The sequence below is a fragment of the Balaenoptera borealis genome (genome assembly GCF_965194805.1).
Source record: "Balaenoptera borealis genome assembly, chromosome: X".
Lineage (NCBI taxonomy): Eukaryota > Metazoa > Chordata > Mammalia > Artiodactyla > Balaenopteridae > Balaenoptera > Balaenoptera borealis.
The window spans coordinates 129,281,124-129,425,302 of NC_138881.1; the positions used below are offsets into that span (position 1 = coordinate 129,281,124).

General features: G+C 40.7%; 1 protein-coding gene across 3 annotated transcripts; it reads left to right on the plus strand.

The window, feature by feature from the left end:
* Positions 1 to 8,678: 8,678 nt before the first annotated feature.
* Positions 8,679 to 107,738, plus strand: VAMP7 (vesicle associated membrane protein 7). 3 transcript variants are annotated; one of them, XM_082376430.1, is made up of 8 exons: positions 8,679 to 8,829; positions 23,663 to 23,817; positions 29,290 to 29,347; positions 31,351 to 31,488; positions 41,016 to 41,106; positions 61,244 to 61,311; positions 68,920 to 69,012; positions 107,691 to 107,738. In XM_082376430.1, exons 2-8 carry the CDS (start codon positions 23,672 to 23,674, stop codon positions 107,721 to 107,723), a joined length of 627 nt encoding a protein of 208 aa, XP_082232556.1. In that variant the 5' UTR covers positions 8,679 to 8,829; positions 23,663 to 23,671; the 3' UTR covers positions 107,724 to 107,738. The 3 variants fall into 3 exon arrangements, with proteins under 3 accessions (XP_082232556.1, XP_082232555.1, XP_082232554.1); XM_082376429.1 differs by lacking the exon at positions 107,691 to 107,738 and adding an exon at positions 72,938 to 74,754; XM_082376428.1 differs by lacking the exons at positions 61,244 to 61,311; positions 107,691 to 107,738 and adding an exon at positions 72,938 to 74,754.
* The last annotated feature ends 36,441 nt before the right edge of the window (positions 107,739 to 144,179 follow it).

Here is a 144,179-nt window from a genome sequence, read left to right on the forward strand (position 1 = left end):
TCTATTATGCTCCTGTCCCACTCATCCTTTAAGATGCAGTTTGACTGTGAAGTCAGATTGGGCTTGGCCCCACAGGAAGCTGCATTGTATAAAGGTATATGGGGACCGTGGAGTAAAAATAGACATTGGATTTGAATTTCTGCTTTGCTATTAACCTTTAACAAGATTTAAACCCAAGATTTCTCACCATTTTCACCATGTTCTTTTATATATCTACATAAGGAGATGTCTATGGATTGTTTGTAAAATTCTAGTTGTTACTGAAATTTTAAGATATGGACCTCAAGAAGATACTACCCAGGGTTGTTGGAATATTAACTGAGACCACATATATCTAAAAAAATGAATGTAAGAACGTGCCTGACACTTAGTAGGAACTCAACAACTGCAGTCTCCAAGAGAGCAGGAACTGTGTTTTGTGTACTGTTGCATTAGTATCTCAGACATAGCAGGGACTCATTAAATATATGCTCAATAAATAAAATATTAATGTTTCCTTTCCTCTGCCTACTTTGTTCATAAAATCTCTGTCATATCAATTATTGTTCTACCATGCTAAATACCTTGACCCAGATTGTGAACGTATGGTTTTATCCTTGTTTGTAGTCTCCCAGTTCTTGGTCTTCAGCAGGCTCCAATAAATGTTTGCTAAATAGAAGCCATTAGCCTGTATGTTGATTCAATCCTCTTAAATTTCTATATGACTTTCCATTATACTTAGAAACTTACTGTCTTCTTACAAAAAGTATTTCCATCTCTCAAGAAAGCTAATTATCTGCACAGCTGTGTGAAGATACAATGCAGAGTTGAGCAAGAGTGTATCCTAGAGATCTTGTGAGCCACAGGATATGTGAATGAATTCCAGCCACTTTTTTTTTTTTACAGAGCTTCCAAAACACTCTGCAATTACTTCCCAGAAGGAAGTAAGATACACAAATTAAAAATATATATCCCTTGATTTCCATTGTGTTACATATGGACTCACAGCTTTCAGACACTCTTAAAACATAGTGTGAAAACCATTACCTTTACATGTAAGCTATCTGAAGCCTTTTAAAATTTCTTTTCCTTACAAGGAGCTACCGCGGCCGCAGATTTGAAATAAAGTTGAAGGCTGTAGTGGGAAGGAAAAAAAAAAAGGCTTGTGATGCCTTGGGGAGACCAAAGGTGTGGGTGGCAGCCGCCTTGGGTTCTAGTCCCAGCTCCACAGTCTCTAACCCCGGGATGATGTAGAGCAACCCCTGTGAGCCTTACTGTTTTAGACTCTATCGGTGGTCCCTGCCCCGACCCCCACCCTGTCAGAGAAGTGCTCCAGGTAAATCCCGAGCCGAGTGGGGAGGGAGATGAAATCCTGCTCACTGTGTTTTTGAGAAGCAATAAAAGAGACAAAAGAAAACCAAAGCTAACCTGCTCTTCATGACTGTTCTGTTCCCTTGCCCCTTGAAGAAGGTCACAGGTTCGGTCGGTTTCCCGCTGCTTTCCCGAACCGGGGTCATGAGCTCGCATTCAGCGGCCATGTTCAGTATGGAAGGGTAGCGGCCCTCCTACCCTTCCACTCCTCACTGGGGCGCTGCACCCTTAGCAGAGAAGCTGCCACAGGCAGTGACACAACACCGGGCCTGCCTGGTTCCTGTCCCCTGACCTTGTTCCCAGCTCTGTTTCAAGCTCTGAGCCCCTTGGGCCCTTTCTGCCAAGGTCCCTGTGCTGTGTACTCTGAAATACTTCGCCCTTCGGTAGCACTTACGGACTGCCTTCCAACCATTTTGCTGAGAAATGTGAGATTTCTGCTCCCTCCCCCATCTCTGCGGCTTCTGTGCTGTAATCGTCCCTTTTCAAGGTGACAGGAAGGCCCAGGACACAGGAACAGAAATGGACGGGACAAACGGAAGCAAACAGGTGGATCTGGAACTGTTCGATTTAGTCAACCAACACTGATTGCCTATCCTTCCTTGCATTCCCTCTTAAGGAACTTCTGAAACTTACGAAAGAGGGGGTGGGTTAGGAAGCCAAGACCTCGGGAGGCAAACCTTGGCCCCTTCAGTTTCTGTGCAACTTGGAGCCACGGTTTTCTTATCTGGAAAACAAGGGTGATGACAATAATAATGACTTCCTAGCATTACACTGATGATTAAATGCAGCAATATATATTTATCTTAGAATACTATTTGATACCAGAGAAAGACATGTGCACAGATATGGAGGTTCAGCATTCAGTGCTGAGTAAGCAGCTGATGCAAAAACTCAAAGGTAGGAACATACCAGATCTGTTCCAAGATAGAAATCATGGGCTTGCAATATGATCACGCCTTAGAGATGTATTTCTAACCCTGTGCATGTGGGGATAACTTATATGGACATCTTCATCCCTACCAAGGAAGAGTTGGAGAATGGGGAAGATATTGCTATGTGTCCTGGATGTTCTCTCATTATGAAAGTGATTGATGATAAAGATCAGTTTGACAAAGATCAGTTTATGTGTGGAGAAACAATCCCAGCCCCTTCCACCAGCAAATACTTGGTTAAAGGCTGAAGGCTTGAGGAGTCAAAAATTCTAAACAATTGGAAATGAGGCAAGGTGGAAAAAACAAATGTCAAGTTACAGGCCTCTCCCATAGGGACACCAGTTTTGTGGTTTGCTATTGCGTTAGATTGTGGATTCTTTACATCAGATTAGAAGTAAGCCAACATATGGATTTTATGCTTAGAGCTTTGAACTCGAAGTGTTCTCAATTTTTCATCAGAATTGTAAAGGAGGATAATTTCAAGTCAGTGCTTTCTTTCCCTGTTTCATCCTTTTGATGTCTTAAACCTAATTACTTGCTGTCTGATAGTGGCAGTATCTACCCCCAAGTCATTAGTGTCCCTTATTTTTGACTTGGTTATAAAAATAATTCAAAGTAGCCCATTTTACAGTTTGACATCACCTTTGCTTTGGAAACGTTGGAACTTAAGACACTTAGTTGCCTTGTCAGTGCTACACTTTCATCTCCTGCACCAAGCCTCAGGCTTTCCCTTGATCTTGCCCTTTTGAGAACGTTCATGTTCTATGAAGCAGGCCTTTTCTGTTACGCTCCATGCGGTGTCTGTCATGCCATTAAAGCGAAAATATAGTGAGCTCCCAATTTCTCCAGGACTAGATGTTCGTAGATAAAAAAGAAAAGTCAAAAAGTTAAATGGTCACAAAATTTGGAATTTCCTCATGAATATTCTGTATTATTTTTTGAAAACTGGAAAAAGTCAAGGAGCTGAGGGAGGTAAAATTCATAACAGAATGAGAGGAGCAAAATATGCCAACTTAGTAATTGGAACACTTGAATAATTTTGCCAGACCAGGGCAGATATTTCTATATCTTGATGCTCACTTGTTTTTAGAAAAAGCTAATGAAATTGCTCTTCAGATGGGAGTTGATGTCAAGTCTTTATGACTGGAAACAATGCTTTCAGCATTATCACAGTATCATTTTACTTAACCTAAACAGTGAAGCACCTACAATAACTCTGTTTGCTGATGATTGTCTTGAAAATGAGTAGCCAAATCTGAATAGATGTGTCCTTGGGGGCATATCTAATGCGCCTCTATAATCTGTGACCAAACCAGAGGAACACTCTGACAGAAGAATGTTGTCCTGGAGAAAAATAAATATATAAAGAAAGCTGGGTCATCAACTTTCCTCCATTAGAATGCTGAGAGGAGCAAGAAATTAGAATCAATATGGAAATTTGAAAACTCCCCTTTTATACACAACTTTCCTGTGTGTATATAAACTTAACAAAAATGCACTGACGTCTGGCAGGTTGTTTGGGAAATGGCTCCTGCAATTAGAAAATAAAATGGCTTACCAGAATGTGAACATTCTATTACTGTTAGCTGCACATGGACACCAGAGGTTTAAATTAAAACGTTTGTAGTCTTTTATTTTCGCCTGCCAGCATGGCTACGTGTAGCCATTTGACTGAGAAATAATAAATCATCAAAAGTTGGATGATGGAAATGCTTGGTGTGTTATGAGAAGCACTGTTCTATTGCAGGTGTAAAGAAACGGCATGTCCTTCGTATGATGAGAAATTTCATTGCTATGTGTGATAGAAACCTCAGAAGTAATCCACAACTGCTTTGCCAAAGCTGGTGTTGGAACCATCGATGGCTCAGACCAACGGGGCAGGAAGTGTGATGACACTAACTGGAATGAGCTACAAAGAGAAGCAAACTGTCCCGTACTCAAATGTCAATGATTTCGTAGATATTGCTAATGTGTTAGCTCCCTCTACTGATTGTGAATTTCAAAGGACAACAGGCATTCTCAAGGTAGGTCTATTTTGAGCACAGATGAACAGGAAGAAAATTTGCCCAAGTCCAAATATCCAGGAGAAAAGAAGCATAAATAGCACTGGTGATCAGTGATAAGTTGCAATAATGTGAATGATGTTGATGCCAAAACAACAGTCACTAGATTTGTTTGTGAACTACAAAATAACACATCACGATCCAATCCTGTTAAGCAGAATGTAAAACCAGGATCTCTCAGATATGACTAGAGTTCTGTATGATATACATATCTTATTTTAGTGCAACAGACAGTTCTGGAGCATCTACTATAAGAAAGCTAGTTTGTAATCCAGGCTCCATCTCTTCTTAGCTTTGAAATCTTTGTCATGTGTACAATTGGGAGACTGGATTAGGTTATCTAAACCATCAGTTCTATAATTCCAGGTTTGGTAGCTGCAGGAACTGAAATGGAAATTGAAACCTTTACTCCATAAGCTCAAACTATCTAAAATCATGTATTATAAAAAAGAGAATCAATTTTTCAGTAACCTGATGAAATGGTAACAGAACTTCTAAATTTGAAAATTATCGAATTATAAAGCCACCTATTTAAACGGTTCTGCATGCACTGTAGTATACACATCCAGAAGCACTCCTCTTGGAAACTACCCAACATATCTTGAAAACTGTACATATTAATTTATTACCAGGGTAGACAGTATATTGGTATGCTAAATAAAGCCAGATAATTTTTTTTAATGGTGAATTTTACTGTATGTAACTTATATATCCATAAACCTGACTTTTTTTTTTTAAATTGAAACACCTGATCCTTGGGTGATTTGCATTCTTAATTAATTTATTTATTTATTTTTGGCTGTGTTGGGTCTTCGTTTCTGTGCGAGGGCTTTCTCTAGTTGCGGCGAGTGGGGGCCACTCTTCATCGCGGTGCGCGGGCCTCTCACTATCGTGGCCTCTCTTGTTGCGGAGCACAGGCTCCAGACGCGCAGGCTCAGCAGTTGTGGCTCACGGGCCCAGTTGCTCCGCGGCATGTGGGATTTTCCCAGACCAGGGCTCGAACCCGTGTGCCCTGCATTGGCAGGCGGATTCTCAACCACTGTGCCACCAGGGAAGCCCAAGCCAGATAATTTTTTAAAACCCATACATCAGATCACTCCTTTGCTTGAACCTCTCTACTTCCCGTTACACTTAGAATAAAGTCCAAACTCCTTCTTCTAGCTTACGCAGCCTTGCAAGACCTCTGGCCACAAAAAGATAAGAGGGAACAAAACTCCAAGCAGAGAGAGCTGGTGCAAAGATATAAAGTGAGGAGGAGCTTGACATATTTGAGGAGCAGAAAGGCCTGTGTGATCTCCTCTCCTACTACTCTCCCCTCACTTCCACTACCCTACAGTCACTATGGCTTTATTTCTGTTCCCTCTGATCTTCTTATGGCTGATTCCTTCTTGACATTTATATTTCAGCTTAAATATTACCCCCTCAGAGAGAACTTTCCCTGATTTCCCAGTATAAATGCTTGTGCTAAAGATACAAATTTTGAAGCACAGATGAAATTACTTTAGGGGAGAATATAGAGTAACAAGAGGGGCTTTGATAGAGCTCTAAAACCTCTAAATTGAGGCAACATTTAGAGTTCATACAGCTATTAACTCAGGACTGTCTGGCTCCAAAACTTCTCTTTCTAAGATACTATGCTGTCTCTCAAATAATAGGTATTGAATAAAATTAAATTAATATTAAGATGAAAAGTAAACCTTTGCAGAGGATGAAAAAGCTTAAAAAAGCATATACTTTGCTGGAAAATTAAGAGGTGATATTTAAGATATGTCTTAAAGGGTAAATAAGATTTAGATAAGGGAGGCAGCCTGTGCAAAGTCACTGAGGCATGAAAGAGCATGGTATTGAAGTGTTAACTCCAGTAGGCAAGGACACTGTCTGTCTTGTTCACTGCTATATCACCAGAATCCAGAATAGGCCTGGCTCATAGTAGGCACTTAGTACATATTTGTTGGAGGAATAGATAGATGGATGAATTAGTGAATGACACCATACAAGAGTAGGCTTGAACACAGGATGTGTTGGTGAGAGAAGCAGAATATGAAGCAGGGAAGGTAGAGAGAGGTCAGGTCATGGAGGGCCTTGAATTCTCCGTTTAGAATCTTAGACTTTATCCTCTACATAATGGGGAGTGAATTAAGATTTTAAGTAGAATTTGGAAATGATCAGATTTTGTTTTAGATAGAACAATTTCAAGTGATGAGGAGTGGGTGGGAGGGAGATGGTGAAGGAGATACTGTAGGTACAGAGATATTACTTCTGGTTTCTAGTGCTCAGATCATTTGTCATGATTTTTTTAATGTCTGTATCACAGCCAGAGCTGATAACAATAAATAAGGTATGGTATATGCTGCACACATTAGAGTAGAACAGTTTGTATAGTGCCTCGTGACTACTGCTATATTTTTGTCATGATTGGAAAAATACTGAGGAATGGAGTGGATTGTAACTTACACAAAATATCTCACCATTTCTCATTTTCCTTTTCTTTCTCCCTAAATATAAAGTAAATGCTAGCTATCATTATGTAAGACCTAATAAAGAAGAACTAATGGCAAATATAATGCTTGTTCAATAAATGCTTATTGTCCCTTTGCCAGGCAGTATTGCTCATTTATCATTGCAGCAATCTTTGAAGACAGGTGCCGTTATTATCTTCATTTCAAAGATGAGAAAACTGAAGTTTGACAAGTGAGATATTTAGGGAATAGAATTAACATGGCTTGCTGATTATTTGGATGTGAGCTATGAGGGAGTGAAAGCATTCAAAATGATACCCAGCTTTCTGGTGTGGGCAACTGATTGCATGGTTGTGCCATTCACTGAGATGGGATTAGAGGAGAAGGAGGAGCAGCTTATGGGAGAGGGGAGAGTAGAAATGTATTAGGTCAACTAAAGACTACATTAAGTTTTAGGTGCCGGAAAGAGATGCCCAGCTTTCATTAGATATTTCAGTCTGGGTTACAGGAGTCTTGTCTGGGCTTCCTATATGTGAGAATCATCAGCATACAGATGATAATCAAAGCAATGGGATTAGTTAAGATCACCCAAGAAAAGTTTGACGAGTAAGAAAAGAAGAGAGTGTAAGGAAGAGCCCTATGGAACATGAACATTTCAAAGGAAAATGAGGATCTGCCACAAAAGTGGGAGGGGAACCAGAAGAGTGCAGCATCTTAGAAAAAGCTTAGAGAATAGAGGGTGCTATAAAGTGAATGTTTGTGTTCTTCCCACCCCAATTTATATATTAGAGTCTGGATCCTCAATGTGATTGTATTTGTAGGTGGATCTTTGGGAGTTAATTAGATCATGAGGGTGGGGCCCTCATGAATGGGATTAGTGCCCTTATAAGAGATGTGAGAGAGATACTATCTCTCCACCACGTGAGGACACAACAAGAAGGCAGCAGTCTGCAAGCCAGGAAGCAGGTCCTCACCAGAACCCCACCATACTGTGGCACCCTGGTCTGAACCTTCCCAGCCTCCAGAACTGTGGGAAATTAATTTCTGTTTAAGCCATTCAGTCTGAGGTATTTTGTTAAAGCAGCCCAAACTAAGGGGGTTTCAAGAAGGAGGGAATAACCAATGTAAAATCCTGCAGAGCTGAGGTATGGTAATGGTTAAACAGTGTCTATTTTAGCAACACGGTTGAGAATTTTGACTGGAAAGGGGAAGTTAAGTCTGTGTGTGGTGAGAGGTTTGGGGTGGTGTGAGGTTGAGAAAGGTGACTTTGGAATATTTTAGATGAGAGAAACTTCGACAATCTTTAAATGTTGATAATAAAGGGCAAATAAGCAGGGAGCCGTTGAGACACGAGACAGACTAGTTTATTAGTGGAGCTCGACTGAGTTAGTAAGAAGGAATAGGGATGTAAAGGGGATGAGGGAATTTACATCAAAGGAGAGTAGTTGATTTATTATTATTATTACCATTTTTATTATTGCAAAAGAATGGGAGAAAGGATTGCTGAGGGATCCAAGGAGGTTAAAAAAATTTCGTGGCTAAAGTAGAGGGAATTCCTGTCCGATGAATTCTATCTTGTCTGTGAAGTAACAGGCGACGTTGCCTGCTGAGACTAAGCAGGGAGACGGTGGGGAAAGCTCGGCTCTTCATTTATCCCGCCGGTGGACTTTTTGTGGCCGTGCATTCTCTCGCTTTCTCTAAAGAACAGCGCTTGATGTTGTTTATGACAAGAATTGTTGATGGAGCGGGTGACAGATTCGGCGAAGGCCAGCCGAAACTACCACTCCCAGAATGCAGTGCGGCTCCTGGGAAGTGCGGGGGCTGGGAACGCAGCAGGCCCCTCCCCGCCTCTCGCTCCCATTGGAGGAGCGCTCACATTCCCAGGAAGCCGCGCGCGGGCGGGGCGCTTTTGCGGAAGCCGGCGGCGTCCGGTCCAGCCTCCTCCGGGAGCAAGCAGTTGGCGACCCCGCGCTAACCCGCGCAACTCTTTCCCGATCCCCGAGTTCTCACACGGTGTCCGGACAGGTAAAAGCAGCGGGGAACGCTGGGCCGAAGGCGGGGAGACGATGGCAGAGGGAGGGCAGAGGTGTCGACGGGAAGGTGGAATTAGGAGGTAATGCAAGGGTGACTAGGGCTTCTCTGGTGTCGACAGTTCGAATTGTCGGACAGGTACAGTTTTGGTGAAGTGCGTTTTATGCCGGTAAAAGGGCCTCGAGTGAAAGAGTCAGAATGCGTCACTTAAGTTGTTACAGAGGAAAAAAGAATGTTAACTTTCCCTCAGTTTGCATTCTGCAAGACCTCTCTGTAGCATTTGAATCTCTTGAGATTTCTTGAATCTTCTAAAAACTCTCTACGCCCTTGTTTCGATGACGTCACTTTCTGCTTTACCTCCTACTTCTGGGCTCCTAGCCCTCTGTGTGCCCTTCCTCCAAGGCCCAGTGTTGTAATTCTTCTTCCTCAGTTCGGATAGGAGCTCTATATCTCTGCCCCGACCTATTTCCTCAGCGTCAGACCTGTACAATGTTCTTCTTATTACTATTGGCCAATATTTAACAAATTGACCACGTACTAGACTCTTTAGTAAATGCTTTACACCTCCCTCTTCCATAATCCCCACAAACAATCAGTTATCAAGTCCTTTTCTCTCTGTCTTATTAATTGCTCTCAACTACCTGTACCGCCATTGTCCCACCCTTGATCCCGGAGTATACTGTCATGTTTCGGACATTTTTTCCCTTTGAATAGCTGTGACTGAGAGCAGAGCCACTCATATGTTTTGTTTAACAAACATTTATTGAACAGCTAATACGTGCTAGACAGTCTTCTAAGTGCAAGGGATATAGCTGGAAACAAGACATAGGAGATCGCTACTCTCAGTAGCTTACATATTTGTGAGTGTGTGCGGAAGGGGCAAACAAGAAGAATCAAGGTGATGTTATATGGTGGTGGTGGTTAATGCAAAATAGAACAAATGTTTTACTTGACAGGGTAGTCTCCTATCCTGAGAAAGTTAGAAGGGTTGGGTTGGGTCTCAGAGCATCACCCCAAGAGAATATTTGTAATACCAACAAGAATAGTCTTGATCTGTGACCAGACTTCAGGATTTTCATAAACACCTCTTCTTTCTCTCTCTCATATCAATGTTTGTTCTTCTGTCTCCTCCAAGGTTATTACGTCAGAATTGGGGGCTTTTCTGTCATTTGCTTAGTTCCTCCCTAAGAAGAGTTGTGGATTGGATTATTCTCAGCTCAACTCCTTTATCTTAGGGAGATAGTTTGGTAATCAAAATATTGTTCTTGCCAGGTCCTACTGAATATAAAGTTATCTGTCATTTATAGTATATTTAAAACCAAAACATGCTCAGTGTTTATTAATTTATTAAATATTTGAGGGAATATTATATGTCAGGCACTGTGCTGGGCAGTGAGAACCTAGTAAGGATAAAACAGACACTTTGACCTCTCTTCCAAGAAGAAATAATTGTATACTGAGGAAATTCCCAATTCATAGGCTGACACCTGCATTTTTTTTCTTCATCCAAGATGAGATAATCACAAAACTTTAAGAAATCTTCTAAACAATTGTGTGCATTCTTAGATTATTCACCCTTAAAGATTATTGCATTTATTTGTTTATGTCTGTCTTCCATATTTTACTGTGGTTTCCTTGAGTATAGACGTCCTTTCTTACTGGTCTTCATACCTCCAATGTTTACTATATTGGGTGCCATATAGTAAAGCCTTAGAACGTGTGTTGAACTGAAATAGAAAAACTATTTGAGCAAATACAAGTTACTTAATTAATGCAAGGCCTTCTTTTTACATATGGCCATTAGACTTATCCCTAAACCTTCTCATTTGCCAAATATGGACCATTCCATCTCATCAGGCTAGTTTATTTACCTTCTCAAGCATGTTCTCACTTCTGTGCCTTCTCTTGTTCCATAGCTGTCTCCTAAAATGAGTTCCCATCTTTTTCCTGAGCACCTTCCATGCCCTCCGCATTTAATTTAATGGGACAATTTAATAGTATGCCCCATGATACAAGGGTGGAAAAAATTTAATTTCCGTAATGTATTTCCTGTGAAACATTCTGCTAATGAACTGTTGCAAGGATTAAACATAATACATCTCCTTGCAGTAATACAGATAATGATACAGAATGCTTTCTTTTGATTTGGCATTGGCTATTGCCATGTGCTATGTGACGAGTTAATTCTTCCATCTCTTTGTTCTGTTTGAATAGTTGCGCAACGTTTATTCATATAGCACATTATAGTATCATTTGGGTTCTACTTGGTACAAACACCTTTGAGTATTATTTTTTGCTTAGCTTGAGATAATTTATGAGTTAACGTTATTCTTCCACACTGTCATTTTCAGAATGTCAGATAACTAAGTCTCAGTTCTTAAAAATAAAAGGCTTTTTCCATGCAGATATCTTTCAGATGTAAATCGTTACTGCAAAGTATAAATTTTGTCCTTATAACTGATTAAAAAACACAACAGGAATACAAGAGTGCTTGAGTCATGATTGTCATTATGATTTTAGGATGTGTCAACCTAGGAGCAGCCAGACATGCTTCCAGTAGATTAAAAATTAAGCACCGTTTTAGGGAATTTCTTGGCACCTATGCCTTCGTAATGCAAATGCAGCACTGAATTGTTTGCCATCACTCATTTATATGGTATACATGTAGATAATCCGGGTATTCGTATATATTTTTAATGTTATCAAAATAAAAATACAGAATTAAAAAATTTCTCAGAACACAAAGACTTGAGTGTGAGAAACACTGACTCGTCCTTTTACCCTTCTCAGTTCCCTGAAACCATCTTCAACTTCCATTTGAAGATGCCTCCACTGGGGAGGAACATTTATGTTGTTCCTGTGCTATCTTGTTAGCAATATTTTTAATGCAGGCAATCCCATACAAATGGATATATCCCAGAAGTTCCTTTGTAAGATTATTGTTTGAAACTCTGGGTGCCTTTTTTCCTATAAATAATGCTACTTATGACATTTCGGTTGTTAAGCCAACGAATAGCATCATATATAACCTTTAATGGACTTAAAGACCTTCACTACAATTCCTCTATAAAAAACTACATTCAGAATTCTAACTCGGATTCCCCCGTAGCATATCTTTTTTTTGGAATCCCAGCAACTGAAACAAAAATGTTCTTTCCTTGGAACTTTCTGGGCAGTAGAAACTGGTCTTTCTAACTCCAAGCTGTTGAAGGTTGCTCTTCTGGCCCATCGTTCTAAGGACAGGCCTCTAATATGATTATGGAAGGATGTGAGACAGAGGTTTTGGAGAAGAGAGGGAGGCAAGTTGGGGTGATATGAATATGTGGAGAGGGGAGAGTAGGAGTGATTTGGGAGGAATGGTGAGTTCCCAAGATGGGGTTTGTTGTGTCCTCAAAAAAGATGTTGAATCCTGACCCCTGCTATCTGTGAATGGGACCTTATTTGGAAATAGGGTCTTTGCAGATGTAATTAAGATGTAAGTTAAAATGAGGTCATACTGGAGTACGTGTCCTTATAAGAAGGGAAGAGACACAGAGACTACCATGTGAAGACATAGACACACGTGGAGAATGCCATGTGACTATGGAGGCACAGATTGAAGTGCTGCAGCTGCAAGCCAAGGAACGCCAAGGATTGCCAGCAAACCACCAGAAGCTAGGAAGAGATTCTAGAAGAGATTCTCCCCTACAGATTTCAGAAGGAGCATGGACCTGCCAACATCTTGATTTCAAGCTTCTGGCCTCCAAAACTATGAAACAATAAATTTCTGTTATTTTAAGCCTTGCATCTTTTGGTACTTTGTCACGCAGCCACAGGAAACTCATACAGGATTCTTAGCAGGAATGTAGTAGAATTGGGATGATGGCTATGGGACCAAGCAAGGAGTGAGTAAGAGAACAGGGAGGAACAGTGTTAAGACAACTTTCCTTTATATTCCATTATCTTTTTTTTTTCTTCTCTTTCTGGTTTATAGTTTAATTCTTTTTCTTCTTGAATCTGATCTTATATAGCACTTTATCATTTATTGAACATTCACATACTGCTAATAATTAGCAGAGCCATGTTTTCGGACTTCAAATGCAGTATTCTTTCGGCCACAGTTGTTTCTGTTGTCCCAATATTCATTAAAACATTACAGATTCTATTGCAAGATAATAATAGTGGGCACATGTGAGACTTGATTACAGGTGTGATTTTTAGCAGTATAGGAGAGAGTAAGAAATGCTTACTTGTTTTTAACATCTTTATTGGAGTATAATTGCATTACAGTGTGTTAGTTTCTGCTGTATAACAAAGTGAATCAGCTATATGTATACACATATACCCATATCCCCTCCCTCTTGCATCTCCCTCCCACCCTCCCTATCCCACCCCTCTAGGTAGTCACAAAGCACTGAGCTGATCTCCCCGTGCGATGCAGCTGCTTCCCACTAGCTATCTGTTTTACATTTGGGGGTGTATATATGTCAGTGCTACGCTCTCACTTCGTCCCAGCTTACCCTTCCCCCTCCCCGTGACTTCAAGTCCATTCTCTGTGTCTGTGTCTTTATTCCTGTCCTGCCTCTAGGTTCTTCAGAACCACTTTTCTTTTTTTTTAGATTCTATATATATGTGTTAGCATATGGTATTTGTTTTTCTCTTTCTGACTTACTTCACTCTGTATGACAGACTCTAGATCCATCCACCTCACTACAAATAACTCAATTTCGTTTCTTTTTATGGCTGAGTAATATTCCATTGTATATATGTGCCACATCTTCTTTAGCCATTCATCTGTTGATGGACACTCAGGTTGCTTCCATGTCCTGGCTATTGTAAATAGTGCTGCAGTGAACATTGTGGTACATGACTCTTTTTGAATTATGGTCTTCTCAGGGTATATGCCCAGTAGTGGGATTGCTAGGGCATATGGTAGTTTTATTTTTAGTTTTTTAAGGACCTTCCATACTGTTCTCCATAGTGGCTGTATCAATTTACATTCCCACCAACAGTGCAAGAGGGTTCCATTTTCTCCACACCCTCTCCAGCATTTATTGTTTGTAGATTTTTTGATGATGGCCATGCTGACCGGTGTGAGGTAATACCTCATTGTAGTTTTCATTTGCATTTCTCTAATGATTAGTGATGTTGATCATCCTTTCATGTGTTTGTTGGCAATCTGTATATCTTCTTTGGAGAAATGTCTATTTAGGTCTTCTGCTCATTTTTGGATTGGGTTGTTTGTTTTTTTTGATATTGAGCTGCATGAGCTGCTTGTATATTTTGGAGATTAATCCTTTGTCAGCTGACTCATTTGCAACTATTTTCTCCCATTCTGAGGGTTGTCTTTTTGTCTTGTTTATGGTTTCCTTTGCTGTGCAAAAGCTTTTGAGTTTCATTAGGTCCCATTTTTTTATTTTTGTTTTTATTTCCATTTCTCTAGGAGGTGGGTCAAAGAGAATCTTGCTGTGATTTATGTCATAAGGTGTTCTGCCTATATTTCCCTGTAAAAGTTTTATAGTGTCTGGCCTTACGTTTAGGTTTTTAATCCATTTTGAGTTTATTTTTGTGTATGGTGTTAGGGAGTGTTCTAATTTCATTCTTTTACATGTAGCTGTCCAGTTTTCCCTGCACCACTTATTGAAGAGGCTTTCTTTTCTCCATTGTCTATTCTTGACTCCTTTATCAAAGATAAGGTGACCATATGTGCATGGGTTTATCTCTGGGCTTTCCATCCTGTTCCATTGATCTATATTTCTGTTTTTGTGCCATTACCATAGTGTCTTGCTTACTGTAGCTTTGTAGTAAAGTCTGAAGTCAGGGAGCCTGATTCCTCCAGCTCTGTTTTTCTTTCTCAAGATTGCTTTGGCTATTCAGTATCTTTTGTGTTTCCATACAAATGGTGAAATTTTTTGTCCTAGTTCTGTGAAAAATGCCATTGGTAGTTTGATGGGGATTGCATTGAATCTGTAGATTGCTTTGCATAGTATAGTCATTTTCACAATGTTGATTCTTCCAGTCCAAGAACATGGTATATCTCTCCACCTGTTTGTATCATCTTTAATTTCTTTCATCAGTGGCTTATACTTTTCTGCATACAGGACTTTTGTCTCCTTAGGTAGGTTTATTCCTAGATATTTTATTCTTTTTGTTACAGTGGTAAATGGGAGTGTTTCTTTAATTTCCCTTTCAGATTTTTCATCGTTAGTATATAGAAATGCAAGAGATTTCTGTGCATTAATTTTGTATCCTGCTACTTTACCAAATTCATTGATTAGCTCTAGTAGTTTTCTGGTAGCATCTTTAGGATTCTCTATGTATAGTATCATGTCATCTGCAAACAGTGACAGTTTTACTTTTCTTTTCCAATTTGGATTCCGTTTATTTCTTTTTCTTCTCTGATTGCTGTGGCTAAAACTTCCAAAACTATGTTGAATAATAGTGGTGAGAGTGGGCACCCTTGTCATGTTCCTGATCTTACAGGAAATGGTTTCAGTTTTTCACCATTGAGAATGATGGTGGCTGTGGGCTTGTCATATATGGCCTTTTTATGTAGAGGGAGGTTCCCTCTATGCCCACTTTCTGGAGAGTTTTTATCATAAATGGGTGTTGAATTTTGTTGAAAGATTTTTCTACATCTATTGAGATTATCATATGGTTTTTATCCTTCAGTTTGTTAATATGGTGTATCACGTTGATTGATTTGCATATATTGAAGTATCTTTGCATTCCTGGGATAAGCCCCACTTGATCATGGTGTATGATCCTTTTAATGTGCTGTTGGGTTCTGCTAGTATATTGTTGAGAATTTTTGTATCTATGTTCATCAGTGATATTGGCCTGTAGCTTTCTTTTTTTGTGACATTTTTGTCTGGTTTTGGTATCAGGGTAATGGTGGCCTTGTAGAATGGTTTGGGAGTGTTCCTCCCTCTGCATTTTTTGGAAGAGTTTGAGAAGGATAGGTGTTAGCTCTTCTCTAAATGTTTGATAGAATTCACCTGTGAAGCCATCTCGTCCTGGGCTTTTGTTAGTAGATTTTTAATCACAGTTTCAATTTCACTGCTTGTGATTGGTCTGTTCATATTTTCTATTTCTTCCGGTTCAGTCTTGGAAGGTTATACTTTTCTAAGAATTTGTCCATTTCTTCCAGGTTGTCCGTTTTATTGGCATACAGTTGCTCGTGGTTGTCTCTCATGATCATTTGTATTTCTGCAGGGTCAGTTGTTTCTTCTCTTTTTTCATTTCTAAATCTGTTGATTTGAGTCTTCTCCCTTTTTTTCTTGATGAGTCTGGTTAGTGGTTTATCAATTTTGTTTATCTTCTCGAAGAACCAGCTTTTCATTTCATTGGTCTTTGCTATTGTTTCCTTCAAATCTTTTTCATTTATTTCTGATCTGATCTTTATGATTTCTTTCCTTCTGCTAAATTTGGGGTTTTTTTGTTCTTTTTTCTCTAATGGCTTTAGGTGTAAGGTTAGGTTGTTTATTTGAGATTTTTCTTGTTTCTTGAGGTAGGATTGTATTGCTATATACTTCCCTCTTAGATCTGCTTTTCCTGTGTTCCATAGGTTTTGGGTCATCGTATTTTCATTGTCATTTGTTTCTAGGTACTTTTTGATTTCCTCTTTGATTTCTTCAGTGATCTCTTGGTTATTTAGTAGTGTATTGTTTAGCCTCCATGTGTTTGTATTTTTTACAGTTTTTTCCTGTAATTGATATCTAGTCTCATAGAGTTGTGGTCAGAAAAGATACTTGGTATGATTTCAATTTTCTTAAATATACTGAGGCTTGATTTGTGACCCAAGATATGATCTATCCTGGGGAATTTTCCATGAGCACTTGCGAAGAAAGTGTATTCTGTTGTTTTTGGATGGAATGTCCTATAAATATTAATTAAGTCCGTCTTGTTTAATGTGTCATTTAAAGCTAGTGTTTCCTTATTTATTTTCATTTTGGATGATCTGTCCATTGGTGAGAGTGGGGTGTTAAAGTCCCCTACTAATAATAGTGTGTTACTGTCGATTTCCCCTTTTATGGCTGTTAGCATTTGCCTTATGTATTGAGGTGCTCCTATGTTGGGTGCATAAATATTTACAATTGTTATATTTTCTTCTTGGTTTGATCCTTTGATCATTATGTAGTGTCCTTTTTTTCTCCTGTATTAGTCTTTATTTTAAAGTCTATTTTGTCTGATATGAGAATTGCTACTCCAGCTTTCTTTTGATTTCCATTTGCATGGAATATCTTTTTCCATCCCCTCACTTTCAGTCTGTATGTGTCCCTAGGTCTGAAGTGGGTCTCTTGTAGACAGCATATATATGGGTCTTGTTTTTGTATGCATTCAGCCAGTGTGTGTCTTTTGGTTGAAGCATTTAATCCATTTACATTTAAGATAATTATCGATACGTATGTTCCTATTACCATTTTATTAATTGTTTTGGGTTTGTTATTGTAGGTGTTATCCTTCTCTTGTGTTTCTTGCCTAGAGAAGTTCCTTTAGCATTTGTTGTAAAGCTGGTTTGGTGGTACTGAATTCTCTTAACTTTTGCTTGTCTGTAAAGCTTTTGATTTCTCTGTCGAATCTGAATAAGATCCTTGCTGGGTAGAGTAATCTTGGTTGTAGGTTTTTCCCTTTCATCACTTTAAATATGTCCTGCCACTCCCTCTGGCTTGCAGAGTTTCTTTTGAAAGATCAGCTGTTAACCTTATGGGGATTCCCTTGTGTGTTATTTGTTGCTTTTTCTTTGTAGCTTTTAATATTTTTTCTTTGTATTTAATTTTTAATAGTTTGATTAACATGTGTTTTGGTGTGTTTCTCCTTGGATTTATCCTGTATGGGACTCTCTGTGCTTCCTGGTCTTGATTGACTATTTCCTTTCCCATGTTAGGGAAGTTTTCAACTATAATCTATTCAAATATTTTCTCAGCCCCTTTCTTTTTCTCTTCTCCTTCTGGGGACCCCTATCATTTGAATCTTGGTGTGGTTAATGTTGTCCCAGAGGTCTCTGAGACTGTTCTCAATTCTTTTCGTTCTTTTTTCTTTATTCTGGTCTGCAGTAGTTATTTCAACTATTTTATCTTCCAGGTCACTTATCCGTTCTTCTGCCTCTGTTATTCTTCTATTGATTCCTTCTAGAGAATTTTTAATTTCATTTATTGTGTTGTTCATCATTGTTTGTTTGCTTTTTAGTTCTTCTAGGCCCTTGTTAAATATCTTGTATTTTCTCCATTCTGTTTTCAAGATTTTGGATCTTTACTATCATACTCTGAATTCTTTTTCAGGTAGACTGCCTATTTCCTCTTCATTTGTTTGGGCTGGTGGGTTTTTGCCTTGCTCCTTTATCTGCTGCATATTTCTCTGTCTTCTCATTTTGCTTAACGTACTGTGTTTGGGGTCTCCTTTTCGCAGGCTGCAGGTTTGTAGTTTCCTTTGTTTTTGGTGTCTGCCCCCAGTGGGTAAGGTTGGTTCAGTGGGTTGTGTAGGCTTCCTGGTAGAGGGGACAGGTGCCTGTGTTCTGGTGGGCGGGGCTGGATCTTGTCTTTCTGGTGGGCAGGACGCAACTGGTGGTGTGTTTTGGGGTGTCTGTGAACTTAGTATGACTTTAGGCAGCCTCTCTGCTAACGGGTGGGGTTGTGTTCCTGTCTTGCTAGTTGTTTGGCATGGGGCATCCAGCACTGGAGCTTGTTGGCTGTTGGGTGGAGCTGGGTGTTAGAGTTGAGATGGAGATCTCTGGGAGAGCTTTCGCTGATTGATATTACATGGGGCCGGGAGGTCTCTGGTGGTCCAATGTCCTGAACTCAGCTCTCCCACCTCAGAGGCTCAGGCATGACACCAGGCCAGAGCACCAAGATCCTGTCAGCTACACAGCTCAGAAGAAAAAGGAGAAAAAAAGAAAAAAATAATAAAAAAAATTTAAAAATAATTAAAATAAAAAAATTTTAATTATTAAAATAATAAAGTAATAATGAAAAAAAGAAGAAAGCAACCAAACCAATAAACAAATCCACCAATGATAATAAGCGCTAAAAACTATACTAAGATAAACATAAAAATCTGAAATCAGTTCCAGACAGCAGACCCCAAGTCAGTTACTCCCAACGTCCACCGCCTCAACTTTCGGATGATTCATTTTCTATTCAGGTATTCCACAGATGCAGGGTACATCGAGTTGATAGTGGAGATTTAATCCGCTGCTCCTGAGGCTGCTGGGAGAAATTTCCCTTGCTCTTCTTTGTTTGCACAGCTCCTGGGGTTCAGCTTCGGATTTGGCCCCGCCTCTGCATGTAGGTCACCCTCAGGCATCTGTTCCTTCCCAGACAGGATGGGGTTAAAGCAGCAGCTGATTAGGGGGCTGTGGCTCACTCAGGCCGGTGGGGGGAGGGAGGGGTACTGAATGTGGGGCAAGCCTGCAGTGGCAGAGGCCAGTATGACGTTGCAACAGCCTGAGGCACGCCGTGCGTTCTCCCAGGGAAGTTGTCCCTGGATCATGGGACCCTGGCAGTGGCGGGCTGCACAGGCTCCCAGGAGGGGAGGTGTGGATAGTGACCTGTGCTTGCACACAAGCTTCTTGGTGGCTGCAGCAGCAGCCTTAGCATCTCATGCCCATCTCTGGTGTCCGAGCTGATAGCCATGGCTTGTGCCCGTCTCTGGAGCTCGTTTAGGTGGTACTCTGAATCCCCTCTCCTTGCACACCCCAAAACAGTGGTCTCTTGCCTCTTAGGCAGGTCCAGTCAGCTCCCAGCCCCCGCCCACCCCAGTGGGTGAGCAGACAAGCGTCTCAGGCTGGTGAAGCTGGTCGGCACTGATCCTCTGTGCAGGAATCTCTCTGCTTTGCCCTCTGCACCCCTGTTGCTGCACTCTCCTCCATGGCTCTGAAGCTTCCCCCGCCCTCCCCCCATCTCCACCAGTGAAGGGGCTTCCTAGGGTGTGGGAACTTTTCCTCCTTCACAGCTCCCTCCCAGAGGTGCAGGTCCCGTCCTTATTCTTTTGTCTCTGTTTTTTCTTTTTTCTTTTGCCCTACCCAGCTACGTAGGGATTTTCTTGCCTTTTGGGAAGTCTGAGGTCTTCTGCCAGTGTTCAGTAGGTGTTCTGTAGGAGTTGTTCCACATGTAGATGTATTTTCGATATATTTGTGGGGAGGAAGGTGATTTTCACGTCTTACTCGTGTGCCATCTTGAAGGTCCCCTCAAGAAATGCTTATTAGTGACATCTGAGAGGAAAGTAAAATTTCTGTTGCTATGTACCCAATGTTTAATAGGCATTTTTAAAATTGAGGACTGCTTTTATTGAATAAAACACTACTATGCATAACTTGCATAGCTGTCCTTATAACTTATTATTCACTGTTCCTAGTTATATTCCAAATAATGTCCTCCCTCTTCTAGGTGACTATACTTTATATAAACTTGAAGATTGCTGTCTTTTTCATGTGTAATATTTTTAGTTCCTCTAGCCGTTCTTCACATGATACAACCTCCAGGTCTCTCGCCATACTTTGCCCTTCTGTCCAGTCTTAAAATACTGTACCTAGAATTGAACTCAGTATTACACATGCTTTCTAAACAGCACAGAGTATAATGGCAATAGTACTTAAAGAGATGAAGACACCCTGTTTCTTAATGTAATTTAAGATTACATAAGCATTTTAAGCAATTACATCATAACACTTCATAACGAACTTATGGTCCGCTAGCACACTAGATCTTTTTGTATTGTTGCTAAACTCAGTTTTCTTTTTGAAGTTGCTAAACGGCTGAGGCTGCTACCTTTTCATCTCTTTGTCTCAGGGACCATATGATTTCTCATCTCTGTTTCTCTTTGTGTTTTTTTCCCACTCCACTGCACGTCTCTTTGACCCTTACCAATGACCTCCTTCCTTATAAAATTTCAGTGACTGTTTTACAGTCTTAATACTGTGTATCAGTGAACAGAGCTGGGAGGTGACACTTGTTCCTTCTTCAAGGTTTCTTTTCCTTTGGCTTCAAGGCCACCACACTCTTCTGGCTTTCCTTTCGCTTTCCTGGTTGGTCCTCCTCCATCTTTGTGGGTCTCTATTCATCTACCTTTCCCTCAACTTTTTGGTATGCCTTGTGTTTTGTTTTTGGTTTTTCCCTCAACTTTGGTTGTGCCTTTGGTTTTTTTCTGTATGCAATGTATCTTTGGCAAATAAAGCATGTTTAAAATGGCAGGTCTAGATGAGCTCATCTAGGATAAGAGAGTGGAGAACCAATCCCCATGGAAAGTCAACATTTAGAGGTCAGCTAGAGGAGAAGGATTCAGCAAGAAGACAGAAGGAGCAGCCAGACATGTAGGAGTGTTCCCAGAAGGAGGGTTATTCAGCTGTGTTGACTATTTCTGAGAGGTCAAGTAAGGTGAGAATAGAGAAATGACCACAGAAATTTGCAATGTAGAGGCTGTTGGTGATCTTGACAAGCATGGTTTTGCGGAGTGTTGAGGGGAAAAGCCAGATTATAGAAAAGAATTAAAAGAAGATAGAGAAGCAGAGATAGTGTGTAGATGATGATTTTAAGAAATGGAGCAGTACCTGGAGCATGTTACATGGTCAGTTGAGGCTTTTAGGATCAAGGGATATAATGTATGAGAAAGTCATTTGGAAATTATAACATGCTACTACATATGTGTTTGGAGAAATCCAGAAAGAATATGGCTGAGGACACAACCCTGGGAAACACCTTCATTTAGAGAGTGCAATGAAGAGACCCCAAGAGGAGTTCAGCTCAAGAGACACATGAGCATTTCTGTTCTGTATGCTGTCCTTCATACCAAGGACATTCCAAGAGGGAATCAGCGGATTCCCTGACCTCAAGCATTTTATAGTTGCTGTGTTTCACAAAACGTGGTCATGTAAATCACCTGCATCCAGACAGGCTTGGCTTAAGTATATATTCCAGGGCCCCACCTCAGGCCTACTGAATCAGAATTTCAGGGAATGATACCAAGGATTTGAATTTTTAATAAGTGACTCTCACTTTGCCACCCAAGATGACTCTGGCTTATTGGATGAAACTGAACATGTTAACAAATAACATGCCACTCTCATATACACTACCAAACGTAAAATAGATAGCTAGTGGGAAGCAACCACATAGCACAGGGAGATCAGCTCGGTGCTTTGTGACCACCTAGAGGGGTGGGATAGGGAGGGTGGGAGGGAGGGAGATGCAAGAGGGAAGAGATATGGGAACATATGTATATGTATAACTGATTCACTTTGTTATAAAGCAGAAACTAACACACCATTGTAAAGCAATTATACTCCAATAAAGATGTTAAAAAAAAACAAATAACATTAGGTTGAAGAGTTAGTTGAAGAATAGGAAGATATTTGTTCATCTCTTTTATAAGTTCATGCCATTAAATCAGAGAAACCAGGCTGTTCTGTGGGGAAAAAAAATAGTACAGATTCATAAACACGAGGAAAATACAGGCATACCTCTTCTTATTGCACTTTGCTTTATTGTGCTTCACGGATATTGCTGGGGTTTTTTGTTGTTGTTTTTGTTTTTTTAACAAATCAAAGGTTTGTAGCAACCCTGCATTGAACAAGTCTGTCAGTGCCATTTTTCCAACAGTATTTTGGGTACTTCATGTCTCTGTGTCACATTTTAATAATTCTTGCAATATTTCAAACTTTTTCAGTTTGTTTGTTATGGTGGTCTGTGATCAGTGCTCTGGTGTTACTGCTATGACTCTCTGAAGGCTCAGATGATGGTTAGCATTTTTTAGCAATTAAGTTTTTTAAAATTAAGACATGTACATTGTTGTTTTTTTTAGATATAATGCTATTGCACACTTAATAGACTACAGCATAGTGTAAACATAACTTTTATATGCACTGGGAAACCAAAAAATTCATGTTACTTGTTTTATTGTGATATTTGCTTTATTGTGGTGGTCTGGAACTGAACTTGCAATACCTCCAAGGTATTACTGTAATCTTAAACTCATTCTGTATTGTTTTAGAAATATTTTGTTTAAAAAGGATCTTACCATAATTTATAGAACCATTCCTCTCTTGCAGAAGATTCGGGTTATCTTCAGTTTATTTTTGTGATGGATAATGCCTTCATAGGAGAGGCAGAATATAGTATAGGGATAAAATTGTGGGTTCTAGAACCATACTGCCTGGGTTTAAATCCCATCTTTTACCACTTACTAGCTCTGTAATTCTGGACAAATTATTTAAGTCATTTATACTTCATTTCCCTCATTTTAATGTAAGTATCATGATAGTGTATTAATTTCATTGATGTAAGGATTAAATTAAGTGTTTAAAATGGTACCTGGCGCATAGTAAGTGCTTAATAAATATGTGCTATTATTATTGTTAATAGGTATATTTGTGAATATAGAATCTAACTGCTGTTGAACTATTTCCCTAGGATAAATTTTCAGGATGGGATTACTTTATTAAAGGATGAAGACATTTTTATGTCCCTTTGCCGTCTATGGTCATTGCTTTTCAGAGGATGATAACAGTTTGTGCTGTGTAATTTGTAAATGCAACCTATCTATCAATGTAATGTACGTGTGTGTATGCATGTATCACATATACATTACATTGTATATACACACACACATAAAAATATATTATGTGTATGCATTTGGTTTGTCTCTAAATATGAATGCATATCAGTGTGGTTTAGATTATAAGCTTTTAGAAGACTGTGACTTTGTTAAGTTTGTTGTTAAGTCTGTTCTGTTTAATGTTACAGTGCCTTGGTCAGTACTGTCTCCAGATGGATGTAGGTAATGATAGTAAGTTACTTTTGAAAGATTATGTCAAATAAATATTCTAAGTCTTATGTGTCTTTTTTCCTTTTGATAGATCGAAGCCATGGCCATTCTTTTTGCTGTTGTTGCCAGAGGAACCACTATCCTTGCCAAACATGCTTGGTGTGGAGGCAACTTCCTGGAGGTGACAGAGCAGATTCTGGCTAAGATACCTTCTGAAAATAACAAGCTAACGTACTCACACGGCAAGTGAGTTCTGCTCTGTGTGGGTAGCGGGTGAAAGAAGTGAATTATATTATTATAATCAGAACAGTAGAAAACTAGAAAAGCAAGCTTCTCAGTAGATAATTTGAATAAACTGACAGAACAATAATCCTTACCAGCTTAGAAAATGTCTGGTTCTATTAATTTTAAATTTAACTAAAAATTATTTTGTCATCGAAGTGATATTAAAATATTTTAAAGAAAGATATGGAAATGTTAGATGTAAAAGTGACTCTGCTATAGAGCTCTAGTATATGTGAAGCTTGATGTAGTTAAGATAAAGAATATTTTTTTCTTTCATTCTTTCTGTAAATATTTACTGAGCACTTGACTATCGCCAGACGCTTTGCTTGGTGCTGGGGATACAAGAAATCATTCAGTATTTTCCCTCATGCAGGTTATAGTTTAATGAAGGAGACAGTCATATCCATAGGTGATCACAGTAGAGAATAGAAGCTAGTGGACAGGGGAATGGTATTCCAGGTAGAAGGAACAGCTGGTAGAGAAGTATGGAGGCATATTTAGCAAACTGCAGGTGGTTGTCTGTGACTGGTGCCCAACATGGTGAAAATAAAGCTAGCGAGACTGACAGAAGAGAAGTCCTGTAGGGCCTCATAGGCCATGTTAAGGGGTTGTACTTTACCGTATGGGCAATGGGAAGGCATTGAAAGTTTTCAGCTGGGGTGTGACGTGGTAAGCTTTTGCTTTAGAAAGAGCACTGTCATGGCTGGTTGGAGAATGAATTGGAGGGGGCATAGGTGGGAAATCTTAGTAATCATAAAAAGTGCCTCCACCTTCCTCCTCAGTACTTAACAATCTTTTGTTACCTAACTCATCCTAATTTCCTTAGACCCTATCTCAGAAGGAGGTCCTTATTGGTTTCCAGGGCCAACTCCTTGTATAATTTAGGATCTAGTCTAAGCTGCTGTAAGAGAGAGACCCCAAAATACAGTATTAATTTATGAGATAGCCCAGAGATGAGTACTTCGGGACTGGTGGGGTGGCTCTGCCATTTTTAATTACTGCCTTCCAACTCTGGCCAAGGCAGCTTCTTCAGTTCTTGTTACTTCCCTGTGCTTGCCCAGTATTTTTAAAGGCAAAGCCCAGAAGTGGCCTGGCAGTTTATTGTTCACTGCATAGTTATGTAGCTAACCTAGCTGGAATGGAGACTAGAATTTGTCATCTCTAGCTGTGCAGCCATATGCTCAGCTAAAACTCTGTTACTCTGGAGGAAGTTATAGGACATCAGGAGACAGCTTGCAACCTTCCAGTCTACTCTTCTGGGCCACCAAAATATTAGGATGTACTCTTCTTCCCAAACATAGAGCATACCTCCTCTCTGCAGGAGGTGGCCCCAAAGACTCATCTGATCGCTGTGTCCAGCTCCAGGTCCAGACAGTCTGAGTGATACACAGTCCTCTCCATCATGCCCAGGAGTGGCTCCTGTGGCCCATTAACAACAAACTAAAAGACAAGTCATATGATCTCCCTGTTTCACCAGCCCAACCCAATAGACATTGGTGGAATAAGAACAGCATCACCAAGTGGAAGTTGTAAACCTCGATTTAGAAAAGGGAAGAACAAGAAACACATAGATGCCACTGCTTCTTAGCAATATTCAAATAACTACTCCACAGCAATTTCAGAGACTCCTATTCTGACCTGGGTTCTGCTTTCTTGGAAGAAATTCTTCATCTTTTCTCCCTTTGTTCTCCAGGAGGCTCTTCCTGGTCCATTATCCTCTCTGGCCACATCCAGAATGGGTGTTAGTGTGTCATCTTTGGGAACTGTATAGGTTTTGTAGTCTGTTACTTCTGGTGTAGTTTAGGGGCTAAGAAGTTACCTCTGGGTTAAATGACCTCGGTTTCTTGTGAGTATGGCTTTAGGGTTTCTTCAAAAATTTATTGGGCTCAACGATCGTGTTTCTAGTCAGTTCCCAGGAAAATGCTCAGGGAAAGCACATGTCATCTTTGTAGAGGCAAGGCTGGGAAGTAGGGCATGTTTCTTCCACTCATATTTTATCAGGCAGAACTTAGTCACTAGCCATATCTAGCCACAAGGGAAACTAGACTATGTAATCCAACGAAAATGTGGTTATAGTGCAAGAAAGTGATGTTATCCATCTGCTGTGTCTTTCCACCTGCATCTGACCCAGTCCTACCCGGTATCCTTTGGAGTAAGTCTCTATCACTGAATTGTCTTTTCCTTTTAACCTTCTGCCTTAGTTTCTTTCCTATAATCATGTTTCATCATCCCAATCAAAAATATCTTTTATTACTGTACACCAACAGAAAAAAGTACATTTTACTGTATGAAAATCATTTCTCCCTGAAATCTGACCTTTTTCTTGCTATTTCTTTCTTTCTTTAATAGCATCACCAGTCATTCAGTTGGCTAAGCCTAAAACTTCAGAATCATATTTGACTTCTTAACCAAATCCTTGCCATTCTCCTACAGGAGGTATTTCAGTCTCCTCTATCCTCACTTGTCACAGTGTTTGTTCAGGCATTCATTGTTTCTCATTTCTAATAACCTCCTCCTAGCTGGTTTTTCTGCTTCTAGTTGATCCCTCCTTAAATCTGTATTTCACATTCCTATGATTATACTTTCTTGCTTAAAACCCATTGCTTTTAGAATAAAGCCCAAACTCAGCCTTCACAGTTTTGTCTATTCCTGACTTTTCTATCCTTATCTCTATAGAAATCTTTGTCATTCCCTGACCTATCTATGTTATTTCAAGCTTTGGTATATTTTTTTCATGATTTTGCGTCTTGGAATGTCCTTCCCTTCCTAGGCCCCCTGGTAAATTTTTGCTCATTTTACAGGTTCCAAATGAAATACTTTCTTAATTGTCACTTTAATCCTTCTAAAAGGGCAGTTCTGATCATGTCCCTTCCTTCAGCAGGTACTCAGGGTAAAGTTCCTTAACACTACTTGAAAGATTCTTCAAGATCTGCCCCTGCTCCCTTCTCTGGCCTTATCTCTCATTACTTGAGCCCTCAGTTTTGTTCTCCAGCCATACTCAGCTATGTGCATTTCAATGCTGGGTTCTTTCTCTCTTCCTAGCCTTTGCAATAGCTATTACTTTTAAAAAATCTGAGTTTGTCTTCCTGAGCTTATATGTTTCCTCTTCTGGAAACCCCTGAACTCCAAGACTGGGCCAGGTGCCCCCTTTGTGTGTGTCTCCATAGCATCGTGTGTTTATTCATATTGTAGCACTTGTGATGCAGTGTTACAATTGCTATCTTTATTTTCTGTCTCTGTCCTCTGACTGTAGGCTCCTTGATGGCAAGGACCATACCTCATTACCTTCTGTGGTCTTTGCACCAACGTACTTCCAAGTGTGGTTTAGGAGAAACAAATTTTGTGGGGAAAATGATGACTTTCATTTTTGCACCTATAGTGTTTAAGTTGTCTGTGGTACTCCAGTTGGATATGTCTAGTAGACAGTAGCATATGCAGGCCTGGAGCTCAGGAGATAGGTCAGATTTAGATTTGGGAATCATTATAGTTGTAGTAGCTGAAAACAGATATCGACAGCAAAACAAGAGAGTGGATGCCACCCTCCAGGGAGTGTGTGTGAGAAAAGCAGGGGGCTGAGGATGCTGCAAGACATCAACAGAAAGCGAAAGAGACTACCATATAAACCAGGCAAGCCTGGTGTCAAGAAATCTAGTGGAGAGAAAACACTTTCTAGAGGAAGGAAGTGATCAGCACTATCAAATGTGTCAGAGAGAGCCACTGGATATGCAGTGTGGAAATCATTGGTGGAGTTGATGTGAAAAATTTCAGTGGTGGAGGAAGACATTTTGCCTGAGTTCCCATACCTCCTTGTAATTCATATCAAGCCTCTATGTGAACATTAATCATACAATTCAACAAGTATTCTTGTCTGTCTACTTGCCCAGGGTAGAAATCTGGGAAGCAAAATAGACTTATCCCTCTGCCTCACCCCCAGTAGCCAGTCATCAAGTTCTATTATTTCTTCTCAGTCCCTTCTTCTTCATTGCCCATAGTACTTTAGTTTGTTTCTCTCACTGTTCTACTTCAGTAGTCTTCTGTCTGGTCCTCCTTTCGGTCAGTTCTCCACACGTTAGCCAAAGCATCCTTTTATGTGGCAAATCTGATCACACTCCCAAGCTAAAACCCTTTGATGCTTGTTCATTGTTCTTAGGGTATAGCATAGTGAGGTTTGAAAGTCTTATACAGCATGGTATTTGCTTACTTACAACCTCATTTGTGCAAGCGGTTTATTTTTTCCTTACATTCTATACTCTAGTCCAGGGGTCCTCAAGCCCCAGGCTGCGGACCAGTGGTGGTCCAAGGCCTGTTAGGAACCGGGCCACACAGCCGGAGGTGAGTGGCGTGTGACCAAGCAAAGCGTCATCTATTGCTCCCCATCACTCCCATCACTCACATTACTGCTTGAACCATCGCTCGCTCACATTCATTACCACCTGAACCATCCCCCCAATCGCTCGCATTACTGCCTGAACCATCACCCCTTCCCCACCCGTGGAAAAATTGTCTTCCACGAAACCGGTCCCTGGTGCCAAAAAGGTTGGGGACAACTGCTCTAGTCATATTAACTAATTTTACTTTTAAACCCAGTATTTGCTCTTTTATCTCAAAGCCCTTAAGCTTGTTGGTCTCTCACTCTGGAACACTCTTGCTTGTTCTTTTTGCCGTCTTAGTCTTCAGGTCTCAGCTCAGACATCACTTGCTCCAGGATGTCTTCCTGTTACCCTCTGACAAACTCTGTTAGGTGTCTCCTCTATGTCCCCACAGCACCATGTACTGCCTTTAACTCCTTATCATCCTTCTTACTATGTTGTTCCACAATTGCCTGCACTTTCATCTCTGTAAAGGCAGGGACTGATGGTTTTGCTTATTTGTATCCTCAGCACCTAGCCCAGTAACTGGTTCAAAGTAGATGCCAAATAAATGTTACTGTTGAGTATTTGGTAGAAAAAGTGTTTGCTATGAGATCTTAGGAGAAGGCAAAGAAGACTGTATGGCCCATTTGGGGGTTATTCTTAATTACGTGTCCCTCAGATGTCATCTCTTGTTCAAACCTTAAGTATCTGGGAATTCCCTGGTGGTCCAGTGGCTAGCACTCGGTGCTTTCACTGCCAGGGCCCAGGTTCAATCCCTGGTTGGGGAACTAAGATCCTGCAAGGCACGTGGCACAGCCAAAAAAAAATGTCCAATTATGCTTTTGTAGATATTATTTTAATGGGTAATGTGCATAACATTGCACTATGTAGCTTGTTTTAATTTCTTATTTATTTCTATCAGTTTGACTTCAGAGGAACATGTATACAGGGGAGAGGGAGAATAGACAGTATCTGTAAATAATATGGTCACGTTGGCAGTACTAAAATTTCTTAAACATAGATAGAAGTGAAAGAGATATTACTCATAACCACAGTAAGTTTTATATCTTTTATTCTACAGTTATTTGTTTCATTACATCTGCCAAGACAGGATTGTATATCTTTGTATCACTGATGATGTAAGTAACTTGAAGACATGTTGCTATTTAAGTATGTGTAATGTTAATAGAGTCAGTTCTTAATTATCTCTATCTGTGGTAGGTAAAGGTGATGTGAATATAACTGTCTGTAGCTGGAAATTTTTTTTCTATACTTTGCATTTATCATATAGAGCAGCAAATCAAAAGAAAAGTTGATATCTGGGTATATGCAAATCAGCTTGGTTTTGTAGAGTTTTAGCTTAACCTCTTGTAATTTCTACATTTATTCTATTGTGTAGTGAGAATTGGTGTTCATAATTATGATTCTTTGGTATCAGACCCTCTCAAAATTTATTTATCTGAAATAGTAAATAGATTATTTCACCCCTCCAATCAATAGTGAATTTTTTTTAATGTATGTGGACTTTGGGAAAACGAAATCACAATACATTATGATCAGCTTTGTAAACCTGTCGTTCACATTGGTAGGTTGTTGAGTATTTGTAGCTTCTAGACGGAAAATGCTCAATAACTTAACGGTGGTCATCAAGGTCCTTTCTCCTCTCTGCAATCCTAGTGTCAGCTTCTTCCTGGATGCATTCCCCTTATGGTTGCATGGAGCCACATGCTTATTTATTTGTGTCCAAAAAAGATGGACTATGTCTTCTCAAGTCTCTTACTGTAGGAATGAGGAAACTTCCCAGACGCACACCCTACCCTCCCCGTGCTTTCAAAGTGGACTTCTTTTCATGACTTACTGGCTAGGACTAGGTTACATACTTATTTCTAAATTGATCACTGACAAGAGACATGGAATTGGCATGATTGCCATAGGTCAGGGTTCTTACGTTTATTGTGTCACCGACCCCTTTGGCACTCATGGGCCCCTCCCAGAATTTTTTTAAATGTGATTATAAACAAAACCAATTATATTGAAATACAGTATTCAAAATATTTTAAATATTGATATAGTAATATATATGCTTCTTTATGAATTCATTAAATAACAAGTTCTACTCATGGGTCTAATAAATAAAAATTATTTTGATGTGGTGATGAGTATAAATAATATTTTGAGAGATGTTTGTAACTGATGGTATATGAAAAAAAGACTTCTCTTGGTGACAAAGTCACAGGTACTGTTTAATACTTATCTGGTTTGTTACTACATTCACAATTGAAACTTGAGTTAAAGATTGGTGAAAATGATGATGAGATTTTTTTTTTCTATCCAAGTACATCAGCTCCTTGAATTTGGACCATTGACCCCACTTTAAGAACTCTTGGCTTAGACTAATCATCTTAGGTGAAATGGAGATGAGTGTCAACCACAGTGATCATCACAATGATTTATATTCCCTGATTTCACAGTGTTTTCTAAAATTATTTTTAAAATACAGCTATATCTGAAATGACTGATGTGAAAGTGCTTGGAGTAGGTGAGAAATATCACTAAATTTGGGATGGTCAGAGTTGAGTCTTATATTTCTTGAGCTATAATTATATTTTTGTATATATGTTACACACACACACACACACACACACACACACACACACACACTTTTTGACTGGGGCTAGATAAGAGTACATCCCTTGATCTTTTCAAATGTACCACCACTATTGAAAAAAATCAATTCAAACTTTATGTCAATAGTGTTATCTTTGTATGTGAAAGACTGTACTACTATTATGGATTTCTTAAGCATCTTCTTGCGCTGGGCTTTCTAATAGATCCTGTGAAAGATATAGATAGAGTAAAACCCAATTCCTGCTCTCAAGAAGCTAACCTAGGTACTGTTATCTTAGTTGGCAGTAATCAAACATATTTGGATTAGACTCTCAGCTCTTTCATTTACTAGTTGTTTCACCTTTGGCAAGTTAGTTACCTTTTCAGAGCATTTGTTTCTTTCTCAGTAAAATGAGGTCAGTTCCTCCTCATAGAATCATTGCTTAGTAAATGTTAGTTGTTCTTATGGTTGTTGTTAATCATCCATATCATCTTTGTTTACTGGAATGTAAACTCTGTGTTGATCTCCTTTCAGGATTTTGAGCGTTCCCGAGCCTTTAATTTTCTGAATGAGATAAAAAAGAGGTTCCAGACTACGTATGGTTCAAGAGCACAAACAGCGCTCCCATATGCCATGAATAGTGAGTTCTCAAGCGTCTTGGCTGCACAGCTGGTAAGATCTTTCTCAGGATATAGTATTTGATTCATATCTTCTTTATTACCTTAAAGCACCATGAATAAAGGGGACTCTGACCTGCAATGTATTTTTCTGATTGTGTTATTATATGCCAAGATAGTAAAACTTACCTGATTAAAAAAATATATACAGGGGCCATTTTAGGATGGAAAGTGAATAATTGGTGATATTCTCTATAAATGGTGGTCAGAGTATCTCAGGGTTGGGAAAGAGATTAAAGATCATCTACTTCAACTACCCATTTAATGTGTAAATCCACTCAACATGCCAAATGGCCTCTTAACCTATATATTAACCTCTACCCTCCCACGAGGCAAATTTAATTTTTGAACAGCTCAGTCAGTCATTTGAAAGTCTGTTCATCTGTATGAATACTTAATTATCTGCTCAGTCAAGTTGTACATATGTATACACCCGTGAAATACCACCCTTTTGAAGATACAAAACATCTCCATGACCCTAAAGGATTCCTCATATCCCTTTGCAGTCAGTTCCCTCCCCGTCACTCTGCGTCACTCTGCCTGAGGCAACCACTGCTCTATTTTCTGTCGCCATAAATTAGTTTTATCTTTTCTAGAATTTCCTATAAATGGAATCATACATTATATACTCTTTTGTGTCTTCCTTGTTTTGTCAGTGTAAGCTTTTTGATATTCATCCATGTTGTATAAATCAGTAGTTTCCTTTTTTGCTGAGTAGTATTGTATGCATATACCACAATTTGTTTCTCCATTCACCTGTTGCTGGATATTTGAGGTACTTCCAGTTTTCAGCTATCACAAACAAAGCTGTTATGAACATCCATGTACAAATCTTTGTGCAGACATGTGTTTTTATTTCTCTTTGGTAAATACCTAGGAATGGAATTGCTGGGTCATATGGTGAATGATGTTTAATTTTATAATGAATTGTCAAACTTTTTTCCAAAGTGGTTGTACCATTTATATTCCCACTAGCACTTGCAGTGTTTCTGCATACTTGCCAACACTTGTTATGGTCTGTCTTTTTAATGTAATTCGTCCTTGTGGGTGTGTAATGATGTCTCATTGTGGTCTTAATTTGCATTTCCCTGATGACTAAGGATGTGGAGACCTTAAAAAAATGCTTACCTTTTATCCATGAAACTATTTGAGTGCAAAGACGTAAGTTTTATCTATGATGGTGTTGTGAATGAGAAAAAAAGACTTACTGTAATTGAATACGTTCCTTTTCACTTCTTTTTAATACCCTTTTTGAGGATTACACTTCTAAATATGCATCCTGTAGGGATGAAGTTCCTTTAAATAGTTATAAATCTTTACTATTCAATCAGTTGGTTTGTTTCATACTTCCACTAGGAAACATTCATATATGTGAAGCTATGTAAAACATCACCAACAAAATATATACCAGTGCCCATTTGAAAGTAAATAGGGTCAGGTTGGTGGCCAAGATGGTGGAATAGGAAGACCCTGAGCTCACCTCCTTCCATGGGAACTCCAAAATTACAACTATTTACAGAGCAACTATTGATGAGAGAGATTAGAAGACTAGTAGAAAAGATCTTATACAACTGAAGATATAAAGAAGGAACCACAGTAAGACAGAGGGGCAGAGACACAGTATAATCAAGATCCATACCTCTGGGTGGGTGACCCACAAATGGATAATTACAATTGCAGAGGTTCTCCACAAGGAGCGAGGTGTCCAAGCCCCACATGAGGCTCCCCTGGGGTCCTCCATTGGGAAGATGAGCCCCCAGAACATTTGGCTTTGAAGGCCAGCGGGACTTAATTTCAGGAGTGCCAGAGGGCTGTGGGAAATAGACTCCACTCTTAAAGGGCATGTATAAAATCTCACATGCTCTGGAAACCAGGGCAGAAGCAGTAATTTGAAAGGAGCCTGGATCAGACCCACCTGCTGATCTTGGAGAGTCTCCTGGAGAGGCAGGAGGCACCTGGAGCTCACTCTGGGGACATAGACACTGGTGGCAGCCTTTTTTGGGAGCTTGTTCTACCATCCTTTACTAATGGAGCTCGCAAGCACCATTTTAGAATCTTCCCTCTAGCATATTAATGCCAGGACCTGGCCCTGCCCACCAGCCTATCCGCACCAGTACTGGGACACCTCAAGCCAAGCAACTAGCCAGGCAGGGACACACCTCCACCCACCAGCAGGCTGATTGCCTTAAGAACCCCTGAGCCTACAGCTACTCCAGGACCTGGCTCTGCCCAACAAAGGGCCCAGGACCTGGCCCTGAACACCAGTGTGCCTGCACTAGCCCTAGGACCCACTGGGCACTGGCCCTGCCCACCAGCAGACCAACACCAACTTCGGGACACCCCACACTCCACAGCCAGCCATCTCAGAAACTAGCTCTGCCCACCAGCAGGCCAACACCAGCTCTGGGACCCCCAGGGCCCTGCAACCAGAGACCCCAGCATCCCCTGGACCTCTACAGCCAGCTGCCTTGTGACCTGGCCCTGCCCACCAGCGGCTGACAGCCTCCACACAAGGCAGGGTCTGGCAACCAACCAGACTGGGGGCCAGCCATGCCTACCAGATTATCCACAGTAGTCAGCCAGCCACAACAGAAGGACCCACACAGCCCATGTAGGAGGTATCTCTATAACATACAGCTCTGGTGACCAGAGGGAAGTGCACTGCTGGGACTCGTAGGACGTCTCCTAGAAAAGGCCAACTTCTTCAAGGTCGGAAAATGTAATCAAATTACAAAATACATAGAAATAAAAAAGGAAATTAGGAAAAACGAAGGCACAGAGGAACATGTTCCAAGCGAAGAAACAAGATAAAATCCCAGAAGAAGAGCTAAGTGAAGTGGAGATAAGCAATCTACCCAATAAAGAGCTCAAGGTAGTGATTGTGAAGATGATCAGAGAACCCAGGAGATGATTGGATTAACAGAATGAGAAGTTAGAATTTTTTAACAAAGAGAAAGTGTAAACAATGACCAAACAAAGGTGAATACAATAACTGAAGTAAATACATAGAAGGAATCAACAGTGGATTAGATGATACAGAGGAATGGATCAGTGAGCAGGAAGACAGAGTAGTGGAAATCACTGAGGCTGAACAGAAAAAAGAATAAAAAGAATCGAGGACTGTTTAAGAAACCTCTGAAACAACATCAAATGTACTAACATTTGCATAATAGGGGTCCCAGAAGGAGAAGAGAGAGAAAAAGGGGCAGAGAACATATTTGAAAACATAGTAGCTGAAAACTTCCTTAACCTGGGCAAGGAAACATATCTAGGTCCAGGAAGCACAGAGTCCCAAACAGGATCAATCCAAAGAGGACCACACCAAGACATTGTAATTAAAATGGCAAAAATTAAAGAAAGAATATTAAAAGCAGCTAGGGAAAAGCAAAATGTCACATACAAGGGAATTCCCATAAGGCTATCAACTGACTTTGCAGCAGAAACCCTGCAGGCTAGAAGGGAGTGGCATGATATATTTAAAGTGGTAAAAGGGAAAAACCTACAACCAAGAATGCTCAGCAAGGCTTTCATTCAGTTTTGATGGAGAAATCAAAAGTTTTACAGATAAGCAAAAGCTAAGAGTTCAGCACCATCAAACCAGCTTTACAGGAAATGTTAAAGGGGCTTCTCCAAGCAAAAAAGAAAAGGCCACAAGAAGAAATATGAAAATTATGAAAGGAAAAATCTCATTGGTAAAGGCAAATATACAGTAAAGGTAGTAAACCAACCACATATAAAGCTAGGAGGAAGGTTACAAGAAAAAGGAGTAAAATCACCTATAACCACAATAAAGGATACACAAAACAAAAAAGATGTAAAATATGTCAAAACAGTAAATGTGGTGGGAGGGGGCATAAAAATGCAGGGTTGTTAAAATGCATTTGAACTTAAGAGATGAGCAACTTATAATAATCACGTATGTATATATAGATTGCTACATATAAACATTATGGTAACCACAAACCAAAAATCTATACTAGATACACACACAAAAAAGGGAAAGGAATCCGAACATAACACTAAGATACTCATCAAATCACAAGGGAAGAGAGCAAAAGAAGAACAAAAAAGAAGTATAAAAATAACTGAAAAGCAGTTAACAAAATGACAGTAAGTACATACCTATCAATAATTAAATGTAAATGGATTAAATGCTCCAATCAAAAGACATAGAGTGGCTGAATGGATACAAAAACAAGACCCATATATATACTGCCTACAGGAGACTCAGTTCAGATCTGAAGACGAAAACAGAAAGTGAAGGGATGGAAAAAGGTATTCCATGCAAATGGAAATGAAAGGGAAGCTGGGATAGCAATATTTATATCAGAGAAAATAGGCTTTAAAACAAAGTCTGTAACAAGAGACAGAGAAGGACTACTTAATGATAAAGGAGTCAATCCAAGAAGATACAACAATTGTAAATATATGTGCACCCAACATAGGAGCACCTAAATACACAAAGCAAATATTAACAGACATAAAGTGAGAAATTGACAGCAACACAATAATAGTAGGAGACTTTTTTTAAAATTTATTTATTTATTTACTTTTGGCTGCATTGGGTCTTCATTGGGTTGCATGGGCTTCTCATTGTAGTGGCTTCTCTTGTTGTGGAGCACGGGCTCTAGGCTCGAGGGTTTTAGTAGTTGTGGCTCTCGGGCTCTAGAGCACAGGCTCAGTTGTAGCACACGGGCTTAGTTGCTCCCCAGCATGTGGGATCTTCCCGGACCAGGGCTCGAACCCATGTCCCCCGCACTGGCAGGCAGATTCTTAACCACTGTGCCACCTGGGAAGCCCAGTAGGAGACTTTAACACCACACTTACCTCAATGGACAGATCATCCAGACAGAAAATCAATGAGGAAACACTGGCCTTAACACATTAGACCTAAATGGGCTTAATTGACGTATATACAACATTCCATCCAAAATCAGCAGAATACACATTCTTTTCAAGTGCACATGGCACAGTCTCCAAGGTAGATCACATGCTAGGCCACAAAACAAGCCTCAGCAAATTTAAGAAAATTGAAATCATATCAAGCATTTTTTCTGACCACAATGCTATGAGGCTAGAAATCAACTATAAGAAAAAAAAACTGCAAAAGACACAAACACATGGAGGCTAAACAATATGCTACTAAACAACCAATGGATCACTGAAGAAATCAAAGAGGAAATAAAAAAATATCTGGAGACAAATGAAAATGAAAACACAATGGTTCAATATCTGTGGGATCCAGCAAAAGCAGTTTCTAAGAGGGACATTTATAGCAATGCAAGCTTACCTCAGGAAACAAGAAAAATCTCAACCTAACATTACACCTAAAGGAGCCAGAAGAAGAAGAACAAGCAAAACCCAAAGTTAGTAGAAGGAAAGAAATCATAAAGATCAGAGCAGAAATACATGAAACTGAGACTAAGAAAACAATAGAAAGGATCAATGAAACTAAGAGCTAGTTCTTTGATAAGATAAACAAAACTGATTTAGCCAGACTCATCAAGAAAAAAAAGAGAGGTCTCAAATCAATAAAATCAGAAATGAAAAAGGAGAAGTTACAACAGATAACCACCGAAATACAAAGGATCATAATAGACTACTATGAACAATTATATGCCAATAAAATGGACAACCTAGGAGAAATGGACAGATTCCTAGAAATGTACAATCTCCCAAGACTGAACCAGGAAGAAATAGAAAACATGAACAGAACAATTACCAATAATGAAATTGAGTCAGTAATTTTAAAACTTCCAACAAACAAAAGTCTATGACCAGATGGCTTCCACAGGTGAATTCTACCAAACATTTAAAGAAGAGTTAACACCTGTCCTTCATAAACTATTCCAAAAAATTGCAGAGCAAGGAACACTTCCAAACTCATTCTACAGGTCAGCATCACCCTGACACCAAAACCAGACAAAGATATCACAAATAAAGAAAATTACAGGCCAGTATCACTAATGAACATAGATTCAGAAATCCTCAACAAAATATTAACAAACCGAATTCACCAATACATGAAAAGGATCATACACCATGATCAGGTGGGATTTATTCCAGAGATGCAAGGATGGTTCAGTATCTGGAAATCAATATGATATACCACAGTAACAAATTGAAGAATAAAAACCATATGATCATCTAAATAGATGCAGAAAAAGCTTGACAGAATTCAACATCCATTTATGATAAAACCTCTGAACAAAGGGGGAACATACCCCCAAATAATAAAGGCTATATATGACAAGCCCACAGTTAACGTCATACTCAGTGGTGAAAAGCTGAAACCCTCTAAGATCAGGAACAAGACAAGGGTGCCCACTCTTGCCACTTTTATTCAACATAGTATTGGAAGTCCTAACCATAGTAATCAGACATGAAAAAGAAAGAAAAGGAATCCAAATTCGAAAGTAAAACTGTCACTCTTTGTAGATGATGTGATACTATATATAGAAAATCCTAAAGATACTGCCAAAAAAACTGTTAGAAATAATAAATTCAGTAAAATTGCAGGATACAAAATTAATATATAGAAATCTGTTGCATTTCTATACACTAACAACAAACTATCAGAAAGAGAAACTAAAAAACAATCCCACTTACCATCACATCAAGAAGAATAAAATACTTACGAATACATCTAACTAAGGAGGTAAAAGACCTGTACTCTGAAAACTATAAGACCTTGATGAAAGATATTGAAGAAGACACAGATGAAAAGATATACTGTACTCATGGATTTGAAGAATTTATATTGTTAAAAATGACCATACTACCCAAGGCAATCTACAGATTCAATGCAATACCTATCAAAATACCAATGACATTTTTTACAGAACTATAACAAATAATTCTGAAGTTTGTATGGTGACGCAAAAGTTGCAGAATAGCCAAAACAATCTTGAGAAAGAAGAACAAAGCTTGAGGTATTACATGCCCAGATTTCAAACTATACTACAAAGCTACAATAGTCAAAACAGCATGGTACTGTCACAAAAACACACATAGATCCTGGAGCAGAACAGAGAGGCCAGAAATGAACCCATGCTTATATGGTCAATTAATCTACGATAAAGGAGGTAAGAATATAGTGGGAAAAAGCTGTCTTTTCCCCTCTTCACCAAATGGTGTGGGAAATCTGGACAGCTACATGCAAAAGAATCAAACTGCACTACTTTCTCACGCCATGCACAAAAATAAATTCAAAATTGATTAAAGACTTAAATATAAAACCTGAAACCATAAAACTTCTAGAAGAAAACATAGGCAGTATGCTCTTTGACATTGGTACTAATAATATTTTTTTGGATATGTCTCAGGCAAGGGAAACAAAAACAAAAATAAACAAATGGGACTTTATCAAATTGAAAAGCTTTTGCACAGTGAAGGAAACTACCAACAAAATGAAAAGGCTGCCTACTGAATGGGAGAGGATATTTGCAAACAGTATATCCGATAAGGGCTTTATATCTACAATGTGCAAAGAACTGATAGAACTTCAACATCTAAAAAACAAACCAACTATAAAGTGGGCAGAGGAGCTGAATAGCTGCCTTTCCAAAGAAGACATACAGATGGCCAACAGGCACATGAAAAGATGCTCAACATCACTAATTGTCAGGGAAATGCAAATCAAAACCACAATGAGATATTACCTCACACTTGTCAGAATGGCTGTTTTCAAAAAAGGCAACAAATAACAAGTGTTGGTGAGGATGTGGAGAAAAGGGAACCCTCCTGCACTGTTGATGAGATTGTAAATTTGTGCAGCCACTATGGAAAACAATATGGAGATTCCTTCAAAAGTTAAAAATAGAACTATTGTATTATCCAGCAATTCCACTCCTGGGTATTTATCCGAAGAAAACAAAAACAGTAATTAGAAAAGGTACATACACCCCTATGTTCATCACAGCATTATTTACAACAGCCAAGATATAGAAGCAACCTGAATGCCCATCAAGAGATAAATGTATAAAGAAGATGTGGCATACACACACACACACACACACACACACACACACATACACACACACACACACACACAGGAATATTACTCAGCCATATAAAAGAATGAAATCTTGTCATTTGCAACAACATGGATGGATCTAGAGGCTATCATGCTAAGTGAAATAAGTCAGAGAAAGACAAACACTGTATGATTTCACTTATATGTGGAATCTAAAAAACAAAACAAATGAACAAACTTAACAAAACATTAACAGAGTTATAGATACAGAGAACAAATACCTGGTTACCCGAGGGGAGAATGTTGGGGGTAGGAAAGAATAGGTGAAGGAGATTAAGAGTTATGGACTTCCAGTTGCAGTATAAATGAGTCACAGGTATGAAATGTGCCATGTTGGGAATATAGTCATAACTATGTAATATCTTTGAATTTTGACATATCGTAACTAAACTTATTGTTGTGATCGTTTTGAAATGTGTAGAAATATCAAATCACTATGTTGTGTAACAGGAACTAACATAGTGTTGTAGGTCAATTATACTTTAAAAACAAACTCATAGAAAGAGAGATCAGAGAGGCGGGGTTGTGGGGAGGGGAATTGGATGAAGGCAGTCAAAAAGTACAAACTTCCAGTTATAAGATAAATAAATACTAGGGATATAGTGGACAACATGATAAATATAATTAATAATGCTTTATGTTATGTATGAAAATTGTTACGAGAGTAAATCCTAAGAGTTCTCATCACAAGGAGGAAAAAAGGTAAATAGGGTTAGCTGGCAGCAAAACTTTCAATTTAGCTGGTTTGTCTTTAGCTCCTGATGTGTGTGTGAACCTCTAAACAAATCTGTGCCAGGATCCTTGACTATAAATGGAGATAATAATAATGGCATCTTCGTCATAGAGTTTTTGCATGGATTAAATAATATCCCCTATTTGAAGCACTTAGCACAGTGAAGTGACTGGAATATTGTGTATTAAGCAGTCCACAATTGTTTGCTATAGATAATAATTTCAAAATATATACTGTCTTCAGTGTCTTAACATTTCTAGATCCTATAAGAAGCCAATGAAAATAGGACGCATACGCTGATCCCAACAGATACAAGAACAGATGCTCAGAAGCTGGGCCAGTCCCTACCTCATCATACCCAAGAAATGGGGAAAAATTTAGCATACCCTTTCCCCGTCCTGCTCCCCCTGTCCCCACTACAGTCTTTTCTCCTTTCTTCCTTGTCTGAGCACAGATTATATAACACCCTACTTCTGCCCCAGGAGTCTCAGATGTATATTTGATATAATATGTTTAGCTTTATTTCATTTAAAATAAGGTGATTTTTTTATACTATAACACTTATATTTCATATGGTAGCAAGTTTTATGCTTGCCTATATTTTTGGTAACAATTTTTGAATGAAGTGACATCTATCTTTTGTGCCAAAGATAAAGACAATTTTATAGCATTCTTCAATGTCATTCCTCTTCTTTTTGTTTTCGTATTGTAAATAATGTCTGGGTATCATGAGTTAAATCATATTTTTTTATAGAAGCATCACTCCGAGAATAAAGGCCTAGATAAAGTGATGGAGACTCAAGCCCAAGTGGATGAACTTAAAGGAATCATGGTCAGAAACATAGGTATGTTTCATGGCATACTCTGCATGCATGAGGGCAAAAATGATAATAGATTACTTGATTGGGGTCAAATCATTCTAGAGAGGCTGAAACAGCACTTCCTTATTCATAATATTGGAAGCTAATTGTCAGCTGAGATATGGATATTACTTACCTATGATACTGCCTGCTGTATGATGGTTTCTTTTTAGCACTTATGACTATTCATTCTAAATTTGTTAGCTTGCTTAGCAAGACTAATTTCCAAGACCCTTAAACAGTTCAGCAACTTAGAATAATTTAGTCAGTTTTGGCTGGAAATACCCAGATAGTTGATATCATCAGTATAGACACTTAAAGTATAACTATTTGATCTCTTTAGAAAGTTTGTAGCTCTTGACTGAGAAAGAATTGCACCAAAAAACTGTTGTATTCTTCAAGAGAATGAACTATGGCATGAATTCCATTGGCCTGTGTTTTGTCAAGAACCTATTTACCACATTAAAATAATCCAGAGAAATGCACTGTTTATTTTTAAATTGATTATAACAGTGGTATTTAGATTTAGGATGATGTTAATTTTTTAATAGCACCAGTTCTCACGATGTAGTCCCTGGGCCGGCAGCATCAGCATCCCCTGGGAACCTGTTACAAATGCAAATTTTCAGGCCCCACCCCAAGCCTACTGAATCAGAAACTCTTGGAATGGGAAATCTGTGTTTTCACAAGCCCTCCAGAGGATTCCAGTACATACTCAAGTTATAGAACCACTCTTAAATATATCTTTTAAGAGGAATGTCTTGCAGAGAATAAATTCTTAATATAAAATTGAACAAAAATTAGTATATAAATGCTTTACAAGATATTTAACTGAGACGTCATTTTGTAAATGTCCATTTAGTTACAATTTTGAATCTACTATTTGAATTACTTTTACATTTATTATTAGAACACTTAAAAGTTATGAAAAGACATTCTAAAAAATTTACTTTGTCTCACCATCCTAAAGTTTCATTTATATTTTCTTTCCTTTAAATTTTTATTCACATGTATACATAGTTAATCATAGTTTATATTCAGTTTTGTGGAGGCAGTATAATAGAGTAATCAAGATTTGGAGTCATACATGCCTGAGTTTGAGTCCTGATTTCACTTCCTACCTGCTGTTAGGCCTTGATCAGTCCTTTAACCTCTCTGACCTTTATTCCTTAATCTGCAAAAAGGAAGTAATAGAACCTGAGGTTACCAGGATAAAAGAGGTAATGTATGTAAAACACTGTGTACGGTGCCTGGCACATAGTAAGAGCTGAATGATTGCTAGCTGTTAGTCTACTTTATGCTCGTACAGTGTTTCTTTGAGTTATATCACAGGTTACCAATTATGTCCTTATGTTGGACACTTTGGGTCTTTAGAGCATTATTACTCAGAGTGCTGTTTTACAACCAGATAAGGAGCTTGCTCCAGAATAGAAGTCAGTGCTGTGCTTCCTTCATTGAGAACATCTTGCTATGAAAATGTCAATTTGACTGAACAGTATACTTGGAGACTTAGTTGAGCAGTAGCAGACACTCTTAGGTAGCACTGATTTAGAGTTTGTGTTATAGTAACAGTACTGTTATAAATGTTTCTGTGCCTATTATATTTTTCTTATTTTGTTGAGATTAGTTCCCAGGAATGGGATTAATAATCAAAAGGCAGAAACATTTTTATATTTCTTAATATGTATGTCTCTTGGTTATTTGAAGTGATTTCCTTTCATTGATTTTAGTTTTAAATATAGGTCTAGATGCAGACTAGAGAACTCTTAAATATATCTTTCAATATACCTATTGAAAAACTACTAATATTTTTCTCTTTTTTTGGTCACCAAATATATTCATTTTTGCCTAAAAGTGGAAGCAGCCAACTGCTACAGTAGTATTTATTGCAGATGCATAATGTTTCCAGAAAATGAACCTTTTTAATCAACTCCTCTTAAATGACATTTATGTTTAGAATTACAGAAATAGCAAATTAAAAATGTAGCAAAAACCTTTCTAATCATCTCCCTTTGATTTTTTAATAGCTTTATTGACATATAATTCACATACCATACAATTTACCCATTTAAAGTATACAATCCAATGGTTTTTACTATGTCCACAGAGTTGTGTGACTATCACCACAGTCAATTTTAGAACATTTTCATTACCCCCAAAAGAAATTCTGTACCCATTTACAGTCACTCCTCTTTTCCCCTCAACCTGCAGACCTAAGCAACAATTAATCTCCTTTCTGTCTGTATAGATTTGCTTGTTCTGGACATTTCATATAAATGGAGTTATATAAAATGTGGCCTTAGCAATTTTGAAGTGTATAATACAGTATTGTTGACTACAATTAGTGTGCTGTACACTAGATGTTCAGAACTTACTAATCTTCTAGTTGCAAGTCTGTACCCTTTTACAACATCTCCCCAATTCCTGTACCCCCCAGCCCCTGGTAACCACCATTCTACTCTGGTTCTATAAGGTTCACATTTTTAGATTCCACATATGAGTAATATCATACAATATTTGTCTTTCTTTGACTAGCTTATCTCACTAAGCATGGTGCCCTCAAGATCCATCCCTGTTGTTGCAAATGGCAGGATTTTCATTTTTCTCATGGCTCAATAATATTCCATTATATATATACACCACATCTTCTTTATCTATTCATCCACTGGCAGACACTTAGCTTACTTCCATATCTTGGCTGTTGTGAAATAATGCTGCAATAAACATGGGAGTACAGATATCCTTTCAATATCCTGCTTTCATTTCCTTCAGATAGATACCCAGAAATGGAATTGCTAGATATATATGGTAGTTGTATTTTTAATTTTTTTAAGGAAACTCCATACTGTTTTTCATAGTGATTGAACCGATTTACATTCCCACCAGCAGTGCATAAGGGTTCCCTTTTCTCCATATGCTCACCAACACTTATCTCTTTCTTCTTGATGATAGCCATTCTAACTGGTATGAGGTTGATATTTCATTGTGGTTTTTATTTGCATGTTCCTGATGACTTGTGATGTTGAGCATCTTTTAATGTACCTGTTGGCCATTTGTATATCTTCTTTGGAAAAATTCTATTCAGTTCCTCTGCCCATTTTTAAATCCGATTGTTTGTTTTTTTGTTATTGAGTTGTATTAATTCTTTATATATTTCGGATGATAACCTCTTATCCAATATATGGTTTGTAAATATTTTCTCCCTTTCTATAAGTTGCCTTTTCATTTTGTTGATTGTTTCTTTTCCTGTCCAGAAGCTCTGTAGTTTGATGTAGTCCAACTTGTTGATTTTGCTTTTGTTGCTTGTGCTTTTGGTATGCTAAATATCATTGCAAAGACCAATGTCAAGAACTTTCTTCCCTATATTTTCTTCTAGGTGTTTTATTGGTTTCAGGTCTTACATTTAAGTCTTTAATCCATTTCAAGTTAATTTTTTGAGTGATGTATATAGGGGTCCAATTTCAATTTTCTGCATGTGGCTATCCATGTGGTTTTCCCAACACCATTTGCTGAAGAGGCCATCCTTTCCCCATTGAGTGTTCTTGACTCCCTTGTCAAATCTTAGTTGACTCTATATGTGGGGGTTTATTTCTGGTCTCTCTATTTTGTTCCATTGGTCCATGTATCTATTTTTGCCAGCAATACTGTTTTAATTACTATAGCTTTATAGTATAGTTTGAAATCAGGAAGTGTAATGCCTCTGGCCTTGTTCTTCTTTCTCAGGATTACTGTGGCTATTTGGGATCTTTTGTGATTTCATATACATTTTAGGATTGTTTTTTCTATTTCTGTCAAAAATGCCATTGGAATTTTGATAGAGATTGTATTGAATCTGTAGATGACTTTGGGTACTATGAATATTTTAACAAAATTAATTTTTCTGATCCATGAACATGGGATATATTTCCATTTGTTTGTATCTTCTTTAATTTCTTTCATCAAAGTCTTGTAGTTTTTATCACACAGATCTTCACTTCCTTGGTTAAGTTTATTCCTAAATATTTTATTATTTTTTATGGTATTGTGATTGGTATAGTTTTATTACTTTTGTTGATATTTTGTTATTATATAGAAACAACTGATTTCTGTATGTTGATTTTATATCCTGCAACTTGGTTGAATTCATTGATTAGTTTAACAGTTTTTTTTGGTTGAATCTTTAGGATTTTCTGTGTATAATATCATATCATCTTAAATAATGGCAATTTTACTTCTTCCTTTCCAATTTGGATGCCTTTTATTTCTTTGTCTTGACTGATTGCTCTAGCTAGGATTTCTAGTATTTTATGAATAATAGTGATGAGAGTGGGCACCCTTGTCTTGTTCCTGATCTTAGAGGAAAAGCTTTCCATCTTTCATCATTGAGTATGATGTTAAGCTATGGGTCTGACATAGTGGCCTTTATTATGTTGAAGTAAACTCCTTCAATATTCAGTTTGTTGAGAGTTTTTGTCATGAAATTATGCTGAATTTTGTCAAATGTCTTTTCCCCATTTATTGAGATGATCATAAATATTTATCTTTCATTCTATTAATGTGGTATATCACATGTATTGATTTGTGTATATCAAACTATCCTTGCATCCCAGGGATAAATCCCACCTAGTTGGTGTATGATTGTTTTGATGTGTTGTTGAATTCAATTTGCTAATATTTTTTTGAGAATTTTTGCACCTATATTCATCAGGAATATTGATCTAGTTTTGTTTTCTCATAGTGTCCTTATCTGGCTTTGGTATCAGGGTAATGCTGGCCTTGTAAAATGCGTTTGGAAGTATTTCCTCCTCTTCAGTTTTTTTCAAAGAGTTTGAGATGAATTGGCATTAACTTCCCTTTAAATGTTTGGTAGAATTCACCAGTGAAGCCATTTGGTACTGGGCTTTTCTCTGTTGGGAGGCTTTTGATTACTGATTCAATCTCTTTGTTCATTATTAGAATCTTCAGAGTTTCTATTACTTTCTGATTTAGTCTTGGTAGGTTGTATGTTTCTAGGAATATATTCATTTCTTCTAGGTTATCCAGTTTGTTGGCATATAACTTTTCATAGTAGTCTCTTATGGTCCTTTGTATTTCTGAGCTATCATATGAGCTATCAGTTGTGATATCTTCTCTTTCATTTCTGATTTTATTTATTTGGGTCCTCTTTTTTTCTTAGTCTAGCCAAAGCTTTGTCAATTTTGTTTATCTTTTCAGAAAACCAGCTCTTAGTTTTGCTGATATTTTCTATTGTTTTTCTGGTCTCTATTTCAGTTATTTCCACCATGATTTTTGTTATTTCCTTTCTTCTACTAACTTTGGGCTTACTTTGTTCTTTTTCTAGTTCCTTGAAGTGTAAAGTTAGGTTGTTTATTTGAGATCTATTTTCTTAATATATGCATTTATCACTATAAATTTCCCTTTGAGACTGCTTTTGCAGCATCCTATAGGTTTTAGTGTGTTGTCTTTCCATTTTTACTTGTTTCAAGATATTTTTTATTTCCATTTTGATTTATTCTTTGACCCATTGGTTGTTCAGGAGTGTGTTATTTAATTTCCACATATTTGTAGATTTTCTAGCTTTCCTTTTATTGTTGATATCTAGTTTCATACCATTGTGGACAAAAAAGATAGTATGATTTCAATCTTCTTGAGTTAGTTAAGACTTGTTTTGTGTCCTATCAGATGATCTATCCTGGAGAATGTTCTGTGTGCACTTGAGAAGACTGTGTATTCTGCTGCTGTTGGATGAATTGTTTTGTACATGTCTGTTAGGTTCACTTGGTCTAATGTGTGTTTTGAGTCCAATGTTTCTTTTTTGATTTTCTGTCTGGATGATCTATCCATTGCTAAAAGTGGGGTATTGAAGTCCCCTAATATTATTGTATTGTCTATTTCTCCCTTCAGATCTTTTAGTATTTGCCTAAGATAATTAGGTGCTCTGATATCGTGTGAGCATATCATTGATTGTTATATCTTCTTAATGAATTGACCACTTTATTATTTTATAATGACCTTATGTGTCTCTTGTTACCATTTTTGGTATACAGTCTTATTTTGTGTGATATAAGTATAGTTATACCCACTTTCTTTTGGTTTCTACTTGCATGGAATATCTTTGTCTATCCCTTCACTTTGAGCCTGTGTGTGGACTTAAATCTGGAAGTGAGTCTCTTGTAGGCAGCATATAGTTGAGTCTTGTTTTTCTATCTGTCCAACCACTCTGTGCCTTTTGATTGGTGAATTCAATCCATTTACAGTTTGAGTAATTATTGATATGAAAGGACTTACTAATTACATTTCATTCATTGCTTTCTGCCTGTTTTATAGTTTCATTGTTCCTATTTCTCTCTACTTCTGCTTACCTTTTAAAATTGGTGATTTTCTGTGGTTGTGTCCTCTATTTCCCCTTTCTTTGTCTTTTGTGAATCTAATATAGATTTTTGTTTTGTGGTTTCCATTGGGCTTACATAAAGGCTCTTATAGATAAAATAGTCCATTTTAAGCTGATAGCAACTTAACTTTGCATACAAAGCTCCACCCATTTACTATCCCTATTTTATCTTTTTGACATCACACTTTACCTCTTTTTATATTGTGCATTCATTAACAAATTATAGTAGTTCTAGTTATTTTTTAATTAGTTTTTATTGGAGTATAGTTGCTTTACAATGTTGTATTAGTTTCTACTGTACAGCAAAATTAATCAGTTATACATACACATATATTGCCTCTTTTTTGGATTTCCTTCCCATTTAGGTCACCAGAGTGCATTAAGGAGAGTTCCCTGTGCTATACAGTATGTTCTCATTTGTTGTCTATTTTATACATAGTATCAATAATGTATATGTGTCAATTTCAATTTCCTCACCCCCGCCCCACTTTCCCCCTTGGTATCCGTACATTTGTTCTCTATGTCTGTGTCTCTATTTCTGCTTTGCAAATAAGATCATCTATACCATTTTTCTAGATTCCACATATGTGTGTTAATATACGATATTTGTTTTTCTCTTTCTGACTTACTCACTCTGTATGACACTCTCTAGGTCCATCCACGTCTCTGCAAATGACCCAATTTCATTCCTTTTAATGGCTGAGTAATATTCCATTGTATATATGTACCACATCTTCTTTATCTGTCATTGGACATTTAGGTTGTTTCCATGTGCTGGCTATTGTAAATAGTGCTGCAGTGAACACTGGGGTGCATGTCTCTTTTTGAGTTATGGTTTTCTCAGGGTATATGCCCAGTAGTGGGATTGCTGGGTCATATGGTAGTTCTATTTTTAGTTTTCTAAGGAACCTCCATACTGTTTTCCATAGTGGCTGTATCAGTTTACATTCCCACCAACAGTGCATGAGGGTTCCCTTTTCTCCACACCCCCTCCAGCATTTATTGTTTGTAGATTTTTTGAGATGGCGATTCTAACCAGTGTGAGGTGATACCTCATTGTAGTTTTGATTTGCATTTCTCTAATGATTAGTGATGTTGATCATCCTTTCATGTGCCTCTTGGCCATCTGTATGTCTTCTTTGGAGAAATATCTATTTAGGTCATCCACCCATTTTTTGATTGGCTTGTGTGTTTTTTTGATATTGAGCTGCATGAGCTGTTTGTATATGTTGGAGATTAATCCTTTGTCAGTTGCTTTGTTTGCAAATATTTCCTCCCGTTCTGAGGGCTGGCTTTTCGTCTTGTTTATGGTTTCCTTTGCTGTGCAAAAACTTTTGAGTTTCATTAGGTCCCATTTGTTTATTTTTGTTTTTATTCTCATTACTCTAGGAGGTGGGTCAAAATGGATCTTGCTGTGATTTATGTCAAAGAGTGTTCTGCCTGTGTTTTTCTCTAAGAGTTTTATAGTGTCTGGCCTTACATTTAGGTCTTAAATCCATTTTGAGTTTATTTTTGTGTATGGTGTTAGGGAGTGTTCTAATTTCATTCTTTTACATGTAGCTGTCCAGTTTTCCCAGCGCCACTTATTGAAGAGGCTGTCTTTTCTCCATTGTATATTTTTGCCTCCTTTGTCATAGATTAGGTGACCATAGGTATGTCAGTTTATCTCTGGGCTTTCTATCCTGTTCCATTGATCTATATTTCTATTTTTGTGCCATTGCCATACTGTCTTGATTACGGTAGCTTTGTAGTATAGTCTGAAGTCAGGGAGCCTGATTCCTCCAGCTCCGTTTTTCTTTCTCAAGATTGCTTTGGTTATTTGGGGTCTTTTGTGTTTCCATACAAATGGTGAACTTTTTTGTTCTAGTTCTGTGAAAAATGCCATTGGTAATTTGATAGGGATTGCATTGAATCTGTAGATTGCTTTACATAGTATAGTCATTTTCAAAATATTGATTCTTCCAATCTAAGAACACAGTATATCTCTCCAGCTGTTTTTGTCATCTTTGATTTCTTTCATCAGTATCTTATAGTTTTCTGCATACAGGTCTTTTGCCTCCTTGGGTAGGTTTATCCTAGGTATTTTATTCTTTTTGTTGCAATGGTAAATGGGATTGTTTCCTTGATTTCTCCTTCTGATCTTTTGTTGTTAGCGTATAGGAATGCAAGTGATTTCTGCGTATAAATTTTGTATCCTGCTACTTTACCAAATTCATAGATTAGCTCTAGTGGTTCTCTGGTGGCATCTTTAGGATTTTCTATGTACAGTATCATGTCATCTGCAAACAGTGACAGTTTTACTTCTTCTTTTCCAATTTGGATTCCTTGTATTTCTTTTTCTTCTCTGATTGCCGTGGCTAGGACTTCCAAAACTATGCTGAATAATAGTGGCGAGAGTGGACATCCTAGTCTTGTTCCTGATCTTAGAGGAAATGCTTTCAGTTTTTCACCATCGAGAATGATGTTTGCTGTGGGTTTGTCATATATGGCCTTTATTATATTGAGGTAGGTTCTCCCTATGCCCACTTTCTGGAGAGTTTTTATCGTAAATGGGTGTTGAATTTTGTCAAAAGCTTTTTCTGCATCTATTGAGATGATCATATGGTTTTTCTTCTTCAATTAGTTAATATGGTGTATCACATTGATTTTCGTATGTTGAAGAATCCTTGCTTCCCTGGTGTAAATCCCAGTTGGTCATGGTGTATGATCCTTTCAATGTGTTGTTGGATTCTGTTTGCTAGTATTTTGTTCAGGATTTTTGAGTCTGTGTTCATCAGTGATATTGGCCTGTAAGTTTCTTTTTTGTGGTATCTTTGTCTGGTTTTGGTGTCAGGGTGATGGTGGCCTCGTAGAATGAGTTTGGGAGTGTTCCAGCCTCTGCAGTTTTTGGGAAGAGTTTGAGAAGTATTGGTGTTAGCTCTTCTCTAAATGTTTGATAGAATTCGCCTGTCAAGCCATCTGGTCCTGGACTTCTGTTTGTTGGACGATTTTTAATCACAGCTTCAATTTCATTATTTGTGATTTGTCTGGTCATATTTTCTATTTCTTCCTGATTCAGTCTTGGATGGTTGTACTTTTCTAAGAATTTGTCCATTTCTTCCAGGTTGTCCATTTTATTGGCATAGAGTTACTTGTAGTAGTCTCTTATGATCCTTTGTATTTCTGTGGTGTCAGTTGTATCTTCTCATTTTTCATTTCTAATTTTATTGATTTGGATCCTCTCCCTTTTTTACTTGATGAGTCTGGCTAAAGGTTTATCAATTTTGTTTATCTTCTCAACCAGCTTTTAGTTTCATTGATCTTTGCTATTGTTTTCTTCATTTCTATGTCATTTATTTCTGCTCTGATCTTAATGATTTCTTTCCTTCTACTAACTTTGGGTTTTGTTCGTTTTTTCTCTAGTTGCTTTAGGTGTAAGGTTAGCTTGTTTATTTGAGATTTTTCTTGTTTCTTGAGGTAGGGTTGTATTGCTGTAAACTTCCTTCTTAGAACTACTTTTGCTGCATCCCATAGATTTTGGGTCATTGTGTTTTCATTGTCATTTGTCTCTAGGTATTTTTTGATTTCCTCTTTGATTTCTTCAGTGATCTCTTTGTTATTTAGTAACATATTGTGTAGCCTCCATGTGTTTGTATTTTTTACAATTTTTTTTCCTGTAATTGATTTCTAATCTCATAGCGTTGTGGTCAGAAAAGATGCTTGATATGATTTCAATTTTCTTAAGTTTACTGAGGCTTGATAGTGACCCAAGATGTGATCTATCCTGAAGAATGTTCCGTGAGCACTTGAGAAGAAAGTGTATTCTGCCACTTTTGGGTAGAATGTCCTATAAATATCAATTAAGTCTATGTGGTCTATTGTATCATTTAAAGCTTGTGTTTCCTTATTTATTTTCTGTCTGGATGATCTGTCCATTGGTGTAAGTGGGGTGTTAAAGTCCCCCACTATTATTGTGTTACTGTCAATTTCCCCTTTATGGCTGTTAGCATTTGCCTTATGTACTGAGATGTGCCTATGTTGGGTGTATGAATATTTACAATTGTTATATTTTCCTGGATCGAGCCCTTGATCATTATGTAGTGTCCTTCTTTATCTCTTATAATAGTCTTTATTTTAAAGTCTATGTTTTCTGATATGAGTATTGCTACTCCAGCTTTCTTTCGATTCCCATTTGTATGGAATATCTTTTTCCATCCCCTCACTTTCAGTGTGTATATGTTTCTATGTCTGAAGTGGGTCTCTTGTAGACAGGATATATACGGGTCTTGTTTTTGAATGCATTCATCTAGTCTGTGTCTTTTGGTTGGAGCATTTAATCCATTTGCACTTAAGGTAATTATAGATATGTATGTTCCTATTACCATCTTCTTAATTGTTTTGGGTTTGTTCTTGTGGGTCCTTTCCTTTCTTGTGTTTCCCACCTAGAGAAGTTCCTTTAGCATTTGCTGTAAAGCTGGTTTGGTGGTGCTGAATTCTTTTAGCTTTTGCTTGTCTGTAAAGCTTTTGATTTCTCCATCGAATCTGAATGTGATCCTCGCTGAGTAGAGTAATCTTGGTTGTAGGTTTTTCCCTTTCATCACTTGAGATATGTCCTGCCACTCCCTTCTGGCCTGCAGAGTTTCTGCTGAAAAATAAGCTGATAACCTTATGGGGATTCCCTTGTAGGTTATTTGTTGATTTTCCCTTGCTGCATTTAATATTTTTTCTTTGTATTTAATTTTTGTTAGTTTGATTAATATGTGTCTCGGTGTTTTTCTCCTTGGGTTTATCCTGTATGGGACTCTCTGCACTTCCTGGACTTGATTGACTATTTCCTTTCCCACGTTAGGGAAGTTTTCAACTACAATCTCTTCACATATTTTCTCAGGACCTTTCCCTTTCTCTTCTTCTCGGACCCCTGTAATTCAAATGTTGGCGTGTTTAATGTTCCAGAGGTCTCTTAGGCTGTCTTCATTTCTTTTCATTCTTTTTTCTATATTCTTTTCCATGGCAGTTATTTCCACCATTCTATCTTCCAGCTCACTTCTCTGTTCTTCTGCCTCAGTTATTCTGCTGTTAATTCCTTCTAGTATATTTTTCATTTCAGTTATTGTGTTGTTCATCACTGATTGTTTGTTCTTTAGTTCTTCTAGGTGCTTGTTAAACATTTCTTGTATCTTCTCTATCCTTGCCTACATTCTCTTTTCAAGATCTTGAATCATCTTTACTATCATTACTCTGAATTATTTTTCAGGTAGATTTCCTATCTCCTCTTCATTTATTTGGTCTTGTGGGTTTTTACCTTGCTCCTTCATCTGCAACATATTTCTTTGTCATCTTATTTTGTCTAACCTACTGTGTTTATGGTCTCCTTTCCACAGGCTGCAGGGTCGTAATTCCTCTTGCTTCTGTTGTCTGCCCCCTAGTGAGTGAAGTTGGTCTAGGGGCTTGTGTAGGCTTCCTGGTGGAAGGGACTGGTGCCTGTGCTCTGGTGGGTGGAACTGAGTCTTTTACCTCTTAGGGCAGGGCCGCATCAGGTGGTGTGTTTTGGGGTTTCTGTGAGCTTAGTACAACTTTAGGCAGTCTGTCTGCTGATGGGTGGGGCTGTGTTCCTGTCTTGTTGGTTGTTTGGCGTGAGGTGTCCAGCCCTGCAGCCTGCAGGCAGTTGCGTGGGGCTGGGTCCTGGTGTTGATGTGGATACCTCCAGGAGCACATGCACCGATTAATATTCCCTGGGCCCGGGGATTCTCTGGCAGTCCAGTGTCCTGGAGTTGGCACTCCCACCCCGGAGGCCCAGGCCCGACCCCTGGCCAGGGAGCCAAGAGCCTGCAAGCTTCACAGAGTGACCAGAGAAAAAAAGGAAAAATAGAAAAGAAAACAAACAGACAAACAAAACCCAAGACAAATGGCAAAAACAACAGCAAACAGACAGCAGCAGCAACACAACAAACACACACACACAGAAAAAAGAAAAGAAAAGAAAAACAAAACAAGAGCACAAACAAAGGAATTCAAAGATGAGAATAGTCCATAAGGACTAAACTAACAAAAACAAAAAAATGAAAAATAAAACTAAAACAGAAAGCAAACAGCAAAATAAGTGAAGGAAACAAAATAGAGACATAAAAAACAATAAAAAATAAAAGGGAAAGAACAAAAACAAGAAAAAACCCACAAAACAACAAAAAAGTAAAGTAAAAATTTAAAAATATATGTTAAAAAATTCTTTTTAAATAAAAATAAAGAATAAAAAGGTAAAAAATAATAAAAACAACACCAACAACTGAACAAAATGAAACAAACAAAAAAAGAATAATAGTAATAAGAATATTTTCCTGGGACCTCCTCTGTCAGTGTCCTTGCCCCCACAGTGAGCCAGAGCCAATCCCTGCCTCCCCAGGAGGCCTTCAATACCTCTAGTTAGGCCTCGGGACCTGCTGTGGGTACTGTGGGGCCAGCTCAGACTCTGACCTGGCCAGACTCCTTGCCCCCAGAGTCCACTGCTGGAAAGGCTAGACTGGTCTCAGTTGTGGAACACTCGTTGTCTACTCAGGTATTCCACAGACGCAAGATTTAGCAAGCCAATCTCAGGGATTTAATCCACAGCTTGCGCAGCTGCACAGAAAGATTTCCTTTCCTCTTCCTTAGTCGCACTGCCCCTGGGCCTCAGCTTTGGTTTTGACCCCACCTCTGCGTGTGCACCACCCTCAGGCATCTGTTCCTTGCCCAGGCAAGAGGGAGCGAAAGCAGTGGCTGCTTGCGGCACACTTACTCAGGCCAGGGAGGGGTACAGCGGCCACAGTTGGGCTGTGTGCAAATTGCCTGCGGTGGCAGAACCAGCAGGCAGTTGCAACAGACTAGCACACTCGCTCTGGTGAGAGTCCCTCCCAGTGCCCGCGGAGGCAGAAGCTGGAATGTGGGGGCCCTGCCCCCCACGTGTCTCTCAACAATGGTGCCTCGCTTTCCAGGCAGACCACACTTCCTCTAGGGGCATTCCCAGCCATGCATCCCCTCACTCCTGTCCCCTCTGCTGTATCCACACAGCCAACAGCACTCCTCTCCCCAGACCCATTCTCCCAACCCCACACTTTAGTTCTCAGCCCCCGCCAGCATTGGCAGACTTTGGTCCCAGGCAAGGGTGCCCAGAGCTGATTCCCAAGGAGGCTTTGGGATGTGCAGCGCTCAGTCCCCCAGAGCCCACGGGCAGAGACCCCAGCTCGAGGGGCAAGTGGGCCTGCTCAGATGGGAGCCCCTCTCAGTGCCTGTAGAGGCTGAAGAAGCCGGCGGGTGGGGAAAGGGGTTGTAATGGTGGCTCCACCCCTCACGCACCACTGAACAATGACACCTTCTATGGTATCCTGGGCTTTTCCCACAGACTTTCCTGGTTGTGGAGCTCCTTACTCCTGTCCCTTCAGGCTGTCTTTTCACAGCCAACAGCTGTCCCCTCCCTGGGTCCGCACTCCAAACCCCACTTTCCAGCACCCAGCCCCCCTCCGCAACAGGCAACTCACAACTCAGGCCGGAATGTGCAGAGCTGCAGTGTAGACCATGCATGCAGTTTTTTGTCCTGCCTTCCACAGAGCGTCCACTGCATTCTCCTTTGATCCCCCAAAGGTCCGTTTCTGTCCCAGCTGATTTCCCCACTGTGAGGGAGCTTTTCTGAGTGTGGGGACCTCCCCTCACCTTCAGCTTCCCGCCAGATTGCTGGTCCCTGTTTTGATTCCTCTTTTCTTTTTTTCTTCTTTCTTTCATCCTGCCTGGTTTTGAGGGGATTTTTCTTGTCCTTTTAGGTTGTCTGAAGTCCTCTGCTAATGTTCAGCAGGTGCTGTATGAGAATTGTTCCATTTGTAGATGTATTCTTGATGTATTTGTGAGGAGCGACAAATTCCACGTCCTCCTATTCCACCATCGTGACTCCTCTCCAGTAGCTGTAGTTATTTTTACTACTCTTTTGCTTTAACCTTTATACTATAGTTGTGTTTAAGACACCATCCTATTACAGAATTAGAGTGTTCTAAATCTGCATACTTACCTTTACCAGTGTATTATATACTTTCATATGTTTTCATTTCACTAATTAGCATCTTTTCCATTCAGCATTTCTTGCATTGCGGGTCTGGTGGTGATGAGATCCCTCAGCTTATGTTTGTCTGGGAACATCTTTATTTCTCCTTCATATCAGAAGGATAACTTTTCCATATAGAGTATTCTTGGCTGACAGTTTTTTTCTTTCAACATTTTGAATGTGTCATTCCACTCTCTCCTGGCATGTAGGGTTTCTGCTGAGAAAACTGCTGATAACCTAATGGGGGTTCTTTTGCAGGTCACAATCTTTTTCCTCTGGCTGCTTATAGGAATTTCTCTTTATCTTTGATTTTTGACAGTTTCATCATAATTTATCTTAAGAAGGTCTTTTTGCATTGAGATAATAGGGTGATTAGCGTCATGAATTTGGATGTCCCAGTCTTTCCTTGAGTTTGGGAAGTTCTCAGCTATTATATCTTTAATAACTTTTCTGCCCTTTATCCCTCTCTTTTCCTTCTGGAACCCCAGTTATTATAATATTTGTATGTTTGATGGAGTCCTATAGATCACATAGGCTTTCTAAATCACTCATTTTCATTATTTTTTCTTTGTTATCCTCTGATTTCAGATTTCCTATCCTTTAGCTCATTTAGTCTATCTTCCACTCAGTCTACTCTGAGATAGATGCTCTCTATTGCATTTTTCATTTTACTCATTGAATTCTTCAGCTCCAGAATTTCTGTTTGTTTGTTTTCCATGATTTCTATCTCTTTGTTAAATTTCAGATTTTGTTCATGTACTGTTTTCCTGATTTCATTGAATTCTCTTTCTGTGTTCTCTTGCTGCTCTTTTGGTTTCCTCAAAACTGCTATTTTGAATTCTTTATCATCTAGATCCTAAAATTTCATGTCTTTGATTTTGGTTATTGGTGAATGATTATTACCTTTTGGTGATATCATGTTTCCTTGATTCTTCATGTTCCTTGGAGTTTTGTGTCACTGCTTTCACATATGAAGTAGCAGACACCGCCTCAAAGCTTTGCTAATTGCCTTCAGGTGGGAAATACTGTTCATACGTCCTGTTATATCTGGGGTTTTCTCTGACCTTGCGTGGATATACCTGCTCCATGCTTCTTGCTCCCTCTTGTGGCATAATTATTAAGCTTTTATGTCTTGTCTGGTCTTACAGCTCACCAGAATGTCTGCTAGAAACCTCTCTTTTGTTTTTCAGAAGGTAGCACTACAGTTCAATTTTATGGTTTCTCCCTTTCACATAGACCCTGGTCAGATATTTTGAGAGCACTACTTTTATTGGAGCTTGCTCTTGCCACTGAACTCAGGAGCACATATAAGGAGCTGGCCGGAGAGCGGGGGGAGGTGTGAGTCTTGCACTCTAGGCATTGGGGGTGACTGTGGGACTGGTGAGGGGATCATCGGGTGAGGGTTTCCCAGAAGCTCACGGATGGACTTTCCACTGAAGTCCTGAACAGAGTCATCAGGAACTATATCCCTTTAATATTGATATTCTTACCTGCTTCTTCCCTTCCCCCTTCCCCCTTCCCCCTTCCCCCTTCCCCCAGTCATGGAGGTCCCAGCCTCAAATTTGTTTTGCTCCAGTAGCATGCTGGAATCTCCCCTCAGCAAGGCTGGAGTTCTACAAATTCTCTTTTGTCCTTGGGTACCTGCTCAAGTCAGTACTCTTCAGGTTTTCCCCAAGCCAACCATGGCCAAAAGGGATTGGGGCAAGTTCACCGGTTCTGCTGATTCCACAGCTCATACAATGGTCTTTCTGCCTATTACTGATGCACAGGTGGATGAGACTCCTCCCAGGTCCCTTGGCATATCTGGATCCCAGAACTCTAACAGAGGGACTTTTGTTCATGGATGGATGCCTAACTAGTTGTTTAAAAGGGGGGACAAAAAGGAATATCTTATGCCACTATGATGCTGACATCACTTGTCCTTGTTATATTCAGAGTTGAGCTCAGTCTCTCTCCCCTATTCTCCCCTATAATCTTGACCCCTATTGCAATAGTCTTGAATAAAGTCTTTCTTACCATTTTTGACAAGTGCCAGAATAATTTCTTTTTAATAGTATCTCTCTTCCAACATCTTTCTTGCCTTGTTCCCATTTTTTTATGCTATTGTAAATGGAATTTTTCTCTTTTGTTCTTGGATTTTTCATTGCTCATGTATAGAAATACAGTCGGTTTTTATATTTTGATCTTGTGCAATCTTGTTGAACTCATTTAATAGTTCCTTATGATTTTATGTATATAGGATCATACCATCTGAAAGTAGAGTTTTAATTCTTCCTTTCCAATCTGGATAACTTTCATTTCTTTCTCCTGCCTAATTGCCCTGGCTAGAACCTCCGGTACAGTGTTGAATAAAAGTAGCAAGAGTGGACATCCTTGTCTTATTCCTGATCTTAGGAAGACTTTCACAGTTACGTATGATGTTAGCTGTGGTTCTTTCATAGATGCTATTTGTCAGGTTCAGGAAGTTCCCTTCTATTTCTTGTTTGCTGAGTTATCATGTAAAGGTGTTGGTTTTTGTCAAGTCCTTTTTTGTATCTATTGAAATGATCATATTGTTTTTTGTCCTTTATTTATTTTATTAAAACATTACAATAATTGATTTTTGAATACTAAATCAACCTTGCATTTCTGAAACAAATGCCACTTCATCATGGTATATAATCCTTTTTATATATTGCTGGATTCATTTTGCCAGTACTTTACTGAGGACTTCTTATGTCTTTATTCATAAGAGATATTGATCTATTATTTTCTTGTGATATCTTTATCTGGTTTTGATATCAGAGTAATACTGACCTTATAGGATAAGTTGCAAGTGTTCCCTCTTCTATTTTTAAAAGAATTTGTGAAAAATTGGTATTAATTCTTCTTGAAATGTTTGGTAGAATTCACCCTTGAAGCCATCTGTGCTTGTGCTTTTCTTTCTGCAAAGTTTAAAAATTACTGATTCAATCTCTTTATTTGTTGTAGCTCTATTCAGATATTCTGTTTCTTCTTGAGTCTGTTTTGGTGGTTGGTGTCTTTCTAGGAATTTATCCATTTCATTTATCTAATATGTTGACATACTCTTGTTCATAGTATTCTCTTAGGATCCCTTTCATTTCTATGAATTTGATAGTTATTATTTTAGTAATTTGAGTATTCTCTTTTTTTTGTCTGTTTATGCAAATATTTGTCAATTTTGTTGATCTTTTCAAACCTACTTTTGGTTTCATTGATTTTCTCTATTTTTCTTTTATGATCTATATATTTTTTCTGCTCTAATGTTTATTATCTACTTCCCTCTGTTAGCTTTGGATTTAGTTTGCTCTTCTTTTTCCAGTTCGTTAAGATAGAACAATAGGTTATTAATTTGGGATCTTTTGTCTTAGTCAACTTAGAGTACTATAAAAAATTACTATAGACTGGGTGGTTTAAACAACAGAAATTGATTTTCTCACAGTTCTGGAGGCTGGAATTCTAAGATCAGGGTGCCTGCATGGTTGGGCTCTGATGGGAACTCTCTTCCCAGCTTGCAGATGATGCCTTATCACTGTGTCCTCACATGGCTGGAAGTAAGACAGGGAGCAGGCTCTCTGGTGTCTCTTCTTATAAGGCCACTAATCCCATCATAAGCCTTCATGGCCTCATCTAAATCTAATGATCTCTCAAAGACCCCATCTCCGAATACTATCACATTAGGGGTTAGGGCTTCAATATATGAATTTGTGGGGACTCAATTCAGTCTATAACATTTTTCTTCTCTGTAATGTAGGTGTTTGCTGCTATAAATTTCCTTCTATTCACTGCTTTTACTTCATCCCATAAGTTTTCCTTGTTATTGATTTCTAATTTCATTTCATTGTTGAGTGAAACAGCTGAGCTCCCCCTCCCCCAAGTAAGTTTCTAATTTCTGCTCTTTTTCCTGTGTATGGATCACACTTTCCTGTTTCTTTTCATATCATAACTTTTTTTGAAAATTGGACATTTTGGGTAATGTATTGTAGCAACTCTGGGTACTGATTCCCAACTCCTAGGGTGTATTGTTTGCTGGTTTATTTGTTTAGTGACTTGGCTGCACTTTTTCTTTGAAGTCTATTTCTCCCACAGTGTGCGGCCTCTAATGTCACCTCTCAGAGGGAACAGCCTTGGGCATGCACACAGTCACCCTGGAATGACACAGCTCTCTTGTTTCTTTTCCTAATCTCCCTATTAAGCCTGCCTCTGTGGTACCTCACCCAGCTGTTAGCCTCCACTAATTGCAGGCTAATTGCTCCATTTTTATTTTTCTGACAGTTTCCCATACATAAAGTCCTCCAGTGATCTAATTCGATTTGGGTTCCCTTGTGTTTGAGGCCAGTCTTAGGTATTTGTTCTGACCTCAGGAGGGTTCTTCTTAGCTGACTCTTCCCCCAGGTACTCTCTGTTAAACTTCTAGCTGTCACATGGTTTAGCTTGTTATTCTCATGAAGCTCCCAGCTTCACTGTAACTGCTTATCTCCCAAATCTCCATTGTTTTTGACAGCACCCTTAGGCTTGAACTTCCCCATACTCTGTTCCAAATAGAGTCTATTCTCTTAGGAAAGCTCTCTGTTCTTAAGTCCTGCCTTTCCCCCTGGGAACAATCTATGAACCACTGTTCTGGAGCTATGGATAGGGACAGTGGACTGCTTCTCTTGGAGTGACACCCTTGCCCTACAAGTGGAGTGCTGGGTAACCCTGGTTTTCTTGGCTTGCCTCTCCCAGTGTGGAACCTCTACTCTATGAGTTACGTCAGGGCAGGGGCACTCAGAGCTCACTATTCTTGGCCTGCCACCTGTGGTAGAGCTTCTGCCCTGTGCATGGGGGCAACGTAGATGGAGGAAGCCTCACACCTACTGGTCACACCATGCTGGAATAGAGCTTCTGCCTTATGGACCTGGGGATGGGGTGAGGTAGGAGGAGAAATGCTGATGAGTTGCCCCTCCTGGAGGGAAAGCATAGCTTTTGAATGGGACCTGAGGGGAAATAGTGCTCCCAGGCTTTATTTGCCAGGAGTAGAGCTTCCATCTCACTGAACTGAAGCATGGAGTAGATCATGTAGATCTCAAATGCCATAGACTCTCACTTTTCTTACTAAGAATTCATTGATTTTCTTGTGTAAATGTTTCTCCATTTGCTGTATGCCCTTAGGACATTCACAGGTTTCAGAGACTTTAAATTGTTTTTGTTTGTTTTTATAATTTTTACCAGTTATGGTGGTTTTATTGGAGAGAGGCTCTGTGGAGCTCCTCACACTGCAATTCTGGAAATGTCCAACTCTCATTTATTTTGAAGGTTCTTTTTTTGTTTTTACTCTCAGATCATACCCTTAATTCAGGTGTTTGCAAACTACAGCTCTTGGATCAAATCTGGCCTCTTTTTCTAAATAAAGTTTCATTGGAACACAGTCATGCCCATTCGTTTATGTATTGTTTATGTCTGACAGAGTTCAGTAATTGCAATTGAGACCATTTGGTCCACAAAGCCTAAAATATTTAGTGTCTGGCCCTTTACAAAAAAACTGACAACACCTACTTTAGTTGATAAGCTTTACTAAAGTCTTTCATTACTTAAAGATATAAGTGCTTCCGTAGTAAATATGAGTTGTCAAGAATACCAACAATAATTAAAATCAGATTTGGCTTAAAAGCAAAATTAGTAGATTTGTAATATAAACATGATATTTTTTGTTTTTCCAACATTTTCAGATCTGGTAGCTCAGCGAGGCGAAAGATTGGAATTATTGATAGATAAAACAGAAAATCTCGTGGATTCGGTAAGTATGGGATATGGTAATATTTTCCCAGGATGTAAACTAGAGAAACTGTGGTTGATGGCTAATATAATAGGGAAATGTCTTAAATTCAATACTTCAGTGGGGGTTTTTTTTCCGTTCTAACCCCCATTATGTGACTACGTGTGATCATGAGGATAACAATGAGGCATAGAAAAAAGCCACAACCCATTAATAGCCAGTAAGGAAGCTTTCGTTTGGAAAACATACTCAATATAAAGAAACAATTTTTTTAAAGCTTTGGATTGATGCCTACATAATTTAGCACCTTAGCTACATATACCAGTCTGTTCTCTGTATATTTGTAAAACACAAAAGTGCAGGCCAGTTGTGACTCATTATGGATCCTAAAAATCAGACAATTCAGTCACTTTCTTGCTTACCATGACAGCTTGAGCTTTTTTTGTATTAAGCAAGAGGCAGAGATTGATAGGGAAGGATGTGTCCCTGTAACCTACTTATGCTACAGTTACGTGTGTCTCCGCATTTTCCATCTGGTTGGTGGATGAAAGTTTTCAGGAAAGATGATACATATACAGTGAATAGAAGGAGGGCAGAGATCAGTTACAATTTGGGTCTACACAATTACAAATTTACACGAAGAGTAGAAATTTACCCCTTGAAACAGATATCAGTGAGTGATCTTGTTCATTCTTACTGACAGGTAGATTGTAGTGGTTAAGAGCACAAGCTCTAGAGTCTGGTTGCCTGGGATTGAATCCCAGCTCTGTCACTCACTAGTTGTGTGACCTTAGGCAAGTTACTTAAACTCTCTATGCCTCAGTCATCATCATCTGTAAAATGAAGATGAATCTTTTTCATAGTGTTTTGAGGGTTAAAGCACACAATGCATGCAAAGTCCCTAACACAGTGTCTGATACATAGTAAGAGCTATTTAAAGGTTTATTGTTATTGTTAGTTTTACAGAGACATCTATTAACAGTAGGTCTTAGGAGGATAATAGTTTTTTCACCAAAGTACATGGAAATTGGAGGAAGGGTGGCACCAGGAAGTTAAGACACCAGGGTTCTATAATGACTCACTTTGTAAACCGTTGCTTGGGGACAAAGAGAGAAAACAGGTGTCTGATTGTAGATCTGATGAGAAGTTTTTTGGTACTTCCAGTCTATCTCTTAGGTATCCTTAGTCCCTGAAGATGACCCTATTTAGCTGGAGTGGCCTGTGTTTGACCAGTACTAGGATAGTCTGCACTTTCCAAAAAAAGTTTTCTTAATTTTGTTGACTACATCACCCAGATTAACAAAAGGTACTCATTAACTGCTGCCTCTTTTTATGGAGGAATAACAAATACAATAAAGTGCAGCAAGTGTGCTACTTCTAATAAGTGTGCTACTTCTAATAAGTGTGCAGCTCAGTTATTTTTTTACATATGTTTATACCCATGTAACCACCACCTAGGTCAAGATATAAAACACTATCAACACCTCAGAAGGCAGCCTCAAGCCCCTTCCATTTAGTAATCCCCAACAGAAGTAATTTTTCTGACTTACAGCACCCTAGATAATGTTTTTCCCGTTCTTAAAATGTATAGAAAAATGGAAACGTATGTTATGTATTTGCGTCTGTCCCCTTTCACTCACCAGTATGCCTATGAGATTCATCCATGTTGTTGAATGTAGTAATAATTTATTATTTTTTATTGTTTTGTACTACATATTCCATTGTATAAGTCTACCTACCGCAAGTTATTTATCCATTCTCCTCTGTGGGGCTTTAATTCTGGATTCTCTGTTTTGTTCCATTGTTCTCTTGGTCTGTCTTTATGCCAGTACCACACTGTATTGCTAACTGTAGCTTTATAGAATTCCCTGAGTCCTTCACTATGTTCTTCTCCAGGACTGTCTTCACCATTTTAGGTCCTTTGCATTTCCGTTTGTGTTTCAGAATAAGCTTGTTATTTTCCATCCTTAAAAAAATTTGTATCTTTGATTGTGATCACATTTAACTGATAGGTCAATTTAAGGAGAATTGGTAATCTTGACAGCATTGAGTCTTCCTATCCATAAACCTGGCATATGTCTGCTTTTGCATAGGATTTCTTTAATTTTTCTCACCAGTGTTTTTTAGTTTTTGGTATACAAGTCTTGCACATATTTTGTGAAATATACCTTTGAGAATTTCATGCTTTTGCATTCTATTGTAAATTTTAAATTTTGTTTTCCAATATTTATTGCTAATTATATAGAAATGAAATTGATTTTTGTATATTGACCTGGTTTGTATCCTTCAACTTTGCAAAATTCACTTATTAGTTTTACGAGCTTTTTTGTAGGTGCTTACATTTTATTTCTTTTCCTTGTATTATTGCACTGGCTAGAACCTTGTACACAATAGTGAAGACAGGTCGTGACTGGACATTCTTGAATGAAGCACATCTTATGGGGAAAAATTCAGTATTTTCACAATTATGTTGTTAGCTGTAGATTTTTTAATAGGTACCCTTTATCAGGTGAAAGAATTTCCTTCAATTCCTCATTTCAGAGTCTTATTCAGGAATTTTATCAAATATTTTTTCTCTATTTATTGAGAAGATTATATGGTTTTTCTCCTTTAATCAGTTAATATGACTGAACCTAACTTACTAAACTAATATTTATTTCTGAATGTTAAACTAACCTTGCATTCCTGCAAGATCATGATACATTATCCTTTTTATATAATACCTTATTGGATTTGCTATTGATTTATTCAGGAATTTTGTATCTGTGTTCATGAGGGATGTTAGTCTATAATTTATTTTTCTTTTTGGGCTTTGGTATCAGGGATATACTGGCCCCATCAAACAGGTTGGGAAGTGTTACCTCTCCTTCTCTATCCTCCAAAAGAGTTTAGGTAGTATTGACATTATTTGCTCCTTTGCTGTTTGGAAGGATTCACCAGTGAAGCAGTCTCAGCCTGGAGTTTTCTTTGTGGGAAGGTTTTAAATCTACCGTTTTACTATTTGTTTCCTTTTTTTTTTACCATCTGTTCTTTGTTCCCTTCACTCTCTTTTTCTGCCTTCTGTTCCATTAATGAGTACGTCTTAAATTCCATTTTTATTCTGTTTTGTTATTTTGTGATTGCTTTAAGGTTTATAGTATAAGTCTTTAACTTATCATAGTCTACCTCCAAGTGGTATTATCCCACTTCACAAATAGTATGAGAACCTTATAATAGTATACCTCCAATTTTTACCTGGCCTTGGTGCTATTTTTGTCATACTTTTATTTACACATATAACCTTCAAAAGAGATTTAAATAATAAGAAAAACATCCTTTCTATTTATCCATGTAGTTAATATTTCTCGTAACTCTCTTCATTCTTTTGTGTAGATCTAGATTTCTATCTGGTGACATTTTCTTTCTGCCTGTAGGATGTCTTTTAACATTTCTTGTAGTGTAGGTCTGCTAGTAATGAATTCTTTCAGTATTTGTATATCTGAAAAGTCTTTATTTCACTTCTTTTTTTTAAAGATATTTTCACAGAATAGAATTCTGTATTATTTTTTTTCTTTCAGTATTTGAAAGATGTCTCATCACTGTCTTTTATATTGTTTCTGGCAAAAATTCCACTGTTGTTTTTACATATATAATGTCTTTTTTTTCTCTGGGTGCTTATAAGATTTTTCTATCATTGGTTTTAAGAAATTTGATTATAATATACTTTGATATAGTTTTCTTCATGTTTCTTCAGCTCTGGGTTTGTTGAGCTGTGGGTTTGTAGTTTTTATCAAATTATGAAAACAGTCAGCTGTTATTTCTTCAAATATTTTTCTGTCCTTTCCTTCTAGGACTCCAATTATGTGTACATTAAAGCACTTGAAGTTGTACCACAACTCACTGATGCTCTGTTCGTTTTTTTCAGTCTTTTTTCTTTCTGTGTTTCATTTAGGATAGTTTCTATTACAGTGTCTTCAAGTTTACTTATCTTTTTATTCTGCAGTTTGTAATCTGTTACTCCCATTTTGTATATTTTTCACGTCTACAAGTTTGATTTTGATCTTTTTATGTCTTTCATCTGTCTCCTTAACATTTGCATGCTTTCCTCTACATTGCTTAATATATAAAGTATATTTATAATTGAAATGTTTATTCCACTTACATGTAATATAAATATTGATAGAGTTGAGTTTAAGTAAGCTATGTTGCTCTTTGGTTTTTATTTGCTCTGTCCTCTTTGTTCCTCTTTTTTATTTTGTTTATTCAAATATTTTAAAAATTGTTTCATTTTATCACCTCTTGGTTTTTCTAACAGCCTTATTTAATTATTTATTTATTGATCAATAAATCACAGACCATACAGTTGACCCATTTAAAGTGTACAGTTCAATGGGTTTTGGCATATTACATTATAATTTTTAATTGTGGTGAAATATATACATATAATAAATTTGCCATTTTAACCATTTTAGTGTATAATTCAGTGACATTAATTACATTCACAGTGTTGTGCAGCCATCATCACTATCTATGTCCAAAACTTTGTCATTATGCCAAACAGATTCTGTAACTGTTAACCAATAAGTTCCCATTTCCACTCCCCCCAGCCCTGGTAACCTCTTATCTACTTTTTGTCTCTATGAATTTGCCTATTCTAGAGACCTGTAATTGGAATCCTACAATTATTTGTCCTTTTGTGTCTGGCTTATTTCACTTAGCATCATATTTTCAAGTTTCATCCATGTTGTAGCATGTGTCAGGACTTCATTTCTTTTTATGGCTGAATAATATTCCATTATATGGATATACCACATTTTATTTATCCATTCATCTGTTGATGGACCACTGAGTTATTTCCATCTTTGAGCACTTGTGAATAATGCTGCTATGAACATTGGCATACAAGTATCCATTCAAGTCCCTGCTTTTAGTTCCTTTGGGTATTTACCTAGGAGTGGAATTGCTGGGTCATATGGTAATCCTATGTTTAGCTTTTTGAGGGACTACCAAACATTTTTTCATAACTGCCACACCATTTTACATTCCCAACATGTGCAAGGATACCAGTTTTTCCACATCTTCACTAGCACTTGTTATTTTCCATATTTTTCTTATAGCCATCCTGGTGGGTATGAAGTGGTATGTCATTGTGGTTTTGATTTTCATTTCCCTAAGGACTAATGATGTTGATCATCTTTCCATGTGCTTATTGACAATTGGTATATCTTCTTGGGAGAAATTATTCAAGTCCTTTGCCCATTTTTAGTGCATCATCAGCTGCTAGTGAAACCATCTACATGGAGTGGAGAGGCCATCAGGCTGGTCAGCTTGCCCTTGTCATTCTCACAGTGGTTTTTATATCTTTTTGCTCTTTTCTACTTACACCCACCCCCACCCATCCTCAAGGGAAGCTTTGGTAAGGTGTAACAATTGTTCTTTATAGTTCAACTGGTTTTAAACAGGTGATATATCAGTGTTCAAATACTGACCTGAGGATTGTGGAGAAATCTTCACCCCAACCTGTTGAATCACATAACTGTATTTAGGTTTATTAGTTTCATTGCTCACTGCTTTTTCTTATTCATATTATCTTCCTCCTTCTTGGAGTCTTTATTGTGACTTAGTTTGTGAGTAACTGAAAAGAGTTTGGGCAACTGAGAAGTTCACCAGCTGTGTACAGTTTAGAGGGCACAGTCCCCAAGCCTCCCTCAATTCTGACACCAGCTGCAAGTTGGTTCATTCCCCAAACCATCCTCAGGTTTGATAACTCACTAGAAGGACTCACAGAACTCTATGAAAGCTATTATAGTTATGGTTTTTTACAGGCAAAGGTTACAGATTAAGCTCACCCAAAAGAAGCAGCACATTGGGTGGAGTTGGGGAGGTAACAAACCCACAGTTTCTGTTGTTCTCTCCCCATGGACTCATTCCTCTCCCAGCATAGATGTGTGATGACATTGTCAACAAAGAATTAATCAGTCCATCTAAGAAAGAAATGGAAAATTTTATTTGAGCCAAATTTGAGAACTATAACCAGGGAAGAGCATCTTGGAAAGCTCAGAGAACTGTTCCGCCCGTTAGAAGTCAAGTCACAGTTCTATAAGGCTTTTGAGACAGAGGGCTGGACATTAAATGACATATTACTGACACTTACAGAATCCAGATCTAAGTGTCACTGTGACCCCTTACAAGATTAAGAAGGAATGTTATCTTTAAGTTGTCTTGTTGGTGCTGGGAGAATGTTGGTTTTTATGGTTGAGCAGTTTTTGCCGATGGGGAAGGTTTGGTCAGTGCATAATGCAGATACACAGTGCACATTGTGGGGAGAGAGGAGGCCAAAGGGCAGAGAAAAATTTTTATGTTTAAATTTTTCTTGTCTTGCCATGAAATATGAATGTTATTTCACAAAATACACAGAGCATTGTACAACAAGGAAGCTTGCCCAAGCTTCATTGTTCAGTTTTGTTGTTGTTGTTGTTTTTATTGAAGTATAGTTGATTTACAATGTTACATTAGTTTCTGGTGTACAGTAAAGTGATTTAGTTATACATATATATATATATGTATTCTTTTTCACATTCTTTTCCTTTATGGCTTATTATAGGATACTGAACATAGTTCCCTGTGCTATACAGTAGGACCTTGTTATTTCATTTTTCAGTTTTTATTGTGGTTTCATTACATAAGCATGATTGACTGATTGCCTACTTGCTTAATCTCAGTCTCCAGTCTCTAGCTCCTCTAGAGACCCAGAGCCCCTATCCTAAATCATATAGTTGGGCTTTCTAGAGTGACTAGTCCCTGCACTAAATCACATTGTTACTATTTGGCTAGCCCATGGCCCCCAGGCAAGAAAAGGTTACCTCCCAGGAGCTGAGAGCAAAGGTCAGATCCTTTTTTGGGCAAGGTTAAATTCTTTACGATACAGTACACTTAGTAGGCATTTGGGTTGTTTCCAGTCTTGAGATTAGACAAATAGTGCAGTTAGAAACATTTTTGTATATGTCTTTAGATGAACTTATGCATATATCTCTGTTGGGTATATACCTAGGAGTGGAATTGCTGGGCTATTAGGGATTTTTGTTTGTTTGTTTGTTTGTTTTAAACTGCTTGTGTCCTGGTGGGAATGGTTCAGTAGATATTGAGAAATTGATGCTGCAACAGAAAATGGATAACTGAAGGAGTGAAGTTCTTTGGGTTTGGGCCCTCATACAAGTAAATACATATCTTCCTATGGAAATTGAACAGGTTCTTATGGTTCACAATGCCAGGATTATAGTGGGCAGAATAGGCAAATGTGTTTGCAGCCAACTAGCTCATGCTTTCTTATTGGAAGCATGAAGACAAAAAGGCTTTTCTGCTATCATGAAGAACTACTTCTAGTGCTCAACATCACATGCATTGCTGTGGTGGAGAAGAAAAAGGAGGGAATCCTTTCCAGTGGGCTCATACTGCTTACCATATATGTGGCAAAGTCCTGCTTTGCAGAACTAGTGATTATGAATGGCCAGTCTCTACCTGTGAAGAGAGGGAAGGGGTAAAAAACATTGAAACAGAATTTAATGGAAGTAAAAGTTTTGCAGGTATTATTGCAAATCAATCATGTAGTCAATGCCAGGGATCAAACAATTCATGCTTTTTTTTTTCTAGTCTGTCACCTTCAAAACAACCAGCAGAAATCTTGCCCGAGCCATGTGTATGAAGAATCTCAAGCTCACAATCATCATCATCATCATATCAGTCGTAAGTTTTTGTCCTTTTAATATATGATCTTATTTTTCAATCTCTAAGAAATTAGGTGCTGGAATTCTTTCTCAGTGATTAGCACTCTGAAAAAAAAATGATTAGCACTCTGAAATGAGCTACATATAACTTTTAATGGTGAAACACATGACCAGGGATTAGCTTTCCTATGAAGTTACTGTGACATAGCATCTCTACTTAAACCCCATTTCCCTACTGAGAATTCTTATATGTAAGTAGTCGTTTAAGGCATTCCAGATATTCCTGATTATTTAATGGTTTTCTCACTGCTGAAATGGGATTCTTTTAAACTTACATTTTCTAATTGAGTGAATATTTTCTAATTATATTTCTGTTTTCTAGTTAATTCTGTTTTCTATTTCTTTGTTTCTGTTTTCTCTTTTCTAATTCATCTGTTTTGTTTCTGGCAACATAATTTTTGCATAATTACATAATTTTTATTAGTTGTAATAGTTTGTCAGTTGATTCTTCTGTGTGCTGTAGATCAGGAGTCAGCAAACTTTCTGTGAGGTCCAAATAGTAAATATTTTAGGCCTTGCAGGTCACATACAGTCTCTGTCACATATTCTTTTTTTAAACAACTTGAAAAATATAAAAACCATTCTTAGCTCACAGGCAATGGCTGTAGTTTGTTGACTCCTGCTATAGGTAAATTATGATACTGTCTGTTAATAATCTTAACCTCATCATTTATTTATACACACACACACACACACACACACACATTTCATTTACAAGCAGTGCTGAATAATTGTGGTATCAGTAGGAATCTTTATTTAGTTCCTGGTTTTAATTGGAATGCTTCTAATATTTATGAGTGATATTTACTATGAATTCTTGTTACTTTTATTGTGAAGTTAAAGAACCTTTTATTTCTAGAGTGCTAAAAGTTTTTTATCAGGAATAGGCATTTCACTTTAAGAAATGATATTTCTCTACCCAATGAATTGATGATATAACTACATTTAATATTAATATATTGAATGACATTAATGAAAGCACTAATAATTAACTATTCTTTCATTTCTGGGATAAGTACTAAGAGGTCATTATGTAGTATTCTTTTAATGCATGGTGAATTCAGTTTCCTAATACTTACTTACTTACCCTTGTCTATAAATATAAAGTAGTCTAGGGACTTCCCTGGCAGTCCAGTGGTTAAGACTTCGCCTTCCAATGCAGCGGGTGCAGGTTCGATCCCTGGTTGGGGAGCTAAGATCCCACATGCCTTGTGGCCAAAAAACCAAAACACAAAACGGAAGCAATATTGTAACAAATTCAATAAAGACTTTAAAAATAGTCCACATCAAAAAAACTTTTAAAAAAAGTAGTCTATATGCTGTCCTCCTTTTGGAACCCCAATATAAAAAGATATTGGACCTCTTTGAACTATCCTGCATGTCTGGTAACCTTTTCAATATGTTTAAACTCCTTTTTTGCATCACATTCTGGGTGAATCATTCAGCTAACTCTTCCAGCTCTGTTCGTTCTGCTATCCAGTTCTTTTTAAAAATTAATTTTTAAATGTTTAATTTTTTAAAGCCATGCTTTAAATTTCTAAGAACTCTTATTATTCTTATTTTAACATTTTTTTTTCATGGAACTTGTACTTGTTAACAAATATACTCTCTGCTTGAATTTGTCTGGATATATATTCAGAGATATATCACAGGGAATTAGTTTATGCAATGGTAAGAGCTGGCTAGGCAAGTCCAAAATCCACAGAGCAGGCTGTCAGGAAGGGCTGGCTGGACCTGAGGGGCAGGAGCAAAGCTGTATATACAGGCAGAATATCTTCAAGGAAACCTTGGCTCCACTCTTAAGGCCTTTTAACTGATTGGATCAGGCTCATTCAGATTATGTAGGATAATCTGCCTTACTTAAAAGTCAAATGATTTATGAGCTTTAATCACATCTACAAAATACAGCAACACCTAGATTAGTGTTTGATTGGATACCAGTGCACTGTAGCCTCCCCAAGTTGACACACAAAACTGACCTCACAGAAATGTAGTTAGTTATGTTTATATATAATGGGTATATTTTTAAAATTTTATTTCCAATATGGTAAGTGTTGATAGTTATAACCCACCTCTAAACAAGAGGTCTTTGGAGTCCTCACTAATTTTTAAGAGTGTAAAGAAGTCCTGAACCAAAAGCTCGAGAGCTGCTGCTCTAAGGAGTGGGGGAGGGATGCTTTGCTTTGGGGGTAGTTTGTGTCTGGGCAAAGCAGCATTTCCTCCTCATCCTCTTTTCATTTACAGATGCCCAAAGTTAACTCCTAGCAGATATCTCTGACTCAACTCCACTTCTCATTGACCCCTATTGAAGGTCTTCCACCTTAGACAGCTGGACCTGCCTAACAGAGAAGGGCAGCTATAGCTCTATTAATGTTATACTGGAAATTGTGCCTTGATTGTCCCCTTGTTCAGGATCCTCAGGTGGCACATTCTTGGCTTCTCAGCTTAGCTTCTTCCTCCTTCTTTGGTCTAGGAATTTAGATTGATTTATAAAGGTAGATTATTATTAAATTCAGATTATATTTATTGATTACTTATTACATGCAGAGTACTTTGCCAACTTGCCAACTCTTTACCAAAAGGTGTTGTCACCTAACATTGCACTTCGGCTTTAAAAATCCTTATATTTTAGCTGTGGCAAATAGTCAACTTTCTATCAAATTGGAATATCTGTGTTTATGTGAATATGATGAGTAGTTTAGCCTATTTATTAATAACCAGAATTTTCTATAACCCCTACCCCCAACATTTGTAGAGAAGTAAGGAAAAACACTTTGCTGACTTTAGGTAGGGAGCATGTAATTCATAATGTATTTTTTTCTAAGTGTGTGAGTAATGAAATCAGTCACTTAAAGATTTTAGAAAGTTGTAATTTAAATCAGAACAAAATGACTGATTTAATGCAGTGAACCTAAATTTTACAATGAATCTATTTTTGGAATGTAGTAATCTGAGCAAGCATATGCCATGCAGAATATCATAATTTAAAATTATAATACCATAATTAAAAAGCTAATACCTCTTTTTCGTTTGTTTTTTTCAATTTTTAAAGCTTTTTAAAATTGAGATACTTACAGGAAGATGCACATATCTTAAGCATACAGTTCAATGACAGATTCACACATTTGTGTAACCCATACTTTCACCAAGATACAGAGTGTTTTCATCCCCAGAAAGACGGTTCATGTCCTTTCCCAGTCAACCCCCACCCCCAGCTGAGTGGCTACCATTGTTCTGATTTCTTTTGCTGTGGACTAGTTTTGCCTCTTCTAGGACTTCACGTAACAGAATCATACAGTGTATCCTGTTTTTGAGTCCTAAAACGCTAGTACATCTTTATTAGAACTAGTATTTTTGCTGTGTTACTTACAATTGGGTAATTATAATTATCACTGTTATCCACCGAAAGGTTCATGGCAACATTTTTGCTCATAGGTGATATAGATGTAGAGTCTACTCATGCTTTTTAATATTTTTAATCATCCTAATAATGAAAAATTAATCCATGTGCAAAACCTAAAAATGTACTTAATTACAAAATAATACTTAAGGGAATCATGCTAATTTGTGATCTTTATGACAATGATGTTATCAGTAGAGTTGCTTATATATTTCCATTCTGCGTACTTCCCAATGAAGAGAAACGACCCCACTGCTTTCCTTAACAGAAAAGAAAACAGTGGAATTCAAGTGGATGTGAGTTATATCAAAAAAGATCATTTTAATTCCACTTCTGTCTTCGAAAATACTTGATTAGTGTATTGTATTATTACACAACTCCTACCCTAATGGAACCAATATTTGTTCATCAGTCTTTATATATTATTTAGGAGCCTATGATAGATTCAAGAAAATAAAATTGCCTTCTCTGCCCCCCCCCCCAGGTATTCATCTATATTATTGTGTCACCACTCTGTGGTGGATTTACATGGCCAAGCTGTGTGAAGAAATAAAAAAGTTATCATTAACCAAGGATACGAGAGAACAAGGAGTTAAAAGCAATCCGTGTGATTCAAGCCTTTTAATACTGACAGATGGTGTCTGCCAGTCTCTTCAACCCTCTTCTTTCTCTCTTTTTTTTTAATATTCTTCTATGCCTCCAGATTTATCATTGTCCTATCAACCAATTTATTCCAGTGCACTTCAGACTGAACCATTTATTGCAGCAGTAGCCTTAAAAAGGCATTTTGTTTCTTTGGTTTGTTAACTAGTGTCATCTACTTATAGATACATTTTTGTTTATAACTGCACAAAGCTATCACCAAGGTAGAAACCACCTGTCTTATGAGCTGTCTACTGAAATTATGGATGACCTTTGTGCACACAAAAGTTCAAGAGACAGATAGTATTGCTAACATCTTGTCTTAATGTCTTTTGATTTTGAAGGGTTTTAAGTGCTTGAAAATAAAATACATGGAAAATTGTTGTTATTTGGGGAATTGTAATTAATTGTTGGTATTTCTAGGAGCCCAAGCAGGTAAAGTATTAAACATTTTATCTCAGTCAGATGGGGAACGTTTTGCTAGCCTGTTAGAAGCAACAGAATTATCCTTGTCTGCCTATTATTAACTTTTAGGAAGAAAGTTTTGATCATTCACAAACCTCGCAGAGCTTGATATCCTCTGTTTCCCCATTGCAGTTGATTTGAGAAGACGGTGGTTTAAATATTGTTGAAGGTTGTGGTTTTTTACATATTCCTTTTTCTTTGGTGGCTATTTAGGGCAATTGTATAGATAATAGAATGGGTAGTGGAGGGAGTGGGGAGACACATTCCTCTGGCTCACCAAAGAAAAAGAAGAGAACCACAGTGGAAAAGCCCAAACTGAATATAGTCAGCAATCAACTCCAGGGTTTGGGTTTGACTGGTGTTGAATAGTAGTTTGAGCATCCTTTGTGGTTAATAAGTTCTTTAATCTACCTAGTTTTGAAGAATTCTTTTGGGAAACTTGAGAGTAGACAGTATGATACATAGAAACAGTACAAGACATTTTAGCTAACATCCATGTAACTGCAGTGTGAAAAAAACTGGAGTGTAATCATACTGCTTTGGCTACTCTGGCATCTGTTAGCTAGTGTGTACTTTTGGTGTGTATCTGAAAGGACAGCATTTGCTGCCCTAGATCTAACTGCATTTATTTATCAATAAATGCCAGTAAATGGAAATTATATTACATTTGACTATTTTCCCAATGAAAGAACAAATTGGTCTGTAAAACCTAGTCACCTGTTTAGCCTCATCATGTGCCTTGAATATTTGTGTGTCACATAATCTGGCACCTGCTACCTGTTCTTCCATCTATACCTTTCAATTCATGCTGATTCATTTATTTGACATATTTTCAACCCCCTGGAACTCTTTTCCTGGTGATCATGTATAGTGCAAATGTTTTTTCAGTCCTCTTTATCAACACTAATGCCTTTTAATTACATCAGCATTTCCTATTGGAAAACACATTTGTTCCATGAAAACATTTGGCATTCCTTAATAATAATTTCCAAATGTCTTTAATCCAAAGAAAAAGACTTAAAGCTTATTTCCCTTTCTTATACACACCTGAATAAAAATGATGTGCATGTTTTAGGGATAAATTACTTAACCATCCCTTGATCTATTTATGTATAAGAATGCTTTTTAAAGCACATATCTTGTTTTAAATGATGCACAAACTGAAGGCATTAATAAAATTTAAGAGTAATACAATGAGTTGCTTGTTTTAGAATTTCTTCCTGTAATCTAATTTCTTCTGATGACATTTTTTTTTGAGCTTTATTTTTTTTTCTTTAAATTTTATTTTTATTTATTTATTTATGGCTGTGTTGGGTCTTCGTTTCTGTGCGAGGGCTTTCTCCAATTGCGGCAAGCGGGGGCCACTCTTCATCGCGGTGCACTGGCCTCTCACTATCGCGGCCTCTCCCGTTGCGGAGCACAGGCTCCAGACGTGCAGGCTCAGTAATTGTGGCTCACGGGCCTAGTTGCTCCACGGCATGTGGGATCTTCCCAGACCAGGGCCCGAACCCGTGTCCCCTGCACTGGCAGGCAGACTCCCAACCACTGCGCCACCAGGGAAGCCCCTTCTGATGACATTTTGCCATAGTTTACAGAACAAAAGTATTTTACTTACGCTGAAAATACATTTAAAAGTGTGACCTGAAGCCTTACAGTAAAGAGCTATAGCCCTGTCTCAGGTGTATAAAATTTCTTCAAAACCAAAAGACACAAAAGAAGTTAAAAAAGTATGTAGGTCATACCAAAACCAATGAAAGATCATGAAATGACCACACAGCTTCTACAGCCATCATCCTGAGACCATGGTTGAGACAGAACAGGAAAAGAACCCCAGGGATTGTAATCCAGTTCAACACAACTCTGACTGGTTCTGAAATAGATGGCTCAAAGGAAGGCATTTGAGGGTGAGAGAGAATAATTTGTTGGAGCAAAACAGATTTAGGTAAAGAAAAAAAGAAACAGAGTGGCAAAGATCAAATGTACAAAAACTGGGCCACAACGAAACAATAATCTGTCACTTTGGGTCTTTGAACCTAGGTAACTGAAGTCAAGAATGGTAGAATATATTTTTGTACATGCTAGAGCAACTCAAAAACAGCCCATTTAACTCTCCCCAGGCCTCCTCCAGGTTTCAACTGAAGTGTGCATTCCCTAACCGGACAGTTAGGGGGGGGGGGGGGAAAGGCTATTTGGTTGTTATGAACAAAGAAAGAAGTGGTACAAGCTAATTATTTCTCTTTACTTTGAACCCTTGGCCACAAGGTCAAATAGTGTCACAGTCCCTAAGTTTCCTTCAGAATAGATGGACATGGCTTCCATCAGATAATGATTCTTCCTTGCTTAACTCTGCTTTTCCGGAGTAAAACAGAGCCAAGACAAGTATTACAGAAGCAAGGGGTTTAATACTGTCTTCAAGCTTATACAGGTGTATGACAAAGTAGGAAGAGAAAGTCTGGAAGGGAGGTGCCAGGGGATCAGAGGAACAGTCCTAAGCATTTCCACTTAAAGTGCTAGTGCTGTTGAACAGGTTGGAGCTTGTTGGAAAACCTGAGAATCCCTACATGTCTGTTTGCCAAAATAGGTGTGTGACAAGAGTTGTGTGGAAAAGAAGCCACTGGCTCAGTAAACCTGATGCCAAGTACCCAATTGTGTCCCCAGTTGGTCAGCAGGGCCAGTAGTCAAGAGGATGAGCTGGATGCAGAGTGGAGGAGATTGAGAAAAAGCTGGGGTATGTCAGGCTCCTTAGCATCTTCATGTCTGACTGCCCTGACCTTCTAAGAGTATTGGCCTCCACTTTCCTTCTGCTTTCCAAGTCTTAACGTGAGTTCATTTCACTGGCAAAACAGTTCTAAAAGCATATAGGGAAAGGAGTTTTAATGAAATTCCCAGCTTCTAGCAAGAACAGTGGTGCCAGTCTAGCACAGTCAAGTTCTTCCTGTATTCATTTTTAAGATCAACTGCTTCATCTTATGGAGAAAGACCATTTGGGAAGTTAAAGCATTCTTTTGGTCAAGGTACATTGTACAAAATTATTTTGGATTCATGTTGTTTATTAAAACAAAACGTCTAAATTCAAAATATATTGTGACTTGTTACATCTCTTCCAAAAAGAATAACTGAAAGAAAATTCATATGCACAGGTTGACACCCTGATTTACTTGTTTTTTATTTGCATTCCAATTTGGACCAGCATAAAGGAAAGTTTAAAAGTCTCATGAACAGAGAGAGAACATTAAATTCAGTAATACCCCTTACAGACTTCAATTCTGGCCAAGATGGAGTAACAGTGACTGTATTTACCCTCCCACCTGAAATAACCCAGTAAAGGACAAAATATTTGAAACAACTGTTTTTAAGACACTGGACTCCAGGCAATGAAGGGCAGTGATATTTCCAAGAGGTGAACCCAATTATTGCCCCAGCTTATTATGTTGAGAGAGTATCCAGGCTACAATGGAGTGAGAAGGAACCCAGGAAGAGCCTGGAAGATTCCCTGAGTTGACACATGACAGATATCCAGAGATGTTTGCAGGGCAGGGCATGGTACTAAAAATGAGACAGTTGCAGAGAGAGGACTCTAGAGATCTGAGGAAACTACCCAATGGCAGGGAAAGAACCACCCAAAGACTAGAAGGAAGAATATCCTACACCCACACAGGGCTAGGAATAACCCTACAGACAGGAGATAGACAGGAAAACCTCATGAGTCACAGGGTATTGGCTAGAGTACTCAGAAGGGTCTTGCATAGACCAGGGTTTCTCAATCTTGGCACTGTTGGCCTTTGGGGCCAGATGTTCTTTGAGACTGTCCTGTGCATTGTGGGATGTTTAGCAGCATCCCTGACCTCAACCCACTGGATGCCAGGAGCACCCTCTCTCCAATTGTGACAACTAAGAATGTCCCAAATGTTCCTGCAAAGTTGGGGTGGGGAGCAAAATCAACCTTGGTTAAGAACCACTGGCGTAGACTTAACAGTCTCACCCAGGATAATAAATCTTAAAATCCAGACCTTAGAAGCTGTTTCCAAGTAACTGTCCTAGAACAAAGCTTAAGGATATATTTGTGGGAATATAAACAAGGTAAAAGAGTGTTGGGCAGGGCAGCAAATAAAAAATTACCAGTCCACTGGATAGAATTAGTGACAGCATAGACGTTTCAGAAGAAAAGATTATTGACCTTGAAGACATAGCAATACAAACTATCCAAATGAAGCATACCAGCTAAATACATTGTTAAATGTCAAAATGAATTTTAAAAAAGGAAGCATCAACTCTAAATGCCTATAAGAAACTCACTTTAAATATTAATGGGTTAAAGTAAAAACATGGAACAATATACATGCTGACACCAATCAAGAAAATTGGAATGGCTATTGTAATATCAGATGAAGTAGATTTCAGAGCAAAGAGTATCCAGGGATAAAGGAGATTATGTGTCAATTCATCAGGGGTCAGGGTATAGGGATTAATGTTGGGGGATAGGTTTCGGGCTACCTCTGACTACAGCCCCATAATATGGGAAAAAATAAATAAATACTAGAGGTTGGTTTGTACTTCAGATTCTTGCTTAGAAACTAACCCTAGTAAAGAATTGTAACTGGAGATACAGTGAGACATGAGAAATCAAAAGTATACCTTTATCAATTATATATTACTGCATAACTACAATCCTAAAAATGTGTGCCATTAGAAAATTACAAGTATTTTCCAGTGTTCATGTTTATGATCAGGTTAAGGACTCCATAGGGGTCAGGGTAAGGGTCAGAATCAGGGGTCAGGGGTAGTTGTCAGGAGTAGGGGTAGGGGTCAGGGTGGGGGTCAGAATCAGGGGTCAGGGTTAGGGGCAGTTCAGATGCTCATCATTGTGCATAAATAGATAAAACACAGATAAATGCATGTTAAAGGTTACAATGTAGAGGCATTAATTTTAATTATTTGCTTTATGGTCTGCAAATATTTGCTACAGGTAAAACATACACAACAATCCTGAGGAAAATGAACACTGGGTTTCTGATTAGTGATAATATTTCTGAAAGCCACGGTTTCTCTGATGGCTCCATGTGGCTTTTGAAGTAAATAAACCGAGCACACAAAGATCAACTTTGACCCACACACCAGTAAAACAAGCAAAGCTGGTGAAAACTATAAAGAAAAAAAAACAACCATTGCAATCCTGGAAATTGACTTAAGGGCAGTCAGCACATGAAAAAAAATCAGGAAAGTCTGCTACATCTTGGTAAGAACAGTGACATTCTGTGGCACTTTAACCCTGACCCACCCCCTCTCTTCCCTCCAAACTCAGCTTGATGGAGTGAGGCTAGAAGATAGGTATCCCTCCTCTTCCAGCTCCAGTCAAGAGATATGGAATCTCCCCAGGAGTGTCAGGCTGCCAGCCCTTCTTATGTCCCCAGCTCCACATTACAGAGGCTCAATCCTAGGTCAGTGCAGCCAAGAATCAATGCTCCCTTCCTCCACCTAGTACCCCTTCATAGGGCAGAGGCTCCACCTCAGGTGCAGCATGATGAAAATACTGGGGCCCCAATCTCCCTCACCACAGGTCAATTGTAGAGTACAGATTCTGTGCCAAGGCAAACAGGCTGCCACTCCAGCTCAGCACCCTGTCAGAAAGCACAGGTATCACTTTAAGGGAAGTGGGTTCCTGTCCCTAGCTCCAGAGAAGTGCCTTAGATATTCCACCCAGGGAGAGAGGCAAGAGATAGAAGGCTCTAAAGCTATCCCTAAAGGGATAGTCTATATATAGAACAGAGTGGGTGGGACGAAGCCTACAATGTAGATAATGGAGCAAAGCAATTGAGAGCAGACAGGAGATCAAGATGGAATAGAAGGACATGGAGGTCACCTCCTCCCACAAATGTATAAAAAATACATTTACATGTGGAATAATTCTCACAGAATACCTACAGAACACTGGCAGATGATATCATACAACCAGAGCTGCAAGATCACCACATAACTGGATAGGACGAAAGGGCAAAAAAAAAAAAAAGGAATCAGGACAGAACCTATGCCCCAGGGAGGGAATTCTGAAAGGGGAAAGGTGCCCTCATCCTGGGAACCCCCTTCACTGGCTGGGAGATCAGCTGGGACAGATAGAGAGCTTCAGAGGCTCAGAGGAGAGTGCAGCAGCCTGCTTGCAGCAGGCAGGACAGAGAGAGACCTGCACAGAAGGCCACCTGGCCACCTCACTGCACACCCCAGCCTGAGACATGTACCTGCCGGTGTATGCATCGGCTGGGTGCTGAAATCCAGGCTTCAGTGGACAGACCCAGGGCCAGGACTCAGTTTGGCTCTGCAGAGACAGCCCAAAGGACCTGGAGTGTGGTCTGAGCCACAACTGGTGGTGAGAGCAGGATGGAGTCCAGTTCCACAATAAGAGCCCCATTATCAATGCCCGCCTGAAGGGAGGGGTGTGGCCCCGTCATAGCAGCCTCATTCTTAGCTTGCTCACAATGGCCTAGCTCCACTGCTATGAGTTCTGGGAGCATGCAAGCGCTGGGGGGCAAGAGGGCTGAACTCTGAGCTGACTCCCAGTGGGTGTGCAACTTTGGCAGATTCATTCTGGCAGTTTTGTGAGCGCAGCACCTGGGGGGCATCCAAGGTGATTACCGGTGCTCCCGTAGCTAAGGTAGGTCCAGCACCAGCAGCAGCAGGCTTTATGGGTGCACACACACAGAGGCGGGGCTGAAATCTGAGCTGATTCCCAAGTGCTCCCACAGCAGAGGTGGACCCAAGGGTAGTGCCAACAACAGTGTACTTTATGGGCACACACAATGGGTGACAGGCAACATCACAGAGTACAAGTCTTGGAGGACAGCTCTTGGAGAGGAACACACAGTGGCTCCTTTCCCAGCAGGAGCACTCCAATTACACCTACCTCACACCTCAGCTTAAAACTGGATCTGGGGACTTCTACTCCAAAAACTGGAGAGCAGACCCTGCCCCCAAAAGGGCTGTGACAACCATGGAGCAAAGAGGAGGCCCTGTCTAACATCCAGTGCAGACTCTGGTCACCACAACACTTATCATGCCCCCTATCAAGGGGATAATGACCAACACATCCTGAGGAAAGACATGGCAGGCATCCATACCAAAAACAGCCCTTGCACCAAAAATATTAGACTTGTGCAGGCTACACAGGGATGCTCCCACATAAAAACAGGCCTTCAAGACAACAGTAGATAACTATTTCTCCTAAATTCATAGAGTCAGAGAAATATAAGTAAAATGAAGAAGCAGAGGAACCACTCCCAATTAAAAGAACAAGAGAAATCCCCTGAAAGAACAAACAATGAAACAGACCTCTCCAGTCTACCAGACCCTGAGGGCAAAAAGTAGGTAATAAAAATGCTGAAGGAATTAAGAAAGGCTATCAATAGAAATGCAGATCACTGTAACAAGGAACTAAAAACTTTAAAGAGAAGTCAATCAAAACTAGACAACTCGGGGCTTCCCTGGTGGCGCAGTGGTTGAGAATCTGCCTGCCAATGCAGGGGACACGGGTTCGAGCCCTGGTCTGGGAAGATCCCACATGCCACGGAGCAACTGGGCCCGTGAGCCACAATTACTGAGCCTGCGCGTCTGGAGCCTGTGCTCCGCAACAAGAGAGGCCGCGATGGTGAGAGGCCCGCGCACCGCAATGAAGAGTGGTCCCCACTTGCCGCAACTAGAGAAAGCCCTCTCACAGAAATGAAGACTCAACAGTCATAAATAAATAAATAAAAGAACGTGAGTTTCTTAAAAAAAAAAAAAACTAGACAACTCAATTGCCAAGATGAAGACTGAGCTAAAGGCAATAAATAGCAAGGTAAATAATATAGAAGAACAAATAAGTGATCTGAAAGATAGAATAATGGAAATCATCTGATCAGAACAGCAGACAGAAAGACAAATGAAAAAAAACAAAAGCAACATATGAGACTTATAGGATAATATAAAGCATGCCAATAAGGATCCACAAAGGAGAAGAAAGAGAAAAAGGGATCAAAAATGTACTTGAATAAGTTACGGCTGAAAAATTCCCAAACCTAAAGAAGGAAACACATCCAGGTACAGGAAACACAGAGGGTCCCAAACAAGATGAACCCAAACAGACCTAAACCAAGGCATATCAGGATTCTAAAGGCAGCAAGAGAAAAACAAAGTGTTAGTTACAAGGGAACCCCCATAAAGCTATCACCTGATTTCTACAGGTGATAGAAAATTTCTACAGAAATTTTGCAGGCCAGAAGGGAGTGGCAAGATGAATTCAAAGTCCTGAAGGGGAAAAACCTGCAACCTAGGATACTTTTTACCCACCAAGATTATCATTTAGAATAGAAGAGAAAGAATTTCTCAGACAAGCAAAAACTAAAAGAATACAGCAATACTAAACCTATCCTAAAAGAAATATTGAAATATTTATTTTCATTTCTAAATAGAAATGAAGCAAAAATCTGTAGGAAAGGGAAAATCACAGTAGGAAAAGCAAATGTATAAAAGGATTGTAGATCACTTATATAAGCAGGTATATAGATTTTTTTTAAATGAAAAAAATTTTGTGAAAGCAGTTTTAACTACAGTGAATAGCAAAAGGATAAACATGAAGATGTAAAATAGGACATCAAAATGATAAAATGTGGGGGAGGGGAGTGAGAAAATGTAGAATTTTTTTTAATAATGTGTTTGAGCTTATATGACTACCAGTCTCAAGTAAGTAGATATAGTAATGGGCTAACATACTTGAAAACCAGGGTAACCACAAATCAAAAACATACAGTAGATTCACAAAAAACAAAAAGAAGGGAACTCAAGCATAATACAAAAGTAAACTAATCAAACCACAAAAGGAAAAACAAAAATAAAAAGGAACAAAGAAGAAATATGAAATCAACAGGAAACAAGGTTTAAAATGGCAGTAAATACATATCTATCAATAATTACCTTAAATGTCAATGGACTAAGTGCTCTGATCAAAAGACATAGAGTGGTAGACTGGATAATAAAACAAGAACCTACAATATGCTGCCTACAAGAGACCCATTTTAGAGTGAAGGACACATATAGATTGAAAGTGAGGGGATGGAAAAAGATATTTCATGCAAATGGAAATGACAAGAAAGCAGGGGTAGCAACACTCATATCAGACAAATAGACTTTAAAACAAAGGCCATAAAGGAAGATAAAGAAGGACACTACATAATTATAAAAGGATCAATACAAAACAGGGTATTACACTCGTTAACATATATGCACCCAAAATAGGAGCACCTAAATGCATAAAACAAATATCAACAAACATAAAGGGAGAAATTGATGGGAATACAATAATAGTAGGAGACTTTAACACCCCACTGACATCAATGGACAGATCTTCCAGACAGAAAATCAATAAGGCAACAGAGATCCTAATGACAAAATAGAACAGTTAGACTTAATTTATATCTTCAGGGCATTACATCCAAAAAACCAGAATACACATTCTTTAAAAGCACACTTGGGACACAAGAGGGAAGAGATATGGGAACATATGTATATGTATAACTGATTCACTTTGTTATAAAGCAGAAACTAATGCACCATTGTAAAGCAATTATACTCCAATAAAGATGTTCAAAAACAAAGCACACATGGAACATTCTTTAGGATAGACCACATACGAGGACACAAAACAAGCCTCAACAAATATAAGAGGGTAGAAATTATTTCAAGCATCTTTTCTGACCAAAACAGCATGAAACTAGAAATCAGCCACAAAAAAAAAATGAGGAAAAAAAAAACAAACCAGATTACATGGAGGCTAAATAACATGCTACTAAAAAACCAATGGGTCAATGATGGAATCAAGGCAGAAATTTAAAAATACTCTGAGACAAATGACAATGAAAACACGACTGTACAAAAATCTATGGGATGCAGGAAAAGCAATCCTAAGAGGGAAGTTCATAGCAATACAGGCCTTCCTCAAAAAAACAAGAAAAATATCAAATAAACAACTTAATCTACCACCAAAAAGAATTAGAAAAAGAAGAACAAACAAAACTATTATTTCCTTCCATCAGAGGAAGGAAATAATAAAGATCACAGAGGAAATATATAGAAATAAAAAATAGAAAAAAATCAATAAAACCAAGATTTCGTATTTTGGAAGGATAAAAAAAATCAACAAACCTCTAGCCAGGCTCACCAAGAAGAAAAGAGAGAGGACCCAAATAAACAAAATAAGAAATGAAAGAAGAGAAATAACAGCCAATACTGCAGAAATACAAAAAATTATAACAATACTATGAACAATTATATGCCAACAAATTGAACAACCTAGAAGAAATGGACAAGCTTCTAGAAACATACAGCTCACCAAAACTGAATCAAGAAGAAATAGATAATTTGAACAGACTGATCACTAGAAGTAAAAGAGAATCTGTAATTTTAAAGCTCCCTGCAAACAAAAGTCCAGGACTGGATAGCTTCACTGGGGAATTCTATCAAGCATACAAAGAAGAACTTATGCCCATCCTTCTCAAACTCTTCCAAAAGATGGAAGAGGAGGGAACACTTCCAAAGTTATTCTATGAAGCCACCATCACCCTGATAGCAAAACCAGACAAAGACACTACCAAGAAATAAAATTACAGGCAAACATCTTTGGTGAATATAGATGCAAAAATCCTCAACAAAATAGCAAACTGAATCCAGCAACACATAAAAAGGATCATACACCATGATCAAGTTGGATTCATCCCAGGGTCACAAGGATGGTTCAACATATGCAAATCAATTAATGTGATACACAACATCAACAAAAGGAAAGACAAAAAGATGATCATCAAAGACACATGATCATCTCAATAGATGCAGAAAAAGCATTTGATAAAATTCAACATCTTTTCATGATAAAAAAAAAACCTCTCACCAAAGTGGGTATAGAGGGAACATATCTCAGCATAATAAAGGCTACTTATGACAAACCCACAGCCAACATAATACTCAACAATGAAAAGCTGAAAGCCTTCCTGCTAAAATCTAGAACAAGACAAAGAAGCCCACTCTCACCAATTCTATTCAACATAGTATTGGAAGTCCTAGCCACAGCAATCAGACAAGAAAAAGAAGTAAAAGATATCTAAATTGGGAGGGAAGAGGTAAAATTGTTATTATATGCAGATGACATGATACTTTATATAGAAAACACTAAAGACGCCACACAAAAACTATTACTACTGATAAACGAATTCAACAAGGTAGCAGGATACAAGATAAACATACAGAAATCTGTTCCATTTCTCTACACTAACAGTGAAATATCAGAAAGAGAAAGTAAAAACAACAATCTCTTTTAAAAATCGCATTAAAAAAATACATAAGAATAAACCTGACCAAGGAGGTGAAAGACTTATACACCAAGAGCTATAAAACATTGATAAAGGAAATTGAAGGTGATTCAAAGAAATGGAAACATATCCCATGCTCTTGGATTGGAAGGGTTAATACTGTTAAAATGGCCATACTACCCAAAGCAATCTACAGATTTAATGGGATCCCTATCAAATTACCCCTGACATTTTTCACAGAACTAGAACAAATCTTAAAATTTATATGGAACCACAAAAGACCTAGAATTGCCAGAGCAATCCTGAGGAAAAAGAACAAAGCAAGAGGCATAACTCTCACAGACTTCAGACAATACTACAATGCTACAGTAATCAAAAGAGTGTGGTATTGGCACAAAAACAGATATATGGATCAATGGAACAGAGTAGAGAGCCCAGAAATAAACCCACACACCTGTGGTCAATTAATCTTTGACAGAGGAGACAAGAATATACAATGGAGAAGAGACAGTCTCTTCAGCAAGTGGTGCTGGGAAAGCTGGACAGCCCCATGTAAATCAATGAAGTTAGAACACTCCCTCACACCACACACAAAAATAAACTCAAGGTGGCTTAAAGACTTAAATATAAGACATGACACCATAAAACTCCTAGAAGAGAACATAGGAAAAACATTCTCTGACATAAATTGTAGCAATGTTTTCTTAGGTCAGTCTCCCAAGGCAAAAGAAATAAAAGCAAAAATAAACAAATGGAACCTAATCAAACTTATAAGTTTTGTACAGCAAAGGAAACCATAAACAAAACAAAAAGACAATCTGTGGAATGGGAGAAAATATTTGCAAACAGTTCAACCAACAAGGGCTTAATTTCCAAAATATACAAACAGCTCATACAGATCAATATCAAAAAACAACCCAATCAAAAAATGGGCCTAAATAGAAGACCTAAATAGACATTTTACCAAAGAAGACATACAGATGGGCAATAAGCACATGAAAAGATGCTCAACATCACTAATTATTAGAGAAATGCTAGTCAAAACCACAATGAGATATTACCTCACACCAGTCAGAATGGGCTTCATCAAAAAGTCTACAATAATAAATGCTGGAGAGGGTGTGGAGAAAGGAGAACCCTCCTACACTGTTGGTGGGAATGTAAATTTGTACAGCCACTATGGAGAACAGCATGGAGGTTCCTTAAAAAACTAAAAATAGAACTACCATATGATCCAGCAATCCCATTCCTGGGCATATAGCTGGAAAAGATGAAAAGTCTAATTCGAAAAGATACATGCACCCCAGTCTTCATAGCACTACTATTTACAATAGCCAAGACATGGAAACAACCTAAGTGTCCATCAGCAGATGAATGGATAAAGAAGATGTGGTATATATATATATATATATATATACACACACACACACACACAATGGAATACTACTCAACCATAAAAAAGAATGAAATAATGTCATTTGCAGCAATATGAATGGACTTAGAGATTACCATACTAAGTGAAGTAAGTCAGAGAAAGACAAATATCATATGATATCACTTATATTTGGAATCTAAAAAAATGATACAAATGAACTCATTTACAAAACAGACTTACAGACTTAGAGAACGAACTTATGGTTACCAGGGGGAAGGGATAGTTAGGCAGTTTGGGATCAACATGTACACACTGCCATATTTAAAATGGATAACCAACAAGGACCTACTGTGTAGCACAGGACCTCTGCTCAATATTATGTGGCAGCCTGGATGGGAGGGGAGTTTGGGGGAGAATGGATACATGTATATATATGGCTGAGTCACTTTGCTGTGCACCTGAAACTATCACAACATTGTTAATTGGCTATACTCCAATATAAAAAAAAAACCCCAAAATCCACTAATTTGAAAAGATACATACACCCCAGTTCATTCTTGATTTGGCTATTGAGAGCTCTTTCCATTGGCTCCTGTTTTCCTTTGACATAATTCCGTCTTGTGGGTTTTTTATTTTTTATTTTTGGAACTTCCTTACTTTCAAGATTATCCTGGCTTATATATTTACTGTCTCAGTCCTAGCATCAGCCATTTCTTCAAAGAGCCCTGGTTCCTTTTATTAGAGAATGGTATTAAAAATGTACACGTGGGAGCTAAATGTGCCCCAATGACAATGCAAGAAAATATATCCAACCTATGTGTACTGTTGAAGCTCAGCTTGGCCCACTCCAAAATATGCCACAATGGCATAGTGATTATTTTGAATTAAAGTTATTTAAGAAATGGCTGACCATCCTCTCTATCCCCCTGAAAGCAGGAAATATATCTCCCTTATGAAAAGTGCACTCCCATAAGGGTGGTAAAGAGACACCCTTATCCCCTGAGATAGGGAATTCGGGGCCAAGAAGCCTATATGAAGTGTGGACCAAAAAACAATGCAGAAGGCTGCAAATAAGAAGAGTTTATTCGAGGTCTTAAGAATTGCAATTCAGGAATTTCCCTGGTGGTCCAGTGGTTAAGACTCCACGCTCCCAGTGCAGGGGGCCCAGGGTCGATCCCTGGCCAGAGAACTAGATCCCGCATGCATGCCGCAACTAAAGATCCTGCATGTCTCAATGAAGATCCCACACTCCGCAATGAAGATCCCACATGCCACAACTAAGACCTGGCGCAGACAAATAAATAAATAAATAAATATTAAAAAAAAAAAAATGAATTGCAACTCAGGTGAAACTGAAAGAGTGTTCCAGGGAAGAGAAACTCCAGGGAGTTTATAAATATCCTCAGCATCCATCTCCAGTACTTTTTCATTTTTACGAAGTGAAATTGCATCCATTAAACACAAATGCTTCTCAACCTCTGGTAACCACATTCTACTTTCTGTCTCTGAATTTCACTTCTGTGAATACGTCTTATAAGTGGAATCATATAACGTTTACCTTTTGTGACAAGGTTATTTCACTTGGCATAATGACTTCAAGGCTCATCCACGTTGTAACATGTGTCAGAATTTCTTTCATTTATAAGGCCGAATAATATTCCTTTGTGTATATACCACATTCTTTTTATGGATTCATCCATCCGTGGACATTTGGGTTACTTCCACCTTTTGGCCATTGTGAATAATGTTGCTATGAATATGGGTGTATAAATATCTGTTTCAGATCCTGCTTTCAAACATTTTTGGTATATACCCTGAAGTGGAATTGACAGATCATATGTTAATTCTATGTTTAAGATTTTGAGAAACTGCCATAATGTCTTCCACAGTGGCTGCACCATTTTACTTTATTTCTTATATGGCAGAATAATATGGAAGTTTATGGATCTACCCTGTTTTGCTTATCCATTCATCCACTGATGGGCATTTGAATTGTTTTTACCTTTGGGCTATTGTGAACACTGTTGCTATGAATATTCGTGTACCACTTTTTGTTTGAACACCTGTTTTCAATTCTTTGGAGGCCTGTATCTAGGAGTGGAGTTGTTGAATCAAATGGTAATTGTATTTTTATCTCTTTGAGGAAATGCCAAACATATGGTCTGAACTTTTACATTTCCATAAGCAATGTGTAAGGGTTCCAGTTTTGCTACATTGTTGCCAACACGTTTATTTGTTTGTTCTTGATTATAACCATTTAGTGTATACGAATATATATCGCATTGTGTTCTAATTTGCGTTTCCATCATAACATGAAAAATATACCTAAGACGGTTTTATTAGACACTCAAATCTCAGGATACTGCTCAGTAGCCATAGCTGTTGTATAACCCCAAACTATTAACGTTTACCCTAAATACATGTTTAAAACCATTAGGCCCAAAAATGAGCCACCAAAATTCATTACAATACCACAACCAGTTCTAACACTCACAATTAACACAAGCTCACAATAAATTTGTGAAGGTTTTAAAGAAAAGCCTATACAAGTAACTAGAAAAATAGTACTTAAATACAGTGTATGTCATCATTATTCTTACATGGAATGTAACCATGGCCAATGACATGAAAAATCCTCACTGTATTTCAACTATAAGAACACTAATGATCAACATTCAAAAATCCCTCGCATTAATCAAAATTGCTAACGACAAGTTTATTGATCTACCAGTCCTATGAAATATCTCATCATAGTGAAGTTTCTATTCCCTGCTTGGTATTTGTTTAATTTTACAAATATTAACAGATTTATTCCTAGCAATACATTATACATCAGATACAATAACCATTTTCTCACCTGTAATGCATATCTACCAAGATGTAAACTACAGATGAATTATCTGATACCTACATGCAAGTGGAGCTTCCATATTCTTAATTTGCTTATTTGTTCATGTAGGGTGAAGGCCTGTATTATGGATCTTGCACCCTTCTTAGAAACATGACACATTGGAATCATCCTACTATTTACAGTAATAGCCACAGCATAGGTTATTACATCTTATCATGAGGGTAAATACCTTTTGAGGACCAACAGTCATTTCGGCAATTCCTTACATTGACCCTAGCCTAGTCAAATGAATCTGAAAAGGATTCTCAGTTGATAAATCCACCCTTACCTGATTCTTCACTTTCCACTTTATCCTCCCATTTTTTATTGCAACTGTAACAGCTGTTCACCTATTAGTCCTTCATGAAACAGGCTCTAATAATCCAACAGGGATCTCATCCAATATGGACAAAATCACATTTCATCCATACTGCAAAATTAAAGATATCTTGGGTGCCTTGTTCCTATTTCTAATCTTACTAATACTAGTAGTATTTTCACCTGAACTTCTAGCGGACCCAGAGAATTATACTCCAGCTAACCCCTCCAACACTCCCCCCACATCAAACCAGAATAATATTTCTTATTTGCATACACAATTCTATGATCCATTCACAAAAAAATAGGTGTACTAGCCTTAATCTTCTCAATTCTAATTTTAGCAATTGTCCAAATACTTCATACATCAAAACAACAGAGTATAACATTCTGACCTCTTAGCCAATATTTATTCTGAGTACTAGTAGCAGACTTATTAACACTAACATAAATTGGAGGACAACCCATTAATGATTCATTTATTATCATTGGACAACCAGCATCTATTCTATACTTTCTTCTAATACCACTAACAAGCATTATTGAAAACAACCTCCTAAAATGAAGTCTTTGTAGTATATTTATTACTCTGGTTTTGTAAACCGGAAAAGGAGAACATATTTCACTAAGACTCAAGGAAGAAGCTCCAGCTCCACCATCAGGACCCAAAGCTGAAATTTTACTTAAACTATGCCCTGAACAATTTGCTTATGGGACATAAACACTATCTTTAAGTAATATATAAGTATTTAAAAATGACATCATAAAAACTAACATTACTATGTATTTGTGCATTATGTGCCCTCCCACATATATAAACACATAATATGCTTTATCATACATGGTACATATATGTATAATTGTGAATTAATTATCTACCCCATGCATATAAGCATGTACCTCAGTCCATTAGTATTACATAACACATTAAAACAGTTCAATCCATATTAGATTCCAGCCCCTAAGGATATTCATAGGGATAATTGACATGATTACTATTACATAGGACATACATTTATTAATCATATATACCACATAAAGTCAAATCATTTCCAGTCAACATGTTTATCATAACTGATAACGAGAGCTTAATCAGTAAGCCATAATAAATCATCAACCCGCCCACAAACATGCCTCTCTCTTTGTTCTGGGCCCATGAACCATGGGGATTTTTGTAAATGAACTATATCTGGCATCTGCATCTTACTTAAGGGCCATCTCACCTAAAATTGCCTACTCGTTCTACTTCAGTAAGACATCTTGATGGACTAATGACTAACACCCCATGTTAACACATAACAGGTTTCATGCATTTGGTATTTTTAAATTTTGGGGGTGCTGTGACTCAGCTATGGCCATCAGAGGCCTTAACACAGTCAAGCAACTTGTAACTGAGCTTAAATTGAATATTATTTACCAACAAAAGCAACTATAATGTGTTATTGAGTCAATGGTCACAGTACATAGAGCAATTACACATGTATGTACATATGCACATGCGTTTCAGGTAAATAGCTTCCTTAATCAAACCCTCCTACTTCCCACTAAATCTCATATTTTGTATGCCATTATTGCCTTGCCAAACCTCCCAAACAAGGCAAAGCATATAACTACACAGGAGTCAACTAACTCATCTAACAAACATATTGCCCTTACCTCACCAACCCAAAGTTAGTATAACTACAAACTAGCCTCCTCATAATACCAATTACCTATAGAAGTCTTATACAGAAAGACATCCCCCTAGATCTGCCATTTACTTCAAACAAAATAAATAATAAAGTACGTTTTAATACTCTGCATAAGAAAAAATATTAAATATTTCAATACTAATTTCAACACAACCCAAACACCAATATATCACTTAAATACAGAAATCTTATATGTACAAAGTCCTGCTTAACCTGTAATGTAGCTTAATAATTAAAATGAAGCACTGTAAATGCCTAGATGAACTTATTAACTCCATAAACACATAGGTGTGGTCCCAGCCTATTAATTTCTTATAAAATTACACATGCAAGTATCTGCGTCCCATTGAGAATGCCCTCTAAATCATAAAAGATTAAAAGGAGCAGGCATCAAGCACACTAAAAAGTAGCTCACAATGCCTTGCTTAATTTCGCCCCCATGGAAAATAGCAGTGATAAAAATTAAGACATAAAAGAAAGTTTGAGTAAGTTATATTAACTAATTAGGGTTGGCAAATTTCATATCAGCCACCTTGGTCATAAGATTAACCCATATTAATAGAAATACAGCGTAAAGCATGTTAAAGATTACCCCAAAATAAAGTCCTAGCTAAGCTAAAAAGCCCTAGCTAAAATAAAAATAAGCTACAAAAGTGACTTAACATTTTTGACTATATGGCAGCTAAGATCCAAACTGGGATTAGCTATCCCACTACACTTAGCCCTAAATTCAAATAATTATAACAACAAAATTATTCACTAGAGTACTTACTAGCATCAACCTAAACCTTAAATGACCTGGTAGTACTTCATACCCTGCTAGAGTAGCCTGTTCTATAATCGATAAACCCCAATAAACCTCACCAAACATATACACCACCATCCTCAGGAAACCCTAGAAAGGAACAGTAGTAAGCATAATTATCAGACATAAAAATGTTAGATCAAGTTGTAACTTATGGAATGGGAAGAAATGGGCTACATTTTCTACCTCAAGAATATAAATAATTTATATGAAAGTTTTTATGAAATAAAACCAAAGGAGGATTTAGTAGTAAATTAAGAATAGAGTGCTTAACTGAATCAGGCCATGAAGGACACACACACACTGACTGTCACTCCCCCTCCAAATACTGATAACTTCATATGCCAGCAATAAGTTCCAGACATACAAGGGGAGATAAGTTGTAAGGAGGTGAGCATACTGGAAAGTGTGCTTGGATGAACCAAAGTGTAGCTTAAAGAAAAGCACCTAGGGACTTCCCTGGTGGCACTGTGGTTAAGAGTCCGCCTGCCAATGCAGGGGACATGGGTTCGATCCCTGGCCTGGGAAGATCCCACATGCCGTGGAGCAACTAAGCCTGTGCGCCACAACTACTGAGCCTGTGGTCTAGAGCCTGCGAGCCACAACTACTGAGCCCGAGTGCCACAACTACCAAAGCCTGCACACCACAACTACTGAAGTCCGTGCACAGCAACGAAGACCCAACACAGCCAAAATAAAAATAAATAAATAAGAAAAGAAAAGTACCTAGTTCACACACAAGCGAGTTCATACTGCGTGAACACTTTGTACTACAAGTAGCCCAAACTTCCCACCAAATTCAACTATCATTAAGTAAATTAAATAAAACATTCATTCAACATCTAAAGTATAGGATATAGAAATTTAAGTCTGGTGCTATAGATAAAGTACCATAAAGGAATGATGGAAGAAGTATTAAAAGTAGCAAAAACTTACCCCTTTTACCTTTTGCATAATGATTTAACTAGAAAACTTTAACAAAGAGAACTTAAGTTAAATACCCTGAAACCAGACAAGCTACTTATGAACAGTTTACAAGAACAAACTCATCTTTATGGCAAAATAGTGAAAACGATTTATGAGTAGAGGTGACAAGCCTAACAAGCCTGGTGACAGCTGGTGGTCCAGAAAAGAATTTTAGTTTAACTTTAAATATTACTTTAAAAACATAACTTTTAACATAATTTTAAATGTTATTATAAAAAGGTAGAGCTTCTTAGATATAAGATACAACCTTCCCTAGAGAGTATGCATAAATATCACCATAGTTGACTTAAAAGCAGCCACCAGTTAAGAAAGCATTCAAGGTCAACAACACATTCATCTTAATACCAATAGTAAATAAACCAACTTCTAATTTAATACTGGACTAATCTATTAATTAATAGAAGCAATACTGTTAATATGAGTAACAAGAAATATTTCTCCATGCATAAGCTTATATCAGAACAGATAGCCCACTGATAGTTAACAATAAACCTAAACTAATACTATCTATTCAAACACTGTTAACCCAACACAAGTATGCATTTAAGAAAGGATTTTAGAAAGTAAAAGGAACTTGGCAATCAAAAACCCTGCCTGTTTACCAAAAACATTACCTCTAGCACTTCTGGTATTAGAGGCACTGCCTGCACAGTGACATCTCTTTAATGGCTGTGGTATCCCAACTGTGGAAACACAGCCTAATCATTTGTTCTCTAAAGAAGGACTTGTATGACTGGTCACACAAGGGATTTACTGTCTCTTTTAATCAGTGTAATGGACCTTCCTGTGAAGAGGTGGAAATAAGATGAGGAGACCCTATGAAGCTTTAATTAATTAATCCAAAAAATAAACAATAAACTTTAAGGGCTAACATCACTTTTTTTTTTTTTTTTTTTTTTTTTTTTGCTAACATCACTTTTAACGGATTAACAATTTTGGCTGGGTGACCTCAAAGAATAAAACAACCTCCGAGTGATTAAAATTTAGACCAACTAGTCAAAATGCTTTACCACTTATTGATTCAAAATATTGATCAATGGAACGAGTTACCCTAGGGATAACAGCTCAGTCCTCTTCTAAAGTTCATATCAACAATAGGGTTTATGACCTCAGTGTTGGATCAGGACATCCCAATGGTGTGACTGCTATTAATGGTCTGTTTGTACAATGATTAAAGTCCTATGTGATCTGAGTTCAGACTGGAGTAATCCCAGTCGGTTTCTGTCTATTATACATTTGTCTCAGTATGAAAGGATGAGAGAAATAAGGCCCACTTTACAAAAGCGCCTTCAAACTAAATGATGATAAAATCTACATTCAATTAATTTATACATACCCTACTGTAGACAGGGTTTGTTAGGGTTTGCAGAGCCCAGCAATTGCATAAAACTTAAACCTTTATTCCCAGAGGTTCATGTCCTCTTCCTAAGAATATGTTTATAATTATCATTCTTTCACTAATTACCCAATTTTACTCGCCATAGCATTCCTTACATTAACTGAATGGAAAATCCTAGGCTATATTCAAATCCAGAAAGGGCCAAACATCATCAGCCCCTATGGATTATTACAGCCCACTGCTGATGCAGTCAAATTATTTATTAAGGGACCACTATGACCATCAACATCATCAATTTATATGTTTATTATTGTGCCAATGCTAGCCTTAACCCTGGCTCTCACAATATGAATTCCTCTTCCTATACCTTATCCACTAATTAATATAAACTAGGCATACTATTTATTTTAGCCATATCAAGCCTAGCCATTTATTCCATCCTCTGACCTGGATGAACTTCAGATTCAAAATATGCAGTAATTGGAGCTCTATGGGCAGTAGCACAGGAAACTTCATATGAAGTAACAGTAGCAGTTATTCTCTTATCAGTCCTACTGATAAATGGATCATTTACACTTTCAACAGCAATTATTACACATGTCGACTGAAAAAAAATGCACAACGTGAGAGTTGTGAGTTAAGTTTTATTTGGAGCAAAATGAGGACTATAGCCCAGGAGACAGCATTGCAAACAACTCTGAAAAACTGCTCCAAAGAGGTAGGGAGGAAGGTCAGTACATACGTGATTTTGCAGAAGGCTGCTGCTAGTCTCATGAAGCAGACGTCACCATGACAGATTTTAGTGCTTTTCTAGATATGAGGAGATGCAAGAATTGGGCTCATAAAATCTTCTCCTGAAAATATCTAACTATCTGAAGGCCTGTTCTGCCAGTTTTTCCCAGAGCACAGAGGGCCTCATTCCTGATCTCTGCCCTGAACTCCTTTCAGGGGTTGTTGAAAGTCAGTGGTCTCAGCAGCTTGTGAGTTAATCCTTGTAGAGATAGGCGGCAAGTGCCAACCTTTATTTGGCACACAAGAACACCTGTAACTAATTTTCCTCCTGACCCCATCCAGAAATCGATTATCTCTATTCTAGCAGAAATCCAATGGAGCCCCATTTGATTTAACAGAAGGAGAAACCTGTATTTGTCTTCAATGTAGAAAATGTAGCAGGGCCATTTGCTCTGTTCTCCCTATCAGAATATGTCAATATCATTATAAGAAACATTTTCATAACAATCTTATTTTTAGGAGCATTTCGCATTTCCTACATACCAGAATTATATACAGCTAATGTCATCATTAAAACACTCCTAACAATCTCCTTTCTATGAATTCGAGCATCGTATGCACAATTTTGATAGGATCAACTTATACATCTCTTATTTTTTTAAATTTTATTTTACATTGACATATAGTTGATTCACAATGCTGTGCCAATCTCTGCTGTACAGCAAAGTGACTCAGTTATACACATATAGACTTTTTTTATATTCTTTTCCATTATGGTTTATCACAGGATATTGAATATACTTCCCTGTGCTATACAGTAGGACCTTGTTGTTTATCCATTCTATATATAATAGTTTACATCTGCTGATCCCAAACTCCCAGTACTTCCCTCCCCTATACTGCTCCCCCTTGGCAACCAGAAGTCTGTTGCCTATGTCTGTGAGTCTGTTTCTGTTTTGTAGATAGGTTCATTTGTACCATATTTAGATTCCACATATAAGTGATATGATATGGTATTTGTCTTTCTCTTTCTGACTTACATCTCTTATAAAATTTTTTTCCACTAACATTAGCCCTATGTATTATATATGAGAGGTTTCATCACCTGTCATCACATCAGGCATTGCACCACAAACATAAGTAATATGTGTGAGAAAAGAGTCACTATGATAGAGTAAATAATAGAGGTTGAAATGCTCTTATTCCTAGAATCATAGGAATTGAAACTACCCTTAAGAATTTTACATTCTCCATGCTACCACATAACACCACATGCAATAGTAAGGTCTGCTAAATAAGCTATCGGGCTCATACCCCCCAAAATGTTGTTGTGTATCCTTCCTGTACTAAGAAACCCTATTTTTACTATCATTCTACTGACCATCATCTCAGGAACCATAATTGTAGTAACAAGCTCACACTGGTTACTATTATCCCCATTCTAATAAAAAAATTTAACTCATGAGCTATAGAAACATTCAACAAATGTTTTCTAAAACAATCCACCACATCGATACTACTTATAATGGCTATTATCATTAATCTAATATACTCTGGTCAAGGAACACAATGAATAACAAAAATCTTTAATGCAGCAGCATCCACCCTCATGACAATCACCCTTGTCACAAAGGTAGGACTTTCCCCATTTCACTTCTGAGTGCCTGAAGTAACACAAGGTGTTCCATGAACAGCAGGCCTGATGCTATTAACATGACAAACTTGCACCCCTATCAGTTTTATACCACATGTCACCATCCATCAACCTAAACATACTATTAATCATAGTGATATTATGAATCATAATTGGAAGCTGAGGCCGACTTAGCCATACTCACCTAGAAAAAATTAGCCTCCTCATCAATTGCCCATATAGGATGCATAACAGCTATTATAATGTATATTCCAAATATAACAATCCTAAACATACTAATTTATATCATAACAACACTACCTTCTTATTTATGCCCAGATCATGTACTACAAGAGTATCATTATCACACACATGAGATAAAACACCTCCCATCACAATCCTTTTCCTCACCATTATAGTATCATTAGGACATCGCCCATCACTATCAGGATTTTTGCCCAAATGAATAATTATCCAAGAGATAACAAAAATGACAACATCATTCTACCAACACTAATAGCCATCACAGCAGTCCTCAGCATATATTTCTACTTGCAGCTAACATACATAACATCACTAACTATATTCCCTTCATTACACAACACAAAGACAAAACAACTTGAACATACAAAGAAATAACCTTCCTATCATTACCAATCATAATACCCACACGATTACTACACACAACACCCATTCTATCGGTGCTGGACTAGGAATTTAGGTTTAGTTTAGTTTAGACCAATTTAATTTAGTTTAGACTAAGAGCTTGCAAAGCCCTGAGCAAGTATAATTTACTTAATTCCTGAAAATAAAGATTGCAAGACTCTATCCTACATCAATTGAGTGCCAATCAAAGACTTTAATTAAGCTAAATCCTTACTAGATTGATGTTCTTCCACCCCAATAAATTTTCATTAATAGGTATGTACTCTAGTCAACTGGCTTCAATCTAATTTTGCCATCAAGGAAAAAAAGGTGGGAAAAGCACCAGCAGAACTGAAGCTGCTTCTTTGAAGTTACAATTCAATTTGTTGATTCACCACAGTGTTTGGCAAAAAGAGGGCTCAATCTCTGTGTTTAGATTTACAGTCTAATGCTAGCTCTGTCATTTTACCTCTGTTCATACACTGCTATGTAAAGTTAAAATAAGGAAGGAATCGAATTCTTTTCAACTGCTGTTAAGCCAACACCATAATCATTATTTCTTTCTCAATAAATGAGATAATAGTAAAAAATTACATAACTTTGTCAAAGTTAAATCATAGGCAAAAATCCTGTGTATCACTAAGGCACATCCGTTTCATCTAGGCTCTCAAGATGCAGCATCATCTATTATGGAAGAACTTTTACATTTTCATAATCACACATTAATAATCATTTTTAAAATAAGTTTTCTAGTCCTCTATATTATTTCACTAATATTGACAACTAAACTGACTCATATGGGTAAAACAGATGCACAGGTAAAGAGAAGTTGAACAATTTGCCAGCCATCATTGTAATCTTAATTGCCCTATCATCATTGTGAATCCTTTGCATGATACATGAATTCAATAACTTTTCCCAAACCATAAAAACTATGGGTCAGTAATGATGCTGAAGCTACGAATACACAGATTATGAAGATTTAAATGTTGACTCCTCTATAATCCCCACATCAGATCTAAAACCAGGAGAATTATAACTAATAGAAGCCAATAAGGGACTTCCCTGGTGGTCCAGTGGTAAAGAATCCGCCTTCCAGTGCAGGGGTCGCGGGTTCAATCCCTGGTCAGGGAACTAGATCCCACATGCTGTGGGGCAACTAAGCCTGCGTGCCACAACTACTGAGCTCGCACGCCTCAACTAGAGAATAGCCTGCGCCATGCAACAAAGAGCCTGCGCGCTGCAACGAAACATCACGCATGCCGCAATGAAGATCCCACGTGCCGCAACTAAGACCCGATGCAGCCAAAAAAATAAACAAATAAAATAAATGATAAATATATAAAAAGAAATCAATGGAATTAAAAAAAAAGTCAATAAGGGAGTAGCATAGAGATAATCATCAAATGTTAATTTCATCTGAAAATGTTTTCCACTCATGAGCTGTTCCTTCTTAGGCCTAAAAAACAGCTGCTATCCCAGGACACCTAAATTAAAGAATCCTAATATTGACAGGACCTGGCGTTATGTTGTGGACAATGATCAGTAGAGGTTGTTTTCCTGCATTCAAAGACAGGACAGGAGGAGATGGCTGAGATGCAGGGGTGAATTTGGAGCCCATGGGGGATGTGCTCTCTGAACTCCACGACAGAAACAGGGCCTCTGGGGTCCCAGACCACCCATCATGCCCTCCTGAGCGGAGTCTTGGGAACATTATGTGTTGGTGATGAAGTGGCCTGAGCTCTTGTCACAGCCCTGATGCTGTGTCCAACATGGGCCCCATGCTCTTGGGACCACACCCCGCAGTCTATGGGTCCACCCTGCAGGGTCCTTCCTGCCACAGGAGTAGAGACCACCCAGCAAGCAGCCCCCTCCCCAACTAACAGGAAGAGGGGAGGAGAGCAGGGGCACCAGAGGAATCTCGCTCAGACAATACCCCAGGGGTGCCAGCGGGGACAGTGATGATACAGATGAGGCACAGCCCAAGAGACTGGACCAGAGGACCCAACAGGCAGCTGGTCAGGTCCTGGCTCATCTGCACCCTGGACACCCTGTCCTTCATACACCCTCTCCCTAAATGCAGATTCTTCAGATGTAAACAGGCACAGCTTCAGACTGAAAGTCAGCTCTTCCAAAATGATCCCTCAGCAAACACTGCAGGATTCCACTCAAATGGGGGCCCTGGAGTTGACAACTCATGGACCGAGGTGGATGGCAGTGCCGGGACAGTGGGAGGGAATGGGAGTGAGACTTTCGTGGTTGTGGAGTTTTGATTTTACAAGATGAAAAGTTCTAGGGATGGTGTGATGGCTCCACGAGAAGGTAACTATATCTGATGCCTCAGAAACGTGCACTTAAAATGGTGATGATTGTAAAGTGTATGCAATGTATGTTTTATTTCACTTAAAATAAAATAAATTTTTTAAATGATGTCTTATTAATTGGGATTCCAATTAGACTCCCCTTTATCACAAATGTGTGAGGCCCAAGCACCATCCCTCACCTTGGGGGCCATAATGGTACCATCCCATGGCACATGAGGGACCATTCTTAGGGGGGCTAGTTTGTGATACCTGAGCTCTGTCCAGGGGAACCCAGATAGTGGTGACCCCCTCCCAGATTAGATATACAATATGCTATGATATTAATATGATACCACCAAGGGTTATTTGTCACTCAGCAGAACACAGAACAGCAACTCGCTCAAACGTGCCTGTCCTCAAATGAATGTGACAAGATTAAGACAAGAAAAGGGACCACAGGTTAGTCAGGGCAACAGCCTGAATTCAGATGTTGGAAATCTCAGAGGGTACAAGACACACTGCAGCCAAAAAGCAGATGTACACGTGATCCTGACCCGTGCAGGTGGCGTGAGACCCACACAATCCCCACACTCCCCACCTGGGGTCACCTGTCCACACTCCCTAGGGTGACCCTACCTCCCCAGACCCTGCACCTGGGGTCACACATCCACACTCTCCAGGGTGACCCCACCTCCCCAGACACTGCACCTGGGATCACACGTACACACTCACCAGGGTGATCCTCACCTCCCCAAACCGCCCACCTGGGGTCACACGTCCACACTTACCAGGGTGACCCTCAGCTCCCGAGACCCTGAACCTGGGGTTACCTGTCACACTTACCAGGTGACCCCCACCTCCCCAGACTCCACACCTGGGGTCACATATCTACCTTAGTCAGGACACTATGGCTATGCTAAGTGGGACCATATGTGTGAACAAGGCAGGTTCCTGGACCTCCTGGGACCCTAGAAAGAAGTGTAGGGTCCGTCTTCTCTCCCCACACTTGGCCCAGAGAAGTCAGTCCCCTCCTGTTTCCACTTTGGTTCTATGTTATTTTAATTGTTTTTAACGCTTTCATGCTAAAGTTGAACACACAACCTTGGTTCTGGCAGGCTCAGCCCTTTCCTTTCTCACTGAGGTGATGAGAAAACTCATGGGACAGGAGGACTGAAAAAGGAGGACAGGCCCAGAGAGTGGGGATGGATGGTCGACCGGAAGGACAGTGCAGAAGCAACCTCACCTGCTGTCCATCAGCCTTAAGCCCAGGTCCACATGCCCTGCAATCAATTCACCAGGTAAACCTGTCTTCCTACTCGCCCTGTGCATGCTGGTGAATTGGAATAATTACCAGGTAGCACACCTGAGGAATCTCCATGAGGCCTAGGGAAGGTGAACCTCACAGGGATGAGAACTGAGGCCTCTACCACAGCACTGACCCTCAGCATGCATCCCCTGGAAGGATCAGGTAACCACACTCAGAGAGGAGGCTGTTACCCAGACAAGCACACCTCAGCTCCAGACCCCAGACATCTGAGCACTGACATTTGGATGCAAGCACAGAGCTTCCCAGTGCTGAGGCCAGGCCAGGTCTCTACCCAGGTCTCCACATCCACCCTGAGGCTCCCAGGACTGAGGCAAGGCTGGGTCTCTACCTAGGTCTCACATCTTAGTGTATGCAGAACACTGTCAGGTCTAAATGTACTTGGTGTAAAAAAGATGGTAAGGTCTAAATTTCCCAGCATAGACAGAAAATATTCTGGTCTAAATGTTCCAGTATAGACAGAACAAGCTCAGGTCTAAATGTACTCAGTGTAGACAGTACTTCATCAAGTATCAATGTGCTCAGAGTGAAAGAATACTGTTAGGTCTAAATATACTCAGTGTAGGGCTTCCCTGGTGGCACAGTGGTTAAGAATCTGCCTGCCAATGTAGGGGACACGGGTTCGAGCCTGGTCCGGGAAGATCCCATATGTTGCGGAGCAACTAAGCCCATGCACCACAACTACTGAGCCTGCGCTCTAGAAGCCCATGAGCCACAACTACTGAGCCCACGTGCTGCAACTACTGAAGCCCATGCACCTAAAGCCCGTGCTCCGCAACAAGAGAAGCCACCACAATGAGAAGCCCGTGCACCTCAACAAAGAGTAGCCCCCATTCACTGCAACTAGAGAAAGCCTGCACGCAGCAATGAAGACCCAATGCAGCCAAAAATAAATGAATAAAATAAATAAATTAAAAAAATAAAATAGTTAGATAGCCTCATCCACCAGAGGGCAGACAGCAGAAGCAAGAAGAACTACAATCCTGCAGCCTGTGGAAGAAAAACCACATTCACAGAAAGATAGACAAGATGAAAAGGCAGAGGGCTATGTACCAGATGAAGGAACAAGATAAAACCCCAGAAAAACAACTAAATGAAGTGGAGATAGGCAACCTTCCAGAAAAAGAATTCAGAATAACGATAGTGAAGATGATCCAGGACCTCGGAAAAAGAATGGAGGCAAAGACCGAGAAGATGCAAGAAATGTTTAACAAAACCCTAGAAGAATTAAAGAACAAACAGAGATGACCAATACAATAACTGAAATGGAAACTACACTAGAAGGAATCAATAGCAGAATAACTGAGGCAGAAGAATGGATAAGTGACCTGGAAGACAGAATGGTGGAATTCACTGCTGCAAAACAGAATAAAGAAAAAAGAATGAAAAGAAATGAAAACAGCCTAAGAGACCTCTGGGACAACATTAAACACAACAACATTCACATTACAGGGGTCCCAGAAGAATAAGAGAGAGAGAAAGGACCAGAGAAAATATTTGAAGAGATTATAGTCGAAAACTTCCCTAACATGGGAAAGGAAATAGCCACCCAAGTCCAGGAAGTGCAGCGAGTCCCATACAGGATAAACCCAAGGAGAAACAAGCCAAGACGCATAGTAATCAAAGTGGCAAAAATTAAAGACAAAGAAAAATTATTGAAAGCATCAAGGGAAAAATGACAAATAACATACAAGGGAACTCCCATAAGGTTAACAGCTGATTTCTCAGCAGAAAATCTACAAGCCAGAAGGGAGTGGCATGATATACTTAAAGTGATGAAAGGGAAGAACCTACAGTCAAGATTACTCTACCCAGCAAGGATCTCATTCAGATTTGATGGAGAAATCAAAAGCTTTACAGACAAGCAAAAGCTAAGAGAATTCAGCACCACCAAACCAGCTCTACAACAAATGCTAAAGGAACTTCTCTAAGTGGGAAACACAAGAGAAGAAAAGGACCTACAAAAACAAACCCAAAACAATTAAGAAAATGGTCATAGGAACATACATATCGATAATTACCTTAAACGTGAATGGATTAAATGCTCCAACCAAAAGACACAGGCTTGCTGAATGGATACAAAAACAAGACCCATATATATGCTGTCTACAAGAGACCCACTTTAGACCTAGGGACACATACAGTCTGAAAGTGAGGGGATGGAAAAAGATATTCCATGCAAATGGAAATCAAAAGAAAGCTGGAGTAGCAATACTCATATCAGATAAAATAGACTTTAAAATAAAGAATGTTACAAAAGACAAGGAAGGACACTACATAATGATCAAGGGATGAATCCAAGAAGAAGATATAACAATTATAAATATATATGCACCCAACATAGGAGCACCTCAATGCATAAGGCAACTGCTAACAGCTATAAAAGAGGAAATCGACAGTAACACAAAAATAGTGGGGGACATTAACCTCACTTACACCAATGGACAGATCATCCAAAATGAAAATAAATAAGGAAACAGAAGCTTTAAATGACACAATAGACCAGATAGATTTAATTGATATTTATAGGACATTCCATCCAAAAACCGCAGATTACACTTTCTTCTCAAGTGCGCACGGAACATTCTCCAGGATAGATCACATCTTGGGTCACAAATTAAGCCTCAGTAAATTTAAGAAAATTGAAATCATATCAAGCATCTTTTCTGACCACAACGCTATGAGATTAGAAATGAATTACAGGGAAAACAATGTAAAAAACACAAACACATGGAGGCTAAACAATACGTTACTAAATAACCAAGAGATCACTGAAGAAATCAAAGGGGAAATCAGAAAATACCTGGAGACAAATGATAATGAAAACACAATGATCCAAAACCTATGGGATGCAGCAAAAGCAGTTCTAAGAGGGAAGTTTATAGCTATAAAAGCCTACCTCAAAAAACAAGAAAAATCTCAAATAAACAATCTAACATTACACCTAAAGGAACTAGAGAAAGAAGAATAAACAAAACCCAAAGTTAGCAGAAGGAAAGAAATCATAAAGATCAGAGCGGAAATAAATGAAATAGAAACAAAGAAAACAATAGCAAAGATCAATAAAACTAAAAGCTGGCTCTTTGAGAAGATAAACAAAATTGATAAACCATGAGCCAGACTCATCAAGAAAAATAGGGAGAGAACTCAAATCAATAAAATTAGAAATGAAAAAGGAGAAGTTACAACAGACACCACAGAAATACAAAGCATCCTAAGAGACTACTACAAGCAACTCTATGCCAATAAAATGGACAACCTGGAAGAAATAGACAAATTCTTAGAAAGGTATAACCTTCCAAGACTGAACCAGGAAGAAATAGAAAATATGAACACACAAATCACAAGTAATGAAATTGAAACTGTGATTAAAAATCTTCCAACAAACAAAAGTCCAGGACCAGATGGCTTCACAGGTGAATTCTATCAGACATTTAGAGAAGAGCTAGCACCCATCTTTCTAAAGCTCTTCCAAAAAATTGCAGAGGAAGGAACACTCCCAAACTCATTCTATGAGGCCACCATCACCCTGAACCCAAAACCAGACAAAGATACTACAAAAAAAGAAAATTACAGACCAATATCACTGATGAATATAGATGCAAAAATCCTCAACAAAATACTAGCAAACAGAATCCAACAACACATTAAAAGGATCATACACCATGATCAAGTGGGATTTATCCCAGGGATGCAAGGATTCTTCAATATACGCAAATCAATCAATGTGATACACCATATTAACAAATTGAAGAAGAAAAACCATATGATCATCTCAGTAGATGCAGAAAAAGCTTTTGACAAAATTCAACACCCATTTATGATAAAAACTCTCCAGAAAGTGGGCATAGAGGGAACCTACCTCAACATAATAAAGGCCATATACGACAAACCCACAGCAAACATCATTCTCAATGGTGAAAAACTGAAAGCATTTCCTCTAAGATCAGGAACGAGACAAGGATGTCCACTCTCACCACTATTATTCAACATAGTTTTGGAAGTCCTAGCCACGGCAATCAGAGAAGAAAAAGAAATACAAGGAATCCAAATTGGAAAAGAAGAAGTAAAACTGTCACTGCTTGCAGACGACATGACACTATACATAGAGAATCCTAAAAATACCAGCAGAAAACTACTAGAGCTAATCAATGAATTTGGTAAAGTTGCAGGATACTACAAAATTAATGCACAGAAATCTCTTGCATTCCTATACACTAATGATGAAAAATCTGAAAGAGAAATTAAGGAAACACTCCCATTTACCATTGCAACAAAAAGAATAAAATACCTAGGAATAAACCTACCTGGGGAGACAAAAGACCTGTATGCAGAAAACTATAAGACACTGATGAAAGAAATTAAAGATGATACCAGCAGATGGAAAGATATGCCATGTTCTTAGATTGGAAGAATCAACATTGTGAAAATGACTCTACTACCCAAAGCAATCTACAGATTCAATGCAATCCCTATCAAATTACCAATGGCATTTTTTTATGGAACTAGAACAAAAAATCTTAAAATTTGTATGGAGACACAAAAGACCCCAAATAGCCAAAGCAGTCTTGAGGGAAAAAAACGGAGCTGGAGGAATCAGACTCCTTGACTTCAGACTATACTACAAAGCTACAGTAATCAAGACAATATGGTGCTGGCACAAAAACAGAAACATAGAACTATGGAACAAGATAGAAAGCCCAGAGATAAACCCACGCACCTATGGTCAACTAATCTATGACAAAGGAGGCAATGATATAAAATGGAGAAAAGACAGTCTCTTCAATAAGTGGTACTGGGAAAACTGGACAGCTACAAGTAAAAGAATGAAATTAGAACAATCCCTAACACCATACACAAAAATAAACTCAAAATGGATTCGAGACCTAAATGTAAGACTGAACACTATAAAACTCTTAGAGGAAAACATAGGAAGAACACTCTTTGACATAAATCACAGCAAGATTTTTTTGATGCACCTCCTAGAGTAATGGAAATAAAAACAAAAATGAACAAATGAGACCTAAGGAAACTTCAAAGCTTTTGCACAGCAAAGGAAACCGTAAACAAGACGAAAAGACAACCCTCAGAATGGGAGAAAATATTTGCAAACGAATCAACGGACAAAGGATTAATCTCCAAAATATATAAACAGCTCATGCAGCTCAATATTAAAGAAACGAACAACCCAATCCAAAAATGAGCAAAAGACCTAAATAGACATTTCTCCAAAGAAGACATACAGATGGCCAAGAAGCACATGAAAAGCTGCTCAACCTCACTAATTATTAGAGAAATGCAAATCAAAACTACAGTGAGATATCATGTCACACCAATCAGAATGGCCATCATCAAAAAATCTGCAAACAGTAAATGCTGGAGAGGGTGTGGAAAAAAGGCAACCATCTTGCACTGTTGGTGGGAATGTAAATTGATACAGCCACTATGGAGAACAATATGGAGGTTCCTTTAAGAACTAAAAATAGAATTACCATATGACCCAGCAATCCCACTACTGGGCATATACCCAGAGAAAAGCGTAATTCAAAAAGACACATGCACCCCAATGTTCATTGCAGCACTATTTACAATAGCCAGGTCATGGAAGCAACCTAAATGCCCATCAACAGACGAATGGATAAAGAAGATGTGGTACATATATACAATGGAATATTACTCAGCCATAAAAAGGAACGAAATTGAGTCATTTGTTGAGATGTGGCTGGATCTAGAGACTGTCATACAGAATTTGTTGAGACGTGGATGGATCTAGAGACTGTCATACAGAGTGAAATAAGTCAGAAAGAGAAAAACAAATATCGTATATTAACGCATGTATGTGGAACCTAGAAAAATGGTACAGATGAAATGGTTTGCAGGGCAGAAGCTGAGACACAGATGTAGAGAACAAACTTATGGACACCGAGGGGGGAAAACCGCTGTGGGGTGGGGATGGTGGTGTGCTGAATTGGACAATTGGGATTGACATGTATACACTGATGTGTATAAAATTGATGACTAATAAGAACATGCTGTATAAAAAAATAAATAAAATAAAATTCAAAACTTAAAAAAAAAATTACCAAAGAGGACAAAGCAGGGAAGTAAAAGCATCTCTTCTTAGGTAGACAGGACACCTTCAGAGTAAATGTTCCAATGTTCCAGTGCAGACAGAACATAGCCAGGTATAAATGTACTTAGTGTAGACAGATCACTCTTGGGTCTAAATATCCCAGTGTAGACAGGATATGGTCAGGTCTAAACATACTCGGTGTAGACAGAATATGGGAGATCTAAATCTACTGTGTAGACAGAACTTGGTCAGGTTTATACTAGCTTAGGGCTGCTCTCCTAGGAGGACAGGTTATACAAGTGGGGTCTCTCATCTCTGGACAGGGGGCTCACTCTCATGTGGGAACTAGGACATACATTGCTTGGAGACTAAATCAACATCGGGCTCCACACTTCACCCACATCAGGAAACGGAACAAAATCACTCTGTCATTAAACATTTTGGCATGCAAAACAAAAATGTTACCAATTTCTCTGGCCACATTATGGTTGGGATCCAGGGAAGAGTAAAGTATGACTCCATGTTGGATGTGCTTCTTTTACTTTAACCTTTGCTCTCCGTTGCTCTTTGTTACTATAATCACTAAAAGGATGTTGACTATAGCTCTTGGCATACATAATGGCCTACCTTGGGTAATCCTGCCCCTCTGCCTGAATGTTAAACTAAAGTGCCTTTGTTCCACTCACAGGGAGACATTCTGACCCTACCTACTTGTGAATAGCTGCAGAAAAGAAGAAATTAAGACATCCCCTCCCCGAGGCTGACCAAAACCAGGAGATATTTTGCAAGACTTATGGCCTTTTTACTTTACTTCCACATATCCTCCCCCTCTCTGTTCTATAAAATAAACTGGCATCCAGACCCCAGTAAGATGATACTCTAGGACATTAGTCCACCATCTTCTCAGACGCCTGGCTTTCCAAATAAGTCACTGTTCCTTGCCTCAACACCTCATCTCCTGATTTATTGGCCTGTTGTGTGGTGAGCAGAGCGAGCTTGGACTCAGTAACAAATTTGGCTTAGCCAGCCAGTAGCCTTCCTGCTCGTGGCTAGCCGGTCCTGGTCAGGGAATTTTAGGGTAAGGCCCTAGCAGCTGCTGGGACCATTTGTCCTGAAGATCTTCCCTTCAAAACTCCCTGAAGCAGCACCTGCTGCCCCAGCGCTTGGCAGTTGAAGCAAGGAAACTACAAACTTCTGCTAGTTGATGGACTCGATTTTGGAGGGTAAGTCACTCTGGTGTGCACCCCAGGAACATATTCCCTCCTTAATTTTGGCTTTTCCTTTATGGGACAAGCCAATTTGTTTGGTCGGGGTACCTGTTGGAGAGGGGAATTGTTGTTGGACTGTACCTGATTTGGGAACCGGTTCGTTGGTTTTGGTTTTGGTTTTGTGTGCATCGATGCTGTAATTTATTTGGGCTTTTGTGTTGGAATTTGTTTGGATCTTTTGTGTTTTGGTGTTATCAAACTTATAAAAATGGGAAATACTCCATCTATCCTGAAGGAGAGCCCTTTGGGGCGTATATTAGATAAATGGGCAAAACATAGCTGTGATGGTGGACTAAGAAAGACATGATGTACTATTGTAATAGGGTGTGGACTCAATATATGTTAGGATCAGAAGAGCGATGACTCCTGAATGGCTCACTCAATTATTATATGATCTTGCAATTAGAAGTTTTTTGCAAAAGAGCAGGGAAAAGAGATGAGATTCCATGTGTAGAAGCTTTTATGCTATTGCATCAGGAGGAAAAGGAATCAGAGGGCTGCCGCCTTATGGTGCAGTGGTCTGAAAGAAAATCCAAGAGGGCACCTAGACAAAAGAGCTTAAACAAAATTCAGGAGATAAAACAAAAACCAAATGAGGATCCATCCTCATTTGGATTTCTACAGTTTCTAGAAAGGATTTACCAAGGTAGAGTTTCTAGAAAGGATTTATCAAGCTTATAGGCGGTACACAGATACAGACCCTGAAGCCCCTGAGAACATAAGGATGGTAAGTATGACCTTCATCTGGCAAAGCACCGCAGATATAAGAAGAAAATTATAGAATTTAGATGGTGCATTTGGAATGAACCCTTCTCAATTTGTAGATGTTGCTTTTAAAGTATTCAAAAACAGGAAACAATGACAGAAGCAAGAAGATGCAAAATGGAATGCAGCCTTTCTGGCAGTAGCATTGAATTCCCAGAAGGGGAGTAACCTAAAGGAAGGTAAGCCAACACTGGGGAAGGAACAATGTGCTTACTGCAAGGAGGAAGGGCATTGGAAAAAAGATTGTCCTAGACTAAAGAAGAATGGAAGGAGGACAGGAGCCTCTCATATGTTAAAAAGAGAGGAACACTCTGTTAATGAATGAAGAGGCTAGGGGAGTCCCTTGGGCTTGAGGCGTCTGATTGTAATTTCCCCACAGGAGTCCTGGGTAACTTTGACAGTGAGGAACAAGTTGATTGACTTTCTGATAGATACGGGTGTCACATATTCTGTGGTAAACACCAAGGTGGCACAGAAAACATCTCAGTCTATCCTGGTCAAGGAAGTTTCTGGGGAAGTTCGTTCTTACAATCTCTAGAATGCCAACTAGGGGACCTCACCCTGAAACATCCAGAGTGTCCAATCCCCCTTTTGGGATGAGATCTCCTTTGTAAAAGGAATGCTGGGACACCTAATCTAAAACAATATCCTCTGAGACAAGAGTCCCAAAAGGGAATTCAGCCAATTTTGGAAAAGTTTTTGAAAACAGGACTGATTAAACTTTGAAGGTCCCCATGTAACACCCCTATCCTACTGGTCAAAAGGCCAAACTCAGCAGAGTATCGCTTTGTCCAAGATTTGAGGGCTATAAATCAAGTAGTCCAAGACTTAAACCCTGTGGTGCCTAATCAATACACTCTGCTCACAACTGTTCTGGGAGAATACGGCTGGTTCTCAGTCCTGGACTTAAAAGATGCCTTTTTTCTGCATTCCTATTGCAGAAGAATCACAGCAGCTAAAAGTAAAACGTTCCAACGTAGGTAAATGGGTATGTCAGTCCTTCAATATCACTGAGGTAGCCACCCAATTCTTTGAAAAAAAGAGAAAAAACTGTCCTTGTTTTACAAATCTAGTCTTTACAGGGCCAGAGGTGTGGCTCCAAAAATAATCCGAAACCCACCAATCCTTTTACCACTCCTCAAACCTTCCCTATTTATCTTAAGAGGCTTGTAAGTATTAAACAAAGGGAAAACAAAGTCATCCTAGGGGAAACTTGCCTATATCTTTAAGATGCAAATGTCCTACCTGGTCTTCTCAGGAACCCTTTACCTCTGCCACCTTTTTAAAATGCAAATTTTGAAAAGAGGGTAAAGTAATTTAGAAATTGACTTGTCAAGGATAAATAGAAATCCTGTGTCTTTTCCGTAAACATTAGTAAAAAGATTTAGCCATCTAGACAAGTGAGCTTGATTTGTTCCATTGCCAGAAACCCAATTTTAATACAACCGCTTTTGTAAACTGATGGGTTTTACATGCTGTACCTGACTCAGGGCTGAAATTTTGAAATGAGAACTATGAGGTCTCTCTGTTTGTGTGTTTGTATGTGTCTATGTGTGTTGTAGATGTATGGTATTACCAAAATTAATTTGTAAAAGAGCTCTACCTAATTGACTTAAAAATATTAAGTGCTTATATAAATACTCAGGAATGTAAAACTGGACAGAATGAATTTTAGGTTCACGTGATCTAGAAAATATTCAACATTAAACTGATATCTGGTATTGAAGGTGGCTTAAGCTTGTTGATCTAATTAATATAGACATGTCTTCAGAGTCATTAATATTAAGCATAATACTTTTTTGTGCGTAGGAATCAAATAAGACCTTATTACATCTGTTGCAAGGAAAATAACTTGATATGATGAAACTTTAAAGTAAATGTAAACGAGATAAGAGCTTTTAGGTAAACTCTATACGAATAATTATGTTCTGAAAATTATCTGAAGTAGTCTCTCCAGATTTTGGTAACTATTCCTTGCCTCTTGGTTTTCACTAGAAATTAAGGTTTTTAAGAGTTGGAGATTCTAATTTAAATATGTAATTGAAACTACTAAAAATAAAGAAACATTTCACTATATAATAGGAAAGTGGGATATATGTTTTGAGTAAAAAGGAGTTTTATGCATGGTCAGGCTGAGATTGGATTAAACTTAATTGGGTAAATAGATTTTGTTATTAAAAGTAGACTGGTGCAGGACCAGATTTTGTTCCTCTTTGCTAAGAGAACAAGTTTACTTAGAATGCTGCTTTTGATAACAGATTGTGTGAACTATCTTGCCTTTAACTGAGCTGTATTTGTTCTTAAATTTTCTATCTGACCAAATGTTTAAAAAATATTTTTTTGATATTTTTGATGATTTTCCTATCAAATTCTAGTTAAAGTTCTTTTGACTTCAGCTAGCTTTGGGATGCTTCAGAGGGCTCCTGAGAGCATTTTCTTCAAATCTGCATATTTAGCTTATTCTGCTTGTGGAAGATGATTGGCATGTCCATCCTCCCTGCTTGGCCCACCAGCCTGGTTGGATTCTCTGATAGTCAAGACTCATTTCAATGTGCACTGCAAGAAGTGTGTGCTTGTGTTGAGAGGAGGCTCACCAAACCGGTGAGAGGCAAACTGCAGGCAAACAGCAGCCCCACCGAGATCAGAATAAGATGGAGCTGGGGTGAACTTGGTTCCTATTTAAGTCACAAAAACAGGAGAGATCAAAATGTCACTTCTCATTAAGCCGCTGAACATGCAATGATGCATTATTACCTAAAACTCTGGGATACTTTAACAGCTTTATCGAGGTGTAATCGACATACGACAAATGCACATGTTTAAAGTGTACAATTTGATAGGTTTTGAAACACATGTACCCCATCAAGATAATGATTATACTGTCAATGAAAAATTAATCAATGGTCAATCTAAGAAAGAAATGGAAATTTTTATTCGAGCCAACCTGAAGATTATAACCCAGGAGACAGTTTCTCAGAAAGCTCTGAGGCCTGTCCTGAAGAGGTGAGGGGGGAGGGCAGCCTATGTGTGATTCTGACGAAGGGCTACGTGCAGCCAAGCACACGGCTAGGTAGGAGGTTACTGCTGTTCACGAGGGACAGATACCTTAATGGTTTCAGTGCTTTTCTAAGTGTGGGAGGAGGCAAGAATCCAGGTTCAGAAAAATTTTCTCCTGAAAATATAGAACTCTCTGAGGGCCAGTTCTGCCAGTTTTCCCAGGGCACAAAGTGCCTCATCCTGATTGTTGTCTGAATTCCTTTCAGGGTGTCCTGTAAGTCAGCGACTGTGGTGGTTGATGACAATTCTTGTAGAACTGGATGGTGGGCAACATTCTTTATGTTACAACCCCTCCCTTTTGGTCTTAATTTTGACCAAGGTTTGGGAGGCATTTAGTGACCAATTTATCCCACGGTGCTAGGAATGCTCATTCCCAGGTCAGGCGAGGATTTCCTTGATAGGCCACTCAGTGTGCTCTTACTGGACTGGGCCCTGTTAACAGTAGCCCAAAGCCTCTAGGCCGCCTGTCCTACTAGTCTGCTTTGGTCCAGGAAATGGTTCCCTCTTGTGGCTTCTTCCCATATCTAGAGTTACACTATTACAATCACTGATCTTATAGAACTATGTATTTGACAATTGTTTTAGGTCACGTAGTCATCATTATTTTTATCGGAGGCTCAATCACACATTTGGTAATGCAAGAAAGAAAAATCTTGTAAAATAGGCAGAATACAAGTAATATAGCTCGTGACTTTAATAAAGTCATAAGTAAGTATTTAAGCTAAGAGCTTCTTTTAGGTGCAGCCCGGTATCTCCCCAGGTCGCCTGACCAGTCTGTTCTGCACCAATCATTATCTTTAAGGGAAATGATATAGTGACCTTATCCATCCAAAGACGTCTGCACGTACAAGGTGAGTGGTGGGCTATTGTGACCCCTTACAGGATAAGGAAAGGAATGCTACCTTATAAGGAGTTACATGGCTGTTGCCAGAAGGAGAAAAATTAATTTTTGTGGGTGAGCAGATATTTCTGTCATTGGGGAGGTCAGGTGAACACATAATGCAAATGCACATGCATACTAGTGGGGAGGGGGGAGGCCAAAGGGCAGAGAAAAAGCTTATGTTTTTAATTTGTCTTGTCTTGCCTTAAAATATGAATTTTTATTTCATCCATACCTTCATCCCCAGAACTTTCCTCCTGCTCTCCCCAATCCAGGCAAACTTGGATCTGCTTTCTGTCACTACAGATTACTTTGCATTTTCTGGAAATGTACATGCAAGTGTGGGGAGTGGCTGTATCAAACTTTGGTTTTTAGCTTCAGAATAAGTAACTAAGAAGACATAAAGATTAAAAATGCCTTCAGTGACTTTATCACGGTCAAACTTCAAGGCAGTAGAAAGGTATTTACTGGGGGTGGGGCAGGGCAGATCAGGTCAGCAGGTAGAACACACTGTATTAATAGAAAAGTGTACAGATAGATACTCTATTAATAGAAAGTTATAGACATTTTCTAAGGTTTGATGAGGACCAGCCACACATGAAGCTAAACAAAAGAAGCTCTGGCTGCTCTAGGAAAGCACGCCCACCAGGAAAAAGTCACAGAGCGCTTGCTCCAGGGAACAGCCGCAGCCCCGGACAGCATGACGGTTGACAACCCATCCTGTCCTGACCTTCCTGGGATCTTTCCTTTCATGTAGAGAAAAGCTGAAAAGAACTGCTTGTATTAAAAAAGTGACACATTTTTGTGTTCACCCCTCTCACCAGCGCTGCAGACACCTTGTCCAAGTGGGCTCCCACTCGGGGGCAGTGGTTCTCACGTGGTTGGAGGATAGACGAGGCACGAGTGGCAGAACTGTCCTGGCTCCACCCACAGCTGATTTCCTGCGTTCCCCTGAGGCCACCTGCCCCATCTCCTGTCCTCGCCCTTAACACAAACATCCCTGGGCCAGGAAAGGCAGGCAGTCTTGTGTTCCAGGCATGTGCCTGCTGTGGGCTGAATCATGTCCTCAAAATTCACATGTTAAGTCCTGACCCCCAGGATCTCAGGATGGGACTGTGTTTAGAGAACAAGGTCTTTAAAGAGGTGATTAAGGTAAAATGAAGTCACTAGTGTGGGCTATACTCCAACATGACTGTGCCCTTATAGGAAGAGGTGATTAGGACACAGACACACACAGAGGGATGACAATATGCGGACACAGGGAGAAGACGGCCGTGTACACACCAAGGAGAGAGGCCTCAGCAGGAACCAGCCCCACTGACACCTTGCTCTGGAACTTCCAGCCTCCAGGACTGCGAGAAATAAATGTCTGTTGTTTAAGTAGCCCTGTGTGTTGTGTTTGTTATGGTAACCAAGTTACCACGTCTTGCATTTACGGGGCCCTAAGGAGTTAATGTCCCAGGAAGAGGGGGCTGCACCAGGGTCCCTCCGCACGTGAGCTGCTCTGCACGCAGGGGCTCCAGGCCGGCCAGTTTCAGGGGCAGCTGCAAAGTGACCCCCTTCCAAACCATGCACTCTCCTGTACCCTGGACGGGGGGCACATGTCCCTGTTTGGGAGCCTCTGGTCTCAGCTGGGTTCTCCCAGGTGCACGTGGAATGGTGCATTTGTGCTCGACACAAAGGTTGGGGTTCTAGGGCACATTGTGGCGGTGCCCTGAGCTGCCAGGCCTCCTGCAGGAAGGGCTGCCCTGTGCCCCCTGCCCTTCCTGGGAAGGACCTGCTCGTGATTTTCTGAGCCGAGAATCTGACTCTGTTCTACTTTACACACAAGTTATTTCTGTATGCCTTTAAGATATGCTAAATTATGCAGGAATATAACAATGATGTGATTCTAGGAAAGCTTGTTCTCATAGTTATTCAGAACTTTAACAAGAATTCTCCAACATTTTAGAAAATCGTATCTCCTGGCTCAGAGTTTCTGAATTGCCAGTAAATGCACCAGGATTGCTGTCACAACAGTAATTCAAATTATATACAAAGATGCCTATTTGCCCTCATTTAAAAACATTAAATATAAAGGTTGAATTCAGTTGAATGTTATCTACCTTTTCTTCATCTAAATTGAAGAAAAATTCAAGCAAACATCTGATTACTTAGTGTAGTTGAAGCCAAGCACTCACCTATTACATTATGTATTATTTCATTAAAATATATTTCCCTTTAATGTTCCTCTGTATTGTAACTATAACTGCATAGATACACACATAAATATAATTATATTTAAATTATATGTGTATAGAGATTATGTTACCTCTGCATTTGATTTCAGAAAGTGAGGGGAGTGTCACAAAATACTTGATACAAAAGGAGTGAGGGTCTGATGGGCTGACAGAACCCCTATGACATAGCATTTCATTCCCGCTAAGGTGCTAGAATCAAAAAGACAGTCAGTAACAAGGGGAGAAATTGGAACCTTCAAACACCGCTGGTGGGAATGTGAAATGGTGCCACTGTTTTGGAAAACAGTCTGATAGTTTCTCAAAATGTCAAATATGGAGTCACCACATGACCCAGCAATTCCACTCCTACGTATAAACCCAAGAGAAAGGAAAATACATGTCCACACAAACATTTGTACATGCATGTTCATAGCAGCATGATTCACAACAGCCAAAAGGTAGAAACCACCCAAGGGACCATCAACAGGTGAACAGAGAACAGATACACACAATGTGGTCCATTTACACAATGGAACATTACTTAGCCATGAAAAGGAGTGAAGCTCTGACACAGGCTACAACTTGGATGAACCTTGAAAACATGATGCTCAGTGAGAGAAGCCAGGCACAGAAGGACGCCGTCTTAGTCTGCTTGGGCTGCCATAGCAAACTACCAGGCTGGGGGCTTAAACAACAGAAATGTATTTTCTACAGTTCTGGAGGCCGGAAGTCTGAGATCAGGGTGTCAGGATGGTCAGGTTCTGGTGAAGCTCTGTTCTTGGTTGCAGATGGTGTCTTCTCACTGTGTCCTCACATGGAGGAAGGGGCCAGGGGGCTCTCTGGGGCCTCTTTTATAAGGACACTGATTCCATTCATGGGGGCTCCACTCTCATGACCTCATCACCTCCTCAAGGCCCCATCTCCTAATACCATCACCTTGGGGGTTAGGATTTCAACATGTGAATTTTGGGGGGGACACAAATATCCAGCCCAGAATAACCACAAACTGTATGATTCCATTTATAGGAAACATCCAGAACAGGCAAAACCACAGAGACGGGAAGTGGGTTAGTGGTGCCGGGTGCTGGGGGAGGGGAAGAGAAATGGGAAGTGACTGCTCATGGGGATGGGGATGGGGTCTCCTTTGGGGGGCTGAGAATGCTTTGGGACCAGATAGAGGTGGTGCTTGCACAACATTTGAACGTGATAAATGCCACTGAGTTGTCCACTTTCATGGTAAATGGTGAGGTTTTTTTTAATAGTTTTAAATTTATTTATTTATTATTTATTTATTTTTGGCTGTGTTGGGTCTTCGTTTCTGTGCGAGGGCTTTGTCTAGTTGCGGCAAGTGGGGGCCACTCTTCATCGCGGTGCACGGGCCTCTCACTATCGTGGCCTCTCTTGTTGCAGAGCACAGGCTCCAGACGCGCAGGCTCAGTAGTTGTGGCGCACGGGCCCAGTTGCTCCGCGGCATGTGGGATCTTCCCAGACCAGGGCTCGAACCCGTGTCTCCTGCATTGTCAGGCAGATTCTCAACCACTGCGCCACCAGGGAAGCCCAAATGGTGAGTTTTATGTTACATATATCTTACCACAATTAAAAAACAAACCATCGTTCATCACATCAACAACTTGACACCCCAGGGAACTCGCATTTCTGCTGAAAGATCCCGTCTGCTTGCCCAGGTGGTTCCTGGGTGACCACGTGGGGACCGTGGAGTGTAAAGGAGGGCGTGAACTACCCCACACCTGGACGGTCCAGAGGCGGACCCAGGGCTCAGCCCACGTGTAGACGCGGCCCTGGCAGCGCAGGACAGAATCCACTGGGAGGGCTGGCCGGCTTTATCATCGAGTGTGAGCAGCCTCGTGGGGCCGGTGGCCGTGCACTGGTGACTGACTGACCGCAGCCCTGGACGCCGGGGCCTGTGGCCTGATTCCTCTCAGCCCGAGGCTGGGGCCTGCCAGGTGACGTGGACGGCGCTGCCGTCAGTCCATGGTCGCTGCTGGAACACGGGCACGGCTGCAGAGTAAGACCGGAGCGCCTCCAGTTATTTGAGCACCTCACGGTAGAAACATGATTTTTACATAACGCACAGGAGCCCTGAAAGGTTATTTTCTTAGGTGAGCTGATAACACCGCCCCATCCACATGGGACACCCGCTGCCCTGCTCACTTTCCCCACGGTGGCTGGAGTTGAGCCCTTCCGCCCCCTCCCCCAACAGAATTGGCCTCCAAGGCCTCCTGGGGGTCCTCCCTGAACCCTGAGGATGTGTCCTGCCTGAGGCTCCTGACACAATATGCTCCCGCTGAGGTCGGCCTGCGGAGGTCACGCAGAGGTCTGAGCAGTCAGGTCCCAAAGCAGCAGGACGTGACCCCGGACACAGGCGTGTCCACCCTGCACAGCGGGGTCCCTACGAGCAAGCGTGAGGTCACTTCTTAGGGCCACGACCCCTGTGCCTTCGAGGTGCAAGGCCCGCCCCACTGTCCTGCCCGCGTCCCTTTCTCTGCAGCCCCTGCGGGACTCAAGCCTGCACCTTCCCCAGCCCTGCGTCCCCCGTGTAAGGCTGTCAGCATGACTGACGCCGTCCTGTGTCCGTATAGCTCCTCCTGTCCTTCGCTGACCCTACCCAGGACTGTACCGTGTGGTCCATTACTTCTCTGTCCTGAAGGCCTTTCTAGTTAATAGAGACTGTTTAATAATCATTAGGATCAGGTGGCCTCTATGCTCTGTCAGTCCCCAAACAAGGACGACCTTCGCTGATGTGTTCCCGGCGCCCATGAGGCCAGTTACCCGTTCATAAACCTTGACTTAGGAATGCACGTCCTGTTTCCAAGCAACCCCCCCGCGTTAACTACAAATTGTCCCAATGACCCCGCGGCCATGCAGAGCGCAGCTGCACATGCTTCCGGTTGTCCCCCAATCCCGATCCCAGCCTGTAAGTTACCTGATAATAAACTGATCCATTGATTACCTGGAGCTGACTGCCTCTGTGTTTATAGACCCAGCCTTGGAGGGAGGGCATCGGCCCGAGGGCGGAGCCGGGTCCCGGGCGCTGGGGGCGGGGCCGGGTTCAGGCCAGCAAAGAGCAACCCGGATATTCACGCCTGTGGTTGAGCCTGCTGGTCTCTCCGTCCTCCCGTGGGGCACAGTGTTCACGTCCCCGTGCTGCCCCGGCTGGCCTATCTCCTGTTGGGTGGTAAGCTCTTTGTCACAACCGCCATCACCCCCAGCTCCACAGCCTCTGTCCAGCCTCAGGGCTGACGCAGGACCATCCCCTGGGCTTCCATGCCTGCCCATCCTTGGTTGGTGTCCTCGGACCACTTGTGCTGACAGGTGCCGGCTCCCTCCAGACGCTCCCAAACGCTTCATCCACGCAGGACCCTTCCCCAGGACGCAGGAAAGGAAGCCCTACCGCGGGATGTGGGAAGGCATGACTGACCACAGGGTGACGTCAAGCTCACCAGCCAAGAGCAACAGTGTTCAGGCTCCTCGGACCCTTTCTCACCTGACCGTGACCCAGCTTTGACCCCATGTCTCCATTGTCCCTCCATTGGCCTCGCTCTTGTGAGCAGAGCAGGATAGTGTGGTCAGTGGTCACAGGCTGAGACACACAGACACTGGCTGACCCGCGTGCACCCATGCTGACCCCACGGAACGGGCACTGCACCAGGCCCTGTGCGGTGTGGGTTCACCTGCCCACAGAGGGGCCGAGCCTCTGCTCCTGGCTCCAGAGGTCACCTTGAGTCTGACAGGAGTGTCCGTGCTCTGTGGGCCTCACTCCAGGCTGGTCTGTGCTGACGGCATGAGGCCTGGTGGGGCTTCCTGAGTCCCCCCCGGGGGCTGAAAGCCAAGGTCAGGCACATGGTGGTCCCCACATTGACGTGACAGACCCCAATAAACCCTGCACTTCAGGACTCAGGTGGGCTTCCCTAGGTGGCCACACCCGAAGGACCCCCGACCCTGCTCCTCACCTCTGCCCTCGGCTGATTTTAATCTGCATCCTAAGCAACTCTGTGCCCGCTGCAAAGAGAGGGAGCTTGTTCATACACCCCTCCCAATGCACGGGGCTCTCGTGGGCAGGCCCCTCCTCGGGTATGGAGCTCACCTGGGCAGGCACCCAGCAGCCCACGGGGCTCTCGTGGTCAGGCCCCTCCCAGGATATGGAGCTCACCTGGGCAGGCACCCCAGCAGGGCTCGGCACATAGGAAACGTGCATGTACCCCTCGTTGCAGACCACCGCCAGCCTACCTGTTGGTCAGAGCTGACCCTGAGTACCTCAGAGTAGGACCTGAACTAACAAACAGCAGTTCCTGGACAGGTCTGTGACCCTGGGCTTTACTCTGTGCGGGCTCCCTCCACTGGGTCTTCCAGAGGCTTCTACTGCATCTGGGGCACCAGGTGCCTGTCTCCACCCACCACCCCTCCTCTCCCTGACTCCTGGATTCCTCTTGTGAGGAGAGGCTCTTTTTGAAATTGTCTCCCACTTATGGGCCAGTTAAAATGATTAGAAAACAAGCCAGAGCTGCAGCCCCGTGTCTATCCTGATCCTCAGGACCGCACAGCTGTTCCTTGGACCTGGCCAGCACAAGGCCCATTTTCTGCAATTATGAGCCCCTGATGGGTGAGGAATGGCCGACTTGGGCAGCCTGAGCTGGCCAGCCAGGCCTCCCCAGGTGTGCCTGAGTTGAGGTCTGTATAAACACCTCCTCCAGGCAGCAAGAGTACTTGCAGCTTACCTGACGCCATACTTCCTGCCCTGTCAGTGGCTGTGGGGCTGGGCTGGTGGGAGGGAGTGAGGGGCCATAGCCTTGCGGGTGACCCGCTCTGAGTGGGGCTCTGCTGGACCTTCCGCAGGAGTTGCCGGGCTGCTACCTGCTAAGGAAGAGGATGTGTTGCCTGTACCTGCCACTGGAAGTTCTCCCCAGGCAGAGGTGAGGAAGCAAGAAAAAGGTAGTGGGGGCCCGGACAGGAGGGGTAACTCAGGTAAATGGAAAGCTTTCAGAAAAGCATCCAGGCCAGGACCATCCCGCATGGCCTGCAGGAGCTAACTCAGCAAGCGTGCTGTCACTGGCGTGGCTCCAAGCCCTTTCATCCAGCCTGTAAGGTGTTTGCACATATTTAGGTGTTTTACCTGGGAAGGGTGGATAAGGTTCAGGAGCAGCTGGCTTGGGGGTCAGTTAACGTTTACTCAGAGATGCCTCTGCATGGTTCAGCAGCTTTGCAATAACACTCCTTGTCAGGGGGCTGCTGGCTGCATGTGAGGCAATTCCCCACCTCTGACCAACTTCAGAATTGTTTACCACTGGAGCAAGTGTCCTGATAGGGTTTTCATCTGTGTAACTAGTGGGTTCTTAATTAGCAACGTGAAGGGTGACATCAGAGGTCCTGAATCAGGATGGAAATACTTATCCCCAACATGTACAGGCGTAAAAACCTGGGGAGGCCGTGTGCAGCCGGCACCCTTAGGGATGGGCTTCCGACTGACCCCTCAACATTCTGGTGTCCAGCCACTGCTTTAGGATTTCTGAGGGCCCAATGCTGACTCTAAGGGTTCTGCAATCCAGCCTCTGTCTGCGTGTAGTGACATCCACACTTCCAGGATCCTACAGAGCAGGGTCTGTGTGACTGTTCTGTGTCTTCTGTAACAAATGACCCCAAGCTGGGTGGTTTAAAACAACGGGAATTCATCCTCTCCCAGTCCTGGAGACCAGATATTTTATTTATTTATTTATTTAAAAAAATTTGTTTATTTATTTTTGGCTGTGTTGGGTCTCCGTTGCTGCACGCAGGCTTTCTCTAGTTGCGGCGAGCGGGGGCTGCTCTTCGTTGTGGTGTGCGGGCTTCTCATTGCAGTGGCTCCTCTCGTTGCGGAGTACAGGCTCTAGGCATGCGGGCTTCAGTAGTTGTGGCACGCGGGCTTTAGAGCGCAGGCTCAGTAGTTGTGGCACACGGGCTTTGTTGCTCTGCGGCATGTGGGATCTTCCAGGACCAGGGCTCAAACCGTGTCCCCTGCATTGGCAGGTGGATTCTTAACCACTGCACCACCAGGGAAGTCTGAGAGCAGATATCTTAGATCAAGGTGTTGCAGGGCTGAAGTCCTTCCAGAGGCTCCAGGATAGGGTTCTTTCTGTTTTTTCCAGCTTCTGGGGGCTCCAGACATCCCCAGGCTTGCGGCTGCATTCCTCCCATCTCTGCCTTTGTCTTCACGTGGCTTCTAGTCTGTGTCTGTGTCTCTCCTCTTTTGTCTCTTATAAGGATGCTGTCATGGGATTGAGGGTCACCCTAACCCAAGATGACCTCACCTCGAGATCCTTAACTACATCTCCAAAGACCCTTTTCCCAGATATGGTCCTGTTCATGTGTTCTGGGGGGACACATCTTTTGGGGCCACCATTCAACCCATTATCTGTGTATAATATAACCCTCATTTTAGGAGATTACCAAGGTCCCATTTAGACTGGCATAGACAGCAGCCATGTGGGTGGGGGTCTGGGGAGAATGAAGACCCTGGAATCACCAGGAAGGGATCAAGGCCTGGCTTCATCAGAAGGTGAGCTCTTCCACCATAAGGCCCGTGAAAGCAGCCACTCCATCCTGTCCTTGGAAGGAGACCTAGTGCCAAGTCCAGAAGCAGTTACCTTGCAAAGGTGGCTCTTCTGGAATTTCATCATCAATAGCATCATGTAACCAATAACTACGGGCTTGGAGGAATCGCTTTCTGGCACATGATGACAGCACTGTCAGTTTAGGTGCAGCAAGCCTAGAAGGAGGCTTGTTTGAAGGAGAAGAGTTTGGGAGACTGCAAAGCTTGGTTGTCAGGGAAACTGAGCAGGTTTGTCAAGGTTGTCAAGGAAACTTCTCCTTTAAGCTGAAGGCAGAGCTGGGGGAGCTGAACTCCAGGTATCTTTTAAAGGGGCTGCTCTGAAGCACAGTCACCTGAGTGGTGGTCTCAGCGTGAGCTGGGGTTTGAGAAAAGTGTGATGAGGTTCAGCCTCACTTTCTGTGACAGCTGGGGAGGGGTTTGTAAAGCAACTTGGCTTTTAGGGCAAAGGTTTGTTACTGGAACAAAAAGTGTTCCCCCCAAAATGGACTGAGGCTCAAGGTGTCTCTGTCCCCTCCATGTGAGAGTCCAGGGCAGGTGGGTGTCAGGGCCCAGGTTCTGTCCACCTTGTTTCTCTTCCCTGCTTCTGGGTGGAGGGCTCCAACCATCAGGGTGGGGTGACCACGTGGGCACCATGCCCTCCATCCTAGGATGCAGACTGGCCAAGGCCCTCACCACCTCTACCACTTCCCCTTGGTAACACGAGACACTGGACCCCAGCTGCAAGGGGTGGGAAGGCTGGAAGGTACAGGGTAGCCATGAGTAGGAAAAAGGAAAATGGGTTTTGGTGGGCAACTGGGTGGCTCCACCATGGCGGGGCCACCTGGATGTCATGGTGGGGTCTCCCGGACTCTAGCGCACAGTCTGTGGGTCCTGTGAAACGTGATTACACATCAGCATGAGCTCTTCCATGCTTTGTGGTTCTGGAAATCCTATAGGAGGTGGTTCACAGCAGGTGAAACTAATGGTCTCAGTGGAGATGGTGAATCCAAAGATCTGCAGTTCAGACTGAAGGTGCCAATGTGGGTGTACATATAGGACAAAACCATCTCGTGTGAATGTAGTTCAGGCATAATTAGCATGAATGCAGTCATGTTAATGCCTAACATCTTCTATCTTGTGTCTCTCCTCGGGAACCCCTTCCTCAGTTCCTGAGGCTCCTGTAACTCACATAGAGAGGAATGGACAGTGGGTTCTGTCCAGTCTGAGACCTGATTTACCCTGTGTGTGAGTCTGCTCAGGGCTGCCATAACAAATACCAGACAGGGTAGTTTAAACATCAGACATCTCCCAGTCCTGGATGCTGTCTGAGATCAAGGTGTTTCTCCTGAGGACTCTCTCCTTGGCATATAGACAGCCATCTTCTCCCCATGTCCTCACATGGTCTCCCCCATGCCTATCTGTGTCCTAATCTCTTCTTGTAGGACATCAGTTCTATTGGATTAGGATCCACCCTAGTGACCTCATTTTTACCTTGATCACCTCTTTAAAAACTCCATCTCCAAATACAGCCACATCTTGGGGTCCTGGGGGTTAGGGATTCAGCATATGAATTTTGGGGGATGCAACTGAGCGCACACCATCGTGCTTAGGAACTAACATGTGCCACCATCCTTCCTTCCCTCAAGTCCCATGGAGGTGTTGCAATGGCCGAGGGAGAGGCCACTCGTGCAGAGTCTGTGTCCCAGCTGGGGAACACTTCTGTGCTCTCTTTGATCCGGCAGTGGCAGTGCCAGCCCCGTCCTGAGGTGAGCAGTGGTGGGGTTTTGTGCCATGTCGCCTGGCCTGCTGAGGTGCTCAGTGCCAGGGAACCCAGGAGTCAGCAGCCTAGTGGGGATGCTGGGGACTCTCAGGGACATAGTGGATGCCTCTCCCACCAGATACCCCAGCAAAAGTGGGGAAACCTTTGAGGGGCGTGTACAGGTGGGAGAGAGTCAAAATCTCATTTATGCTTCAGAAAGACCACATTGGGGTGGGATGTGAGATGCACTTTGGGGGCAGGGAGTTTGTCAGGGCTTAATGGAAGGATCAGCCTTGGGCCATGGCTGTGGGCATGTGTGTGGGTACTGGCCATAGACTCTGGAGGAGGAGCTGCCAGTCACTGGGGCACAGGGAAAGTGGGAGACTGGGAGGCCCCAGTGTTACTGAACTGAAGTTGGGTCCTCTCGCCCGAGTGCAGTCAAGCCAGTCTACTGACACTGGATTGTGGTGAAGGAAAGTGAAGTGTTAATTGTAAAAGCACCAATACAAGGAGGACAGGTGGCTTGTGGTCTAAATCCCCGAATTCCCTGAAGGGTTTCAGCAAAGCAATTTTAAAGGCCAGGTGAGGGAGGCGGGGGCGGGTGGTCGCTGGGTATGTGAGCAGGTGCTGCACAGTTCTCTGGTTGATGGTGAGGTAACAGGCTGTTAACGTTATAAATTCTTAGGCACCAGAAGTTCCGGGGCTACCTGTTCAAGATCATCAGGTAGTTAATTTCTTCCGTTTGGTGGTGGTTTTAGCATCTGTAAAACAACTCAGGAAGCGTGCATCAGATGCTGTTATCCAGGTACTTCAGAGAGGAGCTCCAGCAGAGGATGTGGGGGAGGGCTCTGTCCTGGGAAGGCCCCATAGGGTCCTGCTCGGTTACACCCGGTGCCTGGGCTCGGCAACCTGGGAAGGTGGGGCTGCTCCTGGGTGTGGGAAGCTGCAGGATCCCGGTCCCCTGAGGGCCCTGTTAGCCCCCAAGGTGAGATGGGGGTGCAGTGACTGGACAGAGGCGTCTGGCCTGCGAGAGGGGTCCAGGCTGGAAATGTCACGGGAATCATCGCAGGGAGGGAGAGGAAAGGACAATGGGGGCAGGTAGGTCACAGCAGACTACGTGCAGGTGACTGCGGTCCTGTTGGAAGCAACTCAGAGCCAGAAAGGAGTGGCCGTCAGGGGCTCAGCTCCATTCTCGTGTTCCTTTGTAAAACTGCTCTGTCAGTTTGAAACACCACCAGGAGACGTCTGGGGCCAGTGCTGCCATGGCTTCATCAAAGGGGTCCAGGGGGAGCACAGAACCACTGCAGACCCCGCCCATGTCCTCACTGGGAATGAATCCCATCGGGGCTCCTGGGCTCACAGACTTGACGGAACCTCTGTCCTCAGGTCTGGTCTTCCTCCTTCCTCTCACCTGCTGGTCAGAGGCCCAGGCACCCCCATCCTGGCTCCACCCCCAGGGCCTGGATTCTGGGACAGCCTAGAGGTAATGCAAGACTCTCACGCTCCTTTATCTGCCTGGGGCCAAGAATGTCTAAAAAGGTGAAACTGGCTGATTACAGAGGGTTAGGGTTAGGGTTAGGGGTTAAGGGTTAGAGGTTAGGATTAGGGTTTAGGGTTTAGGGTTAGGGTTAGAGTTTAAGGTTTAGGGTTTAGGGTTAGCGTGTCCAGCCTTACGTCCCATTCAGCTGTGAGTGTAGATGTGGTCAGGCCAGTTGCATCACAGCCCCTGATCGAATTTTGTAAGAATTCCTCTCTCTATCACTGTCTTTTTTGTTTTTTATAATGAATTTTTAGAATGGGGTGTAGCTGATTTGGAATGTTGTGTTTCTTGGTGCTGTACATCCACTTGAGTCACTTACAGGGAGACATCAATAAATTCTTTTCTAGTTTCTAGTAGTCAGATATATGTTTTTTCTGTGAATAGAGTGTGCTGAGTCCAGTTCCTTGAGCAATGAGTATATCTTGGCGATTACATTATTGGTGTATGGAACGGTATCTCTGCCAATTTCAACCTCCTGGTTTATGCATCACCCCAGCACACTTTTCCCCTTAAGCAGCCATAAGTGTGTTTTGTAAATGTGTGATGGTGTTCTGTTTGTAATTCAGTTCACGGTTGGCGATTTTTAGATTCCCTTTATAAGTGATATCTTATGATAAGTTTCTCTTGCTGTCTAACTTATTTCACTCTCAATGACCATACATAAGTCCCCCTGAGTCGCTGCAACTGGCCTCATTTCATTGATTTCAGGGCTGAGTAATATTCCGTTGTGCTTAACTACCAAATTTTCTTTCACCATTTTTTCCTTCCAAGGACTTTTAACTTGTACTCAAGTCGAGGCTGTTGTAAACATAGCAGCAGTAAACGGGGTGCCTGCGTCCTGTGGATCTTTGGTTTTGCCAAGATATAGGCCCATGAGTGGAAGCGCCGTATGCTTTGTAGCTCTGTTTTTTAGATGTTTTAGGAAACACAGTACACTTGTCCAGAGTGGCCGTTGGCAATTTTCATTCCCCCCTTCAGCGTAACAAGGCTCCCTTTTCTCCTCGCCCTGTCCTGCATATCTGGTTTTTACCCTTTGTGAGGATGGTCCTCTTTTCTGATTCAAAGTGATACATCTTTGTAGTGTTGATTTGCATTGGCCGCTTCTTTGGTTGGGCAAAAAGGGCGTATGCGTTTTTCCTGAATATATTCTGGAAGTTAAATTTGAGAGACAGCTTTTCTTTTTAATTGATTAATTAATTAATTTATTTTTGGCTGTGTTGGGTCTTCGTTTCTGTGCGAAGGCTTTCTCTAGTTGTGGCGAGCGGGGGCCCCTCTTCATCGCGGTGCGCGGGCCTCTCACTATCGCGGCCTCTCTTGTTGCCGAGCACAGGCTCCAGACGCGCAGGCTCAGTAGTTGTGGCTCACGGGCCTAGTTGCTCCGCGGCATGTGGGAGCTTCCCAGACCAGGGCTCGAACCCGTGTCCCCTGCATTAGCAGGCAGATTCTCAGCCACTGCGCCACCAGGGAAGCCCCTTGAATAGTTTTGTATTTAAAGTTTGTCTGTGGGGACTTCCCTGGTGACGCAGTGGTTAAGAGTCCGCCTGCCAATGCAGGGGACACGGGCTCGAGCCCTGGTCCGGGAAGATCCCACATGCCGCAGAGCAACCAAGCCTGCACGGCACAACTACTGAAGCCTGCGCGCCTAGAGCCCGTGCTCGCCCACAAGAGAAGCCCCCGCAATGAGAAGCCCGTGCACCGCAACGAAGAGTAGCCCCACTCGACGCAACTAGAGAAAGCCCACATGCAGCAACGAAGACCCAACGCAGCCAAACATAAATTATAAACTAAAATAAAATTTGCCTCTGAATGACTTTGAGTGAATTTGGTATAAGTTGTAAAGTTTGCATCTACATTCCCTTCATTCCAAATGGTTTCCAATTAATTGTTCCTTAACTACTTTTAGAAAACTTTTGGGATAGAGACTCCATTTTCGTTTGAATTTCCAGTTGAATGGATTCAGCAGTCCTGTCAGTAGGGCACGCTGCCCCCAGTGACCTGTGAGGGAGGCGCGGCCTGCACTTCCTGCACTGACCACAGGGTGGCGCCGAGTTCGCCTCTCTGACCCACAGCGCATGCTCGTTCCATGGAACTCGATTGTGAGGGCAGCTGAGAGGAGTTGAGCCGCCTCAGGCGCGGGGTCGGGGGCGGGGGCCTTCGGGTAGGACGCCCGGCTCAGCGTCTCTGCTGAGAGGAGCTCGGTCTCCGTCTCCTTAGGACTCGCTGGGGTTTCGGCTTCAGGACAAAATGGGGCTGCGTCCACGCTGACTAGGGAACTAGGTTTCCTGAGGACCCAGGTGATGCCTGAGGAAAAGGTGAAGAGACGGTGAGGAAAAGTGGGGAGAAGCTTCCTGTGGGCGACTGACCGTTGAGGGGGTCCGTCTTCGTGTGAGCGAGGGAGGGCTTGGCGTGGAAAGCTGGGTGTTTGGTCAGGTTTGTGTGCAGGGTAGCCAGCGTGAGTTATGGGGCGTCCAGTTTTCCCAGCACCATTTATCGTGGGGAGTGTCGTGCTCCTTGGTGTGTCCTTGGTCCCTGTGTCATAAATTCACCGACCCCGTCCGTGTGGGTTGAATTCTGGTCTCTCTGTCCTGTTCCTCTGGTCCCTGTGCCCGTTTTGAGCCAGTTCCACACTGTTTTGGTGACTGTAGCTTCTCAGCAGAGTGTGACGTCAGGGAGGGAGATGCCTCCAGCCCGTTCTCTTTTTTCAGGGTTTCTTTGGCTATTTGGGGTCCTTTGTGGTTCCCCACAGATATTAGGAGGATTTGCTCTATTTTGGGGGAAAATACCATGGAATTTTGGGAGGGATTGCATTCACTGTGTCCACTGCTTTGGGTAGCATGGATATTTTAACAATATTAATTGTTCCATTCCATGAGAACAGGATATCTTTCCATTTATTGGTGTGTTTTGCAATGTCTTCATCAATGTCTTAAAGTTTTCAGTGTGCAGGTCTTTCACCTCCTTGGCTGACTTTATTCCCAGGTATTTTGTTCTTTTGGATGCAGTTGTAAATAGGGTTGCTTTCTTTCTCTTTCTGATGGTTCGTTATTAGTGTCTAGAAAGGCAACTGATTTCTGTGTATTGATTTTGCAACTTTACTGAATTGATTTATTAGTTCTAATAGTTTTTTTGTGGAATGAAGTGGAAAATTGGAATTCAAAAATCCCACTGTTTCTACCATATCCAGGTCGTCCACAACACGGAGGACAGCGGCTCCTAATATAACCTTCCCACAGTGCCTCTAAATGACATGTGGACTTTGGGTGAACTGGATCTGGGTAAGGCTTGGCTTCTATATGGAAGTTTGATGTTTTCTCTGCTTTTCTGGCATGCTGTTGACATACATGATGTTTTGAAAAGTAATTGACTTTCCAGTAATTTCAAACATACAACTTTACATACATAAAAACAAGTCTTGTACCTTGATTAGATATACTCCTAAATATTGATGTTGACATTATTAAAACTGGAATTGTTCTCATAAATTCTTTTTCAGATTATTTTTTGCCAGCGTATGCATATAAGATAGATTTTCATGAATTGATATTTTGTTCTGTAACTTTGCTTATTAATTAGTTGATTAGCTCAAATAATTTCTTTGCTGATTATAGGTAGTTTTATATATAAGATGATGTGACCTATGTTCTGTGAAGAGACCCGGTTTTAATTTTTCCATTCACCCATGGATGCCTTTTATTTCTTTCCTCAAGATTCTGGGTAGAACTTCCAGTACACTATTGAGTAACGGTGATGAAGGCCAGCTTCCTGGCCCTGTTCCTGATTTCAGGAGTAAATCTTTCAGTCTTTAACGTTGAGCATGATGTTTGCTGTGGCTTTTTGTACTACTCTTTTCCATATTGAACAACATTCCTTTTACTCCTGCTTTCTTGAGTGTTTTTCATGAAATAACACTGGATTTTCATTGTAGATTTTTTGCATTAATTGATATGATTATGTGTTTTTACTTCACACCATTATTGTGGTTGAATACATTGCTTACTTTTCATATGTTGAGCAACCTGAAATTCCTGGTGTAGAGATACTTGGCTTATGGCATTATCCATTTAAAGTTCTGTTGGTTTCATGTTGCTATTATTGTGTGATAGATTTTTACATTCATATTTATAAGTTGTACTGGGGTAGTTTTCTTGGTTTTTTTCCTTTATTTTTAAAATCTTTTTTAAAATAGTGGTTTTATTTCATTTTAATTATTTATTTACTTTGGCCACATCCCATGGCTTGTGGGATCTTAGTTCCCCAGTCAGGGATCGAACCCGAGCCCTTGGCAGTGAAAGCACAGAGTCCTAACCACTGGGCCACCAGAGTATTCCCCAGTTTTCTTTTTCAAGATGTATTTGTATAATCTCATTAGACTTGGCTTGGTGTAAGTGGTTTGGAGGGTTAGCATTAGGGCTGGGGCTGGTGTGAGGGTTGGGGCTGTGTACGGTTTATGGTTGCTGTTATGGTTTAAGTTTTATGGTTAATGAGTTATTTATGGGTATGGTTAATGAATGTATTTTATGGTTTGGTTATGGTTATGGTTTTGCTTATTGGTTAAGGTTTATGGTTTTGGTCTCAGGGTGTTAGGGTTCTGTGTTAGAGTGGGTGTTAGGGTATGGGTGAGAATTGGGGTACAGGTAGGATACGGGTAGAGCATGGGTTAGGGTAAGGTACAGGTTTAGGGTACGGGTTAGGCTAAGGTTAGGTCAGGGCTTAGGGTCAGGATCAGAGTTTAGGGTTAGGGTCCATGTCAGGATTAGCGTCAAGGTTGAGCGAGGCCATTGTTTTCTGCTCCTCCAGTGCTGGATTCTCATTGATAGACGAATGAAATGTCTGCTCTGGTCACCCACTGTTTCAAATTGAGCTCAGCCTTAGTCAAGGGTTCTTAGGGCCTCAGAGGTCATGCAGGGTTTCCCTCCACCCTCCCTCCTGGGAAGGGTGATGCAGGCCCCACTCTGTCTGGGCAGCCCCAGGTCCAGCATGGCCCTGACATGCAGGATACTAAGTAGACGTGATGTAAGACTTGGTGCCTCAGTCTGCCAGCCCCCAGGTGCTGCCTTTTTTTTTTTCTTAATTAATTAATTAATTAATTTTGGGCTGTTTTGGGTCTGCATTGCTGCCCGGAGGCTTTCTCTAGTTGCGGCGAGTGGGGGCTTCTCATTGCGGTGGCTTCTCTTGTTGCAGGGCACAGGCTCTAAGCGCGTGGGCTTCAGCAGTTGGGGCTCGCGGGTTCTAGAGCGCAGGCTCAGTAGTTGTGGTGCACGGGCTTAGTTGCTCCACAGCATGTGGGATCTTCCCGGACCAGGGCTCAAACCCGTGCCCCCTGCATTGGCAGGTGGATTCTTAACCACTGCGCCACCAGGGAAGTCTGGTGTTGCGTTCGTGAGGGCTGGTGGGGCCCTCTTGGGACTGGGCGGATCGTTTGTTCCATCTGCACGGGTGTCCAAGCAGGTCTCAGGACAGCCCTTGGCCTCTGAGCATCCAGGCAGGCACCCACGTTCCTCCAGCTCAGGTTAGCCTTGGCCCCTCCAGCCCCCGTGGCCAATTACTGAGCTGATTGTGTCTTTACTCTTTCAAATTAAATCACTCTCTCCAGGTGGGCGAGAAGTTTACTTGTGAACTTGGTTAGGGTTGGGGTTAAGGGTTAGGGGTTAGGGTCAGGGTTAGGGCTAGGGCTACGGCTAGGGGTTAGGGTTAGGGTTATGCTTAGGGTTGGGTTAGGGTTAGGGGTTAGGGTTAGGGTTTAGGGTTAGGGTTAGGGTTAGTGTTGGGTTAGGGTTAGGGTTAAGGTAGGGTTAGGGTTGGGTTAGGGTTAGGGTTTAGGGTTAGGGTGTCCAGCCTTACGTCCCATTCAGCTGTGAGTGTAGATGTGGTCAGTCCAGTTGCCTCACAGCCCCTGATTGAATTTTATAAGAATTCCTCTCTCTCTCTCACTGTCTTTCTCTTTTTATAATTAATTTTTATAATGGGGTGTAGCTGATTTGCAATGTTGTGTTTCTTGGTGCTGTACATCCACTTGAGTCACTTACAGAGAGACATCAATAAATTCTTTTCTAGTTTCTAGTAGTCAGATATATGTTTTTTCTGTGAATAGAGTGTGCTGAGTCCAGTTCCTTGAACAATGAGTATGTCTTGGCGATTACATTATTGGCGTATGGAACGGTATCTGTGCCAATTTCAACCTCCTGGTTTATGCCTCAACGCACCACACTTTTCCCCTTAAGCAGCCATAAGTGTGTTTTGTAAATGTGTGATGGTGTTCTGTTTGTAATTCAGTTCACGGTTGGCGATTTTTAGATTCCCTTTATAAGTGATATCTTATGATAAGTTTCTCTTGCTGTCTAACTTATTTCACTCTCAATGACCATACATAAGTCCCCCGGAGTCGCTGCAACTGGCCTCATTTCATTGATTTCAGGGCTGAGTAATATTCCGTTGTGCTTAAGTATCAAATTTTCTTTCACCATTTTTTCCTTCCAAGGACTATGAAGTTGTACCCAAGTCGAGGCTGTTGTAAACATAGCAGCAGTAAACGGGGTGCCTGCGTCCTGTGGATTTTTGGATTTTCCAACATATAGGCCCATGAGTGGAAGCGCCCTATGCTTTGTAGCTCTGTTTTTTAGATGTTTTAGGAAACACAGCACACTTCTCCAGAGTGGCCGTTGGCAATTTACATTCCCCCCTTCAGCGTAACGAGGCTCCCTTTTCTCCTCTCCTTGTCCTGCATATCTGGTTTTTACCCTTTGTGAGGATGGTCCTTTTTTCTGATTCGAAGTGATACCTCTTTGTAGTGTTGATTTGCATTGGCCGCTTCTTTGGTTGGCCAAAAAGGGCGTATGCGTTTTTCCTGAATATATTCTGGAAGTTAAATTTGAGAGACAGCATTTCTTCTTAATTGATTAATTAATTAATTTATTTTTGGCTGTGTTGGGTCTTCGTTTCTGTGCGAAGGCTTTCTCTAGTTGTGGCAAGCGGGGGCCCCTCTTCATCGCGGTGCGCGGGCCTCTCACTATCGCGGCCTCTCTTGTTGCGGAGCACAGGCTCCAGACGCGCAGGCTCAGGAGTTGTGGCTCACGGGCCTAGTTGCTCCGCGGCATGTGGGATCTTCCCGGACCAGGGCTCGAGCCCGTGTCCCCTGCATTAGCAGGCAGATTCTCAACCACTGCGCCACCAGGGAAGCCCCTTGAATAGTTTTGTATTTAAAGTTTGTCTGTGGGGACTTCCCTGGTGACGCAGTGGTTAAGAGTCCGCCTGCCAATGCAGGGGACACGGGCTCGAGCCCTGGTCCGGGAAGATCCCACATGCCGCAGAGCAACCAAGCCTGCACGGCACAACTACTGAAGCCTGCGCGCCTAGAGCCCGTGCTCGCCCACAATAGAAGCCACCGCAATGAGAAGCCCGTGCACCGCAACGAAGAGTAGCCCCGCTCGACGCAACTAGAGGAAGCCCACATGCAGCAACGAAGACCCAACGCAGCCAAACATAAATTATAAACTGAAATAAAATTTGCCTCTGAATAACTTTGAGTGAATTTGGTATAAGTTGTAAAGTTTGCATCTACATTCCCTTCATTCCAAATGGTTTCCAATTAATTGTTCCTTAACTACTTTTAGAAAACTTTTGGGATAGAGACTCCATTTCAGTTTGAATTTCCAGTTGAATGGATTCAGCAGTCCTGTCAGTAGGGCACGCTGCCCCCAGTGACCTGTGAGGGAGGCGCGGCCTGCACTTCCTGCACTGACCACAGGGTGGCGCCGAGTTCGCCTCTCTGACCCACAGCGCATGCTCGTTCCATGGAACTCGATTGTGAGGGCAGCTGAGAGGAGTTGAGCCGCCTCAGGCGCGGGGGCGGGGGCGGGGGCCTTCGGGTAGGACGCCCGGCTCAGCGTCTCTGCTGAGAGGAGCTCGGTCTCCGTCTCCTTAGGACTCGCTGGGGTTTCGGCTTCAGGACAAAGTGGGGCTGCGTCCACGCTGACTAGGGAACTAGGTTTCCTGAGGACCCAGGTGATGCCTGAGGAAAAGGTGAAGAGACGGTGAGGAAAAGTGGGGAGAAGCTTCCTGTGGGCGACTGACCGTTGAGGGGGTCCGTCTTCGTGTGAGCGAGGGAGGGCTTGGCGTGGAAAGCTGGGTGTTTGGTCAGGTTTGTGTGCAGGGTAGCCAGCGTGAGTTATGGGGCGTCCAGTTTTCCCAGCACCATTTATCGTGGGGAGTGTCGTGCTCCTTGGTGTGTCCTTGGTCCCTGTGTCATAAATTCACCGACCCCGTCCGTGTGGGTTGAATTCTGGTCTCTCTGTCCTGTTCCTCTGGTCCCTGTGCCCGTTTTGAGCCAGTTCCACACTGTTTTGGTGCCTGTAGCTTCTCAGCAGAGTGTGACGTCAGGGAGGGAGATGCCTCCAGCCCGTTCTCTTTTTTCAGGGTTTCTTTGGCTATTTGGGGTCCTTTGTGGTTCCCCACAGATATTAGGAGGATTTGCTCTATTTTGGGGGAAAATACCATGGAATTTTGGGAGGGATTGCATTCACTGTGTCCACTGCTTTGGGTAGCATGGATATTTTAACAATATTAATTGTTCCATTCCATGAGAACAGGATATCTTTCCATTTCTTGGTGTGTTTTGCAATGTCTTCATCAATGTCTTAAAGTTTTCAGTGTGCAGGTCTTTCACCTCCTTGGCTGACTTTATTCCCAGGTATTTTGTTCTTTTGGATGCAGTTGTAAATAGGGTTGCTTTCTTTCTCTTTCTGATGGTTCGTTATTAGTGTCTAGAAAGGCAACTGATTTCTGTGTATTGATTTTGCAACTTTACTGAATTGATTTATTAGTTCTAATAGTTTTTTTGTGGAATGAAGTGGAAAATTGGAATTCAAAAATCCCACTGTTTCTACCATATCCAGGTCGTCCACAACACGGAGGACAGCGACTCCTAATATAACCTTCCCACAGTGCCTCTAAATGACATGTGGACTTTGGGTGAACTGGATCTGGGTAAGGCTTGGCTTCTATATGGAAGTTTGATGTTTTCTCTGCTTTTCTGGCATGCTGTTGACATACATGATGTTTTGAAAAGTAATTGACTTTCCAGTAATTTCAAACATACAACTTTACATACATAAAAACAAGTCTTGTACCTTGATTAAATATACTCCTAAATATTGATGTTGACATTATTAAAACTGGAATTGTTCTCATAAATTCTTTTTCAGATTATTTTTTGCCAGCGTATGCATATAAGATAGATTTTCATGAATTGATATTTTGTTCTGTAACTTTGCTTATTAATTAGTTGATTAGCTCAAATAATTTCTTTGCTGATTATAGGTAGTTTTATATATAAGATGATGTGACCTATGTTCTGTGAAGAGACCCGGTTTTAATTTTTCCATTCACCCATGGATGCCTTTTCTTTCTTTCCTCAAGATTCTGGGTAGAACTTCCAGTACACTATTGAGTAACGGTGATGAAGGCCAGCTTCCTGGCCCTGTTCCTGATTTCAGGAGTAAATCTTTCAGTCTTTAACGTTGAGCATGATGTTTGCTGTGGCTTTTTGTACTACTCTTTTCCATATTGAACACATTTCCTTTTATTCCTGCTTTCTTGAGTGTTTGTCATGAAATAACACTGGATTTTCATTGTAGATTTTTTGCATTAATTGATATGATTATGTGTTTTTACTTCACACCATTATTGTGGTTGAATACATTGCTTACTTTTCATATGTTGAGCAACCTGAAATTCCTGGTGTAGAGATACTTGCTTATGGCATTATCCATTTAAAGTTCTGTTGGTTTCATGTTGCTATTATTGTGTGATAGATTTTTACATTCCTATTTATAAGTTGTACTGGGGTAGTTTTCTTGTTTTTTTCCTTTATTTTTAAAATCTTTTTTAAAATAGTGGTTTTCTTTCATTTTAATTATTTATTTACTTTGGCCACATCCCATGGCTTGTGGGATCTTAGTTCCCCAGTCAGGGATCGAACCCGAGCCCTTGGCAGTGAAAGCACAGAGTCCTAACCACTGGGCCACCAGAGTATTCCCCGGTTTTCTTTTTCAAGATGTATTTGTATAATCTGATTAGACTTGGCTTGGTGTAAGTGGTTTGGAGGGTTAGCATTAGGGCTGGGGCTGGTGTGAGGGTTGGGGCTGTGTATGGTTTATGGTTGCTGTTATGGTTTAAGTTTTATGGTTAATGAGTTATTTATGGGTATGGTTAATGACTATATTTTATGGTTTGGTTATGGTTATGGTTTTGCTTATTGGTTTTAAGGTTTATGGTTTTGGTCTCAGGGTGTTAGGGTTCTGTGTTAGAGTGGGTGTTAGGGTATGGGTTAGAATTGGGGTACAGGTAGGATACGGGTAGAGCATGGGTTAGGGTAAGGTACAGGTTTAGGGTACGGGTTAGGCTAAGGTTAGGTCAGGGCTTAGGGTCAGGATCAGAGTTTAGGGTTAGGGTCCATGTCAGGATTAGCGTCAAGGTTGAGCGAGGCCGTTGTTTTCTGCTCCTCCAGTGCTGGATTCTCATTGATAGATGAATGAAATGTCTGCTCTGCTCACCCACTGTTTCAAATTGAGCTCAGCCTTAGTCAAGGGTTCTTAGGGCCTCAGAGGTCATGCAGGGTTTCCCTCCACCCTCCCTCCTGGGAAGGGTGATGCAGGCCCCACTCTGTCTGGGCAGCCCCAGGTCCAGCATGGCCCTGACATGCAGGATACTAACTAGACGTGATGTAAGACTTGGTGCCTCAGTCTGCCAGCCCCCAGGTGCTGCCTTTTTTTTTTTCTTAATTAATTAATTAATTAATTAATTAATTTTGGGCTGTGTTGGGTCTGCATTGCTGCCCGGAGGCTTTCTCTAGTTGCGGCGAGTGGGGGCTTCTCATTGCGGTGGCTTCTCTTGTTGCAGAGCACAGGCTCTAAGCGCGTGGGCTTCAGCAGTCGGGGCTCGCGGGTTCTAGAGCGCAGGCTCAGTAGTTGTGGTGCACGGGCTTAGTTGCTCCACAGCATGTGGGATCTTCCCGGACCAGGGCTCAAACCCGTGTCCCCTGCATTGGCAGGTGGATTCTTAACCACCGCGCCACCAGGGAAGTCTGGTGTTGCGTTCGTGAGGGCTGGTGGGGCCCTCTTGGGACTGGACGGATCCTTTGTTCCATCTGCACGGGTGTCCAAGCAGGTCTCAGGACAGCCCTTGGCCTCTGAGCATCCAGGCAGGCACCCACGTTCCTCCAGCTCAGGTTAGCCTTGGCCCCTCCAGCCCCCGTGGCCAATTACTGAGCTGATTGTGTCTTTACTCTTTCAAATTAAATCGCTCTCTCCAGGTGGGCGAGAAGTTTACTTGTGAACTTGGTTAGGGTTAGGGGTTAGGGGTTAAGGGTTAGGGGTTAGGGTCAGGGTTAGGGCTAGGGCTAGGGCTAGGGGTTAGGGTTAGGCTTAGGGTTGGGTTAGGGTTAGGGGTTAGGGTTAGGGTTTAGGTTTAGGGTTAGGGTTAGTGTTGGGTTAGGGTTAGGGTTAAGGTAGGGTTAGGGTTTAGGTTTAGGGTGTCCAGCCTTACGTCCCATTCATCTGTGAGTGTAGATGTGGTCAGTCCAGTTGCCTCACAGCCCCTGTTTGAATTTTGTAAGAATTCCTCTCTCTCTCACTGTCCTTCTCTTTTTATAATTAATTTTTATAATGGGGTGTAGCTGATTTGCAATGTTGTGTTTCTTGGTGCTGTACATCCACCTGAGTCACTTACAGAGAGACATCAATAAATTCTTTTCTAGTTTCTAGTAGTCAGATATATGTTTTTTCTGTGAATAGAGTGTGCTGAGTCCAGTTCCTTGAACCATGAGTATGTCTTGGCGATTACATTATTGGCGTATGGAACGGTATCTGTGCCAATTTCAACCTCCTGGTTTATGCATCACCGCACCACACTTTTCCCCTTAAGCAGCCGTAAGTGTGTTTTGTAAATGTGTGATGGTGTTCTGTTTGTAATTCAGTTCACGGTTGGCGATTTTTAGATTCCCTTTATAAGTGATATCTTATGATAAGTTTCTCTTGCTGTCTAACTTATTTCACTCTCAATGACCATACATAAGTCCCCCGGAGTCGCTGCAACTGGCCTCATTTCATTGATTTCAGGGCTGAGTAATATTCCGTTGTGCTTAAGTATCAAATTTTCTTTCACCGTTTTTTCCTTCCAAGGACTATGAAGTTGTACCCAAGTCGAGGCTGTTGTAAACATAGCAGCAGTAAACGGGGTGCCTGCGTCCTGTGGATTTTTGGATTTTCCAACATATAGGCCCATGAGTGGAAGCGCCCTATGCTTTGTAGCTCTGTTTTTTAGATGTTTTAGGAAACACAGCACACTTCTCCAGAGTGGCCGTTGGCAATTTACCTTCCCCCCTTCAGCGTAACGAGGCTCCCTTTTCTCCTCTCCTTGTCCTGCATATCTGGTTTTTACCCTTTGTGAGGATGGTCCTTTTTTCTGATTCGAAGTGATACCTCTTTGTAGTGTTGATTTGCATTGCCCGCTTCTTTGGTTGGCCAAAAAGGGCGTATGCGTTTTTCCTGAATATATTCTGGAAGTTAAATTTGAGAGACAGCTTTCCTTTTTAATTGATTAATTAATTTATTTATTTTTGGCTGTGTTGGGTCTTCGTTTCTGTGCGAAGGCTTTCTCTAGTTGTGGCAAGCGGGGGCCACTCTTCATCGCGGTGCGCGGGCCTCTCACTATCGCGGCCTCTCTTGTTGCCGAGCACAGGCTCCAGACGCGCAGGTTCAGGAGTTGTGGCTCACGGGCCTAGTTGCTCCACGGCATGTGGGATCTTCCCAGACCAGGGCTCGAACCCGTGTCCCCTGCATTAGCAGGCAGATTCTCAACCACTGCGCCACCAGGGAAGCCCCTTGAATAGTTTTGTATTTAAAGTTTGTCTGTGGGGACTTCCCTGGTGACGCAGTGGTTAAGAGTCCGCCTGCCAATGCAGGGGACACGGGCTCGAGCCCTGGTCCGGGAAGATCCCACATGCCGCAGAGCAACCAAGCCTGCACGGCACAACTACTGAAGCCTGCGCGCCTAGAGCCCGTGCTCGCCCACAAGAGAAGCCCCCGCAATGAGAAGCCCGTGCACCGCAACGAAGAGTAGCCCCGCTCGACGCAACTAGAGAAAGCCCACATGCAGCAACGAAGACCCAACGCAGCCAAACATAAATTATAAACTAAAATAAAATTTGCCTCTGAATGACTTTGAGTGAATTTGGTATAAGTTGTAAAGTTTGCATCTACATTCACTTCATTCCAAATGGTTTCCAATTAATTGTTCCTTAACTACTTTTAGAAAACTTTTGGGATAGAGACTCCATTTTCGTTTGAATTTCCAGTTGAATGGATTCAGCAGTCCTGTCAGTAGGGCACGCTGCCCCCAGTGACCTGTGAGGGAGGCGCGGCCTGCACTTCCTGCACTGACCACGGGGTGGCGCCGAGTTCGCCTCTCTGACCCACAGCGCATGCTCGTTCCATGGAACTCGATTGTGAGGGCAGCTGAGAGGAGTTGAGCCGCCTCAGGCGCGGGGGCGGGGGCGGGGGCCTTCGGGTAGGACGCCCGGCTCAGCGTCTCTGCTGAGAGGAGCTCGGTCTCCGTCTCCTTAGGACTCGCTGGGGTTTCGGCTTCAGGACAAAGTGGGGCTGCGTCCACGCTGACTAGGGAACTAGGTTTCCTGAGGACCCAGGTGATGCCTGAGGAAAAGGTGAAGAGACGGTGAGGAAAAGTGGGGAGAAGCTTCCTGTGGGCGACTGACCGTTGAGGGGGTCCGTCTTCGTGTGAGCGAGGGAGGGCTTGGCGTGGAAAGCTGGGTGTTTGGTCAGGTTTGTGTGCAGGGTAGCCAGCGTGAGTTATGGGGCGTCCAGTTTTCCCAGCACCATTTATCGTGGGGAGTGTCGTGCTCCTTGGTGTGTCCTTGGTCCCTGTGTCATAAATTCACCGACCCCGTCCGTGTGGGTTGAATTCTGGTCTCTCTGTCCTGTTCCTCTGGTCCCTGTGCCCGTTTTGAGCCAGTTCCACACTGTTTTGGTGCCTGTAGCTTCTCAGCAGAGTGTGACGTCAGGGAGGGAGATGCCTCCAGCCCGTTCTCTTTTTTCAGGGTTTCTTTGGCTATTTGGGGTCCTTTGTGGTTCCCCACAGATATTAGGAGGATTTGCTCTATTTTGGGGGAAAATACCATGGAATTTTGGGAGGGATTGCATTCACTGTGTCCACTGCTTTGGGTAGCATGGATATTTTAATAATATTAATTGTTCCATTCCATGAGAACAGGATATCTTTCCATTTCTTGGTGTGTCTTGCAATGTCTTCATCAATGTCTTGAAGTTTTCAGTGTGCAGGTCTTTCACCTCCTTGGTTGACTTTATTCCCAGGTATTTTGTTCTTTTTGATGCAGTTGTAAATAGGGTTGCTTTCTTTCTCTTTCTGATGGTTCATTATTAGTGTTTAGAAAGGCAACTGATTTCTGTGTATTGATTTTGCAACTTTACTGAATTGATTTATTAGTTCTAATAGTTTTTTTGTGGAATGAAGTGGAAAATTGGAATTCAAAAATCCCACTGTTTCTACCATATCCAGGTCGTCCACAACACGGAGGACAGCGGCTCCTAATATAACCTTCCCACAGTGCCTCTAAATGACATGTGGACTTTGGGTGAACTGGATCTGGGTAAGGCTTGGCTTCTATATGGAAGTTTGATGTTTTCTCTGCTTTTCTGGCATGCTGTTGACATACATGATGTTTTGAAAAGTAATTGACTTTCCAGTAATTTCAAACATACAACTTTACATACATAAAAACAAGTCTTGTACCTTGATTAAATATACTCCTAAATATTGATGTTGACATTATTAAAAATGGAATTGTTCTCATAAATTCTTTTTCAGATTATTTTTTGCCAGCGTATGCATATAAGATAGATTTTCATGAATTGATATTTTGTTCTGTAACTTTGCTTATTAATTAGTTGATTAGCTCAAATAATTTCTTTGCTGATTATAGGTAGTTTTATATATAAGATGATGTGACCTATGTTCTGTGAAGAGACACGGTTTTAATTTTTCCATTCACCCATGGCTGCCTTTTCTTTCTTTCCTCAAGATTCTGGGTAGAACTTCCAGTACACTATTGAGTAACGGTGATGAAGGCCAGCTTCCTGGCCCTGTTCCTGATTTCAGGAGTAAATCTTTCAGTCTTTAACGTTGAGCATGATGTTTGCTGTGGCTTTTTGTACTACTCTTTTCCATATTGAACACATTTCCTTTTATTCCTGCTTTCTTGAGTGTTTGTCATGAAATAACACTGGATTTTCATTGTAGATTTTTTGCATTAATTGATATGATTATGTGTTTTTACTTCACACCATTATTGTGGTTGAATACATTGCTTACTTTTCATATGTTGAGCAACCTGAAATTCCTGGTGTAGAGATACTTGCTTATGGCATTATCCATTTAAAGTTCTGTTGGTTTCATGTTGCTATTATTGTGTGATAGATTTTTACATTCCTATTTATAAGTTGTACTGGGGTAGTTTTCTTGTTTTTTTCCTTTATTTTTAAAATCTTTTTTAAAATAGTGGTTTTCTTTCATTTTAATTATTTATTTACTTTGGCCACATCCCATGGCTTGTGGGATCTTAGTTCCCCAGTCAGGGATCGAACCCGAGCCCTTGGCAGTGAAAGCACAGAGTCCTAACCACTGGGCCACCAGAGTATTCCCCGGTTTTCTTTTTCAAGATGTATTTGTATAATCTGATTAGACTTGGCTTGGTGTAAGTGGTTTGGAGGGTTAGCATTAGGGCTGGGGCTGGTGTGAGGGTTGGGGCTGTGTATGGTTTATGGTTGCTGTTATGGTTTAAGTTTTATGGTTAATGAGTTATTTATGGGTATGGTTAATGACTATATTTTATGGTTTGGTTATGGTTATGGTTTTGCTTATTGGTTTTAAGGTTTATGGTTTTGGTCTCAGGGTGTTAGGGTTCTGTGTTAGAGTGGGTGTTAGGGTATGGGTTAGAATTGGGGTACAGGTAGGATACGGGTAGAGCATGGGTTAGGGTAAGGTACAGGTTTAGGGTACGGGTTAGGCTAAGGTTAGGTCAGGGCTTAGGGTCAGGATCAGAGTTTAGGGTTAGGGTCCATGTCAGGATTAGCGTCAAGGTTGAGCGAGGCCGTTGTTTTCTGCTCCTCCAGTGCTGGATTCTCATTGATAGATGAATGAAATGTCTGCTCTGCTCACCCACTGTTTCAAATTGAGCTCAGCCTTAGTCAAGGGTTCTTAGGGCCTCAGAGGTCATGCAGGGTTTCCCTCCACCCTCCCTCCTGGGAAGGGTGATGCAGGCCCCACTCTGTCTGGGCAGCCCCAGGTCCAGCATGGCCCTGACATGCAGGATACTAACTAGACGTGATGTAAGACTTGGTGCCTCAGTCTGCCAGCCCCCAGGTGCTGCCTTTTTTTTTTTCTTAATTAATTAATTAATTAATTAATTAATTTTGGGCTGTGTTGGGTCTGCATTGCTGCCCGGAGGCTTTCTCTAGTTGCGGCGAGTGGGGGCTTCTCATTGCGGTGGCTTCTCTTGTTGCAGAGCACAGGCTCTAAGCGCGTGGGCTTCAGCAGTCGGGGCTCGCGGGTTCTAGAGCGCAGGCTCAGTAGTTGTGGTGCACGGGCTTAGTTGCTCCACAGCATGTGGGATCTTCCCGGACCAGGGCTCAAACCCGTGTCCCCTGCATTGGCAGGTGGATTCTTAACCACCGCGCCACCAGGGAAGTCTGGTGTTGCGTTCGTGAGGGCTGGTGGGGCCCTCTTGGGACTGGACGGATCCTTTGTTCCATCTGCACGGGTGTCCAAGCAGGTCTCAGGACAGCCCTTGGCCTCTGAGCATCCAGGCAGGCACCCACGTTCCTCCAGCTCAGGTTAGCCTTGGCCCCTCCAGCCCCCGTGGCCAATTACTGAGCTGATTGTGTCTTTACTCTTTCAAATTAAATCGCTCTCTCCAGGTGGGCGAGAAGTTTACTTGTGAACTTGGTTAGGGTTAGGGGTTAGGGGTTAAGGGTTAGGGGTTAGGGTCAGGGTTAGGGCTAGGGCTAGGGCTAGGGGTTAGGGTTAGGCTTAGGGTTGGGTTAGGGTTAGGGGTTAGGGTTAGGGTTTAGGTTTAGGGTTAGGGTTAGTGTTGGGTTAGGGTTAGGGTTAAGGTAGGGTTAGGGTTTAGGTTTAGGGTGTCCAGCCTTACGTCCCATTCATCTGTGAGTGTAGATGTGGTCAGTCCAGTTGCCTCACAGCCCCTGTTTGAATTTTGTAAGAATTCCTCTCTCTCTCACTGTCCTTCTCTTTTTATAATTAATTTTTATAATGGGGTGTAGCTGATTTGCAATGTTGTGTTTCTTGGTGCTGTACATCCACCTGAGTCACTTACAGAGAGACATCAATAAATTCTTTTCTAGTTTCTAGTAGTCAGATATATGTTTTTTCTGTGAATAGAGTGTGCTGAGTCCAGTTCCTTGAACCATGAGTATGTCTTGGCGATTACATTATTGGCGTATGGAACGGTATCTGTGCCAATTTCAACCTCCTGGTTTATGCATCACCGCACCACACTTTTCCCCTTAAGCAGCCGTAAGTGTGTTTTGTAAATGTGTGATGGTGTTCTGTTTGTAATTCAGTTCACGGTTGGCGATTTTTAGATTCCCTTTATAAGTGATATCTTATGATAAGTTTCTCTTGCTGTCTAACTTATTTCACTCTCAATGACCATACATAAGTCCCCCGGAGTCGCTGCAACTGGCCTCATTTCATTGATTTCAGGGCTGAGTAATATTCCGTTGTGCTTAAGTATCAAATTTTCTTTCACCGTTTTTTCCTTCCAAGGACTATGAAGTTGTACCCAAGTCGAGGCTGTTGTAAACATAGCAGCAGTAAACGGGGTGCCTGCGTCCTGTGGATTTTTGGATTTTCCAACATATAGGCCCATGAGTGGAAGCGCCCTATGCTTTGTAGCTCTGTTTTTTAGATGTTTTAGGAAACACAGCACACTTCTCCAGAGTGGCCGTTGGCAATTTACCTTCCCCCCTTCAGCGTAACGAGGCTCCCTTTTCTCCTCTCCTTGTCCTGCATATCTGGTTTTTACCCTTTGTGAGGATGGTCCTTTTTTCTGATTCGAAGTGATACCTCTTTGTAGTGTTGATTTGCATTGCCCGCTTCTTTGGTTGGCCAAAAAGGGCGTATGCGTTTTTCCTGAATATATTCTGGAAGTTAAATTTGAGAGACAGCTTTCCTTTTTAATTGATTAATTAATTTATTTATTTTTGGCTGTGTTGGGTCTTCGTTTCTGTGCGAAGGCTTTCTCTAGTTGTGGCAAGCGGGGGCCACTCTTCATCGCGGTGCGCGGGCCTCTCACTATCGCGGCCTCTCTTGTTGCCGAGCACAGGCTCCAGACACGCAGGTTCAGGAGTTGTGGCTCACGGGCCTAGTTGCTCCACGGCATGTGGGATCTTCCCAGACCAGGGCTCGAACCCGTGTCCCCTGCATTAGCAGGCAGATTCTCAACCACTGCGCCACCAGGGAAGCCCCTTGAATAGTTTTGTATTTAAAGTTTGTCTGTGGGGACTTCCCTGGTGACGCAGTGGTTAAGAGTCCGCCTGCCAATGCAGGGGACACGGGCTCGAGCCCTGGTCCGGGAAGATCCCACATGCCGCAGAGCAACCAAGCCTGCACGGCACAACTACTGAAGCCTGCGCGCCTAGAGCCCGTGCTCGCCCACAAGAGAAGCCCCCGCAATGAGAAGCCCGTGCACCGCAACGAAGAGTAGCCCCGCTCGACGCAACTAGAGAAAGCCCACATGCAGCAACGAAGACCCAACGCAGCCAAACATAAATTATAAACTAAAATAAAATTTGCCTCTGAATGACTTTGAGTGAATTTGGTATAAGTTGTAAAGTTTGCATCTACATTCACTTCATTCCAAATGGTTTCCAATTAATTGTTCCTTAACTACTTTTAGAAAACTTTTGGGATAGAGACTCCATTTTCGTTTGAATTTCCAGTTGAATGGATTCAGCAGTCCTGTCAGTAGGGCACGCTGCCCCCAGTGACCTGTGAGG

Excerpts from the sequence above, each read along its gene's own strand:
- VAMP7 (XM_082376428.1), top strand. The coding sequence starts at position 23,672 with ATGGCCATTCTTTTTGCTGTTGTTGCCAGAGGAACCACTATCCTTGCC. Across the intron at positions 23,818-29,289 it reads CTAACGTACTCACACGGCAA|TTATTTGTTTCATTACATCT; the intron begins GTGAGTTCTGCT and ends TTTATTCTACAG. Across the intron at positions 31,489-41,015 it reads GCGTCTTGGCTGCACAGCTG|AAGCATCACTCCGAGAATAA; the intron begins GTAAGATCTTTC and ends ATTTTTTTATAG.